This window comes from Podarcis filfolensis (genome assembly GCF_964270895.1).
Source record: "Podarcis filfolensis genome assembly, chromosome: 1".
Lineage (NCBI taxonomy): Eukaryota > Metazoa > Chordata > Lepidosauria > Squamata > Lacertidae > Podarcis > Podarcis filfolensis.
This window is the reverse complement of record NC_139604.1, coordinates 6,660,483-6,804,661: the sequence shown is the minus strand read 5'-3', so window position 1 is coordinate 6,804,661 and position 144,179 is coordinate 6,660,483. Positions and strand designations below refer to the sequence as shown.

General features: G+C 44.7%; 1 protein-coding gene across 16 annotated transcripts; it reads left to right on the top strand.

Annotated features, from left to right (window-relative positions):
• The first annotated feature begins 30,097 nt into the window (after positions 1–30,097).
• COL6A3 (collagen type VI alpha 3 chain) lies at positions 30,098–141,134 on the top strand. Of its 16 annotated transcripts, none has more exons than XM_083625621.1 (46): positions 30,098–30,316; positions 53,907–54,047; positions 56,323–56,940; positions 61,930–62,532; positions 69,846–70,448; positions 72,578–73,156; positions 75,264–75,836; positions 77,628–78,233; positions 79,760–80,362; positions 82,249–82,848; positions 85,147–85,749; positions 88,212–88,558; positions 90,245–90,323; positions 91,375–91,520; positions 92,454–92,546; positions 93,640–93,693; positions 94,558–94,629; positions 96,753–96,779; positions 96,912–96,956; positions 97,074–97,127; positions 97,512–97,574; positions 98,145–98,210; positions 98,333–98,386; positions 99,587–99,622; positions 101,248–101,310; positions 102,271–102,333; positions 106,028–106,090; positions 107,133–107,195; positions 107,519–107,569; positions 109,092–109,127; positions 109,226–109,288; positions 110,372–110,434; positions 112,465–112,497; positions 112,599–112,635; positions 112,734–113,404; positions 113,800–113,896; positions 115,715–116,407; positions 118,228–118,321; positions 119,799–119,857; positions 123,022–123,288; positions 123,906–123,989; positions 128,900–129,070; positions 129,189–129,236; positions 134,490–134,573; positions 139,008–139,178; positions 140,333–141,134. In XM_083625621.1, the coding sequence occupies exons 2-46, from the start codon at positions 53,957–53,959 to the stop codon at positions 140,371–140,373; spliced, it is 9,630 nt and encodes a 3,209-aa protein (XP_083481747.1). In that variant the 5' UTR covers positions 30,098–30,316; positions 53,907–53,956; the 3' UTR covers positions 140,374–141,134. The 16 variants fall into 16 exon arrangements, with proteins under 16 accessions (XP_083481747.1, XP_083481739.1, XP_083481751.1 ...); XM_083625613.1 differs by having other exon boundaries at positions 129,186–129,236; XM_083625625.1 differs by lacking the exon at positions 128,900–129,070.
• The last annotated feature ends 3,045 nt before the right edge of the window (positions 141,135–144,179 follow it).

The following is a 144,179-nucleotide window of genomic DNA, read 5'->3' as shown; positions in this document are numbered from 1 at the left end:
TCCATTGAATCTGGCCCATTGACCATGGCTGGCCCTACCAATAGGCTGAGTGAGGTGGCACCTCAGGCAGCAGATGCTGGAGGTGAGACTGAAGCCATTGTGCCTCTCACCTTTCCTTCTGAGCCACACACTTCTCCTTGGTTGGAGATCACTGTTGTCTCTGCCGCACAGCCTGACCTCTCCTTCTAAGCTAGCCTGATTTGCTCAGGTGTAGTGGAGCATCCTGTCCCAACCTCTTGGCTGAAATCAGATTCAGCTGCTGGTCCACCTGGCTGAAGCAGCCGCCTTGGGTTGCAGAATCCCGTGGGGCAGTGGCTTCTGCCAAGATGTCATGAGAACTCTGTGAGATCTCAAGAGATCTTGCTGGAAGCCATAACCACACAACCCTGGTAAGTGTCCTGAACCCCGGCATACCCAGAGGTAAATCCTGATGGTGCTCACAGCCCCAAGAGCAACACTAGAGAGGAGGCAGACCATCCAAGGGGTCAAATATCGGTCCAGGTCCAATACAATGAGCAAGGTCCAAAGTCAATCTGCACAGTCAGGTTCTGCCCTCAGCAGAAGATTCAGGGTTGGAACACCTGGGGTCAGCCCCAAAGTCACAGTCCAGTGAATTCTCCAAAGCAGCCAAGTTGTGCTCCAGCAGAGGAGAAAGTTGAGCAGACACAGTGCCTTTGCCTTTTTTTCCTTCTGCTCAATCTTATTTGACATATCTGAGTGACCACCAACCCCTTCCTTGCTGTCCTGCCAGCACCTTCCCACCTCACCTCAGGTGGCAAAATGGGACAGGCCACCCCTTCCCCTTGGCTTCCGTACATGGAGTGGGAGGCTGCCACATTGTCCATATTGTCTGCAAGCAGTCCCAATAGTGACAGGCTCGAGGACACCCAGCAAGCTTCCACAGCTAGGCAGGGATTTGAACCAATGCGGTTTGTTTGTGTGTGTTGGCCACCCCCAGTTCCTTAAACAAGAACAATTATTCACTAAATCTTTTGGGGACAGAACAAGTTACAATATAATTTAATTACATGACTGCAGACTTGGGTTAAGCATCGTGGGAAGAAAATTATTAACAATTTAGTAGTGGAAGAATTTGTAAAGGGAGATTGTGCCCCCACCTCTTGCCATAAAAAACCTTAGTCAGCCTTTGCTGGGATACTTTTTAAATGTGGGTGGCTTGCCTAAGGGTTGGGATAAGTTTCCAGAGTTCTGTTCTAACACTTTAACCACAGACTCCAACTGCTTTAAAAATCCTTCCTTCTCCTCTGGGAATAATGGGAACTGTTGAGTCTGACACGGAATTCCCACCATTTCTTATCAAACAGCAATTCCAGGGACTCTGTGGACTCTGTATTAAACAGATACAAGTTTTTAATATAAGGCAGCCCTGTTCAGGGAAGTTTTTAACGTGTGATATTTTACTGTATTTTTGGTTTTTATGGAAGCCGCCCAGAGTGGCTGGGGAGGCCCAGCCAGATGGGCGGGGTATAAATAATAAATTATTATTATTATTATTATTATTATTATTATTATTATTATTAGATATACACTTATGTGTCTTAACATTTTAAAGTATAAAAATATACTTCTCCCACAATATGAGAACGAAGCTCATATAGTAAATGACATAATCTTTTAAAAACGCATTTCACAGAGGAAACTTTGGAATAATTTATTTCAAGCTCTACATTAATTTGTGCCTTCTAGACTACATTTCCCTTAACACAGAAATAGCAGCTTGGCCTGAGCAGTGCCAAGATTTCAATGGCTTCATAGGCTCTCCTTTGCTCTTATTTTTGTCCTACATCTTTAAAACACAAATTTCAGATATGCTGAAGTTGTTTTATAAAGGTGAACTTGGAATAAACCAGCTCTCTTTTAGCCTAGGTGTATATCTGGCCTGTTCAACTTCTCTTGCAAAGCTGTTTTCATTATCTGCAATGGAGGGAATCTAGGGATAGAGGGATCAATCAGTTTCTGTGTAGTGTCATTTGGGCACGCTACGCCCAATTCTGTCCTGTTTCCACATAATTCAGCAGGGCTTTTTTAAAACACACACACACCATTTTGCATTTACAGATAGGTAGCCGTGTTGGTCTGCCATAGTCAAAACAAAAAAATTTTTTTCCTTCCAGTAGCACCTTAAAGACCAACTAAGTTAGTTCTTGGTATGAGCTTTCGTGTGCATGCACACTTCTTCAGATACACTGAAACAGAAGTATCTCATTATACACGACAAAGCCATTTTTCACCTTCTCACCCCTTGCTTTTTCCTGTAAGACCTATTGCAGTCGTTAAGAGTCGTCAACAGGCTCATCACAGCTATCTGCCAATCACCCATTCCCACCACCCTTCTGAGTAATACCCCTCCCCACCTTCTCACTATATAGAAGGATCTGGCAACTTCTGTTTCAGTGTATCTGAAGAAGTGTGCATGCACACGAAAGCTCATACCAAGAACTAACTTAGTTGGTCTTTAAGGTGCTACTGGAAGGAATTTTTTTTTTTGTTTTGACCATTTTGCATTGTTTTTGTATGCTTATTATATGTATTTTGGTATCTTTTATGCACTAAGACCCATACCAAAATACTGGGAGAATGTGCTTGCAATCTTCCTATTATTCTGGGAAGTGTGAATCAGATCAGCTAACTTTAAATTATGGCTGAACAAAATCCTCAAGCTTCCCGACGTGATGCTATACAATTATCTACAAATTAGCATTTCCACTAATTTAAGCTATACAATGCAAACAGTACAGTCCCTTGGTTTGGTGGTTGAAACTCACAAACCATTTAGTCTGGAAAGATTCTGTCATAAACCTCATGAGGCTCTCAGTATGACTAATCCAGCACTCTGCGGGCTAGCTCAAATTCCTTAATATTCTGAAAAACAACTTTTAGATTATTGCATAAATCAAACCATCTGGAGCATAGTTAGAAGGACATTTCGGATGCTGCACACTAGGGAGCAGCTAGGAAACTGTGTTCAGGATCGCATCCTATGAGAAAAAGTAGAAAAGAGGGGAAAGAGATCTCAGTCAGGTGGAAATGTGCAAGGTTCTTTGGACTATAATTTCCATGGCTGATGTTTGCAAGCAAGCCAGAGAACTCTCTTTCCCTTCTGCTTAAAAAGCAGCGGGACACCAGGAGAGAAGTTCCCATCTTGGATGTTGCTCTACTGGCACTAGCTTGAGCATTTCATAGAGAGCAGAGATAATGGAAAGCCCTCTGTTTCCTATAGGAAACATTACTTCAACCAACTTCTCTGATATGCCAGCACTGCCTCCAGCTCTTCTATTGGGAGCAGACTCCTGCCATGTGCAATAAGTATGGAGGGTGAATGCAGGGTTTCAAGAACAGGCTTCTGCATATACAATATATAGCCTCTGCATGCATTATCTGTATATCCAGATTATGTATACCCAGGGGTCATTTGCCTTTACCTCTTTACATTATCTGTAGCTTCAAAGATGTACGATAGAGAGCCTGGAAACAAAGCCTACATACATAAAGATCATATATATGTATCACTGTGCAGAAGAGCCAGTCGAGGCCTGGCAGGTCAGGGAAGGACAGTTCAAATGACTCTAGAGCCTCGCAGGGGCTGGTCACAAGCTGCAGGGTCACTGTCGAAGGAGCCAGATTTGGTTTCTGACTCAGAGTCTGCTGCAGGTGACCAGAGGGGCATTAAATCCAAAGCTGGCAGGCAGGAGCCCCTGGACCAGATCCCCCACTACCTAGAACTGGGGCCCTCACTGGGGTCTCCTCCTGGGCCTGAGTGCCTCCCAGCCTACATCACAGATCCAACACCACATGGACCACACCAGGTGCACCTTGTTCCATGGGCTCCTTCCCCAGACCAGAACGGCACACCAGTGGGTGCAAACCCCACACCACCCATGCCTTTATTCACCCTGTATAGCTGTCTGCAGAAAGCTAATGGAAATACCTTTTTAGTTTCTAGTGTCATACTCGAATAACTTTTTTCAGTTCTTTAAGGGTGTCGGCAACCATGCGACTTAGGGTGGTCTAGTAGGCATTGTGTACTTCACTCCTGAGCAAACTTAGCAGTCATGGGATAAGTAGTTAGGTCCTCTTCGAGATCAGCAACTGGTTAAAGATCAGGAAGCAGAGAGTAGGACTAGACCGTTCTCACAATAGAGGGATGGAAGAAGTGCCCCTCACCCAGTATTTGTATTAAGATAAGTATTTTTAATATGCTAAATGGGGATTGTAGCTTATGGACACTCCATTGTCCATAGGACCTGAGCATAGTTGCTAAACAGTTAGATCACTTACTTTTGGTGTTTATTCTCAGGGTGTTTCAAGCATTTTGTTTTGCTTATTCTGAAGGTTTTTCTGCATCTTTGCACCAGCAGGTTCAGCTGAGTGTCAAGGGCTGCTCAATTTCAAGGATCTATCATAAGAAAAAACATTGGGTTTTTTTTCATTGCACAGCATAGGAGATGAGGTTGGGTGCTGAATAAAAAGGATTGGTCTTTAAAGATATGTATTTGCTTAGCCCACATCTTTGTAAAATGTTTGCATCTCTCAGAAAGCATGGGTGTTGCTCAGATAAAAACACCAAAAGACAAGGGATCCCTTAGGGATTGTCATAGGCACTTAACTGGCATTTAATTACCTAGCGGCAACCATGTCTTCAGACCACTGGAGCTCTCATTCCAACATTTTAGATAAAAGCTACAAATGGGTTCAAGGAAAGCTGGGGGCAGAAACGAACTCAAAGAATCTTAAAATAAATCTGAACATCATAATGTTACGTTTGAAAAATTAATTCAAAATTGGGGCAAATGGAAATATAAAGTGAGATGTTAAGAAAATAAATGATAGAGGGGCCTTGTTAAGGTGGGAACCAAGCCTTATGGCAGCAACAGAAGAGAAAGCAATGGAAACACGGTTTCTCTGGACGTTTGAGATCACAGCGGCCAAAGTGAGGAATCGGCCTGGTAGTCTTTGGCCTATACATTGGCCACGTGGCAAAGGCCTGCCAAGGACAAAGCCCAGTTCCTGGAAAACATATTTATTCATGAGTAATCTCTGCAATGTCACTGGGATAACTGACATATATAAAGTCTGTCATACAATAGGCCATGGCAACTGGTTCTGTTTGAAATAAAGTAACCATAACACCAGGATTTCCACCACAAATGTTCAAAAATTGTGAATCACTCACTCTCCGCTCTAAACTGAGTTTCAGTTAAAATATTTTAAAATTTAAAAATATAGGGTGTACCTGAATCTGCAGAGATTCTGTGGGCGCTGGCACTGAGAAAGCCATGACTCCAGCAGAGCCCCCCGGGCTCAGCTGGGTGTGACTTTCCTCTTCCTCCTCCGGATGACGCCCCATGCCCACCAACCATATGATCAGTCCCCCTGTTGACTGTACCTTGGATGCTTCTTCCTCCTTGATCCCCACATTCAGTCGCTTGCCATGTTGCTTTTCTCAGCACAGAACAACACGGCAAAACCCGACCCATTGCCCTCTCTCTCCCTGCAGCCAAAATGGTGCTCCATGCTGGACTTGAGTATGGCAAGTTCCTTCCTTCTGCGCTTCCTATTTCACACCTTAGTCTTCTCTCCAAATCTGTCCCTGCATTTTTTAATAAAAGCATCCTTTAGAAAATTAATATTTGGTGTCACAAATATAGGCATTACACAGGCCATACAAACTCTGAGGCCAATATCAGTATTAGTAAGGATAGTGTATGATACAACACCTCTTACTATATAAACCTATATTTCTATGATACTTTAATACAAAACCTTTAATATCACTGTTGTATATTAAAGATTTGATGAAATATATACAGGCAGCAACCATTTTAGGCGTGATCAATTGATGTGTGTCCACCAACGCGTGGTCCTTTTGGCCCCAGATGTAGGCAGAAGAGGGGCAGAGTGGGGCAGAACAAGGGGAGGCACTCTTGGACACACACAGGGGCAGGAAAAGGAATCCCCATGTGAAAGGGTTGTCACCTGTATATTAGATATTTATTTCCCTTGCACACACATATACCTGTTGTTTTGGTCCATGGAGTTTTCTTGGCAGGGATACTGGAGTGGCTTGCCAGTTCCTGCTCCAGGTGGATCACGTTTAGTCAAAACTCTCCACTATGACCTGTCCGTCTTGGGTGGCCCTGCACAGCATGGCTCATAGCTTCTCTGAGTTATTCAAGCCCCATCGCCACAACAAGGCAGTCCATATACTTAAAGCTATGGTTTTCCCAGTAGTGATGTATGGAAGTGAGAGCTGGACCATAAAGAAGGCTGATCGCCGAAGAATGGATGCTTTTGAATTCTGGTGCTGGAGGAGACTCTTGAGAGTCCCATGGACTGCAAGGAGATCAAACCGATCCATTCTGAAGGAAATCAGCCCTGAGTACTCACTGGAAGGACAGATCCTGAAGCTGAGGCTCCAAGACTTTGGCCACCTCATGAGAAGAGAAGACTCCCTGGAAAAGACCCTGATGTTGGGAAAGATAGAGGGCACAAGGAGAAGGGGACGACAGAGAACGAGATGGCTGGACAGTGTTTTCAAAGGTGCTAACATGAGTTTGACCAAACTGTGGGAGGCAGTGGAAGACAGGAGTGCCTGGCGTGCTCTGGTCCATGGGGTCACGACATCAGACATGACTAAACAACAAATACACACACACACACACACACACACACACACATTATCTCCAACATCTCAGTATCAAATATTTGAATATTTAAATGCTTGCTTATAAAAATGTATGACTATGCAGGAATTAATTTCCTTTATAGTAGCAAGCCATCTGACCTTAAATCTGTTACACATGTGTGTCTGTGTGAATGTGTGAATGACAAGGAAGGAAGTGGATAAATGGAATCCAAAAATCATATGCCTACTGTATATGATGTTGGATTCAATTTATTCATTTCCCCCTTGTAATTTTATATGATTGTATCATCCCTGTTAATTTCAAATTTTCCCTCTGTTTCCATATCTTTCTAATTAATTATTACTTTCTAGGAACCTGGCTCTGCTTCCAAGATTTGGCAAATGATATCCCTGCTATAGTATATACAGTAACTGTGTTTGAAGCTTCCTGATATTTGCCTTGCCTGGGGGGGCAGTCGGGGGGGGCTTCGTCTGCCTTTCTCCCCATTGTTTCTTCATGGGGCTTTCAGACAATGTTGTAGTTCTTCCCCCATTTCCCACCACTAGTTTCCTAGCTTGGGTTCTCACAGAGAAAATTGCTTGGGCCGAAAGGATGATGGGAGGATGGGTGCAGCCAAGAGGGGGCAGAGAAGATAGGGCACAATTATTAATTAATTAATTAATTAATTCATTAATTTTACTACTCAGATACATTCCCATCCTGCCACACCCATGAGTGTGATTGCCTTAAAACACATTTTTGTGGAACATTGCAAGGGAAAGACACACATGGTGTGAAAACATCATTAAAACCCATTAACAAGAGAACCTGGAAACTTTGTATTTAAAAGCTAAGCAAGTCATACACCTATGGCTGGTTTAGAAAGCATAGTAGTAGTAGTAGTAGACAAGGTTTTTTTTTACTATAAAATAATGTTTAAAATCAGGGCTCGTCTTATACACAGATAGTGCATAGGGGGGGACGTGCAAATGGTTGCAGCTGTGAGCAGGAGGTTGTCAGCGGTGATTTGGTGGGTGAATGGTGGCTGCTGTGAATTGGCTTCCACTGCATCAATTGTGCTTGCGCTTGCTGGCTGCTTGCGACTATGGACTATTGGGCAGACGCTTTGTGGCTTTTGTGACGTGTGCGATTGGCAGCGTTTGTCAGTCTGGTGAGTGATTTTCGCCAACCCCCCCCCAAAAGCTCAACAACTCTGAGCCATCTCCCCCCATTTTCTCAAATTGGAGTCCCCCAAAATAGGGGCATCTTATACATGGGGGCGTCTTATACGTGGGAAAATACGGCACTTAAACCTGGAACCTTCCTTAATAACCGTGATTACCATTTGTGAGCATGCTTTAGCCTTCCTACACCTCCGCCACATAAAAAAAACACCTCTTGACCTCTCTTTGGTGCCATAATTGGCTTTAACAATGCTGTTGGGCCCATAATTTGTTTTGACCATTGGGCCATGCAAATCTCTCCCCGCAAATCTATTGACTGGCTCCCCATATGCATCATGAATTCAGTACAGTGGTACCTCAGGTTACATATGCTTCAGGTTAGATACTACGCTAACCCAGAAATAGTGCTTCAGGTTAAGAACTTTGCTTCAGGTTGAGAACAGAAATTGGGCTCCGGCGGCACGGCAGCAGCAGCAGGCCCCATTAGCTAAAGTGGTGCTTCAGGTTAAGAACAGTTTCAGGTTAAGTACGGACCTCCGGAACGAATTAAGTACTTAACCCGAGGTACCACTGTACAGTACTTTCAAGCAGACATACTGTACAGGGAAAGTTCAGGCAGATCTCTTCCCCTGAGGTTCTTACATCTGAAATGTACAACAGAGAGAGGGAAGGGAGAAATTGCTTCCTCTTCCAATGGAGCCTTGCTTAAGCAACAAGATCTTCCTAACTTCAGGTGTGTCTCTGCAGCCTTGGCTATCCTTTGGTGCTGACTGATGGATTGCACCTTGACTCTGCCTTGGGCTTTGTCCTCCGGTTCTGCCTTGGTCTTTGGGTACTGGCAGGTCCCCATGGCCCCCTGCTTCTGGCTCACTCCAGATTGCTCCCCACAGCCCAGCCCCTGCAGGACAGTCCTTCTTTGATTGTTGGCTATAGTTTGGAATGAAGACTAAGAGGAAAAGCCAAAGGCTGTGAAACAAGGAAGAAAGGCAGCAGCATGGCTGCGTCAGCAAGGTAGGAGCTCCATGCATATGGGAGAAGGGATGGAGAAGGAGAAAAAACTGGACACCTTCAGGAAGTTAAGGGGTTGGAGGAGAAGCGGTCACCAAGGGGCATCTAATGAGGAACGAGGCATGGATAGGGCAGGACCATGGACAAGGTTTGGAGATGTAAGGAAAAGAGTCATAAGAGTGAAGAACATGGGTGGGGGGTATTTATTTTGTCTTCTCCATAAGAGTTTAGCTTGAAGCCAAAGAGATGGACATGCTGAACCCCCACAACAGCAACAGCTCATGCGAAGGAATCTGTGGTCACCATGTCCTGCCAGCATAGCAAGGGATGGCAGAATAAAATTTCCCAATCTGTTTATGGTGGGGGAAATGTCCTTTGCTTAAAACTTTTCTGTTATGGGGTGACCTCCTCCAGATTATTCACCGGTGACACACCATTCCAGTAGGAAAAGAGCAGTAGCCAAAATGGGCCCAGCCAGTTATTTATAGTCCCTGGGAGTGTTGCTTGAATTCTTCAGAGAGTCATCCTTGCCATTTGGGATATGGGTGGGTAGTTCTTGAAATGCATGTAATGACGACAAGGGCACAAATGCACAGTGTTATAATTCGGGTGGGTGGGTGCCACACCTTCAAGTGTTTCCTTTGCTGCATAATGAATTAAATGTTTGACAGCACACTAGCAGGCCTCACAAAATTTGATTTCTCCGTGTTTTATAAGGAAAGCTGAAGTCCTTTTTCCACTGCCTTTGCCATAGTCTGTTGGAAAGGTTGGAAAACAGTAACAGTAACTATGTAAGGCTGCCCCACCTCTTCCTCTCTCAGAACAGGTCGATCTTGCATGTCGGAGTACACCTCAAAAAACAAACCAACACCCTTCATATAAAGTGGTTAACTGGAGCCTGGCTGACTCCACCTAGAATGTTCCAAAAAATCTGGATGTTCGTTGTGGGCAATGGTCACATTCCTGTGCGGGAGGCCAGCTGAATGTGCCAGGCCATCTCATTTGCTCCGATGTTCCTTCGTCACCAGACATTAAACTGAGCTCACAATTAATTGGGTTGTGCTGTTTCCTGGTGAAAGGCCCAGGATTCTTCAGCACTATTTTCCCCTGCCCAAGTTATAAGGTATGTGCTTAATCACCTAGTGCTCAGCAAGACCCTCCCATTCTCGCTAAAAACCTTAAAAACCAGGGGTATTTGGTAGGACCAAAACAAAAAAACAAAAAAACCCACTACCATCCCATCCATAACTGGGGATGAACTGTCATGTGCAAAAGGAAGCTAGGTGTCAATGCTTCAAACAGCAAAACCCATTTATTATTACATTAACATTGAATGACAAGCATATCTTAAAGAACTTGGCGCTAAAAATCAAAACCCAAAGTTTATTACAATAATACAATATAAACCTTGTGGTGATCACACCTGAAATCCTACCACATGCAGCATAAAAATAACACCTATACAATACAAATAAAAAAAAACAAAATTGTACTTGTGGTTATTTTTAAGCAATATCACTACTTCTGATAGAGAGCTCAGTTAGTGAGTGCTGAGAGGGGTATAGTGAGGAAGCTGAGAAACAAGAGGCAGTCATCCATTTCCTTGGTGAAACCCTGTGGTTTGCAGAAATACACAAAAAACACACAAAAACCAGCAACTTATTTTAAGAACCCTCAGCCTAAGACTGGTTCTGCTTGGTGGCTGTCAGGGAACTGCCATCGGAACTAGAGGAGGAGGCGAGGCTCCACAGCGATGCTGGAGAGGGGCCAAGCAGGGAGAGAGGCAGTTCTCCTGTTGGGGAAGAAAATCAGCGCAACACCAGGGATAGAGGGGGGGCCAATGGGGGAAGCAGAGAGCAGGCTCCAGGACTCTTCACTGGACACCAGCGGGGAGAGCACAGGTCCTCCGCTACCCACGCCCTCCCTGCGCAGAAGACTTCCGCGCAGGGAGAGTAGGAGGAGACTGGGCGTCAAACAACTTTTATGTTGGAAAAGGTTTAAGAAACGCCCACTGACAGTTTCTGCCAGCGACTGAACAGCCACGGAGTGGATGGCTGTCCAGCGAGAAATGGTTTAACCAGCCAACCTAGCCCAGAGCGGCGGCTATTTACGCACAAGCAACCCCTAAAGCCATTACAGTGGCCATAGACATAATCAGAGGAGACCAATTGAAATCAACAGGTTTAATTCATTCTTACCCACTGGCTTCAATGAATCTACTCTCAGGGCAGTTCAGTAGTGCTTGTTCAGCAGAATCAAATGAGTGTTCACAAAGTTCAGGTAAGCCTGTTCTGGCAGCGTTGATTCGAGGCCACACTTTCTGCTTTGTGCTATAGGCCATCTTTGGCTGCAGATGGATCTTGCTCACCACCAGAGAGTGGCAGTGTGGTAGCTCCGTGGTAGTGCCTGGTGACAATCAAGTCCTGCTGGTGCCAGTGGCCTGACCTTGGATGTTTTTAGGAGACTCAGTGTTTTGCTTTGGTAGAGAAGAACATGTTTGTGATGCAGAGATTGTGATACAGCACAACTAGAGTAGCCTTTGTCTGTTCTTGTTCATGGCTGCCAATGCCAAAGTGGCCTATGCAGCTGTCCTATGTGTGATGGTCATCCCCAACCAGAGTTGGGGCACTGAAATCTCCCAGCAAGAAAAGGTGTTCACAGTTTGAGACCATCCTGACAGCCTGGTCTAGTTCCTCCTAGAACTGCTCCTTCACCTGTATGTCAGTGGGAATGTAGACACTCAAGATGCTAACCGGACTGGAGGTAGTTGAGAGGAAGAGAGAAAGCAACCCACCGGTTAGCAGTTTTATTGCAGACAGCTCCTCACTGCGAAGACTACACCATGAATACATGGTTTTTTTGGATGCCCTCCTTGCCAGAAGAAGGTGTAGTTCTTCTGTTGTAGGCTGCCATTCAAAGCGAGTCTGGTCTCCTGTGAAATGGCAATGTTGAGGGTTTTCAGCTCATGGTGAATGAGTCATTGACTTGTGGCAGGTTCGTGGACAAGCCAGGACACATGGGCCTGGCGTTTCAGCTTGTTAGGTGTGTGTGTGGGGGGGTTATCTTCTTTGTTGCCTGGTCTGCTTGCCAAGTGATACTCTGAGCTCCAAGTACCCATTGAGCAGGGGGCAGTGGTGGGTCAGCACCCTATTAACTGGTGGCTGCACAGCTTAAAACAGGCAGTAGCTGACCAGTGAGACACGATGATCTCTCCCACTGATGAAGGCAACCCATAATTCTCATGCCTTACACAGGTTGAGCTTATAACTCGTAACTGCTGCCTCCTGCATTGTTTTCGCCGCATTAGCAGCACCAAAATGATCTCTCCAGGGTGCAAGACTGGGCAGTGTGTATGGAGGTCCTGGGCTGCCCAGACAACCTGACACACACACACACACACACACACACACACACACACACACCGCCTTGCTCGTGTCATTAACACATCAATGAAAATCCTAAGCAGGGCAAGAGATTCTCTGCCAGTCAGGGGGAGGTTACAGGAGACATGCTGTCACACAGGAAAAATATGTCCTTTAAAAAACAACAGTGGTCTGGAGAGGGGGTAAGCAGACAGGTTGGGAGGAGTTGCTTGGCAAGGGGTTTTCTGGGAAGGAGAAGGAGGAAGCAGGAAGAACTCCATGCAGGGGCTGACCTTGGCAGGCAGGGATAAAGGCATGGGGGATGCTGTGGACCCAGGTGAACATTTATGCTTATAAACCATATTTCTTAAAGACACAACAGTTTCCGCTGCAGCTTGATTCCCAGTGGAGACACGACCCTGGGTGAGAGCCTGGAACCCCCTGGAATCTTGCAACCTCTCGGTGGAGATTGCAGGTGGTGTGCAACCTTTGTAACAAAATTGTTCAGATCAGTTTATGGTTGGGGTGAGCTGAAGTGAACCATTTTAAGTTAGGCAGACGATGGTTGTGTTTGAACCTTGTACAAGAAACAAACAAAAGAGTCCTGGCGTGTATATAATGCCAGTGATGCAAGTTATTACATAACGTATTTTTCGCCCCATAGGACGCACCGGCCCATAGGACGCACCAAGTTTTTTGGGGGGGAAATAAAGGGGGGAAAATTTATTTCCCCCCCAGGTGCTTGTGGGGCCGGCAGCGGGGAGAAGTGCTCTTCTCCCCGCTGCCCGCCTGCAGACCAGGTCCAGGGACAGCGGGAAGACACGCTGCGCCTCCCAGCTGTCCCCGGAGCTTGCGGGGCAGGCAGCGGGGAGAAGCGCTCTTCTCCCCACCGCCCGCCTGCAGACCAGGTCTGGGGACAGCGGGAAGACACGCTGCGCCTCCCCGCTGTCCCCGGAGCTTGCGGGGCTGGCGGCGGGGAGAAGCACGCGTGTCCCGGCCGTCAGCCTCCAAACCACATCGGGAGACAGTGGGATGGTGGCGTTCCGCCTCCCCGCTGTCCCCCGACCTTGTGGGGCTGGCGCTGCGGCTCTCCTGAAGCCTGGAGAGCGAGAGGGGTCGGTGCGCACCTACCCCTCTCGCTCTCCAGGCTTCAGCGAAAGCCTGCATTCGCCCCATAGGACGCACACACATTTCCCCTTCATTTTTGGAGGGGGAAAAGTGCGTCCTATAGGGCAAAAAATACGGTATATGAAACAGAAAGGAAAATGCCATAGTACTTAACTTTATATATATATATAAATGAAGCTGAAAGTAAAATTTCTCATAATAAGTGAATATGATACAGTGCTGGTTAACTCATTTGATGAAAAATAATAAAAATAAGAATTCCAGAAGGAATTTTAATTGGTTTGATTTTAGTGTTAACTGATTCTGATTTTTATATTGTTTCTTTGCAAACCACTTAGAGACTATTGTAGTGAAGTAGTGTATTAATTGTTGTAAAAATGAATGAAAACATTGCTAGCATAAGACAGACTCGTGCTGAGTTTGACATTCAACTTCAAGCAGCATTCTGAGGCAGCTCTGGTCTCAAGCCTTACCAATGCATGGAGAGGCCCACCATCCCTGGATTTTCAAACCTGTCCAGTGCTAGTTTGATTTACAAACATCACGTAAGGATACGTAGAACAGTCCCTCATCTCTCTCTGTTCTTCATACATACATAGGCACAGAATGTCACTTGTTTTATCGAGCTGCTGCTTTCTAGTTCCCACAAAATTCCTCCGATGCTTTGCCTAAGCAGGAATCTCCATATTGACCTTGGATTCCACTTTAGACCCTGTTGAATCTGCGTGCAGATTGGGAGTGGATGAGATTTGATTCAGTTTACGTTTGAATGTGAAACTACAAGAGTCACATTTTATAAAACAACAATTTCAAAATTCACACTTCTCCAGATTCTGGAATGCAATTCTCCAACCATTTAATTTGTAGAAAAATATTTATACTATGGTAAAGCGTACATAAATATATGTATATTAGGATAATAGAATCATCGAGTTGCAAGGAACCCCGAGGGGTCCTCTAGTCAAAGCCCCTTCAATGCAGGAATCTCCACTATAGCATCCCTGACCCAACCTCTGCTTAAAAACCGCCAGTGAAGGTATTACTGAATATAGCATTATAATACATTATAATATGGAAATAAAACATGTAAATTAGGATAGGTCAGGGGTCTGCAACCTTTAAGACAAAAAGAGCCACTTGGACCTGTTTCCGAAGAAAAAAAAACTGGGAGCCGCAAAACTTGTCATTATAAAAATAACTTTTTTGTCCCTTTTTTATTATTTCTTTGTCTGACCCCTCAGAATTACTCCTCCTCATAGAAATAAACGTTAAATTAACAAGTTACCTTTTGTGTGTGTGTGTGTTCTTCACTCCCCTTCAAAACAGTGACCAGCGTACATGGCCCCTTTCAATGCAGTGACCAGCGTACATGCCCCTTACAATGTAGCGGGCGGGCGGGATGGTGACGTCGGGACGGTGCGTGACTAACGCACGCACCGCCCCCATGCGACGTCACAGCCAGTACAGCGCCCGCCACAGTGGGGAGTGTCGGGGCGCACAATGCGCCTCCTCCCCTCACTAGTATCCACCTCGGAGCCGCGGCAAAGGTGTAAAAGAGCCACATGCGGCTCCGGAGCCGCGGGTTGCAGACCCCTGGGATAGGTAAAGGTAAAGGGGACCCCTGACCATTAGGTCCAGTCGTGGATGACTCTGGGGTTGCGGTGCTCATCTCACTTTACTGACCGAGGGAGCCGGCGTACAGCTTCCGGGTCATGTGGCCAGCAGGACTAAGCCGCTTCTGGCAAACCAGAGCAGCGCACGGAAATGCCGTTTACCTTCCTGCCGGAGCGGTACCTATTTCTCTACTTGCACTTCGACGTGCTTTCGAACTGCTAGGTGGGCAGGAGCAGGGACCAAGCAACGGGAGCTCACCCTGTCACAGGGATTCGAACCGCTGACCTTCTGATCGGCAAGTCCTAGGCTCTGTGGTTTAACCCACAGCGCCACCCGCATCCTGTAAATTAGGATAAATCTGCACTAAAATGCTGGTGGATTTTTATGAGGACCTTAAACCAAAGCCCAGTTGGTAGAGCATGAGATAAATAATCTCAGGCTCATGGGCCAAAATATTCCTGTATTGGAGGGGGTTGGACTAGATGATCCTCGTGGTCCCTCTAGAGTTGGAGGGACAGTTCTATGATTCTATGCTGGGAAGTGAACTTAATAATGAAAAAATGAGAAGCCAAGAGGAACCAAAATTGGCAGATGTGTACACATACATACACAGATGGGATGGGGGAGTGGAGGGAGATTGGATGGCATCTTCTGGCCTCAGCTTGGACTCCTGCATGTTGAAAGTTCTGCTTGTGGAAGGGTCTTTGTGCGTAGGCAGGCGTGAATTCTCTTTTTCTGGTGCAAATTATGGACTGTGCAATAAGATGCACATCCGGACGCATTTACCTAAGCCCCTTCTATTAAGGTTGGTGCCAGCAGCCATGATTCGATGCCCACCTCAGCCTCCACGTGTTAATCTACGCCTGAATGAAGCATCTGCACAGGGATAACGACGTTAATGGAACAACTCCAGGTGGCTTGGAACTATCATATTTGTTTTCCCTTAAACAAACAAAGATGATCATGATGGAGAGAGTGTCACTCCTGCCCCCACCCAAAATTCTCTGCTTGGCCTTATCTATTCTCACATACAGACCCTGGTGATTGCAAGTCCTCTTGTTCAGCATGAGCAACAGCTGTGATAATAAAGCCACACGCAGCTGAAGACAGAGGCTAAAAGGGAATAAGGTCATAGAACTGAACTTTGCACATGAGCTGTTTTTCCAGGCTGATTTAGAGGGTTCAGATCAAAGCTATTATGATGGATGGAGGCAGTAAACATACATTTTCTAAAGCACACGAAGAAAAGAAATGGAAAGGCTCCCATTTGGAGAGAATTTGGGTTAGGCTCAGAGATCCTATAGATCATGGGTAGGCAAACTAAGGCCCGGGGGCTGGATCCGGTCCAATCGCCTTCTGAATCCGGCCCACGGACGATCCAGAAATCAGTGTGTTTTTACATGCGTAGAATGTGTCATTTTATTTAAAATGCATCTCTGGGTTATTTGTGGGGCATAGGAATCTGTTCATATATTTTTTTGCAAAATATAGTCTGGCCCCCCCACTAGGTCTGAGGGACAGTGGACTGGCCCCCTGCTGAAAAAGTTTGCTGACCCCTGCTATAGATACTCCCTGTCTCACAAGGCAAGAGCCATCTCATGGGTTTTCTAAACTGCTTGAACTTTTTCGCAGGGCTGCTCATAGGTAAGCACACAAACTGCACACATGAAGCCATCACAAGCCTCACAATGAAGGGGCAAAGGCACGACAATGTCTCCCATTTGTGTTGCCCCTTTACGTGAATAATGCTTGAAGAGCGCTAAATTCTGGTTATGTTCCGCAAACCAGAAGTGTTAAAACTACTTCTTAATGCCCGAACCAGGCACCATATTAGAGATTCCGATATGTCTGCTAAGGAGCTTCCAGTGGTTTTCAAACTTTTTAGATGGGGCAACCTTTTCCTCTTGGATTCCCCTACTGGGGAATCCTGATGTGTTGCCAAGGATGCTGTGCTCTGTTCCGAGATGCACATCCCCCCCCTTTGCGCATCACCCCAGCCAGGCCAGGTGAGCTTCTCCAAGGACCACTGTGAACTTGGGGGTTGGCTCTACATCTCTCTTCCGCAGCTGCCCATCACAGGGGGGTGCTGATATGAGTGCAAACTGTCCTACAGGGAATTGTCTACAGTTCTTATTTCTTAATACAGAATAAACTGTAAGTCCCCCCCCCCCCCATTTTAATGTTGCTTGACAACTGCCTTGGAAAGATTTGTGTCCATCCTGAAAGGTGGGATATAAATAATGGTAATATAATGCTAAATAAATAAAAATCGGAGTGGAACATTATGGCCCCTCCAGTGATGATGTAATGCTATGGGAAATTCTGAACACGTAGCAAGTAGCCTTCTCTGCTTTTGGAATAGGGAATTATTTCCCCACTAGACAGGATGCTTACGTAAAGTGAGATCCTCACACAACACTCAGAGGCTATTAGGTGGTTTTACTGTCTCTGTGAAAAATAGACTGCAACATACAGATTAATATTTAAAGAAATGATAAAAAATGTTACATTCTTAATGGTATTTGTAGTTATATTTGTAACCCAGATAGCAAGGGTTTTGCAGAACCATTTAGAGACAGTCCAATTCAATTCTATTGATGTCATCTCTGGAAATCTTCTGGAGTTCATTAGAAGCAGCTAAATCTATATAGACTCCCTTCTAACAAAATATTCTGTTCAAAAGCTTTTTCCATGTGTGATATTGCAGCTCTTATCTCTGAAACCAACAGAAATTGCATAGCTAGAATGCCTTCAAATCTCATGTGGATTTCTCTGAATAAAGAGCATTCCAAGTTATAATGAATACTTAGAGGTGCCAAAACCCAAGACTATTGTTTGTTTGTTTATATCCTGTTCTTCTCCTAAGAAAAGCATGCAAATGCCCAGACTTCTGACTCAGAAGTTCTTCTCATTATTCAGTGGTGTACTCTGCACATGTTCAGAAAGACTCCATTCTGATTACTTTCTGATTAGTATTACTTTATTTTTTCTTAAAAAACAAAACAGGCATTTATCCAGTTGGGAATCACAGGGTTCCATCTTGTCCCCTTTCTTGTTAAGCATCCATCTGAAATTGGTAGGAGAGAACAGAGCACTGGCGGATCAGGGCAAAGGCCTGTCCAGTCCGGTCTCCTTTTCCCCACAATGGCCAGCTCAATGACCTCCACGAGAAGCCCACTGGGACTGGGTGCAGTGGCCTCCTCCAGCGGCTGTTCCCCAGTGGCTGGTATTCTGAGGCATGTGGCCTGTGGTCATGGAGGTAGCAGGATACGGCCGTCATGACTAGTAGCTTATTCTCCAGGACGTTGACTCATCCTGTTATAAAGGCATCTGAGTTGGTGGTCAACATCACGCCCTGTGAAAGTGAATTCCATGTGCTGAGTGAAGAAGTGCATCCTCCTAAGAACACACAGGTCATCTGGAATATTGTCGGACGTGATGTGGTCTGATGCTAGAGAGGTTAAAAGCAACAAAAAAGGCTTTTATGGGTATGTTCGTAGCAAAAGGAAGAACAAAGAAACAGTGGGGTCACTCAGAGGAGAAGATGGTGAAATACTGTGACTCTATTGTGCTTTTTGGAGCCCCTCCCCAGGGAACCCCCTATCCTTCAATATCCTAATTTTGGATCTCCACTGTTATGTACTGAAGTTCTCACCCTGGGCCAGCAGGGGAATACTGTAGATAGTTTTCACTCAGGTCCATATATGCAAATAAGGGATTGAAAGTGATGTTCAGTGATTGGATAGTTACAGAAAATGGTTACTGTTGCGTTGTAGTGGAGCTCTATATAAGCAGGCTGGCTGAACCCTTCATAGAATCATAGAATCATAGAGTTGGAAGAGACCACAAGGGCTATCGAGTCCAACCCCCTGCCAAGCAGGAAACACCATCAGAGCACTCCTGACATATGGTTGTCAAGCCTCTGCTTAAAGACCTCCAAAGAAGGAGACTCCACCACACTCCTTGGCAGCAAATTCCACTGTCAAACAGCTCTTACTGTCAGGAAGTTCTTCCTAATGTTTAGGTGGAATCTTCTTTCTTGTAGTTTGGATCCATTGCTCCGTGTCCGCTTCTCTGGAGCAGCAGAAAACAACCTTTCTCCCTCCTCTATGTGACATCCTTTTATATATTTGAACATGGCTATCATATCACCCCTTAACCTCCTCTTCTCCAGGCTAAACATGCCCAGCTCCCTTAGCCGTTCCTCATAAGGCATCATTTCCAGGCCTTTGACCATTTTGGTTGCCCTCCTCTGGACACGTTCAGTTCAGTTCTGTTCTGGCCTGTGAATAAACAAGAGCTGTTTGAAGAATCGCTGTGTCGTCTGATATGTTCACCCACAACTTAACATCCACCACCCTCTGCCCTATTTCCCCCCTCCCTCCTTTCTACATGGGCTGCCAGCTTCCATCCCTAGCGCCACCCTCTCAGGGACAGGAGTGCCCCTGTTTTCCTCTGTGAAATGTTATGCATCTCTAGCCTAGCATTTACAGGGCACCTGAGTCTCTGGGTAGAAATGTTTCAGCTGGCACACTATTTTTTTTTTCTCTGGAAGGGAATGAGTTGCCCAAAACTGTGAAAGCACTAAGGCTTCTTGCAAATCGAAGTGTAGTAAACTGCCTCAGAGACACCAATATGGAAGGTTTAAGCTATTTTTTTTAATGGAAAGAACTCCTTGAGCTAAATTGCTATTGCTGTTTGCTGAGACCGTATCAAGGAACAGCTGAGTGGGCAGCACAGGGGCATTGTTAGGTTTTCTTAATATTAATGTGGTCAGTGGTGCTACTCAGAGAGGTGTGTGTGCTTGCAATCTTAGCCTGCATAGCAGCACACCTGTGAGCTATCAACAGTTCAGCACACCTGTGGTATGTTAGCAATTTGCCTAACTAGCAGGGGGAGTTTACCTGCTGCACTGAATGCAGCGATGTGATAGGATAATTGATTATTTTGAATACTGTATTTAAGTTGACCAAATGCTTCGTCTCATATCTTGCTATCTTACTCTCTTATTTTGTACTCTCTGTTTGACTTACTAATTGACTAGTGTAGTGTTAAAGAATTCGGTTAATGACTGGGGGAGGGTGTAGTGGTGAGAAGGGGTGTTTTGCAGCTGTTTGATTATTACTTAAAATAAAGCTAAGCAAAGATATTGCGGGCAAGTTTTTATTCCATCGTCCCAGCTGCTGCACAAACTTGGTTGGCAAAGAAAAGTCCACCAGGCATGGCCTTCTGGAAGAGGCAGTCTGTGTTTTCTATGGCAAGCACCAGGCATTAGTTTCCCTCTTGTCACCAGGTGCCTCAGGTTTCCTGTAGCCATGCAGAGAAATCTAGGGAAGCCTTATCATTTCACGACTATTTTTTTTTTTGAGGGGGGCAAGGGAAAAAAAATATTGGGTGGTCATGAAAGTTAAGCCATGAGAGTCGAAAGACTGCAATGTCTATACAGCATTGACACATGTGGAAATGTAACAGTATAGCTAGTTTGCTAGCCTCCAAACTCCTAAAGTTGCTTCTTCTGTTATGAGTATGGCTTCTCTGCTTCATAATGAGGCTAACCAACAATTTCTGGGCTATGTCATCCCTTTAATATTGGGTTCCCGAATGGGACTTATAACCACCAATACCTACTGGGTTTACCAAATTGTTATACCCTGCAGTGCAGTTTTGTCTCTCCTGTGGTTGCTTCAGCAGAAAGCAAGTGGTGAAGTTATAGCACAACTGTACCCAAAACCTTTCATTCCGTTTCTCCCTATTAACTTGTGTGCAGTTTGGCCTGGCAGCTTCCAGTGCTCCCCTGACCCCCAGCTGCGATGCTTTAATTATGGCCTTGATCTAAAGAAACGTAATTATTTTGGTCATCTTGTGGGTTTGCTCCCTTTAATTATCATTTGGCCAAAAGAAGAATGTGGTGTGTAGGGTTCTACATCTACAATTACAAAGGAAGAGCCAAATGTTTTGACCTATAGTTTATCAATCATGAGTAAATGGGACAAACAGAAATTCAATACAATTTTTATGCAAACCCAGAGCTATGTCTCTTGCAGAAAGTCAGAAGTTTATACACATCTCTACTGGCATTTCTTTTTGAACTATGATGAAGGAGACAACTGGAGGTCTAGGGAACATTTGTTGGTGACCCTCAGTGGCTGGCATAGCCTTGTGATGCTGGCTGCTCTTTCCAGCTCTCAAATGGCAGCATTGTGGTTGTTGTTTAGTCGTTTAGTCGTGTCTGACTCTTCGTGACCCCATGGACCAGAGCACGCCAGGCACTCCTGTCTTCCACTGCCTCCCGCAGTTTGGTCAAACTCATGCTAGTAGCTTCGAGAACACTGTCCAACCATCTTGTCCTCTGTCGTCCCCTTCTCCTTGTGCCCTCTATCTTTCCCAACATCAGGGTCTTTTCAGGGAGTCTTCTCTTCTCATGAGGTGGTGTCAGGGAACTGCCATCGGAACTAGAGGAGGAGGAGGCGAGGCTCCACAGCGATGCTGGAGAGGGGCCAAGCAGGGAGAGAGGCAGGTCTCCTGTTGGGGAAGAAAATCAGCGCTACACCAGGGATAGAGGGGGGCCAATGGGGGAAGCAGAGAGCAGGCTCCGGGACTCTTCACTGGACACCAGCGGGGAGAGCACAGGTCCTCCGCTACCCACGCCCTCCCTGTGCAGAAGACTTCTGCGCAGGGAGAGTAGGAGGGGACTGGGCGTCAAACAACTTTTATGTTGGAAAAGGTTTAAGAAATGCCCACTGACGGATTCTGCCAGCGACTGAACAGCCACGGAGTGGATGGCTGTCCAGCGAGAAATGGTTTAACCAGCCAACCTAGCCCAGAGCGGCGGCTATTTACGCACAAGCAACCCCTAAAGCCATTACAGGTGGCCAAGGTATTGGAGTCTCAGCTTCACGATCTGACCTTCCAGTGAGCACTCAGGGCTGATTTCCTTCAGAATGGAGAGGTTTGATCTTCTTGCAGTCCATGGGTCTCTCAAGAGTCTCCTCCAGCATCATAATTCAAAAGCATCAATTCTTCGGCGATCAGCTTTCTTGATGGTCCAGCTCTCACGTCCATACATCACTACTGGGAAAACCATAGCTTTAACTATACGAATGGCAGCATTACTGAAAATGAAATTTTGCTTTTCTGCTGCTGTTGCTTCTGCCTAGAGCTGGTGAGTGGCGCCAAATTGAGTGGCAAGAGACCTTTTACAGCTAAGTGTCTAGAGGGTGATGCTGGAGACCCCAAAAGCCCGCAATGTGAGTTTTGTGATGAAGGGCAGTAGAATGAATGAATGGATGGATTGCATCTGTTCTGACCTGGACTGCAGTCTAGTATTGTTGTTCTTCTACGTACATGGAATCATAGAGTTGGAGGGTCATCTAGCACAACCCCCTGCAGTGCAGGAATCTCAGCTAAAGCACCCACGACAGATGGCCATCCAACTTCTGCTTCAAAATCTCCAAGGAAGGAGAGTCTGCCACCTTCTGGCAGAGACCGTTCCACTATTGAACAGCTCTTACTGCCAGAAATTTATTCCTGATGTTTAGTCAGAATCTCCTTTCTTGTAAGTCTTTGAAGCTGTTGGTTTGAGTCCTGCCCTCCAGTGCCCTCTTCCATATGACAGCCCTTGAGATATTTGAAGATGGTTATCATATTTCCTCTCAGTCTCCTCCCCGTTGGTGAGGACCAGGTCCAAGATAGATGATCCCTTGATTGGTTCTTCTACCTTCTGGGAAATTAAATTGTCAGAGAAGCAATGGAGGTATTTGTTGGACCTTACATTCTTGGCAGAGTTTGCGTTCCAACAGATATCTGGGAAGTTGAAGTCTCCCATCAGTAATATATCTCTCCTTTCTGAATGCTGCTGTTATTATATATTTTTTCCCTGGCTGGGACTCTAGGTGGCTTACAGACACAATAAGAATGGCTAAAAACATAGGAGGGAAACAATAATTAAAATACAGCTGAACACTGATTGAATTAAAATCATCTATGTATCTAAACTGTATTAAAAACATGCAGATTATTACAATACAAACAGCACCGCACCAGCCCCTTCATTAAAAGCCACCAGTTTCCCAAAGCCTGTTGGAACAAGAAAGCCTTCATCAGCTAGCAGAAGGACAGCAAGGAGGGAGCCAGTCTAGCTTCTCTAGAGAGAAAGTTCCGATGTCTGGGAGCAGCCGCCATTGAGAAGGCCCTCTCCCAAGTCCCCACCAAGCGTGTTTGAGAGGGTGGGGGACCCAAAGAAGGGCCTCCCACGAATATCTCAAAGCCCAGGAAGGAGCTCTATGAGGGAATAGAGTCTTTCAGATAGCTTGGATCTAAGCAACATAGGCTTTATAACCAGCACTTTGAATTATGCCCGGAAAAAGACCAGTAGCCTGTGGAGATGTTGTAACAAGGGAGCCGTCTGCTCCAGTGACAAGCGCTGGTCAACCATCTGGCTGTAGCTCTTTGAGCCAGTTGACATTTATGAACACTTTTCAAAGGCAGCCCCATGTACAGCATGTTGCAGTAATTGTTCAGGAGCTGATAACAGCTTTTTATGAGGTTTCTGTGGTTACTTTTGAGTTTGTCCAGCCTGACAACATGAACAGGATTCTTGGAGAAATGCATCAACTAACTAACTCTCTCTCTCTCTCTCTCTCTCTCTCTCTCTCTCTCTCTCTGTGTGTGTGTGTGTGTGTGTTTTCAACCCTTCCCAGGTCCAGGTTATCTATCTTGGCAACTGAGTTTATTCACGCTTATTTGAGAGGGGTCCTTGTTCCAACTAGCAGGAAGTACTAGGGTGTCCCTTTGTGAAAAAGTCCTTTCTGGCTGTTGGACCCCAGTCTGTAACACAGCTTTCCTAGGAAAGTGCTGTTGTGGAGGTCCAACTATTGCATGATGAAATTGATTACAGTGGTCCCTTGCTAATGGGGCCTCCTCCTGCTGCCGCTGCGCAATTTCTGTTCTCATCCTGGGGCAAAGTTCACAACCCGAGGTACAACTTCCAGGTTAGCAGAGTTTGTAACCCAAATTGTTTGTGACCTGAAGTGTTTGTAACCCAAGGTACCACTGTATTGGCATTCCTTTCTGTGGGAATGTTCAGGGATGCAGGAGAGGATACATTGTCTGATTATATCCTTTTCCAACTTGTGCTAACGAGTTCCACAATTTAGCAGAGTAACATTCCTCTTTTTAAACTTGCAGTGGATGCGTTTGCTCAGGCTCGTTAAAGCCTCTATAATAACTGTTCTGATATTTTCCCCTTATTCCCTCATAAAAGATAAGACACAACACAGTCTTCTATAAAAGTAAAAAAAAAAAGGGTTACTCACATATCATTCTGTTCACAATAGGATCCCAGAAGGCAGACTTAGCTTAGAAAAGTAACATACACTTGGAAACTATTCCATAAGAAAACAGTCCCTTTGTCCTCTCTTGGCTGGAGCCAAGAGGGCATCTTTGGTTAAGCACATGTTGCTTCTTTGATGCATGTAGTCAAAGAGGCTGCCCTGCCCTGTGGTTTTGTCATTACCTGCACAGGTGAGGCCATGCCCACCTCTAATCACATACAGAGGATGTCTGTCCCAGCCCAGAAGGAAACAGGAAGTTTACCTGCTGGGTGGACAAACATTCCTCCCCATGTGCAAACATGTTCACTCTAGGAATGTTGTACTTGACTGCTCTTGTGCTTCACATCCCACACTTTCAGCTTGGCCTTGATTCTTGCTGTGGTGGTTTCTTGGCCACCTCCAACCAGCTTCATTTGTTCTGCTGGATAGAGAAAGAGAAGAGCCAAGAGGAAACTCGGAAGAGCCCGCAAGAAGACAGCCAGCTACATGTGGGATTCAACCAACACCATTCTAGGAACGACACTCTGGGGCTGGGTCACATGGTCCCCTTCTGTGACTCAACCACAGAGTGCATGTGAATGATATAGGAATGATGCTTGAGTTGGACAGTCCTGCTAGCTCCTCTGTTTGGCATAGCAGTATGGTTGACACTGAAGTATGGGGGTTGTACAGAAGGAAGTTGGGGGCTGCCCATGGGTTGCATCAGAGGAGCAGGAAATGGGATGCATCCGTCTTGATCCTCCTGGAGCTTTTGGTGACAGGCAGTGTTCTAGCCCCTGCAGGGCTGACCCAAGACATTTTGGGACCTGAGGTAAACCACAAAATGGCTCCCCCCCACCAGGGAAGGAAGAGTGAATGAAGATCTACGTTGGGAACAAGGGTGGGGGAACTCCAAACAACCTTACCCATCAGTTGAAGTAGGAACCTGAGACCACCATACAGGGAACTGGGCCCACTCTGAATCACGCTGGGTGGGTGCAGAGGCCAGGAGACTCCAGAGGGCAGCCACCACCATTTCCTCCCAACCCAGGGTGAAGGGTGAAGAAGTGCTCAACATGCAGATGTAGGTGATGGTTAGTTGATGGAGGACCCTGTGTGAGAGGCAGGGAAGGGAAGATTGCTCAGGATGGGAGGCTCAGAAATGAAAGCTCCCAGGTGAGAGCTGGGAGGGCTCACCTTTCTCTGCGTGAGACAAACTAAGATCTCCCTGTGAAGGAGAATTTTATATTCTCCCCCCCCCTTTCTCCTCGATTCTTTGTTTTTGTTTAGATTAGTTTGTTCTTTTATTGCAATGTATCATGAAAAGTCTTAATAAAATCTTTCTTTAAAAACCCGAAACCCACTCCAAGTCTTGCATTATGTTGGAGGGATACAATCTATTTCAGAGAAACAGACCAGACAAGAAAGGAGGAGGAGTGGCGTTATATGTCAGGGATGTGTATACCTGTGAAGAGATCCAAGATTTAGAACCTCAAAGCCAAAGTGAGAGCATTTGGGTCAAAATTAAGGGAGAGAAGAATAACAGTGACCTCATTGTGGGAGTTTACTATAGATCCCCAAGCCAAATGGAGGACATAGATGATGCCTTCCTGGAACAGATGGCCAAGCATGCAAAAGGAAGGGAGATAGTAGTAATGGGGGACTTCAATTACCCGGATATTTGTTGGATGTCAAACTCAGCCAAGAGCATAAGGTCAAACAGATTCCTCACTGGCCTTGCAGACAACTTCATTGTCCAGAAAGTGGGAGAAGCAACAAGAGGAACAGCCATTTTAGATCTGGTCCTAACCAATGTTGATGACCTGGTTAGTGGGGTAGAAGTGGAAGGATCATTAGGCGCGAGTGATCATATTCTTCTGAAGTTTACTATACAGCGGAAAGGAGCAGCCAAGCATACTAGGACTCAATTTCTTGACTTTAAGAAAGCCGACTTCATAAAACTTAGGGAAGTGCTGGGTGAGATCCCATGGACAGTAATACTAAAAGGAAAGGGAGCTCATGATGGCTGGGAGTTTGTTAAGAGGGAGATAGTAAAAGCACAACTTCAGGCAATACCAATGAGACGGAAACATGGAAGGTGCCTAAAGAAGCCAGGGTGGCTATCATAAGAACTTTTAACTGAGTTAAGATAAAAAAAGGATGTGTACAAAAAATGGAAAAGGGGGGAAACCACCAAAGAGGAATTCAAACAAATAGCCAGCACGTGTAGACACAAAGTCAGAAAAGCTAAAGCACAGAATGAACTCACGCTTGCTAGAGAGGTTAAAAGCAACAAAAAAGGCTTTTATGGGTATGTTCGTAGCAAAAGGAAGAACAAAGAAACAGTGGGGTCACTCAGAGGAGAAGATGGTGAAATGCAAACAGGGGACACAGAAAGGGCTGAACTCCTCAATGCCTTCTTTGCCTCAGTCTTCTCCGATAAAGAAAACAATGCCCGACCTGAAGAATTTGGAGCAAATGATTCAGCAGAGGAAACACAGCCCAGAATAACTAAGGAGATAGTGCAAGAATACTTGGCTAGTCTAGATATATTCAAGTCTCCAGGGCCAAATGAACTGCATCCAAGAGTATTAAAAGAACTGGCAGATGTGATCTCAGAACCACTGGCAGTCATCTTTGAGAATTTCTGGAGAACAGGCGAAGTCCCGGCAGACTGGAGGAGGGCAAATGTTGTCCCTATTTTCAAAAAGGGGAAAAGAGAGGACCCAAATAATTACCGCCCAGTCAGTCTGACATCAATACCAGGGAAGATTCTGGAGCAGATCATTAAGCAAACAGTCTGTGAGCACCTGGAAAGGAATGCTGTGATCACCAATAGTCAGCATGGATTTCTGAAAAATAAGTCATGTCAGACTAACCTGATCTCGTTTTTTGACAGAATTACAAGCCTGGTAGATGAAGGGAACGCAGTGGATGTAGCCTACCTTGATTTCAGCAAGGCATTTGACAAGGTGCCCCATGATATTCTTGTAAAGAAGCTGGTAAAATGCGGTCTTGACTATGCTACCACTCAGTGGATTTGTAACTGGCTGACTGACCAAACCCAAAGGGTGCTCATCAATGGTTCCTCTTCATCCTGGAGAAGAGTGACTAGTGGGGTGCCACAGGGTTCTGTCTTGGGCCCGGTCTTATTCAACATCTTTATCAATGACTTGGATGATGGACTCAAGGGCATCCTGATCAAATCTGCAGATGACACCAAACTGGGAGGGGTGGCTAACACCCCAGAGGACAGGATCACACTTCAAAACAATCTTGACAGATTAGAGAACTGGGCCAAAACAAACAAGATGAATTTTAACAGGGAGAAATGTAAAGTACTGCACTTGGGCAAAAAAAATGAGAGGCACAAATACAAGATGGGTGACACCTGGCTTGAGAGCACTACATGTGAAAAGGATCTAGGGATCTTGGTGGACCACAAACTTGACATGAGCCAACAGTGTGACGCGGCAGCTAAAAAAAGCCAATGCAATTCTGGGCTGCATCAATAGGAGTATAGCATCTAGATCAAGGGAAGTAATAGTGCCACTGTATTCTGCTCTGGTCAGACCTCACCTGGAGTACTGTGTCCAGTTCTGGGCACCACAGTTCAAGAAGGACACTGACAAACTGGAACGTGTCCAGAGGAGGGCAACCAAAATGGTCAAAGGCCTGGAAACGATGCCTTATGAGGAACGGCTAAGGGAGCTGGGCATGTTTAGCCTGGAGAAGAGGAGGTTAAGGGGTGATATGATAGCCATGTTCAAATATATAAAAGGATGTCACATAGAGGAGGGAGAAAGGTTGTTTTCTGCTGCTCCAGAGAAGCGGACACGGAGCAATGGATCCAAACTACAAGAAAGAAGATTCCACCTAAACATTAGGAAGAACTTCCTGACAGTAAGAGCTGTTTGACAGTGGAATTTGCTGCCAAGGAGTGTGGTGGAGTCTCCTTCTTTGGAGGTCTTTAAGCAGAGGCTTGACAACCATATGTCAGGAGTGCTCTGATGGTGTTTCCTGCTTGGCAGGGGGTTGGACTCGATGGCCCTTGTGGTCTCTTCCAACTCTATGATTCTATGATTCTATGATTCTATGTCCCCCAGCTGAATGCATGTGCAGTGGGACCCTGTTTAGCAGAGTAAAAACGTTTATGCACTTTTGCGGCTGACTGGAAGCTAGGAATTAGGCAATTGCACCTTTCAATCTCTGTTTATTTGTGATTTGCTTACTTTTCAGCCCTGAACTGAAGTTCAAGAGATCTTGGTGGCACAGAGCACCTTCTATCAGCTATGGCTGGTGACCCAGCTGTACCTCTATCTGGACAGGGATAGCCTAACACCTGTCGTCTCTGCTCTGGTAGCCCCTAGGTTACATTACTGCAATATGTTATACATGTGGCTGTCTTTGAAGGTGGTGTGGAAACTGCAGCTGGAGCAGAATGTGGTGTCCAGGTGGCTGACTTGGACAGAATGGTCTAAGCATATCCCACCAATCCTGGCCTGGCTGCACTGGCTACCCATCAGTTTCTGGGCCCACTTCAAACTGCTGGTTTTGGCCTTATCAGGACCCCAGTATCTCAAAGACAACCTCTCCGTGGGAGCAGAGTGCACAAAGGTTTCATTTCTGAAAATAAGGTCTCCTTTTTTAAACAATAGTTCAATTAATTTGAGTCCATTTAAAAGTTTTATGATTCAGCTGCTTCAAAGTTAAATACCTGGGGGTGGGGGAACACTATTTAAAACTCATTGGCCACCTACAATATCTGGGACAAATAAAGATGTGGATACATTCATATTCTGCAATATATTAATCTCAGGACAGCAAAAGCAAGACAGCAGCAGGAGACCCTTATTGCCACTTTAATAACTCAAGCTAAGTGAAAGTTGCAGACCTTGGTTGCAAAAGGACGTATGTATGTATTAAGACACCTCCAATGTTAATTTTGTCTATTACGGCAGGCCTGCAACTTGCATGGGGCTTGCATTCTGGGGAGCGCGCCAAAAGCCAAAATCGTGTTCATTCAAAACCCGTAGGGCTCAGAGGTGGGTGGCATTGCCCAGGTCATTTCTCCCGACCCTTTCCTGCCCTCTTTTCCTTGTATAAACTTTTAGGCACGCAGGTGAAGCCGAACGCGCGCCAGTGAAATGCGGGCCGGTTGCGGGCTGACTCAATGACGGGGGGCTCTCGAACCGAGGTCAATCCGAAGCAGCAGCCAGGGCCCGTTTCCTGCAGCCCAGCCCCCCCCCCCCACGGCCCTCTTTCCAGAGCTGCCTTGCTCTCCGTCTGCTTTTTGCACCGCACACTGATGGATGTGGGCGCGCAGGCAGAGAGATCTCGCCAACAACGTTCTGGGTAATATCACGTGGACAGAAAACCCAGGTAACTTCGAGTTCAAGCAGTGGCGTAGCGTGGGTTGTCACCACCCGGGGCAAGGCAAGTAATTTGCACCCCCTAACCCGTGGATTTGCGCCCCCTAACCCGTGGATTTGCGCCCCCTAACCCTAACCCCCAGATGTTGCACCCGGTGCGGCCGCCCCCCCTGCACCCCCCACGCTACGCCACTGAGTTCAAGGCTTCTTCTCACTCAGGCGCATTCTCACGTTCTCCTTTTCCCGAGTCTCGAATTCAGAAGGAAGTTGGCGCCGAAACCAAAGTTTGACAGGAGAAACACGTGCGCGGGGGGGGGGGGGAGCGGCGTTTCCCGCGGATTCTGGGCGCTGCTTGGCGCCGGGTGCGCGGGGCGGCGCGGACGGAGGCGCTTCTGGGCAGCCGGGACCTGGGCCGGCCCCCCGCCCGCTGCTCGCCCCTTTGGCATCGCTGGAGGCGGCGCCGGCCCCGCCGCGTCTCCCGCCCCGCCAGCCCCTCCGCCGCCGAGAGCCGCCCGCGCGGCAGGATTTTCCGAGCGCCGCCCTCGCGCTGCGCCGCCGAGACGAGAGAGCGAGAGCGAGAGGCGCGAGAGAGGCGCGCGGCGCAGGGAAGAGGCGGCCAGAGGGAGAGCTGAGTCCGGCGCGCAACGCGGCCGCTCCGCTCCTGCCAGTCCCGCGCCCAGCTTCCTCGGGGTAAGCGCCCTGGTCGGGCTGCGCGGGGCGGGCGGACGGGGCTCCGGGTGGGGTCGGCCGGGGGGGCCAGCGCGGGAGGAGAGTGGAGCGGGGCGAGCGAGGCAGCTCCGGGGTCTGCAGGAGAAGCGGGCTGCCCACTCCGCCCTGCAGCTCGGGCGCCTTCTCTCTTCCAACGCACCTCCCAGTTGGAGGATCAGATTTGCTCGGGGAAGTTGCGTCTCGCGGGTGATTTTGCTGTCCGTTGTCAAGTCTGACTTTCCCTGCGTTTGCTGCCTGCTTTGTCTAGGTGTAAGACCTGCATAGGTTGATTGGTGAGTTAGTTGGTTTACTTACTTATTTTCTTATTGGTGGTACTTATATCACAGCTTTCATTGCATGGAGCTCCAGGTGGCTTACCTGAATCTCACCCCCCCCATTGAATGCCCACAACAACCCTGTGAGGTAGCTTAGGCTGAGAGGCCCAGGATCATCCACAGCAAACTTCCCAGCCGAGTGGAGGATTCGAACCTGGAAGATTCGAACCGGGTCTGACCTTCGAACCACTGCTCCACCCTGGCTCTCGAATCAGGCCAGTGGCGTAGCGTGGGGGGTGCAGGGGGGGCGGCCGCACCGGGCGCAACATCTGGGGGTTAGGGTTAGGGGGCGCAAATCCACGGGTTAGGGGTGCAAATTACTTGCCTTGCCCCGGGTTCTGACAACCCACGCTACGCCACTGAATCAGGCTAACTTTATTTGGATTGCAGAAGGAGAGAAGGTGCTGAGGGGGGAGCAGCAAGGGGTGGAGGGGGGAGGAATGTTGGCATTTGCTCAGGAAAAGCCGTTTCAAATCAAAATACACGGGCAGACAAGTGACTGCTGTTTGATGCAGCTGCCGGGTTCTGCCTGAATCAGGAGAGGATTCCCTAAGAGGCGGCTCGGCCAGGTTCAGTACCCAAAAGGTCTATCTTACGGAGCCAGGATGCGGCCAAGGTTTGTGGGCAGAGAGACGGAGCCGTTTAGGAAGCATTTATCAGGGCTGGCCTCCCCATGGATGCAAAGGCGTCCTGGGTGCCCAAAGAAGGCAGAGCCTGGGCATCCCTTCGCCAGTGACTGTGCGATGCCAGAGAAGGCACAGTGTATACAGAACAGAAATGGTGTCTTGTCTGGCTGCCTGAAGCAACAAGAGGAGGGAAAAGTAGAGTTAAGCAAAATGCACCAGGGAACTGTTTGGGTCTCTGTGAAGTGTTCTGGGGCACAGGAGGGATCTCTAAAGGATTGGCACTTTAGGAGAATTGCCTTTATCTCAGCCTTCAGCTCTAATGAACCATCCCTCCATGGCACTGATCTCACATGGACATGGGTTCAGCATAATCCTCATATTCCATAATGGACTGGGAAGTCTCATCGTGGGACAGGGACACACCCTTTGGCTGCTAAAAAGAAGTAGCTAGATGACCCTTGAGGTCCCTTCCAGCTATGATCACACATCTTCTCTGTTAACTGTGCAAAGACTAAATACAACTCCTCTTCTTTCCTTACAAACTGAGCTCTGGGACCATGTAGCTCTGCAAATATTAAGAAGAAATCTACCTATCAACACCTAATCATGTTAGTGGGATAAGAATCTGCTGACCTTTTGTTCCTCTTAAAGGTTCCTTTAAGCTGGAAATCATAATTAAGCTAAGTACTTCTCTGGGAATGTTTGCAATGGAACTGAAATGAATTGAAAATGTGAAATTCAAGGCTATGGTCTGTGCCCACTTTACAAAATTATTCCCCTTAAGGTTGCAATCTTATACATGCACAGTAGCATGAGACTAGATTCCTCTTTAAACAGTGAGGCTAGAGATTGCACAGTAAATCTGTAGGTGTATGAATGCAGGATTTCCAGCTTAATGTATATTTTGCAAACCTTTTCAAAATGAAGTTATCAAAATTTATTGGTGGTGCAAACTTCAGCATGTCAAAACTCTGCCAGATTTGGTGCCAAATACAAGGCCTTGGCAAATAACAAAACTAAGGGCGGCATTCCACCTCATGCTGTTACTAATGTTCTGTCTGTGCAAGCGCTGCAGCTTGTAAGACGGAACGATCCCCCTTCCCCCTGTGCACTCTTCTGGAGGTTTGGAGGGCATGCGGGTGGGGGGAGAGGAGGAAACGCCCCCTCCTACAAGCGGAAGCTCTTGTGCAAGGCTTCCGCTCCCAGAGCTCGTTACACGACTCCCACCCTAAAACGTTGTTCTTGTATTCAAACAGAACAAGTGAGCTGAGATATAATATACAGAATTTGGATCTCTTGCTTTAAAATGTTAGCAATTTTTTGATATGCAAATACATCCCACATGTTGTAGTCTCACTTCAGTCACAAACCCACAAGGTGACCTTATGAAAGCTTTCATTTCTCTCTGTCAGTCTCCGCTCCACAAACAGAAGTATATATTATGGGAAGAGTAATATGGCGCTGCCTTAACATGACGGTTGTATGAGAAGCACTTTGGACATTGGAAGCGCTCTATAATTCTGAGTGTGATCATAGCTCCAAATGCACCACGAGCGATGTTCGTTTATTCCTGGTGCCTCTCTTGGAACTATTCCTTGGTTGCAAAGTAAATGAGCACAGCATACAGTGTGCAAAATGGAACTTTCAACAAATTAGTTTGCTTGCTTATTTTTGCTTTCTATATTTACATAATAGTGATGTCACCCCTGGGATCCCAGTTGCCAATGTCACATTTATAGCAGAGAAAATAATGATACTGCTGGGGGAAAAGGTGTCTTTGGGTATTGCTGAAGTTTAAAAGTGACAGAGCACTGTCCTAATTAGGAAGCTAGAGAATCACAAAGAACTCTGCTTGCGGGGAGCTCATGTTGCACTCCACCCCCGCCACCCCCCTGCTTCCATGAATTGTAGATAATTCAAAGCCAACACTATCATGGCCCTGTAGACTGACTGACCTGTCGGTTAAAAGTTACCCCACCCCGGGATGAATGCAACATCACCACTGTGAGCATCCAGTTCTGCCATATTTGCAGGTTTTTTCAGTTGAAAATAAAGAACAAATGCAGCCCGAAGTAGCTGCAGAAAATAGCCTTTATTTCTCTTATATGAACGGATAGCAGTTTACTTTGCGTAACGGTGACTGGTTTTATAGAGGCTGCTATGAAGGAAGCATGGAATCTGACCCATATATATATATTTAGTAGCTCAGTGTGTTCCAGAAAAGAAGAGCAGCAGTAATACAGTCAAACTTTGGTTCCCGGATGGCTCCGTTTTGGAACGTTTTGGCTCCCGAAAACCTGGAAGTAAATGTTCCGGTTTTTGAACGTTTTTCAGAAGCTGAGTGCAGGAAGCTTTTGCAACCAATCGGAAGCCACGCCTTGGTTGTCAAACATTTTGGAAGCCGAATGGGCTTCTGGAACGGATTATGTTTGACAACCAAGGTTTGACTGTAGGCTAATATACAAATGTTGCAAAAGCGTTGCAGAAACATGTGGAGAGGAGGTCACCAATAACTGTGTAACTAACTGCCAAGGGCATGGAAACTAAACCTGGGCTCCTCCTCTGGCAGATTTCTGTTATGACGGATCTCTGAGAAGGCTATGCCGTTTTCTCTGAGTAGCGCCCCCTTCCTCTTCAGTTCCCTGGGTGAGAAAGATATCCCTGGCCAAACACTGCTTCCTGCCCGTACCTTCGGCTCAATGCTCAATGACTATGGCAGGAATGGCTCAGTTCCCATTCATTCCAGCGGTTTCACTGGCATTGGGAGAGAAGCTCTGCCAGTTTCTTTGTGGTTCTTTCCCCCGCGGTGATTCATAGGCCCCTTAGACGATACGCTTAGCTGCAGGGACCCCTGCGATTCCTCCAGAGGCACTACTCTAACTCTTGGTCATCCTTGCCCTTCAAGTTGCTCATCCTCGGGGCCATCTCATCCCCACCAGCTGCTAGACAGTCACAGGGAAGGGAAGGAAGCGCCCCCAAGCCCTGTGCCCGAGGGACGTGAAGATCCAGGGAATCCTTCCTCTCCCCGCCTTCCCACAGGCTTTGCTGATTCATACCTTATTTGTTTGTGGGCTGCAATTTTTTGGTCTGATGTCCTTATCCCACATCTGGAAATTTCTAAAAATCTTACTGCTGGGATTGATTACAGGCCAAGTTTTAACAACCATTTTTGTTTCTGAGTTACTTTAAAACTACACTGAGCATTATTATTTTTCATTTTGTTTGCTTTCTGGTCAGATTTTTATTTCTTCAAGTGTGGGCTCTACAGTGTCGAAATACCAGGCTGTCTATGGCTTAAAATTTGTTCAGAATTAAATAAGCTGACATATGTAAAGTGGCAATTCAGAGATTTTGGCTTGGCTTGAATTTGTGTTCCCCACTGAGCTTTCCATCTCCTGAACCCTCTGCATGTGCCAGCGGACTTGGAGGGGTGGGGCCCCCCTGGGCCCCCCAGCTATGGAGAGGGGAGTGGGGACCTCTCATGGGGCCTGAAGAGGCTCTTCACCAGTGCACCTGGGGCACTTGATCCTGTTGAGTTGGTGGGTGGGTTTGTGGAGGCCTGAAAAATGTCCTTTCCACCTCATCCCACAAGTGACAGCAGCCACACCTATTATTTGCTTTGCTTTAGCAGACTTTCTTGGAATGATTTCTCTGTAGCTTAAGAACAATGAAGAACACATCAGAGGAAAACTTTTACCTGCCTACCTGTTCTCAATATTCCCTTCTGCCCTTATAACATTTTGGGGCTAGTCACTTTTTCACCCTCCATTCTTTCACTCCATTCATCTCATCCCATACAGTCATACCTCATGTTACGTTCCTTCAGGTTACGTCCTGCAGCGACCCGGAAGTACCTGAAAGGGTTACTTCCGGGTTTTGCTGCTCGCACATGCACAAAAGCGCAAGATGATGTCACGCACATGCGCAGAAGCAGCAAATTGCAACCTGCGCAGGCACAGGCGCACCACTGCGGTTGTGCTCTTTTCATGTTGCAAACGGGCCTCCGGAACGGATCCTGTTCGCAACCAGAGGTACCACTGTACACTGATTTGATGTTAGCATGAAAGGGACCTGCACACCTACAAGTGTATGCATATAGGCTCCTTTCTTTCACACTCACACTGCATCCCATGGTGTGGGGGACAACAACAGAATCTTCCAGTGTGCATATGAGGAGCGTCTCTGCCATACTCTTCAAAGGCGCTGCAGATGCTTTTGACCGGGCTTCCTCAACCTTGGCCCTCCAGATGTTTTGAGACTACAATTCCCATCATCCCTGACCACTGGCCCTGCTAGCTAGGGATCATGGGAGTTGTAGGCCAGAAACATCTGGAGGGCCGAGGTTGAGGAAGCCTGCTTTTGACTCTTAACTCCCAACATGGCCAGTGGTCAGGGAAGATGGGCGATGTAATCCAGCCATGTCAGAGCCTGCAGGTTGGGGAGCCTGCTGCAGTGTGACCACCAACAGAACCCAGAGGGGGGCTATGAGTCAGTTCTCAGTGGCTCCTGCTGATTTCTGTGGGATTAGCAGGGGTCTGTTTAATCCCCATTCCAATGGTGTCCCAGAGGTTAACACATATAAACGCACAACTGCCATTCATTCTTAGGAGAAAAGGTGAACAATTACAGTGGTGCCCTCACCACCACACTGGGCCTCCCAAGCAGTACCAAAGCATGCTTGCACACTCTGCCCTTAAGGCCCCTCCAGTGTTGTGGGTGAGGGTCAATACTTTCTTCTTCCCCAAACTCCTAGAGCCTGAAGATGCCCTGATATACCATGCAAAAGATAATAGGGCACTCTTTTGCATAAGTGGGTGGGGCTGGGCATGTGCCTTGGTGGGCAGGGGTTAGATGGTGGGTCAGTAGAATGCAGACTCAAAGGCGCCACAAGTGGGGAATATACAGAACAGTGAACAAAAAAAGGAGGGCAGGCTTTTCTTGTTGTGGTGGACCAATTAAACCTAGGCTGGTTGGCATACATATTTGTTCCCAAAGGCCTGGTTGCCGCTTGCAATCCATTCTGGATCCATAGAGTTCCATATATTTCTAAAGCTTTGGGGTTTGAAGGGAAGCAGATATACTGCTTTTTTGTTGGATTTATTAGTGGCAAAACTTGTGCATGAAATCAGGTCTGGTTCTGGAACCCTTCTCTTTTTCCACACAACAAATTAATAATATCCTTTGCATAACTAATTCCTGCTCTGAAATTTGTTGCAAGTTTGTTTTGGAAGGCTAATATATCCCCCATGATATTTTGGTTATTGAACCAACTAAATGTGGGCTAGATTATAGGACTGTCTTGTGGACCCACAGCTTGTTGGAAATTCTGATCCAGTGCAAGGGAGGTTTCAAGAATGGGGCCACAGGGCTCTGTCTTGGACCCGGTGCTCTACAGTGTTGCCAGTCTGGTGACTGCAGGTACCATGGCACCTGCAAAGTCTTTCTGTGTTGCTCCCAGGATGAACCATAACCTTTCTTTCCTTTCCTTTCCTTTCCTTTCCTTTCCTTCCTTCCTTCCTTCCTTCCTTCCTTCCTTCCTTCCTTCCTGCCTTCAAGAAAATTGCTAGCATCTTTAGAATCTGAGTTATGAGGCAAAACTTACCAGTTAGCATTCTCCAGTGTTTACCTGAACATCTCTTTGCCATCCTGTGGATGCCCATGTGCCTGGAAAGGGGAGATGTGTGGCTGCCGCCTGCATGCGTGGGAGGGAGGGCTGCTTATGTATGTGTGGTCTGTGAGGAAAGATTGCATGTGAATATGTGGTCTGTAAGAGAGAGGGCTAGAGGGAGAGAGAGGTGTCCATGTGAATGAAGTGCACATACAGGAGTGAGCAAGAGAACAAGTGGGAGATGCACGTGTGTCTGTGGTCAGCATGCGCGCACCTACTGTGTGTGAGGGAAGGAGTGGGGCATGGTCCCTTATACATTTTTCCTGGTGCTGGACTGTGTTTATGTGAGAAATCAATATGGTGCGATCTCCACAGTCAGGACAGCTGGGCATAGTTGACTTCCCATGGTAAGCCTAAGGCTGCCTGAGGTGGCATGGTGTGTGTCTGTGTGTGTGTGTGTATGTGTGTGGAAGCAGCGGTGATTCTGTGTTCTGTGGTGCAAGGCCCTGTCTCCTCCTTGGGAGCCATTTTGTGACTGGTGGCCACACCACTTTCTCAAAATTCAAAATGTGCCCACAGGTCCGAAAAGGTTGGCAACCCCTCTCTGCAACTTATTTATCAATGACTTTGATGAAGGGCAAACTTGTCAAACTTGTAAAAGGCCCGGGAGAGACAGCCAACACCTTGGGAGGCAGAAATAAAACGAATGAATATGGATAGGATGAAAATCAGGGTGCAGATTTACAGCATGAAGCTAAGCAAGGACAAATGCAAACTTCTGTGTTTAGGCAGAGACACCTCACAGATATAGGATAGGGATGCACTTTCCCTAGTAACATCAATACATGTGGATATGATCTTGCTAACTGAACATAGCAGCAGTGTGATGTGCCTGCAAAAAAAAGGTTTATGTGCTTTTTGGTTTTTTTTAAAGATATTTATTGAAATTTTCAAAAAATAAAGAAAAAATAAAAAAAATAAAAATAAAAAACACACATATAATTGCATTCCTTTCTTTTAATAACATATTTCCTTGACTTCCCCACACCTCCCCTTCTTGTATTCCAATTCAATTTTTAGTTCAGCAAGTTCTTATCCTGCTTTTTGGTTCCATTAATAGAAGCATCATTTCCAAGTTGCAGGACGTAATAGTTCCATTTTATTTGGTACTGGTATCTGCACAATCAGAATGAATTTCAGGAACCAGAAAGTTGTCTTGAAAATACGACTTTCAAGCTTTCTGGTCCCAAATGGCAACTGTGGCCCTGGTTTAAGGAGTCATTTGGTGCCTAGCTTATATATCCGATTTTCTAACACTGAGTCCTGAAGGGCTGTAACACAGAAGAGGCCAAAGACTTGCCCTCTGCTGCCTCAGAGGGTAGGAATAGATTAAAGAGGTTTAAGTTGTAAGAAAGTAGATTGGAAAAATGAACCAATTCCTGGGAGGCCCTGTGGTCTCTCCCTCCCCTGGCATCTTCCAGCAGAGACCTGAAGGCTTTCCTGTGTGTCGAAGCAGGAGGTTGCGATTAGGCCTTCTCCAACTCTTTGATTCTAAGAGAACTGTCACAATCTTTGTAGACGGGAGTTGCCGCAAAGCTTATGGAGATCACTGAAATAAATTTTAATAATGAACATCAAATCCATTAATTCAGTTAGTACATCGCTGAAAGCAGTATCTGAGTTGACTTAGCACTAAAATCCACAGAAAGGGGCAAAGGGATACATTATAGAGTTGTGCTCTCAAGGAAATGACGCTCCTTTTCTGAAGGGGTCTGACCTTGTTCACAGGCTTTCCTAGGGCAAAGCCCAAAACTGCAGTAGGTGTAACTGCCATGCTTTTCAAGGGGGATTTTGCAGAAGTGTGACTGGGCCACAGATCAATGTTCTTTTCCCTATACAAGGGGGCAACTGACCCCGTGATACTGGAGGGATACTGCTTCTGCCAATTCCAACAAACTTTCTCCTGGACTGAACGAGCTCTGTTACCTGGTTTTTTCCCTTCTGATTCAGAAGCCCAGCCTTGGAGTGCCATCATTTTTTCCAGATCCTAATGTTCTGTATTCCACATTAAGATGCTGAGTGGCATGGGTGGAGGGAGGGAGGGTGGTTGGTAAAATATGTGGTTGTATACAAAGACTTGTTGAGTTTTTAGGGAGTTTCTTGCTTTTTTCCATAAATAATCCCCTCCTGCCCCTTACTAGCTTACGTTGAAGGCATCAGAAGCAGAAAACAGGCAAAGCCTAGTTATAAATACCATTTACAAATAAATAAATAAAAGTCTTCTTTATGACAGTGCCACTTTTATTTCTTTGACCTTCTTCATCCCTCCTCGGGTTTATTTGCACTTTCCCCTGGCATGGGCACAGAAGCCCTGAGAAATGCACTGCAAGAAGCCATATTAGAGCCAGGAAGTGTTGGTCTTTGTGTCTTGAGATGGGAAAAGAACGTGTGAGGCTGCAGAAATGAGTTATTTTTCTTATTACAGTGGTGCCTCAGGTTACATACGCTTCAGGTTACATATGCTTCAGGTTAGATACTACGCTAACCCAGAAAAAGCGCTTCAGGTTAAGAACTTTGCTTCAGGATGAGAACAGAAATCGTGCCCTGGCGGCGCCGCAGCAGCAGGAAGCCCCATTAGCTAAAGTGGTGCTTCAGGTTAAGAACAGTTTCAAGTTAAGTACAGACCTCCGGAATGAATTAAGTACTTAACCCGAGGTACCACTGTATTGTTGAACAGAGAGCCTTGTTCTCTGGGTTTTGGTTTTTCACAACAGAGGGCTCTAGCTAAATGTACCTTGATGCAGGCCTATGGAGACCAGTTTGATAAAACCTCTTTCCTCAGTCTCACCCTCTCTGGAGATCTACTACGATTGTCCCCAGTGGCTGACCTGGGCTCTGCGCAAAGACTGCAAGAGGGAACATACAAATGAATAATGACCTGAGCCTGAGGTTGAGTTGTGGGAGAAATCCGAAGGGTAGGGCAGCATGTGATCTCTTTGGAGCAAAGAAAAAAGTCAGCATGGAGTGTGCTATATGTGCAAAGAGCAATTTGAATGTTGCAACATTTTATTCCTCTTTCCCCCTGGGTTATGAGACACAGCTATCAAACTGGATTGCTAGGCCAGGGAAGTTGAGCAGGAGGGACTTCCTGCATCAAGCCCATTACCATACTTTGTACCAGAGGGGACAGTGGGATTTCATTAGCTGTATCCGTCCTGTGGGTAGCCCATGACTGATCGGTGGTACTTCACTAGGTCCCATTCACCATAGTGATCTGATATTGGACAGGTCCCAAGCTTGGACCCTCGCACAGCTGTTATTGGTGATCAGGCAGTTACTTATGGTGGATTTTCTTCCTGCATGGCTCCTCTTGCAGCAGACCTGTGGAAATCTGGATTAGGGTGGTCTCTGCACAATCCTAAATGAATCATGTTTGGACAGGTTGACGTAGGTTTTTAATGGATCTTTTTCTGGTTTGTGTTCCACTGTAATCTAAAAGAGTGCAGTGCCTAGAAACTCACAGTTTTAAAGAAAAAGTGTGAAATTTGAGGTTCGCAGTAATTCCATATCCAATGGCAATCATGCTGTGTATGGCGCTGTAAAAGCTATAGGAAAGTATAGGTGTAACACCCTGGGATATCAGCAAATTATTTATTTTGCCTTACTCTTCTGTGCATGAGTATCCTTAGACACTTGCCAGCAGTCTATGCCTCAATTCAAAGTAAGTGTTTTACGCAAAAAAGAAACAATGGATCTGCACCCAACCACCCAACCACCCACACCAGGCTACATAATTTTGTCAGGAAAACCGATGCACACTTCTTTTTTAACTGAAAAGGATCTACTGCTATCTGAGAAACATCTGTCATCTTGATGCATTCAAGAAGCTGTTATATGGACTGAGGGGTCTGATCCCTTGATGGCCTTGTGCATAATTTAGTAAGTATTAATGAGCAACTGTAGATGATCCAGATCTCAGTGGACAAACATCCAGGAAATCAGTTACTTCAGGCTGAGGAGATTGCTGGCCAAGGATTTAACCATCTAAATTAGAAGACTAATGAATCTTGCACACAAACTACTGTATGGATTTGAAAAATTTACATTTTGGCTCCCCCACTCCCCTGATTATATCAGCCTATCTAGATCCATAATTTCCTGGACATATCCGGAATACTGCAGCCGCAAGCAGTGTCCAGGCGGAAATGGGAGAAATGTCCGGGAAAATCCGGCCCTATGGCAGCCCATGGCAGCATTGTCATTTTTGCTGATTTTCCTCAGAAATAGCTCAACAAATTTGGGCAAAACTATAAAAAAGCTGTCTGGATTTTCACTTTTTGAAATATGGCAACCGTAATCTAGAACCACCTCTGTAACCACTGCAGGTGGAAGGCTGACCTTCAAATAAAAATAAATGTATGGAGGAGCATTCGTTCATGTGAGCACCACCCACACTCCCAGGGTCAACTGATATGTTCACAGCCCTGGTGCATGGTAACCATCTCAGAGATAACTAGGCCACAGACCTAAAAAGATCTGTGAGGCAGGGGAAAAATAAAACAGCCCTGCAGCAATCTCATGGAAGGTTTTGCTTCATAGTTTTAACTGCAGAATTTCCACCCACGTTATTCTTCTTCTAAATCAAGGGTCAGCAAACTTTTTCAGCAGGGGGCCCCCGTCCACTGTCCCTCAGACCTTGTGTGGAGCCAGACTATATTTTGAAGGGAAAAAATGAACGAATTCCTATGCCCCACAAATAACCCAGAGATGCATTTTAAATAAAAGGACACATTCTACTCATATAAAAACACACTGATTCCCAGACCGTCCATGGGCTGGATTTACAGAAGGCGATTGGGCTGAATCCGGCCCCTAGGCTTTAGTTTGCCTACCCATGTTCTAAATTCTGAGTCCCCACTCAGAATCAAGCTTTTGTGTTTGAGCATGTTAAATACTAGTTGCACAAACACTGTAGCATCAGGAACAGTTTCTAATGTGTGCAGTGGGTGAGTAAACATTTGCATTATAGCCTGAGATTAATATCCCTTCTCAGACCAGAAACTCCTCCAGAAACCTACTCATAGCACTGAATAAATTACTCTTCGTGATGAATGGGAAGTAAAACTATTGCCATCGTTAAGTAAAGGCCCCAAGTAATTTTGTGAACAAATGTGTGGCACTTGCCTAGAAAATCTCCTTGCCTTTAAGAGGCTTCAGGCTTTTAAGTTTCCACTTCTTCCAAGGTTTCTGGGAAGCAAGGTGTTATGTACTGAAGTTCTCACCCTGGGCCAGCAGGGGGATACTGTAGATAGTTTTCACTCAGGTCCACATATGCAAATAAGGGATTGAAAGTGACGTTCAGTGATTGGATAGTTACAGAAAGTTGTTACAGTTACGTTGTACTGGAGCGCTATACAGTGGTGCCCTGCAAGATGAATGCCTCGCAAAACGAAAAACGCGCAAGACGAAAGGGTTTTTCGTTTTTTGCGTCGCTTCGCAAGATGATTTTCCCTATGGGCTTGCTTCGCAAGACGAAACGTCTTGCGAGTTCTTGCGAGTTTGTTTCCTTTTTCTTAAAGCCGCTAATAGCCGCTAAGCCACTAAGCCGTTAATAGCTGCTAAGCTGCTAATAGCCGCTAAGCCGCTAATAGCCGTGCTTCACAAGACGAAAAAACCGCAAGACGAAGAGACTCGCGGAACGGATTAATTTCGTCTTGCGAGGCACCACTGTATAAGAAGGCTGGCTAAACCCTTCAGTTCAGTTCTGTTCTGGCCTGTGAATAAACAAGAGCTGTTTGAAGAATCGCTGTGTCGTCTGATATGTTCACCCACAACTTAACACAAAGGGATCCAGACTGGGGGACAAGTTATGGCTCCAGCAGCAGCAGGAGGAGGGCAGCACCCACATCAGGCAGCAGAAGTGCAAGAGGCAGTGTCTCATCTGCCACCAGTGGCAGAGCACATGGAAGCCCGACCCACTGCGGCTGACCTCGCAAAGTGCTGCAGGTGGTGCATTCTCATGCCACAGTCCAGGAGAGTGGCGGCAGCATTGCCACCCATTCTCCTCTATCCGCCAGAGCTGCTGGGCCAGGCACAAGGAAGTGGCAGCTTCCTCATGCGCCACAGCCTCTCTCCGGTGTGGCAGAGCTGTGCGTGGCACAGCCCAGCTGAGGAAAGGGGTGGCAGTTCTCGACCACTGACTCTCCTCCACTCTGTCCCCCGATCAGGTCTGACCTGGGAACTGAGCTTGGTCTGGGCGTGAGCTTGCACGCCTGTTGTTTTTTAATTCAATCCAGAAAATGTGCCCAGGGAGTGGCACATTCCCATATCGCCTCAGGGGACAAAACAGGCTGGGCTCCCCCTCTCTAGCATCCTTCTCCTCCTCCTCATATGGCAGAACATTTTTGCCCAGAAGCTTGTGTTGTAACATACCTCCTGTTTCCTTCTCTAGTCACATCCAAGAATTACCCATATGATGCTGACCATTTATCAAAAGAACAAAAATAAAATATTTGGTAATTCAGTCTTTCTCACCATCCCATAGTGAAGAACAACATTAAAATACAATAAAACAATATCCCATTTAATATAAGACCAATCAGTATGCATCAGCCAAGGGAGGGACAAATGCTTGGGCAAATAACCATGTTCTCACCTGGTGTTGAAACTCCCTTGGTGTTGGTGCTAGTCACATCTGGAAAATGAGGGCATTCCAAAGTCAGGAGGCCACCACTGAGAGTGTCCCCTTAGTGGAATTTTCTGCCACAGAATGTGGTGATGAACGCTGTCTAAGAAGGGTCTTAAATGGGGTGAGACAGATTTCTGTAGGATAAGGCTAGTGGTGACTATGAGGAATCAAAGTTAAATGGTACAACCTCCATATATTCAGGTGACGTGTACTTCTGAATACCAGCAGTTGGAAGCCTACAGTGGAAAGGGACTGCTTCATGCCATGTCCCGTAGTTTTCCTGATATCATCTGACCGGCTATTGCTAGACCTACCTTGACCTAATCCAACCACAGTGTTCTTTGTCCTTAGCTAACCACTGTCTGCATTGCAGGTTCCACATGTCAGGTTGGTGAAATCGGCCCCCAAGGGGGGTGCAGGCCCAGGGTGTGTGTGTGTATGTGTGTGCAAAAACCACCCATCAGACTGTGGAGTGTATGACGTATAGGCGTCTGGTGTTGTGCCACTGCTGTTGCAGCAAGATCAAATGTGGAAGAAACTTCTAATCCTTCTTGAACCATGGCACAAAGGTGTGAATTTTTCCCCGCCCTTCCCCTCTCCTCACCCTCACTCTGGATGCTGCAAAGTACTTGGGCTGCACAAAATGTAGTAATCTCTAAGGTCCTATTGTGGTAAAGTGATTTTTAAGGGGCGGGGGGCGTGCACTAAAACAGCCCTTTGCCAAGGGCGCAAGGGACCCTAGGTATGCCTCTGGCTTTTTGAAAGCATAATGAGTTTGTGCCTGGTGTAAAAAGGTCAAAGGTTGCAGTAAGGCATCCTGGGACAAAGAAACAATGAGCAATTTCAATTGAAAGTATGATCTCTTGCTCTTGCTCTATGATGATCTCTTGCTCTAATCAGTATACCCAGGAATATCAGATCTCACTCGCTGGATCATCACCTTGTTGTGGTGAATGGGCTTGCACATTCCTATAACCCTTTTGAGTGAAGCCATTGGGAATCTCATACTCCCAGCAGGGTCACCCAAGGCAGTAAGGTCAAAGGCAAGGAGCTAGACAAAGAATGATCCAAGAAGTCCTCAATGGCCGAGCAGGCAGATGATAACAAGAGGTATGTTACAATGGCTGTGAAGGCAGATGAAGGCTGCAGGAGATAAAAATCTACCTGTTGTCGTGACTACTCATGCCGTTGGAACAGAGCCTTACTGCGAAGACTGCGTTGGTCAGCGTGCACTGATCTACACACATAAAACAAATTCACGCACAGGCGTCTTCCAAAAACCCATCCCAAACCCCAAAAAAGTCCCATGGTGATCAGCAAATGGTAGCGGGGGCAGGATCGTGAAATCTGGAAGCCCCTAGTCATGAACCAGCACATGGGAGGTGGATACAGATTCAGTCACTCTGACTCAAGGTACAAGGCAGTTGAGCAGCTCGGCAGCTGTATCCATGACTGAGCAGCCCTTTTAAGGATCCACTCTGCTCACCCCGAAAAGGGGAGGGGCTAGAAAAGGTGCCCTAAACATAGTCTGCCTCCCTTTTCCCCTCCCAGTGGGGTCACCATCTAGCAGTTGTAAAAGACAATTGAACTTTGGAACATGGAATATACTTTGTTGGATAACACAGATAACGAGGGTCCTGAACGCAGAGCTGCCATCATTGCAAGAGAGTTGTGACGTTTTAACATCGATATTGCAGCGCTTCAGGAAACTCGAAGAGCAGGCAAGGGGAAACTGAAGGAAGAAAAAGGAGGCTACACATTCTTCTGGAAAGGTCTATCTGAACAAGAACATTGAATACATGGGGTAGGCTTTGCTATCAAAAACAATCTTGTGAATCTCCTGTCAGAAGTCCCTATTGGCATTAATGAGCGGCTCTCAAACCTTTGAATAAAACTCACCAAAAACCAACAGGCTACTATTATAAACGCTTATAAACACCAACAACTGGAAAACACTTGCCTGCGAGTGCTCCAATTGGAGAACAGCCTTTACCAAAGTTGTTGTGGGCTTTGAAGACACTCGAACTCAGGATGCAAGGGAGAAACGTGCTAAGAGGAAGGCACACTTGGCAAATCCACACCGTGATCCCGCCCGGAAACCAATGTCCCCACTGTGGAAGGATGTGTGGATCCAGAATTGGCCTCCACAGTCACTTACGGACTCATTGTTAAAACCGGGTTAATGGAAGACAATCTTACTCGGCTGCGAGTGATTGCCAAAAAAGAAAGAAAGAAGAAGAATATCAGATATGGGGGATAAGCCACAGGGGAGGGTGACCGCTTTCATGCCCTTCTTACAGGCTTAATGGAGGCATGTGGCTAGCTACATTGGAGATCGGTCTCTGAATTCAAAGATCTTTTGGTATGATCCAGCAGGATTCTTAATACTTTATTAACTTGGAGGAGCTACTCTGGGAGAAACAGACATGGCTCAAAAAGGCAATGGACTGCATTGAGTGGCATTTTCCCTTTCACAGGAAACTGTCATCTCTGTCACTTAACTAACCGAAGTGTCTAAGCTAGCATGATATTTGCTCTTGGATCAATAGATCATGCTAGGGGTCATTAGGAAGGGGACTGAACTAAAACTTTCAAACATTGCTTTACATCATAATAATAATAATAATAATAAATTTTATTTATATCCCGCCCTCCCCAGCCGAAGCTGGGCTCAGGGCGGCTAACAACAATAAAACAATACAAAAGTACAACACAAACAACACTCTAAAATCGTTCATTATAAAATTAATTAAATTCAAGCCACTGGCCACTATTGGGCCAGAGCTCCGCGAAGATTGCCGAGGGAGGGAGTCAGGCTGTGCCCTGGCCAAAGGCCTGGCGGAACAGCTCTGTCTTGCAGGCCCTGCGGAAAGATGTCAAGTCCTGCAGGGCCCTAGTCTCTTGTGACAGAGTGTTCCACCAGGTCGGAGCCACAGCCGAAAAAGCCCTGGCTCTAGTTGAGGCCAGCCTAACTTCTCTGTGGCCTGGGACCTTCAAGATATTTTTATTTGAAGACCGTAAGTTTCTCTGTGGGGCATACCAGGAGAGGCGGTCCCGTAGGTACGAGGGTCCAAGGCCGTATAGGGCTTTAAAGGTTAAAACCAGCACCTTAAACCTGATCCTGTACTCCACCGGGAGCCAGTGCAGTTGATATAGCACCGGATGAATGTGATCTCGCAGCGAAGACCCCGTAAGGAGTCTCGCTGCAGCATTCTGCACCCGCTGGAGTTTCTGGGTCAGTCTTAAGGGCAGCCCCACGTAGAGCGAGTTACAATAATCCAGTCTGGAGGTGACCGTCGCGTGGATCACAGTGGCTAGGTCAGGGCGAGAGAGGTAAGGAGCCAACTGCTTAGCTTGGCGGAGATGGAAAAATGCCGCCTTTGTTATAGCTGCAATCTGCGCCTCCATGGAAAGGGAGGTGTCGAAGATTACACCCAAACTCTTAACGGACGGTGCTGGCACTAACTGCGCCCCCGCAAGAGATGGGAGTTGCCCCCCCAATCCCATATCGTCCCGTCCCAGCCACAGGACCTCTGTCTTCGAAGGATTTAGCTTCAACCGGCTCCCACGTAACCATCCAGCCACAGCTTCCAGACATCTGGTCAGTGTGTCTGGGGCCGAGTCAGGATGGCCATCCATCAACAGATAGAGTTGGGTGTCATCGGCATACTGATGGCAACCCAGCCCAAAACTCCGGACAAGCTGGGCGAGGGGGCGCATAAAGATGTTGAAAAGCATTGGGGAGAGTATCGCACCCTGAGGTACTCCACACACCAAGGAGTGGCGCGATGACAATTCCCCCCCAAGCGCCACCCTCTGTCCCCGACCAGAGAGAAACGAGCGCAGCCATTGAAGGACTGTGCCCTGGATCCCCACGTCGGCAAGGCGGTGGTCCAGAAGTTCATGATCGACCATGTCGAAAGCTGCTGACAGATCTAGAAGAATCAGCAGCCCCGACCCGCCTCGATCCAGCTGTCTACGAAGATCATCTGTTAGGGCAACCAGAGCTGTCTCGGTCCCATGACCAGCGCGGAAGCCAGACTGGAATGGATCCAGAGCCGATGTTTCATCCAGAAACCCACCAAGCTGTTCAGCAACCGCTCTCTCAATCACCTTACCCAGGAACGGAAGATTCGAAACCGGGCGGTAATTGGATAGATCTAAAGGATCTAATGATGTTTTCTTTAAGAGCGGGCGCACCACTGCCTCCTTCAGTTCCCCTGGGAATGTCCCCGTGCCAAGGGACAAATTGATGATATCCCCCAGGAGGGCCCGCACCTCGTCTGGACACGCTCTAATCAGCCAAGACGGGCACGGGTCGAGAGGACAGGTGGTGGGCTTTCCAGCTCGGAGGAGTCTGTCTACATCGGCTGGGGATATCCGGTCAAAGTGGTCCAATACTGGACCCGAGGACAGTCGAGGGGCCTCCAGTTCCTTTATTGTATCCAAATTGGCAGGGAGGTCATGGCGGAGCAACAAGACCTTCTCCGCAAAAAAGCTCGCAAATGCCTCACAGCCGTGTGTCAAATTGTTATTTAAATTTGACTGTCCTTCAAGGGACGTTAAAGACCTGATTATACTAAATAATTGCGCCGGGCGAGAGCTAGCGGATGCAATGGAGGCCGAGAAGTAAGACTTCTTAGCAGCCTTCACCGCCATCTCGTAGGTTTTCATAAAAGCCCTATAAGATGTTCTTGAGGCTCCGTCACGGGCACCCCGCCATACTCGCTCTAGCCGTCTGAGGTCCCGCTTCATTTTCCGGAGCTCCTCGGTAAACCAGGGAGCCCGGTTTCTGCGGGGTCGCAGAGGGCGCTTCGGTGCGATCTCATCGATGGCTGCCAGGAGCTGGATATTCCAGCCCTCAACAAGCTCAGTCAATGAGTCGCCAGGGGGAGCAAGGTCCCGCAAGGCTTGGCGGAATCTATCAGGGTCCATCAGCCTCTGCGGGCGAGCCCAAATCGGCTCGGCACCTAAGCAGGGTGGGGGTGGAAAGTCAATCCTGGCTTTCAGAGCGTAGTGATCAGACCATGGCACCTTCATCGAAGGAGACATGATCACATCTATACCTACACCAAAGATCAAATCCAGCGTGTGGCCTGCTTGATGTGTGGGGCCCGAAACAAACTGGGAGAGCCCTAGTGTCGCCATGGAAGACACCAGGTCCAGAGCCTGTGAGGAGGGAGTGGCATCAGCATGGATGTTGAAGTCCCCCAATACCAATAGGTTAGGGAACTCCAAGGCCCAGCCGGCCACCGCCTCCAATAGGCCTGACAGGGTGGCTGCTGGTGCGCTAGGTACAATATGGTACAATATGGTGTCAACCACGTTTAGAATATTGTGTGAAATTCTGGTCATCCCATTCCAAAAAGGTGTTGTAAAAGTTGCAGAAAAGGGAAACCAAAATAGTAGTTGGAGAACTTTCCCTAAGAAGAAAGGCTGAAGCATTTGGACTGCTTTGAAGCAACAGCAGGACCAATCTGTTTCCCTTTCTCCTACTTGTGAAGCATCTGGTTCACTATACAAGTAGGAAGGAAGATGCTGGAGTAGGTGGATTATCTGAACCAGCAGATCTCTTTGTCTGTTGTTAGAGAAATTACAAAAGAGGTCAAGGCCATAAAATAATAGCCAAACTGTTCCATCCCTACTACTTTAACTGTTATATTCCTCTAGATGGGATTGCTATAGAGACTGGATTGCTCACTTATAGGATGTTGGATGGTTGGATGGCCATCTGTCATGTGTGCCTTAGCTGAGATTCCTGCATTGTGGGAGGTTGGATTAGATTACCCTTGGGGTCCCTTCCAACTCTACAATTCTATGGTTCTATGAGATGGCAGCAAACCTGAGGTGTTCAAAAGCCACTTGAGGTAAAGGTAAAGGGACCCCTGACCATTAGGTCTAGTCATGACCAACTCTGCTCATCTTGCTTTATTGGCCGAGGGAGCCAGCATACAGCTTCCGGGTCATGTGGCCAGCATGACTAAGCTGCTTCTGGCAAACCAGAGCAGCGCACAAAAACGCCGTTTACCTTCCCGCCTCTTTTACGGTGAGCCTGTGACCTGGACTCAGGAATTAAGTATTTATCATCACAAAAGAATAGCCAGGCTCTCCTGGTAAACCCATCAACAGGTTTCCTGCCAGACAGGATTCAGTGATGTATGTATGATGTATTGGGGTTAAGCCTTAAGCTTACAGGATGGCAATTTCAAAGAGTCTATATAAGGGCTTGTACGCCATTGTACTGGGTTGCTCCTCCCTCCTGCATGTGGTGAGTGAGGACCCTGTCGCAACAGTTTAATAAAGATCAAGCTTACTAGCTGCTTTGCTTCTCAATATTCTCTGCTTGGCCTCTGTTATTTTCTCCTACCAATAGGGAACCCACTTAAGGATTCTATATGGGCTCTTGGAGACCCCATAAGGGGAAAAAGAGCAGATTTTGTTTACAACACCAGGATCAGAGACTTCTTGGGGTGCCATTTCTACCTCCCCTATCTCTGAGGTCTTCGCATTCCTCCTAGAGATCTGACCAGCGCCTCCATGTCACCTCCAAGGGGCTCATGACATTTCCTCCCTCAAAGAATTCTGGCCACTGTAGTTTGCTAAGAGTTGCTGGAATTATAACTCTGCGGGGGATGAACTACAGTGCCAATTCTTTGAGGAAAAGAATGCACTTTTTAAGTGTATACAGTACCTAGACCCAGACAATGAGCAGCAAAGCTAAACTGGGCTGAAATGTGAGAGAAGAGCTGGTCTGGGTGCCGTCTGGATCTCCCTTCGGATCTCGCCATGACTTCTGCTCCAGCCGAACCTTCCCACCCACAGCTTGCAGAGTGTGCAGCTGCATGCACAGTGGAGAGCAACTGGGAGGAGGCCTGGGCTGGCTCTTGCCCAGCAATTCCTGTCCTTATGGCCTTTTGCTTTGGAGTAGCCCCCACCATATGGACTGTGACCTGAATGGCAGCATTCCCTCCCTGTGAAACGCCACATCCATCACTTTTCACATCTGAGTTTATTGGCACTGCATCAGCGCATGTTTGTGTAATATATTCTTCAGCTGTGTTCTTGGATCACAAGGAAGAACATCCCCACCCCCCTCAAAACTTTGTTCTTCGGAGGGAACGAACGGCGTTACATGAGTTACAGCTGCATATGCATTCTCCTTCAAAGGAGAAAACTGCGTCCATTGCCATATTTGTATAATTAAAGAGCCAACAGATGAAGTGGTTGGCCTGCGAATACTTTCAAGCGTTTATGGAGGGAAGAGGAAGAATGCCTACAGAAAAGAGAGCCTGCGGGCCAAGCAGATTCGCCTCTGAACACAAGAAGATCAGGGATAATTCCTGCTCTGCTTGAAAGAGGAAACGGGTGGCAAAAGGAAGCCTTTTACCAATCTGGAGGGCACGAACTTCTTCAAGCATTTCGTTTTCTTTTCCTCCTTGAGTTTTTATTCCTGAATATGTTCCTTCTGTTTCCCCATGCAGTCGAACTGCCTCAGTTCCTGTTCCGGACTTTGGGTTGCATCCAACTAAGTTTTGTTCATAATAAACCCATTGAAATCAATGAACCTAGTCGTGTCCATTAATGCTGATGGCCTGCTTTGAGTAGGTCTAACCTTGGATAGAATCCTGTGTAGTAGTAGTAGTAGTAGTAGTAGTAGTAGTAGTAGTAAATAATCTGACAGCCCATTGTACCTACCCCAATTGGCCCAGTAGGATTTACTCACGGGTAAATGTATCTTGGATTGTAACCCAAATTCTTTAACCCTCAGTCTATGTGCTTATGAAAGCAAGGATAAAGTCAAGTATGTGTATATGTCATTTTGATGTATTTTGTGATTTTTGTCTTGGGGACTGCCCTGAGATCTGCAGCTGAAATGCGGCATATAAATTTAATAAATAATAATGATAAGAAATTTATTGCCTGTTTCAAGAATGTGAAGATTGCTTTGAGAAAGAATTTGTGTTCTTTTACATGAATTGTGTTTCTGTGAGGCTATCGTTTTATCGTGAGATAAAATATATAGGAACTGAGACTGAATACCATATTTGTGAGGTAGGAGGGGAGGAAAAGAAATAACTACGTTCGCAGAGCAGTTTCTGTAATGTGTATGAGAGTGAGGAGTTATTTTAGGGAAATTCAGAATAGAAAGGAAAATAAAGTTGAGCTATTGTTCCTTTACTGAGGTAGTAAATCTTTGTATGGACTGTAGCACTTCAGACTACAGGCGAAGGCTTATGAGACAGAAAGATCTACCCTATGAAAATCCTTCCATAGAGAGAACTAGAGGAGTTCTCATTCACTATTCTTTTTGAGCTGCTGGTGTGCACTGGGGAAAACCTTATATTGTCTGGACATGTGTTATGATAGAGGCACCTCTCATCTGCAGCTTGGAGCAGAATAGCCCAGAGGCAAGTTGACCAGCTCAGTGAACTAGGTGACAGCAGGACACATCTCCAAAGCACTGTTCGAGACCAGTTCTCCTGGGTGCCACAAGTGATCGCGCTGAAGCTCCCTTCTACACCACTTTTTCCTCACTCTGCAGGCCTGTTCAGGAATGCCAAAGAACATGTGAGGGCAGAATTGGGGGGACGGGGTGCATGATGCACTTCTGGGATTCCTGCCCTTCTGCGCTTTCAGTTGTCTGAAGAGATTCTGTCTGTGTATGTAATACAAGTTTTCCAGTTACCAGTAGGACTCCAGGCACATTCAGAATTGTAGGCAGCTGGGTGATGGCATGGCACAAAGAGGGCAGCTTGACGTTGGATGTTGCCTCATGGACATGATCTGCATTTGTGGGGGTGGTAATCCAGCAACATCTGGGGATGGGTTTCTCAAACTTGGGTCTCCAGCAGTTGTTGGACCACAACTCCCATAATCCCTGACCACTGGTCCTGCTAGCTAGGGATGTTGGGAGTTGTAGTCCAACCATAACTGGAGACCCAAGTTTGAGGAAACACTGATCTGGGGACTCCGGATGGAAGAACATCGCTAAGCTGGACTCCAACTGTAGTGAGTGGTGGCACCACATAAGGGAAATGATCACAAAGGAGAGGTTGTGCTGGCCCTGTAGTTCCAAGAGGGGAAGAGATGCATCTGGGTTCAAGTTGGTTGCTCACATGCCAAGGAGCCATTCTGGATATATGCTAGCCTACTTTGTTTTCTGGATGGCAACCTATTTTTTATTGGCTATACAGTGGGCACATGCAGAGTACCTGGCTGATTTCTTTCCATATAGCTGTTCTAATGAGTTTGAGGCCTTATGATTCTGGAGGTTTCTTCCTCATATCCATCAAACCAGATACATCCTGCAAGAAGTTATTGATGCGATCTGTAGTCGTTAACCTTAGCTGTGCATGCGTTGGACTGTGTGGTTTAACTTCTCAGACCAAAGAATTGGAAGGAACCCCAGAGGCACCCTAGTCCAACTTCTCAAAACAGGAACCAGAACTAAAGGTTTCCTGACAGATGACCATCCAACCTCTGCCCCAAAACCTCCACCAACTTTTGAGGGAGTCCACTCTTCAGCATCTCTCACTGACAAGATAGTGCACAGTTTCAAAATTTTAAGTGATCTGGAACTCTTTTATTTCCAACTAGTTTGTTTTTGACAATTGTTTATTTTTGTTACAGAAACATGTTGCTTGTCGTTAATGAGCTCAGACTTCCTTGTTGTGTTGCATGTGCTGAGTTAAATTGGCAGAGAAGTTGAGACGCTGAAACACTTTTGGCTAATTGGAATGAGGCGTCTCCATCTTCATGGGGCAGGGATAAGCCTTTAAACTTCAGGCACAGAATGCTGTTGCAGGAGTGCAACCCTGTTTCAGACCTTGCCATTGCACACCTCGTGCCAGCATAACCTGGATGAATCCGGATGATGATCTGTGGGCTGCAGTCTTTGGAGCTCAGCCATGTCACCTCTTATCAGCCCAAGGCTCAGAGGAAGAGGAACCTAGGAGAAGGGAGCGCATGAGAGGTTTCCTTGCATCTTACTTTATAAGCTGGGGAGGTAACAGAGCTCTGAGGGGCTGTAGCTCCCTCCCAAGCCCCTCTGGCCAGGAAGGCGGCTCAGCCGATGACTTTCTCTTCCTAGAAGATAGAATCTATTTGTGCCAGTAACAATCGTAGGCTGAGTGGCCCAGAAGTTAATACTGATGGCCTAGTTTTCATTTTTGTTGCATGATTGAAAACAGTTCTTGATAGCAAACGCAAAATCATTATGGTATGTGTGCTTGCTTCGTGGAATGAGTGAGTTATGTAGCTTTCCCATTTGAAGTTCTGTAGGAATTTTCCTGACAGCATCTCTGTTTCTTTTCAGATCTAAGAACTGGTGCTTTGAGAAACGAGCCAACCCACCTAAAAAAGAAAATGAGGAAACACGGGCATTTGCCTTTAGCAACCATCTTTTGTCTTTTACTCTCAGGCTACCATAATGTTGATGCCCAGCAGCAAGGAGCTGGTAAGTTGCCATTATCTTTAGGTAACTTGCTTTTTGATGTCTTGAAGTTGGCAGAGAGTGAGGACATGTATTTTGGGCCCTAACAAATATTTGTTCAAATCAGTTGTACCAACTGCAGCTTTATATCCCTGAAACTCTATTGCGTTTCCATAAACACATTCATTGCAGTGATCCCATGACAGAGACTGGAGACAGATCTCTGTGAATTAAGTAATTGCACCTGTATAACCTCTTTTTTCCTTACCTTTGCTTACTGGTAGAAATAGTAGGTTGATTTGGATATACCAAGCTTAATTTTCAAAACAAGCCTTATGTTTGCAAGCTCTCTCCTCCTCCAGCACAGCCACGCAGAGCTCAGAAAATTTTGTCTCTGTTTTAGTTTAGTCACCGCTTGCCATGACAAACTGTAGTTCATTTTAACTATGGTTGGTAGAAACAAGCCAACTTCAAACCATAGTTTATGAACTTCTTTTGTTTTCACTGACTGTGGTTAATCTGAAATGGAAGGGAAAGGAGGAGCATGTCATCTTGCGGCTTGCCAAGGTTCACTGTGTTAAACTATGGTTTAAAGTTACATCCAAACATGGCCAGTGTCTCTCTTGGTATACATACGTAGCGCAGGAAAAATATGGATACTGTTGGCCATGGAAGTCTTCCACCTTCCACCCTCATTCTCATTATTACAATACAAAAGAGTAAACTATTCCCACCCCCTTTCAAAAGTGATCAAAAATTAGTCTGAGACCAGCTTTTTAATGTTCTAATGTGCTTGGTAGTATTTCAGAATATCTGAGGGCTATTGAACAGGGGTGATTGTAGTAAGTCTTTATACCATTCTTTTTTCTACCAATTATTGGCATGCAATTCCAGTGAGCTTTTAAAACCCCAGAATTCTTTCCTGCCTTGGATCAAAATTCCAGTTGGAAAATAATGTCCACATTTCCCTGATTCTGCCGGCCTTTGTTGTCCGCAAAATCCCTCTGTGCCAGGCCCCGGTCCACCAGGCACTGTCCCTGCTTCCCATTATGCAGAAGTGGCTTTCCCTGGGTGGGCAGGGGGTGGAGAGGCACAATGCTAGCTTTCTGGCAGCAGGGTTACTGCTGCTTACTTGGAGGAGGTGGGAGGGAGGGAGGGAAAGTGCAGAGGTTGGCACAGGTTGGGTGCGCTGGCAAATGCACTCCAGTGGGGAACCCACCCTGCGCTGACCTCCCAGCCACTGTCCTTCTCCCTCCCTTGGCAAGCAGCAGGAACCCCGCTGCTTGCTTGTCATTGCTTATTTGTCAGGTGGCAGTTGGCAGCAGCTTTCCCCCTCATTTCCTCCTTCTGCCCTACTGATTAGTCAAATGCCAAGGCAGAATTCCCAGGTGGTTGTGGTAGAGGTAGTTCTCCCAAGGATTCTTGCAGCCTAAGCAACCTGGTAATGGAAGTAGAGGCAGTGTGGGAGGAAAACACAGCTCCTGTTCCCACTGTCTCTTCATAGGCATGTAAAGGGAAGGAGGAGGTCTTTGGGTCTTTGGTTTTTTAAAAAAAACTGGTAGCAGGTTCGCAAGGCACTTCCTAAGTCTTCAGATGAACTCAGGGAAATGGTTCAAGTGTTTCATTTTTTTCTGTAAGAAGCATGTAAATAATTTCAAGGATTGACATTTTCAATCAGTACAAAAAATCTACCCATTACTAGTGCAGTGTGATAATTTTCAGCATTGTGCCAACGTAGCATGTGGGGTGGACTTTTCTATAGCTCTAGTTATTTGCGGATTCAGCCAGTGTTACAATAAGGCTGTTAACCTTGCAAGTGGGATAACTTCAATTCCCACAAATGCGGCCAACAAAATCAACAGTCAAACTGCCACTGTGTGCTTCAGTGACCTATTCAGGAGCTGCTACCATTGGATCAACAGGTTTTGAGTATGACTTATAGTCATTGGAAAAGGATGACACATGAACGCATCAGGGTGTTTGCTCGTCCTGCTTAGGTAAGGGAATCCCATATCTAGAGAATAATCCTTTAGAAGAAGTTTCTGTAGCAAGAAACAGCCATAAGTTTACAGGGAATAAAATTATATATTCAGCGTACCATATATTCAACAAGAGCAAGCTGATCTGTTGGAATGAGCTTCCTCCCCCTTCCTCCTGCCCCAATTTGTTGGGTTTATGGGTTCATAAGGTCTGTGCTCCTGCCAATTATGCCAAGCGGGGTATATGACTATAGAACAAGACTCCCCTCTCCTGGCCTGTGGCCTCTAGAAAATCATAAATCCATGTGTTTTTTTTAAAGATGTGAAAATCGGTGCTGCTGCTGATATAATATTTCTAGTGGATTCTTCTTGGAGCATTGGAAAGGAGCATTTCCAACTTGTTCGGGAGTTTCTGTATGATGTTGTAAAACAATTAGATGTGGGTGGAAACGATTTTCGGTTTGGTCTGGTCCAGTTCAGCGGAAACCCACACACAGAATTCCAGTTAAACACATACCATACTGTACAAGATGTCCTCTCCCATATTTCACACATGCCTTATATGGGGGGAGGAACCAAGACTGGAGAAGGACTAGAGTTTCTAATTCGGAACCATCTTTCTAAAGCTGCTGGAAGCAGGGTGAGCGATGGCGCCCCCCAGGTTATTATAGTGTTAACGGATGGACGATCCCAAGATGATGTGGCTCTGCCGTCATCCGTTCTTAAATCCGCCGATGTAAACATGTTTGCCATTGGAGTGCAGGATGCAGTGGAAGGGGAATTAAAGGAAATAGCAAGCGAACCCCTTGATATGCACTTGTTCAACCTAGCGAACTTTACTGCTCTCCACGGCATTGTGGGAGACTTAGTTGCAAGTATTCGCTCATCTATGACTCCAGAAATGGCTGGAGCAAAAGGAGTGATTAAAGACATCACAGGTAACGCTGTTCTGCCGCGATATTGCAATGCTTGTACTCAAGGGAGGTGTTGCAATTGGTGCTCTTCCCATCATTTTAGACATTTGGATGTGTGGACCAAGGGCCTTTCCCGGCAACAGTAACCACAGGAGTCAAATTAAAAAGATGGGAGGAAGAAATAACAAAATAGTGACGTTCTGCTGCAGATCTCCCTGCATGCACCCTGCACAAGGGATTCCGTGCTTGAGTGCTATGCTCAGGGAGTGCCTAACCTCTAGTAAATGTATACAGTTATGAGATATATAAAGTATTTTAAAATTTTACAGAGTGTCATGTAGATGGGTGGAATGTTGCTTATCTCACTACAACAAGTGATAAGTAACTCAAGGGAGTGCTGGAAAAAATTCTCTGCACACTGGGGGGCTGTGTTAGCGCAAGATGCCTGGTCCCTCTCCTTTTCAGCTGCTGAGTAACAAAAGCCAGAATTGTCTGGAAAGGCCCTAAGTTGCACATCTGAGGGGTTAAAAACAAAGGCTGCTCAATTTGGCATATTTTTTTGCTACAGGCTCTAAAGCAGAATCACATACAAATGAAGTCCAAAGTGCTTCCTTATCCTGTGGTCATTTAAATGTGACGTAGAAGATTGTTAGCGTAACCACATTTTGTGAGGGAGGCTGCTGCAGCCGAGATAACGGTGTGCTCAAGAACACCTGAATCACAGTGAATGAAGATCTGTCAAGACTCTTATCAGCACACCTTAGCTTACATTTACTGCAGATACAGAACTAGAACTAAATGAATGTTGCTTGCAAAACTTAAGCTCCCCTCCTCCACTCCATCGCTGTCAACGTTTCCCTTTTTTAAGGGAAATTCCCTTATTCCGAATAGGATTCCTCACAAGAAAAGGGAAAAGTTGACAGCTATGCTCCACTGAGGAGCCTTCCTAGAGCTACACTTTATGTGGGAAAAGTATCCATGTGCCCAAGGACTTTCCCAAGATCAGATGGCCTCCTTCCTGTTCTCGGGTTATATACGGGCTTGAAATGCGGTGCAAAGAGCTCCCTTGTGGCTTTCTTATTTGCAATAGTTTACACAGGAAGTGGGCCTTGGCCATGGCAGTGGGAGCATGTCGCTGGTCAAGCCCAGTTTCCTTGATGGCCACCTGGAGATTCCCCTTTACCTGTTAATCTTTCCAGGTGCTGTGGCAGCTGCTGTCTACCTCTGCCCCTCCCCATGTGCTTTTCTCCCATCCCTTTTGTAGGACCCCTCCCCTACTGCTCACTACTAGAGGTAGGGGAGGGACCGTATAAAAGGGATGGGAGAAAAGCACACCTGGCAAGTCTAATCAAGGAAACTCCTCCGATGAAAGAGAGAGAAATGGAAGTCAGGCAAAGTGGAAGATTTCCTCTTACTTCATATCTTCCTGTTCCTCATTAAATGGAAGAAAACGGGAGCAAAATGATTTTGTAAAGGGAATCCTGAATGTGAAAAACTATTGATAGAATGATTCTCTTGCATTGTGGACTTCTCAGACCTTTGTTTTTATACCCTGGGATGCATGAAAGGAGAAACGGATGTTTTGAATGTTGCAGGTTGACAGCAATATGCAGGTTATAACACTCATCTTGTCCTGTCTGATTAACTCCATTATGTGCTCCATCATCCGCCATTGCATTGCTGCATGATACACAGGCAAACAGATGTTTCTCTCATTTTTCTGCAAATCTTGTGGGGCAATATTCAGATTCATTGAGGTCACTGATGAGCTGGCCATTTAGTTATCAGAATGAATTTTTAATGTTTTTAAGTAAAATTCTAAAAAGCATATCAGAAACCTATGGTAACCTTTGTTGCCAGGAACGACTTCCATCACTGGCTTTAAAGGAATTGGAACTGATTCCCAGATTTTGATGTAAAAATGGTAAAAAAGGTCACCATGCAAAAAAGGTCAATTCAAGGCAAGACATCTTCATAACGTCCTTTAGAGAACTTGAGCATGCAGGAGTCAGAGAGATGTGAAACACATATTGTAGGATCTTCCCTTTACCTCTAAGGGTTTAGGAAAGTACACATTCATCTCTGGGTCTCTTTGAGAGCCTTCTGCCAGAGTTTAATCTGTATTTGAACCAATATGGTGGGATCCTGTTATCTGAGCAGAAGCTCTGATTTAGCCCTCACATCACCACGAGATTCTTGGTTCATCTTTATGCAGTGTTATATATGAGTTTATGGTCTGGCAGAGCCCAGCGTGGAGAGCTGGCTTGTGAAATATATATTGCAAATGGTATATGAGTTAAACAGTGCTTAAAGGTAACTGTGCACAAGGGTTATTCCAGTTATTCACAGAATGTATATAACTATATACAGTACAGGGTGTATTATTTAAAAAATATTACTATAGTTGCCGGCATCCAAAAGTAATGTTCTTTTTCTAGAAATGGGCATATAATTGGCTTAGTCTTATATCATGATATTTAATCAATTACAAATACTTTTTTACCTGAGATAGAATGTTAAACCCAACAGGTGCTTTTTACAGCCTCCACATATTAAATGTCATGAGGATATGTTCCCAAAGTTGTATTAAAGGACAGATTTTGGTCATGCTGGAAATGAATTACTTGACCAGTTCACAGTTCACTTTTGTCGTTGTCCTGATACATATTTTACTGCATCATGGTCACTGCTTCCTTTCTAAGCCAACAATCCTTTGCTTAGTTGTGTAACAAAGCATGCTTTAATTTGCCCTCCACCACCAGCCTAATCCTTCATTGTGTACTTCAGTATAATGGTATTTCAGTGGTGACAAATTATCCAGCTGTTATGTATACTTCCTCCCTATTTCTTTGAGATCAGCACTATTTCAGTTTATGGGACCTTCAGGTCATGTAGTAAATACCAGCACACTAGGTTTTTGTGGCCGACAAAGAGTGTGATAGTTAAAATGGCAAAACAGAAAACTTTAAGCATTCCAGAATGTTCATTCTATTTATTCATCACAGATGTATCCTGTCCCTTCCTCAGGGGGGCTGAGGGCTAGAGTTATGGAAGATCAAGTTACAAGTGAGGTTGTTCAGGATCAGCTGTCGTGACTTGCTTAAAGTTTTGGGCCAAAATCTCAGTGGTCCGAGTCCATCGTTCTCTCCACTGGTAGCATAAACTGTGAGATAGTCACTGTAAAAGAGCAAATGCTGGCCAAATTTGATCTAAATATACTTTAAAGATAATGTAATACCAGAGTTTGGTGGCTTTTCCTCGAATCATCTTGATGAATTTAAATATTCATGAAGTATTGTAGGATTCTTGTGTCATCAGTTCAGCCCCAGTTTTGGCCATTTTATAGTAATGCACTAAATTTTGCTGTGAACAGAGGACGCTTGTCTATTGTGTGAAGCTAAACATGATCCACATTCAGCTGCTTGTGGATAAAAGAACCAGAACAGGCGCTGTTCCAGATCAACAGTTTTACAAGAAAACTCCACATATGGAGACTGACGTGTTAAGGGTCATTTGTTAAGACACAGTGATTTTGGTCAGATTCCCAAACACTCAGATTAGTTTAGGACAGTGCAGATTATAGCAAGCCATGGGTGACTTCACCTGACTAATGACTATGGTAATTAATCTGTGATAAGCTCATCCAGTGCTAGCTTACCTCCCATTGAGATGTTCCACGTAATTATACATTTCTTATATCCAAAAACAGCTGATCATTCAGGAAGAATTCTCATATATAAGGTTGGATAATTGTGTTATGACTGGCTTCATCACCTTGTTTTAACATGATTCTGCATTACTTGATTGAATATCCAGTAGTCAAATGGTACATGAAGAATAAAAGCAGAAATGTCTTCATTAGAAATGCAATTTTGAACAATATCCCTATAAATCATGTCTACAAGCATATTTATATAGGTTTTCTTTCTACTCCTTATAGAAAAAGGTGGGATATAAATAAGTAAAATAAATAATTTTTTTAGTGTTTATATCATTAGTAAACATGTAGACATACCTTAAATATAAAGAACAAATATATGGTCAATATACTGTGATACTTATTTGACCTTTGAAAACATTGCCTTAAATCCTGGTCAATTCTTGATTGGAATTGTTAAACGCATTTGAACATATATTTTTTATATATACAATTCCCTTCTTTCCAGGATTTCTCTAAGAAGCTCTAAAGTTGTTTTATAATTTATCATTAGATTAACATTTTAACAATTTTACTTGTACTTTAAGGTTTGTAGCCTGCAAAGTTGTCCTCTTATTGCAAGAATTTCTGCCTACAAAAGGGGACTTCCTTGCTCTCTCGTCTCCCTGCCCACTTCAGTGTCTTCCCCATTATCTGCTCTGGAGGGTTTGAAGCAGAACAGATTTGGCTGTGTGGGTATGCACAGGAAGCCTTTAAAGTCTTACTGCTCCCCCTCAAAAAAATATTAATATACATTACTACAGTCCCATTTTTCAGATTTGCATTTTGAAGATTTAAAACTTTGTCTTCAGATTTGCACTTGGGCACATTTTTGCAGGTGTGGTTGGTTATTTGTTGGCTAAATGCGCCTGAAAGCACAGCCTGAGAAGGTGTTGTGCATGGGCCAGGTCACAGAAGATAGCGACTATAAAGGCTACATGCCTTAAACATGAAGGTGATGTTGTATAGTGCAGCCTCATGTATCAGTGTGCACAAAGAGGTGGGAGTGATCTGCCCACAAATGCAAAACGTAATAAACTATACAATGAAAAGATGTCACTCCCCAACCCTCAAGTAGACCTATGTGAGAATTCTTTCAAGTACAATGTTCTTATGCAATTAATAGATATGATCTGGTCATTCATATTCAATCAGAATGCAGAACTAGCAGGCAATTTGATCTTGGCCACCTTGTGTTTTGTTCCTCCATATTCGTGTTTCTTGCCGGTTTCCGAAGAAACATGTCAGAACGACTTGCATGGAATCACTTTGTTTAATGCTTTCACCTGTTGCATTTCTCTCTCTTTTTTTTTAAGCACAAGAATCTGCTGACATTATTTTCCTTATTGACGGATCAAACAACATCGGCGCTGGCGCTATCGCAGCCATTCGTGATTTCCTTGCAAATTTTATTGAAAAACTCACAGTTGGAGATGAGCACATACGCATTGGGGTAGTGACGTATAGTGATCAACCCAGAACTGCATTCTTCTTGAACAGCTACAACCAAAAAGCTGACATTTTAAATGCAGTGAAGGCCCTTAGCCTGCCGGGTGGCGAGGAGGCGAATATCGGGGAAGCTCTTGAGCATGTGGTGCAAAACCACTTCACCCGGACAGGAGGCAGCAGGATAGAGGAGGGTGTCCCCCAGATCTTAGTGCTGATAAGCGGCAGTGAGTCTAGCGATGACCTTAGAGAGGGGATTTTGGCCATAAAGAAAGCGAGTATATTTTCATTTAGCATTGGGGTCGAGAATGCTGACAATGTAGAGCTTCAGCAAATTGCTACTGACGGAAGCTTCGTGTATACTGCCCTGGACACAAGTAACCTTGGCGAACTTCAAGATCTCTTACTGCCAAACATTGTTGGAGTGGCCCAGAGGCTCATTTTGTTAGATGGCCCAACCATGCTTACAGAAGGTATGTATTTTTTTTATTTTTATGAACCATTGCATTGCATTCAGTTATCTATACTCATTTATGGGAGCTTATAAACAGCGCTCTTAATTGCCTGAGGAGTCAGAGTGCATCATGGCTTTACATAGGCTCCTGTAGTGAATGCATATAGGACTTTGAAAATATATATCTACATACAGTGGTACCTCAGGTTATGAACTTAACTCATTCTGGACGTCCGTTCTTAACCCGAAACCGTTCTTAACCTGAGGCGTGCTTTCGCTAATGGGGCCTCCCGCTGCTGCCGTGCCGCCGGCGCACGGTTTCCATTCTCATCGTGGGGCAAAGTTCTCAACCCAAGGTACTGCTTCCGGGTTGGCAGAGTTTGCAGCACGAAGTGTTTGAAACCCAAAGCGTTTGTAACCCGAGGTACCACTGTATATAAAATGCACAAGTGCAGATGGAACAATTGCCGCTGTGGTCAAGTGTGGCTGGGGGATGGGAAAGAGGCAAGATCTCTGAGCCCCACTGCTGACCTATGAGATCTTTGGCACTGGAGAACAGAATTCTTATGGTGCCCCTTCCATGGAAAAACTTGGGTGCATGATGGAAATAATCAACACTGTGCAGTTTTAATGGCACCCTCAGGCCTTACTTCTTAATGTTATTGATTGCTAAAGGGATATTCAAATGAAGTTTACTTTATTTGTAGGAATTAGAAATTCTGCATGGCGGGTGGTGCTGTTGGTGCTTTACTTCAATACTAATATAGACAGATGCTAGTATTAATACATTAATAGTAATGCTTAATAGCTAGCTGACTTTAAAATGGTTCACAAGGGCAAACAACCCACCCATGAGCATTTCAGGAGCATGGTGTCTTGCTGCCAGGCATCTGTAGGAGCACTTCTGAAATCTGTTGCTGGCACAGCACCCCCACCTGTGGTTTGTACACACAGCTGTCATTTCTGTGGTTGATGCAGAGCAGCTATTCATACCGGGGTCAAAAATAATAATAATATTTTTTAAATTTATACCCCATCCATCTGCCTGGGTTTCCCCAGCCATTCTGGGCTGCTTCCAGCACATATAAAAACACAATAAAACATCAAACATTAAAAACTTCCCAATACAGAGCTGCCTTCAGATGTCTTCTAAAAGTTGTATAGTTCTTTATCTCCTTGGCATTTGAGGGGAGGTTACCACTGCCAAGAAGGCCCTCTGCCTGGTTCCCTGTAGCTTCACTTCTTGCAGTGAGGGAATCGCCAGAAGGCCCTTGAAGCTGGACCTCAGGATCCAGGCCAAATGATGGGGGTGGAGATGCTCCTTCAGGTATACTGGGCTGGGGCCGTTTAGGGCTTTAAAGGTCAGCAACAACACTTTAAACTGTGCTCGGAAATGTACTGGGAGCCAATGCAGGTCTCTCAGGACTGGTGTTATATGGTCTCGGTAGCCGCTCCCAGTCACCAGTCTAGCTGCCGCATTCTGGATTAATTGCAGTTTCCGGGTCACCTTCAAAGGTAGCCTCACGTAGAGCGCATGGTAGTAGTCCTAGCGGGAGATAACCAGAGCATGCAGCACTCTACTGAGACAGTCCGCGGGCAGGTAGGGTCTCAGCCTGCATACCAGGTAGAGCTGTTAGACAGCTGCCCTGGACACAAAATTGAGTCCAACTGTGAGTCCAAAATGACTCCCAGGCTGCGCACCTGCTCCTTCAGGGGCACAGTTGCCCCATTCAGGACCAGGGAGTCCCCCACACCCACCCACCCCATCCCTCCAAAACAGTACTTCTGTCTTGTCAGGATTCAACCTCAATCTGTTAGCCACCATCCATCCTCCAACCGCCTCAAGACAGTCACACAGGACCTTCACTGCCTTCACTGGTTCTGATTTAAAAGAGAGGTAGAGCTGGGTATGATCCAAAGAGGGTCTCTGCACATGACTCAAAGGCAAAGGGTGGGCTATGCCAAGCCAAGCACTCTACACCATAGACAGTAGAATAATTAATAGAATACTGAATACTTTGTTGCATAGTAGATCTTTGAACAACAGTTTAGATGTCCCCAGATCTCATCAAACGAAGTATTCCTTCCTCATGAAAAATGAATCTTCAGGTTTCACCCCCCCCCCAATACACATAACCTCACTTTCCTCCAAGCCAAGAGCTATCAGTTGTCCCAAGTGCCCAGTTACATCTGCTGGGGATAGGCAATTTTGTTGTTCGTGTCTCTGCGCTGGCATTCCTTCCCATCTCACAACCACAAAGTGCTCTTGACAACAGGGTGGCGCAAATGTTGCTGCTCCTAAACCCCCCCCCCCCGCCAAGAAGCGCCAGGCAGACCCTTTCACTGCACTTCTTTCAGCACCTGCCAAAAACAATTTTGCTAAAGCAAGCCTACTCAGACCTGGATAGCTCAGCTGGTTAGAGCCAGGTGCTGATAATTCCTGCACTGGTGGGGGTTAGGTTGCATGATCCTCAGGGTCTTCCAACTCCACGATGCAGACATATTTTATTTATTTTTTATTTATTGAATTTGTATAATGTGCACATATATTTTAATCTGTTGTTTTTGTTTGCAATGTGTATTTTTAGTCTGTTAATTCTGGAGATGGGAAGGTCTGGGGAAAAACTGGGGAAATTGGGAAAAAAACAGGTTTTTTTCTTGGGGGTTTTCCAAAGCCATTTCCCCCCAGAAAAATTGTAAAAAAACCCAAAACAACCCAATTTGATATAGTTTGAATATTCTACACACTTTCCTGCCCATTCCCCCCCCCAAAAAAGGGCATTGGAATTTTTTTAAAAAAAACCTGGGTACCCCCCCCATTTTTCCAGTTTTTTTCCAGGCTTTCCCATCTCTAGATTCCTTAAAAGTGTGGAACAAACATTATGTGGCACTTAGAAAAGTGTCAGTTCTGCAAATCAAAGTGGTCAAGTGTATTTGAGATGAGATTTCAGTTGAAAAAAATGCTGGTTTTGTATATTGATGGACTAGATTATTCTGATTCAAGGATCAATTTATCAGAACTTTCTAGAATAAGTTTTTTAAAGTATAGTTTAGTATAATTTACAATGCCTTTGCAACGTAGAGATAATTTCAGATACAAACTGGAACTACAAATTTACCCCCAAAGAATAATTAATCTATTCTGCTTCTGTATAGAATATGATTGTGTCTTTTAGTGAAATTATATAAACCATTAGGACAAAGCAGAGAAAGCTAGTAATATACAGTGGAAGTTAAAATGCATAGTTCCATCAGGTGTGGAAAGTCTTCAGGTGTTGAATGAGCTGAAGCTGATTTTTAAAAAAGGAAAGAAAAAGATCTCCAGTAACAAACTCTGGGCATCCAGAGAAAGATATGGATCCAGGAGACCCCCCAGCCCAAAGCTGTGAGCTTGATTTTACAAGGGGAGTGAAACCCCATCTAGAACGGGACCACTCACCTGATCTAGACTGCTAGTACTGTACTCTAGCAACAGCCCTTCTGTCTTGTCTGGATTAAGTTTAAACTTCCTCTGCCTGCCTGAGATTGGACAGTGGAAACAAGAGGTGGAGTTCAGTGTTGTCTACATATCGATTGGACTTCAGCCCAGAGTTCAAGGATAAGTGGCAAGGAAGAACTTGGGTAGACCATCATGCTGAGATAGCCGCCTTCAGACTCAAGATTTCTTTGTATACTGCACAATTTGTTTTCACACATTTAGGGAACATGCATAGATCCTTCAGCCCTTCCTAGGCTTTTAAACTGAAAAGTAAACTGACAGAAAGATTATGGTCTCTTTCTCACAAAGATAGTAAACCTAAAGATGGCCCACTTTAGACTGCAGGTGAGGATTCACATGGCAGAACTTTGCTGCATATACATGGAACATGGGATTCTAACATGATCAGTGTAGAGCATATTCTTTCCATGCAGAAGGTCCCAGATTAAAAAACAAAGCAAGCCTAGGAAGGATGCCTGTTTGAAACCATTGCTGTATAGATACTGGCTGTACCTCAGCATAAGGCATCTTCTTAAGGTTTTGCAGAAATGTGTTTTTCTATTTTTCTGTGTCCAGGAAATTGTTCCTTTGCAAGAATGCCTGAAAACTGAATTTTCTACCTCACAGAAAACTAGTATTACTAAAACAGTGCAAAGGCGCAACTGATTTCCCACTACTTTGGTCCTATAAGCACACTAGTTATAATCTTGCAAGCTCATCTATGTGGAACATAGGCTTATATTGCAGTCTTTCTCTGTGTCTGCAGTGAACACTAGTCATAGGACTAACCACCCAAAATTCACAGGTATAATATGTGTTTGCTGTAGATTCACAATGCAAGTTGCTATTAGGTGCCCTGTAATGGTATTTAGTCGGTCCCAGCTCCTGCCAATGTAGCAGTTCGAAAACATGTCAAAGTGCAAGTGGATTAACAGGTACTGCTCCGGCGGGAAGGTAAATGGCGTTTCTGTGTGCTGCTCTGCTTTCGGTGTTCCATTGCACCAGAAGTGGCTTAGTCATGCTGGCCACATGACCCAGAAAAAACTGCCTGCGGACAAACGTCGGCTCCCTCAGCCAGTAAAGTGAGATGAGCACCGCAGCCCCAGAGTCATTCACGACTGGACTTAACTGTCAGGGGTCTTTTACCTTTTAATGGTATTTACACAATGTTTTATAGCCATTGCAGTTGTTAGTGAAGACCCTGAGCAAACTTTAAATCCTGAACTGTCACTTAATATTACAACCTTGCTAAAATTGTATTTTGAGCTCCTTGTGGACAGTATGGAGTGTTTTCTGCTAGTTACCAGTCATTTTCCAAGAATTGGATTGAAAGCCTTTGTGATAATAAAACTATGGAGGGGAAATAGAGCTGACCCATATGTGGATCATTAATAAAAGAATCAGCTGAGCACTTAGATTCAAAACATGGGACTTAACATCTCTCCAGTGGGAGAGAGCCCCCAGCAGCATTAAAAACAGAATAAAGCAGCGGTATAGCATGGAATATAGGTTGTTAAACCCTTTTGCATATCCCATTTAGTGTCAGGCTTCGGAGAAACGCACCCCCCCCCCAGCTGTGCATCAGCAGAGCAAAGAAATTAGAGTCCCTTACCTGTTTAAGAGTGTTTAATGATCAGAGCAAAAGAACAATGCAGCCATTCTCGGAATTAAGCTTCCCTCTGACTTCCCCCTGAGTCATCTTCATCACTTCCTCCTTCTTGCAACCTGATCTCACAACCACTGAGCCTTCTGCATAGCAACCTTGTCAGGTCTCCTTGCCCTTGGAGATAAAGGCTGAACACGTTCTAGTGAAGGGGAGTCCGTTATCTCTATCTGTTCCTGTTCTGCTTCTCCTAGTTGTTCCCCACTCAGCTCTGCCCACCTGTTGTTTTCCGAACTATGTCCCTCTGCAAACCAGTTCTCTAAATCTATGCTGCTCCACTGGGCAGCTCCAGGACCCTGGTCAGGAGCGGAAAGAGGAGAAGGTTCCCATCATTCCTCATCAGAGCTGTAATCCTCAGGCTGGTCTCTGACATTTAGTCTGCTTTAAAGCTCTTCCCCCACCCCCACCCCCGCAATGAAAGGACCATGCACTCTTAAGTAAATTTAAGATGTTTCGCTTACTAAATCCAAAGGTCTAGTTCATGCATTATTCCATGCAGCAGCAAGGAAAACACAAGTAGATTACTCTTCTGTGCAAAATACGGCAAATAGTTTCAAACATGTAGTTTGAACTTGGAGAAAGTTTAGTCAGGTCCATCCTGGTCGGTTATATAGCGAGAAATGAAGTGAGAGAAAGGAGGAGAAGAACCTTCACTTCCTCCGTCACAGAGAAGAGGGGTTGTGACCTATCTTTGTCTAGGAACAGAACTCTCTGGTCTTACACTTTTTTCTTCCCCAAACACTTTGACCCCGCAACTGGTCTAAAGTGAATTATTGTGAATTTGAAGGCTGAATTCAAGCTACCCTGCCCTGTTGTTCAAAGCTTCAGAATTACTACTGACTTAATTAGACTTTGATTCATTATGTCTTGTTGTACATTGTATGGTACTGAACCACACACGCCCACCCGTAGTATACCCCTATACAGTGGTACCTTGGGTTAAGTACTTAATTCGTTCTGGAGGTCCGTTCTTAACCTAAAACTGTTCTTAACCTGAAGCACCACTTTAGCTAATGGGGCCTCCCGCTGCCTCTGCACCGCCAGAGCACGATTTCTGTTCTCATCCTGAAGCAAAGTTCTTAACCTGAGGTACTATTTCTGGGTTAGCGGAGTCTGTAACCTGAGGTGTATGTAACCTGAAGTGTATGTAACCCGAGGTACCACTGTACTAGCTTTCTCCCTATTGAGTGCTGAGTTGATTTTGCTTTGTAGGAGTAGTAAAATCTTTACCACATTAGTTTTAGGAGACAGATTAATTCCATTTAAAAAATAAGAAGCATGGACATGGAAAGATCAAAGAAATAACTTTTTTTAAAAAAGTTTCCTGGACTGGATTCTGGCCCTTCTAGTCACTTTCCTATTATAGAATCCAATTGCCCAATTGAGCCGCGTTAGCAAATCCAGGAGGGAAGAAGTGGTTCAGATGAGCACATGGAAGTTCTGGCTATGAAGCAAATGTGGTGCCAATGGGCTCGTGTCCTCATCTCCCTGGTGCTGGGGGGTGGGATCAGGGCTGGTAAAGAAGAAGATGGAGGAGGGCCCAGGAGGGAGCTTGGGGGTGGGGCAGTTTACTGGGCCGGTGTGTCGAGGCTGGAGGTATATAAATGGAAGTGGAGGTCCATCCTGAGAAGAGCAGGGCTGGGCAGTGAGTCTGATATCTTCAGATGGTGGGCAAATGCAACACAGGTGGTACATTGTTGGGAGAAGACAGGTTTGTGGGAAGGAAAGGCAGCTCCATAGCAAAAAGGGAGGAGACCTGCTCCAGAGGCTTATTGCCTTCATGTCTTACCTGCAAGCTTCCTAAAGGCATCAGTTTGGCCTCTGCTGGGAACAGGGTGCAGGACTAGTGACCCCCCATTGATCTGACACAACAGAGCTCTTCTTACCATCCTTATTTCACAATGCAGAGCCCTGAACTGACTGTGTGACTATTGCAGAGGGATCTTCTGCAACACTATTAAAACCTTGTGTAATAATGACCAAGCTGGATTTAGTACATTTGAATTGCAATACAGTTCAGTATAACTCAGCATAAACAAATGCAGGGGCGGGGGGGGGGGGAACGACGACAAAAAAGAAAGACACCTTTTGTAAGATGTAGCCCCTAGAAGGTATGTAGTGATAAGGAATTGATTGAACGAGTTAAGTAAGTAATGCTACTGATTATATGTTTGTATATTGTTGCTTGCAGTTGTTGAAGTCAATAGGAGGGACATAGTCTTCCTGATAGATGGCACAACAGCCTTGGGAGCTGGCCCTTTTAATGCAATTCGTGATTTTGTGGCCAAAATCATCCAGAAGCTGGAAATTGGACCGGACCTTGTTCAAGTTGCAGTGGCACAATATGCAGAAACTGTAAGACCCGAGTTCTATTTCAATAGCTTCCAGAACAGAAAAGATGTTCTTGCAAGCGTCAGGAAAATAAGGCCAATGGGTGGTGCTGCACTCAACACAGGCTCTGCACTGAGGTATGTGAAAGACAACTTATTCACCAGCGCTGCTGGAAGCAGGATCAATGAAGGCATACCATCAATGCTGGTCCTTATTACTGGTGGAAAGTCCCAAGATGATGTTGCCGAACCAGCACAGGAAGTGAAAAGGAATCGCATATTCATCCTGGCTGTTGGGGCCCGAAAAGCAGATCGTGCTGAACTAGAACAAATTGCCTACGAACCATCCCTAGTATTCACTCCTTCTGAGTTCCGCACACCTAGCCTGGTAAATACTCTCAATGATATTTTGTCACCCCTGAAGACACTGTCCGGATGGATTGAAGTAACACCAAGTGGAAAAGGTAAACACTGTTCTTGTTAAGTTCTAAAATGCATTCGACCTTTGTAAATAATACTGTTTTAAAAAACAGCGTCCCCACCCCGGTTATTCATTCTCAGCAACACTAATGATAATTTACGATGGGTTTATTCGTCACTTTAGATTTCTCCAGGGTGCAGGGGTCTGTTTAGCAGGTCTCGTTTGCTGCAACCAACCCTTGAAACAGGCCTTCTGTCTATCTCTTCTGTCAGTTGCATCTCTACGGAGCTGGTAGACTGCTAAATTCACCCAGGACTGCACTTATGGGATATAAATCTTTTGCAGTGAACACTTTTAAGAATCCTGAGCAGTCTTGCCAGTGATGAAGATGGCAAAACTAATGCAGAACAACAGTGTTAGTTTTCTAAGGAGCTTTTATAATAATCCTGATTTTTTTCCTAATACGGAGCTCATTTATTCTAGAATTGCTAAATTTTAAAGCATTATCCTAAATTAAGATGAATATCACGGGAATATCTGTCACTTAACAAGCTTTTTCAAAATGTATGTCTCTTACTAATACAGTCTTGCATGATGCATATAAACAGTGGCATTTTTATTTTAAAATATAAATTAAAAATGTTCTAAATGTTCTTATACTTCAATATGTATATATATATATATATTCTCTCTCTCTCTCTCTCCCTCTCTCTCCCTCTGTCTTTCCTCTCCCTCCCCACCCCCTGTTTCATTCCCTGCAGGTATTATCATATGGGCATAAATTACAAATATCCCTTTCTATCTTATAATTACAATTAGGCTTTCAAACTATTGCCATATTTACACATTTAATAGCTGTGTGGGGTGGAGAACCTCGGACCTGAGGGCCAAATTTGGACTGCTAAGCTTCCAAATTTGGCCCACAAGGCTGTTCCCCCTAAACCAGTGGTTCCCAATTACTGTAGACCCCTTGTTTTTCAAAAGCCAAGCCATGGACTTACTACTTTGGATAATATTGATATCTCCATGGTAGTTTTCCAAATCTTTACTACGGTCATAGACCAGCATAAGCTAAAAGCACCTCCATATATAAATAAAACATGCTAGATAGGCAATAAGGCAACTTCAGAAGTAGAGGGTGCACATGCTCATTCTCTCAGTTGCAGTAGTTTTTGTTATGTGAATGGTGCCATGGATCCCCTGGGTGGGTTACGTGGACTCCCTGGGGTCTGTGGGCCACCAGTTAGGAACCACTGCCCTAAACCAGGCACACCTGGTGTTATATCTGATGTCAGGTGTGAGTTAGATGAAGACACGGGTGGGTTACGTGGACCCCCTGGGGTCTGTGGGCCACCAGTTAGGAACCACTGCCCTAAACCAGGCACACCTGGTGTTATATCTGATGTCAGGTGTGAGTTAGATGAAGACACGGCTGCAGAAAGCAGGGCTGAAGTGGACCAGCGCAGTCAGGCATAGAAGGTGGCAGGGCTGGGCACAGGACGCAAGGGGTCTCGCAAGAGTGTCCCTGCTCTAGTCATGTGGGGGAATTGAATGCCTTCTAGATATGGATCAATCCGTTCCTGCTTTTTCAGGTGCTCCATAGACTCATTTGGGGAGGGAACAGAAAGGACCCAATCCATCCCAGGAGGGGATTTAGCAGGTGCCCTGGTGCTTCAGCGGAGACATCTGTGGGCCTGTGCACATGTGCTGACACATTTTTGACAAGTATAAAAGCCTCTAGGATCTGGCCTCGGTCCAAAGACATTGTCAAGTGAGTGCTGAGGATCAGGCTGTTTTGGAACTTTCCAGTCCATTTTTGATGCCCGATAATACCAATTGGATACTTAAAATTGTTCTGAGCTTTCAGATCCAGTTTAAAAATCCATTTACACTGAAGTTCACTGGCAATTTTAAACATGAAAGAGTCCCTGCTTGCATCACGTGTAGACAGAAAACCTAAAATGTAGTTGGGTGTGCTTTGAACCATGTGTGTGTGTGGGGGGGCATCATGACACTTCACTCGTTTCTTCCTTCCATCTCTTCATGGCTGTCCTCTTTCTCTTCTCTCTCACAAGGTGAACATGTGTGTACAGCAGATGTTGTATGCACACATGACAAATTCTGGTATGTTTTTCTGTGATTTCTTACATTATTTTCTGTCCTCTACTGCAGTTCTATTAAATAAAAGGGATATCATCTTTCTTTTGGATGGATCAGCCAACGTTGGAAATGCCAACTTCCCATTGGTCCGTGACTTTGTTGTGAGCCTAGTTGGCTCCCTTGATGTTGGAATTGATGATATACGAATCGGCCTAGTGCAATTTAGTGAGAATCCGAAAACAGAATTCTTTTTAAACACTTTTCTAACCAAGGCAGAGGTACTCGATCATCTAAGGCAATTGAGACTCCTTGGGGGATCAATACTGAATACTGGCGCTGCACTAGACTTTGTCCGTGAAAATCATTTCACCGAAGCCGGTGGGAGCAGGATAGATGAAAGCGTTCCTCAGGTTCTAGTCTACCTTGCGGCAGGGCGATCTGTTGATTCATTCGAACAGGCTGCCCATTCTTTAGCTCGTGCAGGAGTCCTGACCTTCTGCGTTGGTGTTAAAGATGCTGATTTGACAGAACTTCAGCGGATTGCATACAATCCACAAATGGTATTTCTTAAGGATGAATTCAGTTCTCTTGCAAACGTGCCACAGGAAATGATTGGTCAAATAACAACATATTATGTTGAAGAATCAGCAGGTAATTTGTTCCTTTCTTCATTCAAAATGGATTTAAGAATGATTTTGTTTTATCTTGCAGGTATGTTTCAAATGGCATGAAACATTTTGCCACAGCTGTGATTTAGAGGCATTTTACACATTGTGAAATTCATGCAGGGAACCTGTTTCCGTGCACTTAACAAGCATCACGGATGAAGGGTGCCACATGTGACTGCCGCAGCATCCCTAACATGTTCCTTCCATGTTTGAATTTTCTGAAGAAGCCCTTAGGGCTGTTTCACACATTCTAGATCTATGCACAGGGTATAAATAGAAATGCGGTTGGCTGGTGCGAACCCAAGTGCACTGTTTTGCATAATGATTGCACGTGCATTTATTTTACCATTTGGACATATCTCGAGAAGCTACAGTTGGCAAAATAGATACATGAGGAGTGCTCATTTTTTTCTTTCTATAGCTTTACTTTACTTTTATTTTTTAAAACAAACTATCTCGCTCCTCCTCGCTCTATGATACATGTGAAAAGAAGTGCATAACATTTATAACAGTGTCTGAGGGTGCAGCTTCTGTGCTCTTCGCCCTCATTCCCCCCACTTTCTTTGTTCCGAAGGGGTGGGGAAGATTAACTGTCTGTGCACACAATAAAATAGAAGCCCGATAAACACACAGAAAGTGACTTGCTGTCTCCCAGGCAGAATCCTAGAGTAGTAAAGCTCTCCAGAGGCCTTCAGTCCTATGCGCTGCCGATGTAGGAGATCTACTGCTGGGTGTCCCTCCTGCCCTCTGTTTCAAAAATGCCTAGCAAAGGGGAGACTACCACCTTCCAGGGCAGTCCATTTCATTTCAAGCAGCTCGTACCATCAGAAAGTGCCACAATCTTCACTTCGCTGGTTAGCAGGCCGGCAGCCACTGCCTGAGCCTGTGCCGATAGCCCTGCTCCTCCTCCTCCCTTTTATCCAGCCCCTTAAGGGATGTAGGAGGTGCCTGCCACTCAGCGGCGTAGCGTGGGTTGTCAGCACCCGGGGCAAGGCAAATAATTTGCGCCCCCTAACCTGTGGCAAGGCAAGTAATTTGCGCCCCCTAACCCGGGGCAAGGCAAGTAATTTGCGCCCCCTAACCCCTAACCTGCCGCCGCTGCCAGCTTCTTCTTGCTGCTGCCTGGTCTGGTCTGGTGTGGTTCTCTCCCGCGCTCAGCGCTGCGCTGGGCGGCCGCTGCACTGTCCCTCCCCCAGATAGTCCCTCGCTCTCTCTCCACACCGCACGCCTGGCACCCACCCCCTCCACAGTGGGCAGCGACCCGGCGGCTCGGATCGGATTCGCACTGCAGTGAGAGAGAGTGAGTGAGCCAGGTAGGGGCAGAGAGCTGCGAGTGCGAGCGCGCCCCCCCCAGATGTTGCGCCCGGTGCGGCTGGCCCCCCCTGCACCCCCCACGCTACGCCACTGCTGGCACTGGATGGTGGGCTGTGGCTGCCTGAGCCTGTGGGGATATCCTCCCCATGTGCCCTCCAGCTACAATAGGACAAAGTAGGCAGCTACCTGAACATGCTCCTTCCTTCCCTCCCCAACTTTGTAAGAGGTAAGCCCCAGCATGGGGCAAAGGAAGCACTCTGGCTGGCAGGCAGCAGTGGCAGCCTAAGCAACCGTACTTGGTTCAAGAACTCCTTGCCAGAAAAAAGCACTGGCTATGATAGGAGAAGGCACACTTCTGTACCATCCCTCTTCTTCAGAGCCTTAAAGACAGAAGCCTCATTTCTCTACGATGCGATGCCCTCCCTGTGTTGATGACAGAAAGCTGCAAGTACTAAGGTCTGCTTTAGCGTTTCAAAGAAGCTGGAATCATTTCTACTTCCACTTCCTCATTTTTAGGTTCACTGATTGCACATCTCAATAATATAGTTCTCAGGATGCATAATACATTAAAAGTACCAATAGCACTCTCCTGGAAGTTCTAGAATGATTTCCAGTGATTCCACAATTTGGGGTTTTTAAGGAAAGGTGCTATAGAAAGGCCCAAAGCCTGAATTCTTCCTCTTACATAATCAAGATCGCTCTGATTTCTTATCTCCTAGTTTGCAAAATAAATCTGCAATATCTTTTTGTGTATTAAACATTTTCATTTCTCTTAGTTCCAGAAAACAAGTTTGATATCTTGTTCTTGATTGATGGCTCAGCCAACCTTATGGGTCAGTTTATTGCTGTTCGGGACTTTTTGCACCGGCTTATTACTGACTTGGATGTGGGTCCTGATGCCATACGTGTAGCTGTGGCACAATTTAGTGATAACGTGCAACTTGAGTTCAACTTTGAAGATATCCCAAACAAGCAAGACATCCTTCAAAAAGTGAAAAGAATGAAGCTAAAAACAGGGAGGTTGCTCAACATTGGTGCTGCGTTAGATTACGCCATGAAGGAAATATTTGTGAAGAGTGCTGGAAGCAGAATTGAGGAAAGAGTGCCACAACTACTTATGCTCCTCGCTGCTGGGAGATCAAGCGATAGTGTGGATGACCCTGCTGATGCTCTGAAACAAACTGGAGTTATTCCTTTTGCTATCAAATCCAGGACTGCAGATCGTAGCGAATTAGAAAAGATAGCTTTCGACCCTCAATTTGTGCTAGTTGCTGACTCCCTTTCCAGAATTGGAGACCTACAATTTCAAATAGGCAGTCTGCTGAAAGCCATTCCGTCTCAGCCATCAGGTATTCATTTCTGCAGCTTTCGTCTTTTTCTTTGAAGCATGCACAGTCCAACGGGTTACACAAGAAGTTGTAAATAAGAAAATGCCGGCTAGCTGCAATTTGCTCAAAGCATTTAGGAGAGTATGTTTACTTTGAAAAAGTCTCAAATAAATAATTCTTGATGCATATAAAGTGCAGGGAGTGTTGTGCTTCCTCTTTGCATGTGGGAGACCTCATTCACGTCTCTTCCCAGATACAAACGTCAGTGAGTGTGCAGCTATAAGGTGCTTCCCATATATAATGAAGTGCAGTAGTGATACTAACAGGCTTTGAGTTGGGGGAAGTTTGAAAACAGACTCCCCAGTTTGGAAATCCAAGCTCTGCCATGAGCCCAGCACCAATCTGTATGATAGAGTATATCAGAAAGAACACAAGGCAACTGTTATATTTTACCTGTCAGCATAGTAGTCTCTTGCTTTTTCATGGCTGCTTGCTATAGGTAAAGCACTCGCCCTGGAAAAAGCTCCTTTCTCTCATTATTAAATGCTGCTTCTCCATCCCATAGCTGCTTATTTGCTTGCAGTACAGTATAGCATAGGGACGCGGGTGGCGCTGTGGGTTAAACCACAGAGCCTAGGACTTGCCGATCAGAAGGTTGGTGGTTCGAATCCCTGCGATGGGGTGAGCTCCCGTTGCTCGGTCCCTGCTCCTGCCAACCTAGCAGTTAGAAAGCACGCCAAAGTGCAAGTAGATAAATAGGTACCGCTCTGGTGGGAAGGTAAACGGTGTTTCTGTCTGCTGCTCTGGTTCGCCAGAAGCGGCTTAGTCCTGCTGGCCACATGACCCGGAAGCTGTACGCCGGCTCCCTCGGCCAATAAAGCGAGATGAGTGCCACAACCCCAGAGTCAGCCACTACTGGACCTAATGGTCAGGGGTCCCTTTAACTTTTTACAGTTTAGCATGGCCATTTTCAGCCTGATGTGTGGGAAGGTAAAGCCAGTGAAAACGAGGGGTAATTTAAGTAAGGGCCCATCCACACATCCTTTTGTGCCCCATATCTAGGAACAGGTCTGGGCTCTCCAGGTCCATGAGCATTGTTTTTTCTTTTCTTTTCTTTTCTTGCACTTTTATCTGGGAAACTTGCATTTTACAGCTGAAACGTAGCAAACAGCAATTGGGTTTTCCACAGATGGTCGTTCATTCTGATTCAGTGATTAAAACATGGGTTTTCTTATGGACAGTGCCAGGGCAAAACAAAAACAAAAACCCCATTTGGACACAGACCTGGAAAGCTCAGAGCTGTGTCTCGAAAGCCTGTAGCAAAGGTATGTGTAGATGAGCCCTTGAAGTGACCCTGAGTGTGGAAGAGGGAACTTTCAAGTATTTGCTACTGAGATGGGAGCAGGAAACAGAGAGAAAATGAAACTTCATAGTGCACAGGAATCTCTTGGTTTCTGAAGGCCCCCCCCCCGAAGCATTTCAAATCAAGACTCTCTTCTTTGGGCTCAATCACACCACCTGCTTCTTCAGGAAAACTGCTTGAACAGTCACTCTGACTTTCACTGGCTCTCACCAGCAAAACTGCTTAAGCTGGTAATCTTTTTAACCAATTCCTGTACCTATTTGAGGTTTTACTTCTCTTCATTCCCTGTGCTGGTGCCTTCCCTCATTTCTTCCCCTCAGTTTTCTTTTCACCCTGGGAGCAAAAGCTTGCAAAATTTAATAGGCAAATGGGAGCTTACCTTTTTCTTTATGTGACAATTGATTGTATTCCTTTTTTTTCTCCTCATAACCCCCACATTTCTTCAACAGCTGATGAAGATCCGAAGAAGGATGTTGTGTTTCTGATAGATGGTTCGGATGGCATGCGAAGCATTTTCCCAGAGGTGAAGTCCTTTGTGCAAGGTTTGGTCAACGCTTTGGACATTGGTCCCGACAAAGTTCAGGTGGCCGTGGCCCAGTACACCAGCCGTGTGCAGCCGGAGTTTCTTCTGAATCGCTACCAAGACAAGGCCGAAGTGATCAGGGCCATCCAGAGATTGACTGCCATGGGAGGTCCTGCCCCATATACAGGAGCTGCCCTTAACTACCTGAGGAGCAATGTATTCACCAGGCAGGCTGGAAGCAGGTTGTCTGAAGGGGTCCCGCAGTTATTGATCCTGCTGACTGCGGAAAAGTCAAGCGATGATGTCACAAGGCCTGCCTTGGATCTCAAGACGAGGGGTGCGGTGCCGTTTGGCATTGGGATTAGAAATGCAGATGCCACTGAGATGCAGACAATTTCTTTCGTTCCTCGGTTTGCGAACCTTGTGCCAGGTGTCGCTCAGCTGGGCTCCTTAAGAGAAACGCTTTCAAGTATGGTGGCTGAGTTGACCGGGCCAAAAATAACCGCTTTGGGCACAGCGCTTCCTAGCCCAGGTGAAAAGAAATTTCTTAACTCTTGAACCTGTGTTATAGTTATGTTCCTAGTACACACAAACGCATTGTGGTTATGAAGCAGCCCAAGTTGGTGGAGGCAGCGGGGGGGGGGGGTGTTGAGCCCTGTTCTGCAGCATCTGGTTCAAAATGGGCACAGGGCTATTGCAGCAGCCCTGATCACATTTGCCAGGGCTTGTTTCGGCTTCCCCAGTGGCTGCTTAAAGAGCACAAAATCTCGCAAAAACATTTTACACAAGAACCGTATGGTGGGGGAGATGCCAGCATTACTGCACACAAAATGGCAGCCCTAAGTCTGGGTACTGTTATCTGCACCCAGAATGGATGGTTACACTACCAGTGGGTAATGTCTCACCTGCAGAAGGCAGGGAACTTCCTGTGTGTATGTTTGTGTGCATTTATAAGGTTCCAGGGGTTACTCTTGGGTCATGCTTTCTGATTGTGTTGCTGGCTACATTATCTTCTGTGACCCAGATTTATCGTGCCGCAGCCTCGGGCAGATGCAGATAAAAGCAGCAGGGCTGATGGGCTCCATGAAGGTTTGTGCAGTAGGAGAGAAGCAAAATGGCCATCCTACTGCATGCTGTGCCCACTTCACACCCTGGCAAACTATGGTTTGCACTAGCCGTAACCCCAAATGCTTCCAGATGGGCAACAGACAAACCAGGGCTTAATGCTGCTTTTTCTGTTTTCATTTCACATTAGCTCAGCCATCCTGTTTCTCAGTTTCAGAGTAGTGATGACCATCCTATGGATTGCCTATTTAGACATCATGCCAGGCTATAATTAACATAAGGCATGATTTGCAAACTTCATACTATACTTTCTAACAGAGGAATTCAATGTCACACTAATTTGATTGTTGTGTCAGCATTGGCATTTCTACTTGTCAGTCAAAAAGTTCTCTGCTCTCCTTCCCCACGCCAATTGGGGGGAGGGCATGGGGGGAGGACATGAAGAGGGAAATCCCATAGTGCAAGTAGGACTTTTTGTGCTGTCTCCCACTAGCACACCCAGGGCTTTTTTTCATCCAGAACTCACTTAGTTCCAGTGGTATCCTTATTTCCTGAGGTACCCTCTCAGGTAGGCGCCATTGCCATTATAAGAGAGCAATAGTTTTCCATCACTAAGATTGTGAGCTAAAATTGTCAGGAGAAACACTGATCAACTTTGCCAAGCTCACTTTGTGTAGCTTTTACTGAGTGTACATTTAGCTTCAGTGCCATATTGCTGATAAAGTTGTACCTCGGCTCCTGAATGCCTTGGAAGTCAAACGTTCCAGCTCCCGAATGATTGAAAACTGGAATGTTGAAAACAGTTTTTGAACGTTCTTTTGGAAGCCAAATGTCCAGCGGGGCTTCCGATTGGCTGCAGGAGCTTCCTCCTGCAGAAGCCACGCTTGGGAAGTCGACTGCAATCTAAAATTACTACTATTGGTGCCTTTCAAATGTGTTGCTTGTATAATTTATTTGTACTAGGGTCTTCTAAAGTCTTCCTTTTTTCTACAGTGGATGAGAGGAGAGATGTTGTGTTCCTTATTGACGGTTCCCAGTTTGCAGCTACTGAATTTCCTTCAGTTGTTGAGTTTATTGAGAGACTTGTAAACAATATGAACGTGGGCTCTGCTTCTACTCGGGTCTCTGTGATTCAGTTCAGCAATGACCCCAGGGTTGAATTTCTGCTGAATGCACATTCCACCAAGGATGAGGTACAAGCTGCAGTGAGAAGGCTCAGACCCAAAGGAGGGAGGCAAGTGAACCTTGGATCTGCCCTAGAATATGTGTCAAAGAACATATTTACGAAGCCCTCAGGAAGTCGCATAGAAGAGGGCGCACCTCAGTTTTTAATAATTCTCTTTTCCCGCCCACCTGATGATGATTTAGAGGATCCTGTAGTCCAAGTCAAGAGTGTTGGTGTGGCACCATTTCCTATTGGAGTGAACATGGATTATGAGGAATTGGTCAAAATAGCTCTTAGCCCTCAGTATGTGTTCCAGATATCAACCTATCAGGATCTTCCAAGTCTGGAACAGAAATTGCTGGCCCCTGTTACAACACTAACTTCACAGCAGATACAAAGCCTTATTGGTGACACAAGCTATCCCCCTATAGGTAAGATTGCTGTCTGTTTTTGTTTGTTTAAACCATTTTCTCATCTCCCATTAGATAACCCACCTCTTCCATCTTATAGGGAAACTTCTTACCTGGCCACATGTCACAACAACTGCTGCAGAATTGCACCAGTCTGAAGGCTTAGGAGTTTGAAGAGTTTGCAGAATGTTCTGGGGCTCTTGTTACGATAACTAGCACGGGGTCACATTAGCTTCTGTTCCTCTTAGGAAGGATGCTAAAAGTAGGATAGAAGATCTTTTACTTCCCCTCATTCCTGACATCACTATGTAAGGTTCTTAATCTGTATTTGGGTGGGTGAGGGCAATAGCTAGCTTTCTTTGCTAGCTAGATCTGCCGCATTTTCAGGTAGCGTTTTTTTTAAAGGAGAATAAACAATCTCCTTATGATTAGTTAAAGCATCTGTAATTCTCTTGCCTAGACCAAGAGAATTGGTTTATATGTATGGTGGCGCCTGATGGTGCCCATTGAGTGTTAGCTCACAAAAGCATAAGTTGAATCAGGGCTGTAGTGTCTCCTGTCACATGCTGGGGGCGGTGTGTGTGTGTATGCTGCTTCCAGGCGGTGCACTTGTGCACCGGAGCCCGCCGCTTCCACCCCCCAAGTCAGGCCTGACCATTGGCCTGATCCAGCAGGCTGTTCATATGTTCTGATGTTCTGTCTCAGATGCCAACATAACTTGGGTACTATGCAGTTTCACTTGTTGAGGGAGGCATTTGCTGTTCCACTTCACATGGCAAAATGACTTGAGCCAGCTCCAACAAGTGATCTTGTTCTAGAACACAATATTCAAATGTCATTTGGTGGATATAAGGGTATACGAAGAGCCCTGCTGGATCAAGCCAAAGGCATATCTAGTCTTAGCATTCTGTTCTCACAATGGCCAACCAAATGCCTGTGGAAAGACCTGAAGGAGGACATAAACCTCTTAAAATGGTGCCTCTGTATCATGGGTTCAGAGATAAATTTCTGCTTTTGGATATACATATTTAAATAAGGAAAATGGTTAGCTAAACAAATGTAATGATCAAGATATTCTTTGGGTTTACAGTGGTACCTCAGGTTAAGTACTTAATTCGTTCAGGAGGTCCATACTTAACCTGAAACTGTTCTTAACCTGAAGCACCACTTTAGCTAATGGGGCCTCCTGCTGCTGCCGCGCTGCCGGAGCACAATTTCTGTTCTCATCCTGAAGCAAAGTTCTTAACCTGAAGCACTATTTCTGGGTTAGCGGAGTCTGTAACCTGAAGTGTATGTAACCTGAGGTACCACTGTATAATGAATATTAATACCCAACCGGAGAGGTTACTGTTGTCTCACCCCTTAATGCTTGCACACAACTGTATCAGCATACAATGCTAGCTTAATGTTTCTAAACTCCAAGAGAAATGTGAAATAATTTGTAGTATTGCAGTAGCAGAAATGGAATCCTGCTGCTAGCTGAAACACACTTTCTTGGAAATGAAATCCACTGACATTAATGTTGCCTGCAAGTAGTTGTGGTTAAGACTAGGTGTTAGGATACTGACATTAGAAATGTGTTTAAAAGCTAGAGTCAAGCTTCAGAAGCCTATTTTGTACAGATTTGCATAAACACATTTTTGAAAATGCTGCACATAGAAAAAAGCACCTACAGCTTACAAAATGCTAAACTGGTTTACCCGGTGTTTGTTACACTGCCTTTTACAGAGTTCCATCATTGGTCCACCTTCCCCAATATTGTCTGTTCTGACTGGCAGTGGCTGTCTATGTTCTCAGCCACTTCTCCCCAAGCTGCTTTTAACTGGAAACGCCAGGAATTGAGCCTGGCATTAGTGTAAGAAGAAAGCCAGTGACACTCCTCTTTGCTGCATTTTTCCTTCCTGCAGATATTGACAGCGAAGCAAAGGACATTGTCTTTGTCATCGACACCTCTGACAATGTCAAGCGGGACGATGCTGCTCACATTCGAGATTTTATTATCCAGATTGTCCAGATGTTGGAAATTTCACCAAGCAAAACAAGAGTTGGTGTTGTCCAATTCAGCAATGATGTATTCCCTGAGTTCTCCTTAAAAGAGCACCAAACAAGAGGTGCTGTCATAGGCAACCTTCGGCGCTTGCGGTACAGAGGAGGTGCTCCCCTGAATGTTGGGAAAGCCTTGGAGTTTGTTATGAAGAACTACTTTGTTAAATCTGCAGGCAGTAGAAGAGAAGATGGAGTCCCACAGCATTTAGTTCTTTTGCTTGGGGGGAGATCGGAGGATGATGTCAGCGGACCTGCTGCCAAGATGCAGACATCTGGGATTAAAAGCCTGGGTGTAGGATCAGGGAATGCAGACAACGAAGAACTGCGAATAATTACCAATGATCCCCGAACTGTATTTTTCGTGAGAGAGTTTACTGAGCTCCCATCAATAGGGAAAAGGTTTTATGCATCATTTGAGGCACCTCAAGAACCGACACTTTCGCCGCCTGACATTTTCCCTGGTTAGTCTTTCATTTCAAAACAAATATTTTTGAATGTAGTAATGGGGAAATACTGCGTTTTTAGAGGAATTTTAGAGGAAATGAGACCTTTGCACTCTCATTTCACACGCACAAAAGAGACCAAGTGGGCCTGTTCTTTAGTGGAGGAAATGTCCCCTCACGCCTTGCATGGTGATGTGGTGTTTGTGGCTCAGAGTCTCCACAGCATGTCTTTTTTTTTTTAATAAATTTTTATTGATTTTCCAACATATATTAAAACACAATACAACTAACAACTAACAACACATAAACAAACAAACATATAAACACATATAATTTCTTAACCTCTTTTTCTTGAACCTTGTTTCAACGACTTCCTCATACCTCCCTTTTCTGCATCCCTGTTTTAAACTTTTCCAGCAACCCCTAATTTCAATACTTATAATTCAGTTTCTAATCTTTTTCCTCTTACCCAATTATTTGTCACTGCAATTCTGTTTTACATTACCCATGACATTTTAGCACTCATTAATTTTACAACAGTTCTTAAGATAAACTTTAAATTTCTTCCAATCTTCTTCCACCGTCTCTTTCCCTTGGTCACGGATTCTGCCAGTCATCTCAGCCAGTCCCATATAGTCTATCACCTTCGTCTGCCACTCTTCCAGCGTGGGTAGTTCTTGTGTCTTCCAATACTTTGCTAAAAGAACTCTTGCTGCTGTTGTAGCATACATAAAGAACGTCCTATCTTTCCTTGCCACCAATTGGCCCACCATGCCCAGGAGAAAGGCCTCTGGTTTCTTGTGAAAGGTACACTTAAGTACCTTCTTAATTTCATTATAGATCATTTCCCAGAAGACCTTGATCCTTGGGCACGTCCACCAAAGGTGGTAGAAAGTACCTTCAGTTTCATTACATTTCCAGCATTTATTATTGGGCGTATGATAGATTTTTGCAAGCTTGACTGGGGTCATGTACCACCATTCTACTCTGGTTTCACCTCAGATCGTATAAATCTTTCTCCACAGCATGTCTTGACTCCAGCGACTGAAGGGAGATGTATTCATCTCTCTCCCCGCTCACTGGAATTTGATTTCCTGCTTGCTGTTTGGTTCAGTTGTGGGCAGGCCTGGGGGCGGGGCCACTGAGGGGTGGGGCCTGAGACTGACCCCTGGGAGCCTTCACTCAAGTCCACTCCCATGATTTAAAAGCTGGCCTGGCCTTGCACTGACCCCATACAAATTTGAACGTGATTGGCAGAAATCCACGCACTGTGTGATGAGGGGAGCACTGCTACTTTGGTATAGGCCATAAGAATAAATTTGATAGTTTCCAGAAGAGGAACCTTTCAGAGTGTAATGATTCATATGTTAAATGAGGTATACAAGCTAAATGCCATTCCAGTGTTTCATTCTTTGATCATAATACCAATAATCCTTCACCACCCATTTGATACTTCATGATACTACTAATGGGGGTGAGAGCAAATGTTCACACCCCAAAGCCCTTTCCCATTTTGCTTGATAGAGATACCGAACTTTCATCCTTCAAGCAGAAGGTAATCACCTGAATCAGCTCTTTCTTTCTTTTTTGCTCTCCATGTGATAATTTTATTCTTTTAGAATCTAAAAAACTTTTAAAAACATATCCTTCATCATCTTGACATTACATTTTAATAGTAGGATACAAAATAAAATCATCTACAAAATTATCACATGGGGGCACAGGAGCCTACCTTAAAAACCCCAACATTAAAAATGGGGTGTAGGGGTGGGATGTTATGGTTGTTAGATGCATCAGTATCATAGCTGTCAACTTTTCCCTTTTCTTGGGAGGAATCCTATTCGGAATAAGGGAATTTCCCTTAAAAAAGGGAAACGTTGACAGCTATGATCAGTATATATACTGGATTTGGTTTTAGCTTATCGTACATGGGTACTTGCTACCCAGCTTCATTTCTTCCTCCCATAAGCATTGGCAAAGGATGAGTTGCCATTCATGGAACTTTGGGCAACAATAGTAGTCTAGTGAGAGGAAATAATGTGTCTTCACTTGTTATTGTTCAATTCAATCCCTCTAAAATTTTAAGTAAGATTTAAGCACCTGCTTATTTTCAAGTTTGTCTTCACAACATCAATTCAAGACACTTTCTGTTCTTTACAAAGTAAATGTGGAGAGGTACCCATAATGCATTTATCTATATTTTATGCATTCTGTTGGTGACCCTTATACAGATGACGTAGCTCTCTAGCCTTGCTGATTGGGGCAGGGGGTCTTCAGCCTGTTTCACACTTCCCCCCACCCATTTACATCTTTCAGATGGCAAAAAACAAGCAGACGTTGTCTTTTTGCTGGATGGCTCCATCAACTTTGGGAAGGACAATTTCCAAGAAGTGATTAACTTTGTATATGGCATCATTGACGCTATTTATGAAGAAGGCGATTCCATTAATGTTGCCTTAGTGCAGTACAACTCAGATGTGAGTGATGAATTCTTTCTGAAGGATTTCTCCAAAAAAGACGATATCTTAACTGCTGTTGAGAAAGTAACATACAAAGGAGGCAGAGTTGCTGATACAGGAGCAGCCATCAAGCATGTCCAAGCAAAACACTTTGTGAAGGAGGCTGGCAGCAGGGCAGATCAGAAGGTCCCTCAGATTGCATTTATTATAACAGGAGGCAAGGCGGAAGACGATGCGCAGGCAGCGTCCTTAGCACTGGCACGGTCAGGTGTCAAGGTGTTTGCAGTTGGAGTGAAAAACATTGACCTTGGTGAAGTTACCAAACTCTCCAGTGACGGCACCACAGCTTTCCGGGCAGCAACGGCCCAGGAGCTCTCGGAGTTGAATGAGGCTGTGCTGGTTACCTTGAGTGATACCATGAAAGAGCAGCTGTGCAGACCAGTGGGGGAAGTCTCAAAAGGTAATGGCTGCCATTTTAAATACACTTGGGTTGTTTCCATTGCTTTTTTCCTGTCCACTTTCCATCTTGACACTCTGCATTGCTGTAATTATTGTATACAACTGTGCTTTTGCTTCTTTCTCTCCTTTGATTCTGCATTTTTTAAAGTACAGTAGCTTCTTCCATAGAATGGTTGACTTCCTTACACTCTACGATAAAAGGTAAAGGTAAAGGGACCCCTGACCATTAGGTCCAGTTGTGGCCGACTCTGGGGTTGCGGCACTCATCTCGCTTTACTGGCCGAGGGAGCCGGCGTACAGATTCCGGGTCATGTGGCCAGCAGGACTAAGCCGCTTCTGGTGAACCAGAGCAGCGCACAGAAACGCCGTTTACCTTCTTGCCAGAGTGGTACCTATTTATCTACTTGTACTTTGACATGCTTTCGAACTGCTAGGTTGACAGGAGCAGGGACCGAGCAACGGGAGCTCACCCCGTCGCGGGGATTCGAACCGCCGGCCTGATCGGCAAGTCCTAGGCTCTGTGGTTTAATCCACAGCGCCACCCGCTAGAACCTACTTTATTTACAATAGAACCTACTTTATTTTCAATACTTACCAATTTAAAAAGCATGCCGCTGCTGAAGGCATGTGGGAATGCACCACTAGTGATATCTTAGGTGGGATATAGTCTGAGTCAGGCCAGTGAATGGCTCAAGGCCCCAAACTCCAGTTTCTTGAAAGACCTTGAAGCTTGAGGAGAGTTAGGGATGTGGCTGGTCCTGAATGAAAATAGTAAAGCTTGGATTTTGTATGGTGCTTCTTATTCCTTACCACCCTGTTGCAACCTTACATGATTATTACAACCCCAAAGGCAGGGTGGGGGACTGAAAGAGAGAGACAGGGAGAAGATTTCCTAAAGCTAACCAGTGAGCTAATGGCAGAGATAAAATTCAAACCATGCATGAGGCAAAGCTAAGATTTGAAATGCTCCCTCAGCTGCACTTGGGCAAAAAAAATGAGAGGCACAAATACAAGATGGGTGACACCTGGCTTGAGAGCAGTACATGTGAAAAGGATCTAGGAGTCTTGGTTGACCACAAACTTGACATGAGCCAACAGTGTGACGCGGCAGCTAAAAAAGCCAATGCAATTCTGGGCTGCATCAATAGGAGTATAGCATCTAGATCAAGGGAAGTAATAGTGCCACTGTATTCTGCTCTGGTCAGACCTCACCTGGAGTACTGTGTCCAGTTCTGGGCACCACAGTTCAAGAAGGACACTGACAAACTGGAACGTGTCCAGAGGAGGGCAACCAAAATGGTCAAAGGCCTGGAAACGATGCCTTATGAGGAACGGCTAAGGGAGCTGGGCATGTTTAGCCTGGAGAAGAGGAGGTTAAGGGGTGATATGATAGCCATGTTCAAATATATAAAAGGATGTCACATAGAGGAGGGAGAAAGGTTGTTTTCTGCTGCTCCAGAGAAGCGGACACGGAGCAATGGTTCCAAACTACAAGAAAGAAGATTCCACCTAAACATTAGGAAGAACTTCCTGACAGTAAGAGCTGTTCGACAGTGGAATTTGCTGCCAAGGCGTGTGGTGGAGTCTCCTTCTTTGGAGGTCTTTAAGCAGAGGCTTGACAACCATATGTCAGGAGTGCTCTGATGGTGTTTCCTGCTTGGCAGGGGGTTGGACTCGATGGCCCTTGTGGTCTCTTCCAACTCTATGATTCTATGATTAAGATGAGCAGATGAAGTTCTGCTTATAGCTCTCACAGCCATGGTGGTCCTCTCACTGCAAGAAGCGAAGTTACAGAGGACAAGGCAGAGGGCCTTCTTGGTAGTGGCGCCCACCCTGTGGAATGCCCTCCCGTCAGATGTCAAGGAGATAAACAACTCTCTGACTTTTAGAAGGCATCTGAAAGCAGCCCTGTATCAGGAAGCTTTTAATGTGTGGTGCTCTGTTGTGTTTTTGTATATTGTGCTGGAAGCCACCCTCCTCCTCCTCCTCCTCCTCTTCCTCCTCCTTCTTCAACATGGAGGCCCCTTTGGCTATCAGGGTTTATGACCCTCTTTTCCTCTGTAAGTACTGGAAGTGCATTACTGGACCATTGTGGGGCAGAAATTTAAAAAGTAAGCTAAACAACACCAAGTGTGCCACCTGTCCCAGGGGGTATCCAATATGTTAGGGGTGGAAGTTTAGTCGTGGTGCAAGTTTGGGGATAAGGGAGAAGCAGTGTCAAAAGCTTTAGTAAGGGACATCTTTACTGAAAGCTTATCTGCACTGTAGTTTAATAATTATAGATGTTGTTGTAATCAATTTACCTGTGAATAGCAGAAAGAAAACTTCATGTCTAGGAGAATGGATTATGAGTACTTGCTACATAAATCCCCTTTTCTGTATGGAAGAATCCTATACACATTTGTGTAGGATGTATGTTCCCCTACGCGGTGTAACATGCCATTGTGCTTTTGTCTACTCAAGATTGTGACCTGGATGTTATACTCGGATTTGATGTATCAGATGTCGGACCAGGGCAAAGCGTATTTGCTTCGCAGAAGGTGCTGGAGTCAAAGGTCAATCACATTCTGAACACGATTACTCAGATGCAGAAAATTAGCTGCACTGCCAACCAGGCACCTCGGGTGCGGGTGGCTCTCCTGGCGCAGACTCGCTCTGGAGTTGTGGAAGCATTTGACTTTTCTGAGTACCAGCCGGAGTTGTTTGAGAAGTTCCAAGCTTTGCACAATGGTGGTCCATATGTCCTAACTGCAGAGACCCTCAAATCTTACCAGAACAAATTCAGAGCATCTCCTGCTGGAACCGTGAAGGTAAGTTTGGACTTCATTCTCTCTCTTTTTGGAGGGGAGGGGATGGGCTCTGGATCTGTGCTGTTTTTCAGTTTTACAGCCAGCACATAGCCTGGAAGGCTGAGTAGCCATAATACTAGAACTGCTTGACATGCTCTGGCAAAAAATTCTCCCAACTGTTTCATTAAACTCTTGCAAAAATGCAAAAATATTATTTAATAGCTGCAAGCAAATTAAGCCCCCCCCATTATTTTAAATCCAGATTAGTGGATTATGATCCTAATCTCTTGCTGCAGCCAAATATTGTTTTACAGGCACAAAGCAACAAGTTGTTCTTTGAAAGAATTTGTAAAATCTTATTTGCTTTATTACCACAGCACTATCCACTACTAGCTGGGTAATTTAGATAAAATCTGATTTGCCAAATAAATGCTTAAATGTGAAGATTAAAAAACCCCAAATGTATTCCTTTATAGCATTGATCTTGGCTGATTTATATGAATTAGATATGATCTATGAATTTGTGTCTGAATTTAAAGTGTGTTGGGAAGAATGGTGGGGTTAGGGCTTCAGTTCATGCTGCAAAATGTCTTGAACTAGCACTTCATAAGTTTTGTTTGCCTGTATGGAGTTATAGATGTAATTTTGGTGGAGATAGCCAACTTGCGTTGCCCTATAAGCCACTCTTCTGCCCTAAGCAGCCTTGTTCGTTTCAAACCTTGCCCTATCTTGCCCAAACCTCTGGAGACAGTCACAGTACATATGCCATAACTGGTATAAGGTAAAGACCCCTGGAAGGTTAAGTCCAGTCCAAGGCGGCTATGGGGTGCAGTGCTCATCGTGCTTCAGGCCGAGGCAGCTGGTGTTTGTCCGCATTCAGCTTTTTGGGTCATGTGGCCAGCATGACTAAACTGCTTCTAGTGCAATGGGACACCGTGATGGAAACCAGAGCGCATGGAAACGCTGTTTAATTTCCTGCCACAGTGGTACCTATTTATCTGCTTGCAGTGGTGTGCTTTTGAACTGCTAGGTTGGCAGAAACTGGGACAGAGCAATGGGAGCTCATTCCATTGTGCAGATTCGAACCGTCGACCTTCCAACTGGCAAGCCCAAGAGGCTCAGTGGTTTAGACCGCATCGCCACCCGTGTCCCTCTGCCATGACTGGAGAAGCTATCAGTCTACTTGCTGCTCCCAATTTCTACATCATCCTGCTCTCATCCAAGGCAAAGAGTGTAGAGGACAGTTGGCTTTGGATACCCTTGTGCCACAAGGCATATTCAGAAGAAATCCTTGGACAGCTCATGAACCACAGGCCATTTCCTGAATGTCATTCTGAAAACTGACCAGGGCACCTTGGGAGAACTACATGGCCCAAGGTTGCCCATGGCAGAGGGATGGGCACAGAGGTGCCTCCCTTCCCCAAGAGCGGGTTCCATTTTAGCTGTGCAGAATTCTTGTAATGCAGAGAATAGCAAACATGGCTCAAGCAGCTATGGCATCAGCACCCAGCCATGAGGAGGATTCATCTGAAAGCAGAATGGTTGCTACATTTCTCATGGCAGACCTTTTATTATGTGAACCGCCCTGAGATCTTATGATGAAGGACGGTTTATAAATCAAATAATAAAATAAATTACATTAGAGTGATGTTTTTTCATATAAATGCGTTTCACAACTGATGTATAATAACTTATTTCCTTCCTCAGGTTGTAATACACTTAACTGATGGCATTGATGGTGCTAGAGGGCAGCTAGCAGCTGCATCTGATGATCTGAAGAGAGAAGGTATTATCAACAATATATTTTGGAAAGTTGCATGTCTCTTTGCCTTTTCATTTGGACACCTCTTACTATATTGTAAGCAAATTTTGCATGAGGGAGATGGTTTTTGTCCGTGTTTGAATACCAATGGAAGCCATTTTTAATCAAGATGGTGGACTAAACATTTCTGTGCCGATTTTAGCCAAATTTTATATCTCATAAGCAAATTTTGCACAATGGTTCCTGAGATGGAAGAGCAGAATTTTGTCTGCATTTGGATACAGTTGGACACCATTTTGAATGAAGATGAAAGACTGACATTTTAAAACTACCCTGATTTGTTCTCTTTTGCCATTCTTTAACCACTGCGGCACAAGAAAGAGTTAATTACTAGCATTTGACATAGTAAGGCATTGCAAAGCATTTGACAATTACAAGAAAAGGAGAAAGAGCCTGGGGTTCCTTGCTCAGTGCTACATTTGCACTGTTCCCAGTCTAGTACAGCCAGAGGAATACCATATTCCTAGAGAATGAATGAGCCAAGGAGCCGTTTGGGAAGTTGTGTTGCTATACCGTCTTTTTAATTCAAGGAAGATGTGTGTGGCAGCATCGAGGAAAGGACTCTCACCATCCTCCATTATTGGGATTTTTTAGAAAAAAAGAAATGGTTCACAAAATGTTGAGCTGTGGGAAGAGTAGCCTGCAGGTGTCTCTTTCCAATTTTTAAAGGGCTCCTTAACTTCTGGGCCTGGCTGGTTCAACAGAGACCTGTCAGTGTCTGAATAGCAAGAACAACAATACAGCAGGGAAATATTTTCCAAAATCTGATGCTGTGGATTTCTGAAATGCCTGAGATGGCACCAGTAATTCGGTGCAACTTGGTTCTAGGCAGAATAAGCACTGAGAGCAGAGTGTTTGGATCAAATGAAAGGAGGGCATTAGCTGCCATCATCAGCATATTGATGGTGTCTACCCAGAGAACAAGGGTAGCACTTTGCAGAGCCGTACAGAATAAGCTGTTTAGAGTTGGTGAACAATCGCTTATGACTGATGGCTTTTTCTTACAATTCTCCAGGTGTCAAGGCTCTCATTTTTGTTGGGTTGGAGCGAGCAGCAAATTTTGACGAAGTGATGAAGCTGGAATTTGGGCGTGGTTTTACTTATAATCGACCTCTCCGAGTGAATCTGCAGGATATAGACTTTGAACTGGCAGAGCAACTGGTAAATATCTAAGATCTGTAATTTGCCTGGGTAGCTTTAGATGTATACTTTTATGGACTTAGGTCTGAACACCTGTTACACACCTGTGGTTTCTTCTTTGCACTCTTTTTGTGCCTAACTCTATGAGGTGACATTTCATCTAGCAACTTTCTGTGTCTCTTAGCTGCTACGTCAAACTAGTTCTCCTATGTAATTGTCCATTGGACTCTAATACTTAGTTACCAAGATGTCGTTTTCAGAATTGTTTGCATGCTGTGGTCCCAACCACACCTTCATTTAAAGCACTCGGCTCCCTCAGTGAATCATGGAACTACAGTTTGTGATTTGATGTTCCCAGGATTCTTTGGGGAAAGGCATGTGCTGTAAATGATTTCCCCAAATATTATGAGTTCAAGGTTTGTTTACTATTACATTCTTCCTTGACATTCTTCTGCCTATTTCAGCACAGTTGCTTTCTAGAAAATGTTTTCAGAGATGTACACCTATTCTCCAAGCTGTAGGTCCAGGTCAGCCGAGTACTGCTTTTAGCATTTTCCTGCTTTTTTCAGCTATTTTAAATTTAGTTGCCAGTTTTTAAAACATTAGTTTCTAAACTCTCCAAAGGAAATTTAGACAATTCATACATTAATTGACCTCTTTCATGTTATTGCACTTGCCTTCACTGTGAGATATTGTAAGGAGTCTGTTTTGACTTTTTTTAAAAAGGACTTTGGTTTGTAAGACAGTTGGGTGCACATTAGCATATGCAAATTTTATGTACATTTGTGTCATGGGCCTGTGCCTCAACTCCTTTCATTCTCTAGCAACACACCCTAATCTACTGCAAACATGGCCACTGAGGAGAAGGAATTTACTTGTAGCTCATGTGTCTTTAAAAAAAATGAGTTGATCTGTGTTTTAATTTACTAATGGCAATACTTACTTTCCTTACAGGACAACATTGCAGAAAAGGCATGCTGTGGTGTCCCATGCAAATGTTCAGGACAGAGGGGAGACAGAGGACTGCCAGGGTCTATTGGACCAAAGGTGAGATGTTTCAGCCTCATTGGAATTTCAGCCATTGGAAATTCAGCAACCAATTTTCTGGTTTTTGACCAGGATGCAAAGTACTACATAACTAGTTCCACACTTCCAAGGGGATATCAGCCCCATGACTAATAGCAGCATGGTTCTGAAACTGGGCGCTATCAGTGATATGGCATTGATGGAGGCAAGGTGGTTCTTCGGTTCAAAGGGGATGAGGCCAAAATTCCACTAGAAAAATTGCCCAGACCCCTGGCACACCGAAAGTAGCTATTTGGCTGACAGCTTTTCTTTCACAATGATCTATGCATCGCCAATGCTATTTTTCTAGAAAAAGAGGTGCCGGGACTCACCCTGAACGCCTCCTTTGTTCTCTTAGAATGGCAGTGAGAGGGGCCAGAACTGAATTATGGCAAATTCTGTATATTGTACTCATGTAGCCTTGTTTGGAAAGAATTGTGCTTCCAGATAATCGGTTCAGTGCAGTCCATTAAAATTTGCCAGATTCTGAATTGAAATTTCATTTCGACTGATGTGAAATTTCATTTCAGCATTGTTACCTAGGTTGATAAAGAGCAAAGTTTCTACTTTTGGCTCAGAATTTGACCATGCTGGGGACTGTGTTTGTAGTCCCAGGGTCATATTTCTGAGCTTGGCAGTGCTTGATGATGTATTGACAAGTTGAATGTGAATAGGCAAAGACTTCTGCTACGTTGGTCAAATTCTGAACATCTCATTGAGTTGTAATGCAAAGAATAATGAATAAATTAACACTGTTCACATTAGAGAAACAGGAATAGAACTTCAGGTGGCAGAGATAAGCTAAATACCATCTGCTTCTGTTATTATCTGACTGCAAGTCTCTAATGCCATAAAAAGAAGATACCATTGCTATTCATGAAAGATTGTAAAATTTGATATACATACAGAATTATTTACTTCTATAAATAGTAAAATAGAAACCTTCTACCCAGGAAGATTTTGAATTGAGATTAAGGGGAGGAATACAGGATATTAGAAGAGAGAGCCCAAGTGTATGTACTGTATATAGATGGAAATACAAACCATGTGTGTTTTGTCTTTGTGTGTTTTAAAGGGATCTTCAGGGGAAAATGGCTACAGAGGTTATCCTGGAGATGAAGGCGGACCAGTGAGTAAACTTTTTGAAATAGAAACTCTTTCATATGCCCTGAGAAATTAGTTGGTCTCTAAGGTGCTACTGGACAATTTTTTAATTTTTTTATATATTTCGACTGAGAAATTGTGTGTATGTTGTGCCTTTGCTGCTGTTTCAACTGATTGTAGTATAGTAACGATTTACTGTAATGGCTGAGAGTGCTTTTCTGTTTGATTGTTATCTGCTGATTTTGAGGTTTTTTAATTGTAACATATTTCAAATCAATTATTTAGTTGATTTGAGTTGTTTATTTTTATAGTAATCTGCTTCATTACGACTTCCTTGCCCTGGATCAGATTGTTATAGGATGTGTGATCTTTGTTCTATATTTTGTTGTTTCTGTGGCTTGTAAAACTGCCTTGTGCTCAGCTATGTAAAAAGGTGGTATGCAAATTAAAAATGAAATTATAGAATGAAAAAGCAAATGAAGGGGGAAAGGTGACTTTAAGCTTAAGGGTGTCTGCCCTTCCCCTCATCTTCTTGTCGTGTGGCTGGAAGGAAGTGGTTCCAGAAGTAAGTTGCAAAGAGCTAAACAATGGTAGTTAGTACTGTGGGCTGATCACCACAGGCCAGATGACTGGTTTTTCTCATCTGCCATTTAAAATTGGGGGGGGGGGGGTTATGGCAAATCCCATTTATAGTTTTATTAAAGTATGATGGAATTTCTATGTGAGTATTTAAGGAGAGGTGTCACTAGAGATCCACCAGGTGTTAGTTGCAGAAGTGCTTAAATAAGCAGCTTTCTAGGTAAGGCACAATAGCCAAGATAATACCCCGTCCATCTATGACTGAATGGACATAAATGCAAATTGTTGAATTATTCCTTTCTTCTCACAGGGTGACCGTGGGCCTCCAGGTATAAACGGAACTCAAGGATTCCAAGGTTGTCCTGGTGAAAGAGGAACTAAGGTATTGAAAGCAACAACCACAAATAGAATATTACAGAAATACAGAATAAAGCAGATGAACATCTGTCCATAGGCATCATTCCTGTTCACTCCAGCTGAAGATCAAGTATTGGTATTTTGCAGCAGATCCGTGAACACCCATATTGATCATGTGATAAATATTGGGTATTTTCAGCACATTGCTTCGTCTTCTTTCCCCTAAGCTCAGAAAATGAATGACAGTGATGGATGTTGCAGGTCTCGTCCCACTTTCCTGGGGAGGAAGCCCCACTGAATTCAGCTGAACTTCTTCTGAACTGATATCTGTAGGATTATCCTGGGAGGCTTCACTCATATACCCTCTTACCTGAGAGTAACCCCGTTGAGCTCAGTGGGATTTACCTTGGGGCAGGCACATAGAGGATTATGCTGTGAAACTTCGCTCCATAAACCTGGAATTGGTTGTGCCCTCACCTAAACCCAGACTGGCAGGGGTGGTCACCCTTTCAGCCCAATGGTCAGCCCTCTGCAGGCCACATGTCAGGGTGGATGGGGCCAGAGGCAGCAGAAGGCAGAGCAGGGGATACAACCTTTCTGCAGTAGGTTAGTTTCAAGCTAGTTCATTTATCTGCATGTAGACACCAGGCCATTGCAAAACAGGTTTAGCAGAATGGAGGGAACCCAAAATGACATCAACTCAGACCCAAGTAAGCTACAGGCAAGCTTTGCACAACAGACTGCATTCCACCCTGTGCAAAGGGAAGAGGTTTCTTCACATACAAAACCACTCTCACCCACTTCTGTCCTCTGTTCAGGCAAGTGAGAGGCACTGTCACAGTACAAGGACACAGTGCAGCCAGGGAGAAGCACTTGAGAAGCAGAGCAGAGGCCGTGGCCTGGGGGAGGGCAGGTGCTCTCCAGAGAGTTCTGGCAGCTGGAGAAAGAGGCCTGGAGAGTCACATTTGACCTCTGTCCCTGGCATGGACCTGAAGGTCCACATTCATGGTCTAGAATGTATGTCTTATTCTCTAGAGTAGAGTTTCCCAAACTCGGCCCTCCAGCTGTTTTGGAACTACAATTTCCAGCATCCCTGACCACTGGTCCTGCTGGTTAGGGATGATGGGAGTTACAGTGGTCTAAACCACTGAGCCTCTTGGGCTTGCTGATCAGAAGATTGATGGTTCGAATCTGCATGGTGGGGTGAGCTTCTGTTGCTCTATCCCAGCTTCTGCCAACCTAGCAGTTTGAAAGCAAGTAGATAAATAGGTACTGCTGCAGCAGGAAGGTAAACAGCATTTCTGTGCGCTCTGGTTTCCATCACGGTGTCCCATTGCACCAGAAGCGGTTTAGTCATGCTGGCCACATGACCCGGAAAGCTGAATGCGGACAAACACCAGCTCCCTCGGCCCGAAGCAAGATGGGCGCCACAACCCCATAGTCACCTTTGACTGGACTTAACCATCTAGGGGTCCTTTACCTTTTACAGTCCAACAACAGCTGAGAACCCAAGTTTGGGAAACCCTGTTGTAGATACTTGTTTTGAGCAAAGGGTCTGAGAAGAGTTGGAAAGTGGGTGGGCAGAAGGGAGAGCGATTCAGATGTGGGAAAAGAAAGGCATTTATTTGAGCAGTTTTATCCTTTCGAGCTACAGCACCTCTTGCAGCTCTTCTGATTATTCTAGTTTGTGCACTCTGGTCCCATGCTCATGAGCCCCCCGAGGGACTGGAATCTTCATTGTGCCCTTAAGAACTTACAGAAAGGGTAGAAAATATCAAGTTCTTCTTGATGCTGCAATATCCACTGGGCTTTGTGGCTTTCTGCACAGTTCATGCCCAGCCCCTCCAACACATTCCTATCAAAGTCTACTGAGACCTCAGTAGAACTCACTCTGGGGTAAATGTGCATCAGATTTCAGCCTTTAAATTTCATTTTATTTTTTTAAGTTGGGGGCACATTGAGCCACAACATTCTTGTATCAAGCAGTTTTTTGAGAAGTCAGTGGAAAAGCTGATAGAACTCAGATGATCTGCTGCTTCGAACTGTGGTGGCCCCTTGATTATCATTTGATTTATTTCTCTAATTTGGGTTTCTGAGGAACAAGGTTTTGCTTACACGAATAACCTTCCTTTTCTCGTACCTCTCTAGGGAAGTCGTGGATTTCAAGGGGAAAAGGTATGTAACCATTTAGAAATATCAGAAGGAAAAAAATGTGTACCATGCATTGTCTCCTAAAAACAATGCATTGTCACCTTTGTGTAAATTTGGTGGTTTGCCCTGTAATAACTGCTTTGTTCCCTTCTGCAGGGTGAATTGGGTGAGGCTGGCCTTGATGGAATAGATGGGGAAGAAGTAAGTTGCCTGGGAAACATTTGGTCATTTAAAGGAAACTTTTCTGGTTTGGAAAATATTTGTTTTATGTAACAAACTTTCATTAATAGATGTGAATAATGTGATTGTTTTTGCCAGGGAGACAGAGGCCATCCCGGTTCTCCTGGGGACAGGGGAGGCCCCGGTAGACGGGTAAGTTTTATATTATCTATTACAGTACTCAAAACACACTAGGGCAAATGTGAACCCAGAGCTGTTGCTGACACCCAAACAACCAAAGCAAAAGGCTTGCAACCTCAAGACCTCTTCAGATCCAACCCAGGCACCAACACATCTGATTCTACATCAGAAAAGACATGCCCAGTCTGAGGCGGGGTCCTCTTGTTTGGTATTAAAGAGGCCCTGACATAGATGCAAAAATTCAGTCCATTTTCCGTTTCATTAGTATTTTCTTTGTGGAAAATCAGCAATCGTCAGACAACATACTTAAAGCTGCAAGCGATACACTGACTGCAGAAAGCCATAGCTGTGTTGGGTGCCTTTCAGCTGTGTTATGATGTGGATATACCTTTGCAGGGTGCCAAAGGAGTCAAAGGAGAAAGAGGAGAGCGTGGCGACCGTGGATTGCGAGGAGATTCGGTAAATATGCTGAACACTTTTCAAGGGTTTTTATTTCAGACTTTAGACTGTGGCAACTGTCATGGAGCAGTTTCTCTGTGAAGCAGAAGGCTCTTGAGATCCAGTGGTGTGCATCACTAAAACATGCACACAATTTTGGTTCTTCCCCATCTCTGGCATACTATACAAGCAGCCCCTAATGTGTACATGGTTCCTGGGAGTCGGCCACAAGCTGTCTCAATTTATTTAGGTTTTTTTGTTGACCAAGTGGTGGCTCTCTAGAACGGGAACAGCTGGGGTACTGGATGCACCTTACTGCAGCGTAACATGCAGATGCAGCTACCTCTTCTGAGGTGACTGAAATTTGGGCTCCTAGAGCCCAACCCGCAAAGCAATCGAGGCATCAACCTTTGCTAGTTGAATCCCTTCTACTGGGCTGAGGCAGGGGAAATATATATAGCTTAACAATCTGAGATCTCAAGACATGTTAATTTTGCAGCACATGCAGCACATCATGGCTACTCAGGAAGTTACTAAAGCAAATGCTACCTCACTAATGACTTGTTCACTTTTCACTGCTGCTGCTTCCAGGGCACACCAGGACCTGATGTCACTCAGCCAGGAGCTAGAGGCCAAAAGGGTGAACTTGGACAAACGGTAAAGCTTATTTCATTGGATTGTCATTGCAATAAAAACTGATAATTCAAACAAAATGTTGTTATATTGATTACTCTTTGCCTATAAAGCAATAAACAGACTGTGTGCTTTGTCTGTCCCAGGGAGAAGCTGGAAGAGATGGACCAGCAGGTACCCCAGGAGGACCTGGAAGAAATGTGAGTACTGTTCATTTCCCCTACTGTTTAGTTTGCTTCTGGCTAATGGTTCCTAGCGTGTAATGGAAGGAAACAGCTTTGCTACACTCCATCAACAATGCATCAGGACAGAGAACTGAGCTTTGTTATTTGTAATATTTTTCATACTGTCCTTCATCAAGATTTGCTTCTTGAAAACAATTTGGAGGGGGTTCAGGTTGGTGCAGCACCCCAGTGTGGGTTCTTCTTATTTATTTATGTAGGTGCATTTAGAGCCCACCTTTCTTCCATCATGAAGTTCAAGCTGACATTCAGTAGGGTTCCCAGGTGGTCTCCTATGACTCGCTCCACACTTGCTTAGCTTCAGTAACATCTGAATTGTGCGCCTTCCAGCCAAGCTACTATTAGAAATCAATGTGCTGGGATTATAGTATTTGGTTGCTTACAAAACCAATGAGAGAAACTAGGGGAAACAGCCAGGTGTAACAAACAACAAAGTTGCTTCTGTTTGTGATGTTGTCCGTGCTCTCACCTGCATGCTCTCCTGCTCCCATGGCAGTATCATCAGGGATGGATTCCCTGCATTCAGTCGCCTTGAGCTGGTTGCTGCCTGAGACAGTTGAGCGGATTTCACACCAGCTTTGGAGCAAGGACATATTGGGAGGAACACATGGCAAATGTGGACTGACACACCTTCATCCAAAGATCTGGATATAACACTTTCAGTCGCAGTGGGCCCCAGATCTGAGGCTTGGCAGGAGGCCACATTACCGTGATGAAGGAGGCATGGCTCTGCCTGCTACAGGGAATGGTTTTACCACAAGAATGCCAGCTTCATTGGGTGGGAGACATATTGCCTGGTGTTATGAAGCAGGGTGTTCCTAAGGGATCTGGGTGAGGGCAGTGAGAATGTGGGTGCTGTCTGGGGGGAAGCCATGTCGTGGGCATCACTGGGGAAGAAACATTGAAGGAAAGGAGGGCCAGAAGCTGAACTAGAGGAGGTGTCGGATAAGGCTTGTTTAGCTAAAACATCTACTTAGCTCTGCTGTGATCTTCCACATGCCTTCCCACAAAGGAAGTTCAGAATAAGTGGCCTGTTTCCTATCAGGGAACCATGAAAGAAGACTGCAAAGCAGAGGCAGTGACAAAAATAGAACAGAGGTTGTTGCTAGAGATAGCTTCTCATTACTGTTTGTGGCTGTGCTTTTTATCGATTTGCAGGGAGAACAGGGCAGAAGAGGACCTCCAGGGATCAAAGTAAGTGCTAACAATCTACATGCAAAATATAATACTTCTACGCCATTCTTTCTTTCTTTTTTTTAAGATCCTTGATTGGGAATATGGGTTGCAGGACAGGAGAAGTTATATCAGATTTGAAGAATGCAAATGAGAATTCCTGCAATTCTGATATTAAATATAAATTTGTGAGGCAACTTTGCATTTAGGATAATTTGTTTTAGAAACATTTGCCCTAGAAGCAGCTGAACCATTTATGGATTATTATTTATTTTTTAGCTAATCATGTACACTGCTCATTTATACAAGGCAATTGTTATGACGTTTGCAGACATGAATATGCTTCACAGGTGGCTCATGTCTGAAAAAAAATTATTGTGAACCTATTAGTAATAAGACCTGAAATTCAGTGAGGTTTCCACGGTGCCCCCCAAAGGCATGCACAGCACATTTCATTCAGGTGTGCACCCATGGAATTTTTATTTATTTAAAGATGTACATTTGTTGAATGCATATTCATACTCAGTCATAAAGAACATTATTTTTATTCATCCAACAAAACAAAAGAAACTGAAGCTTAACTAAACTTACTTTTTAAAATTGACAACTAAACTTTACTTACACAACTTAAAAATGATACACAAAATACCAAATTTATACAGTAGTATTAACCAGACGTGCAGAAATATATGGTCAATTTTCATGATCTTTATCTTTAACCAGATAATGAGCTGACCCAAATTGACCAAAACGGATCAAATTTTCTTCATCTTCCTGGCCTAGAGAAGGACTCCCTCCCAGCTCCCTTACTGCTGCCACAGGAGCCAGTCACCCCAGGGATGCTTCCAGAGACTGATGTGGGCAGAAGCCATTCTAGCCATTTTATTCTGCCTGCATCTCTCTCTGCATTCCTCATTCCCCATTCTGCCTTTGTCTCTCGCCCTCCCCCCAGCTTCCCTGAGAATTGTGGCAGTTGAGGGAGCTAGGTTGCTGTACTATATGCTCTCCTCCTCATCATGATTCCTGGTTTTCTGAAACATTTGGGTGTCCCTGGCTGTACCTGCCACACCCCATGCACACATGTCTGGTGTCGCCACCCCCACCCCCCATTTTATCCTTGCAGCAACCCTACAAGGTAGGTCAGATGAAGCTAACCAGTCATGTCTGGTCCACAGCCACCCAGTTTGGTTCATGGAAATAAACCTTTGAGGAAAATGAAGCTTTCAATGTAGATACTGGACAACATTTAGGAAAGTTACATTTCATCTTTTAAATGCTAGACTCTAGCCCAGAACCCTGTTCCCAGCAGTGGTCGGTGCAGATATTTCTGAGAAGAGGCAACATGGAGGCAAGAGATGCCCAGTCCTGCTGTTTGAATATAGAAACTCCATGGATTTGCCTAATCTGCTTTAGGAATACAGACTCTCATTAAAAAGGAAGCAGAATTCACAGGGTAGGCCATGTATGCGTGGTTTGAGGAGCAAAGGCAGAGGCAAGCAGAAAAGTCTTCACACCCTGTTCAGTACCTCACCTAAGGGTAGTAAATTCCACATGTTGTGAAGAAGTGCTTATTTCTTTTTGTCTGTCCTTAATCTACAGCCCACTAGTTTCATTACACTGGCTACTCAATTACTCTTATATTTTAGGGAAACAGAGGCCCAGCAGGTACACCAGGATCTGTGGGAGAACCAGGTCCAAGAGGACCACAGGTGAGGAAATTCTGTGGCTTATTTCTGGCATTTCTGGCGATTTTCCAGGGCACAGCCCTGCTAGTCTGTTGTACAATATAGAACAGAAAGGAGACTTGTGGCACCTTGAAGACTAACGTGGCTTGAGCCTTTGTGGGCTGCAGCTGAAGCATTTTCCCAGGTTAAGAAGTAAACAGTGGGAGCCCAAAAGCCAGGAAACGTCACAGCTCAAATATATGCCCGGTAAGGTAAATCTGTCCATTCATAACAATAGTAACTGGTGATTCTCTCTTCCCCCTGCAAAGTACCAACAGAGGATGCTGTGAACTTTATCTTTCTGCATAATTTCTGGGGGTGTGAATTGAAAAAGTACCAACAGTGGAATTGCACAGAGACCATCATTGGGTCACTAAATAGTTAATGTTGTATATTTAGCCTACTGCATTGGGATACTGGTTTAATTCAGGTCCAGTGCAGACCAGAGCCGTAGCTGGGTGATCTTGCAGAACCATCCAGATTGCACCCCCCAGCCACAAACAAATTAGCTTTTCTTTCCACCTCTCCTCCAACCCTCCTCCACCTATTCAATTCCTCATGCACTTCACCTTGTAACGAATTCTTTCACAGAAAATCCATTATTTAATTTATTTTTATATTTTTAGCCAATTTTGGCCCCCCCCCTTACCTGTGTCCCTGGCAGGATCCTTTCTCACCACACCCTAGCCACGGCCCTGGTGCAGACCATTATATATTTACTGAAGAAATGTCTGCACAGAGCTTCTATATATTATTTTGTGGTGTCATGACATGGGAAAGTAAGTTTTTGTCATTTGAGATTTACTTATATCAGGGAAGAAATAGTGCCATGACCTCAAAAATTGAACCAGGCCTTAAGTTACTGCTCCTTTTTGTGTTTCGGCAAAATTCCATTTTTGTATTGAATGCTTTTTACCTCAGCTATTTGCTTTTGCTTATGTGCAGGGAGCGCCTGGCACCATCGGAACTCCAGGTCTTCGAGGAGAGCAAGGCCTGCCTGGTCCAAGGGTAAAATTCTTTTATTCTTCTTAGAATTGTAGAATTGTAGATTTGGGAGGAACGCTTCAGGAACACCAATTGAGAAAGAGAGGTTTCAGAAGGAGACAGGTTTAACACTGGTTAAGAAAGTGAAATACCTGGGGGTTAATATGACTGCTAAGAACTTAAACTTATTTAAAGACAACTATGAGAAATGTTGGTCAGAAGTGAAAAAGGACTTAGAAATATGGTCAAATTTGAAGCTTTCCTTGTTGGGTCGAATTGCTGTTATAAAGATGAATGTATTGCCAAGAATGTTATTTTTGTTTCAATCATTGCAAATTTTGTTTTTTTTTTTTAAATAATATTTATTAAAATTTTTCAAAAATACAAAAAATATCACTTTACGGGACTCCCCCCTTCCCCCACCCCTACCATATTCCCCTTTCATATTGTTGGTCAAACAAGTTCCCCATCCAAATTGAAACTTAATTTGTTTTACAATAAAAAAAAAAAAAGAAAAAAAAACCCAGTGTTCTTTCCCCAAGACCCACCCCATGTCATTCCACAATTTCCATTTTTTAATAAAAGAAGCACCCCAGATAATAGAAACAGAAAAAGTAGAAAATAAAAAAAAAAAAATATAATGAATAATAGACCAATTCAGCAAAAAATAACCAAGTTGGCAAGCCTTTGGAGTTTTAGTTCTCCCCCCCCTGTCCCCGGTTTAATTTCCCCCTGACCATCAACCCCTGGTGTCTGCCTGGAATTCTTAAGGCCATAAATCACAACTTTTCCCCAACTCCTTGCTGGCTTTTTCTTTTTTAAAATTAAAAATAAATTTTTTTGAAAATCAAAATTATTATTATTATCATTATTTTTCAAAACTTTAACTTCAGTCTTTAATAAAACTGTAATAGAACTCCCTCCATTGTTCTTTCCAGGTTGTAGTCTGATTTCCCTTTGTTCCGCTGCTAAAACGTTGTAGTTCGAAAGTTTGGTAAGTCTGCAGGGATAGTTGTTATTCAGGGGCAAAACCTTACGTTCAGTCCCAAGTTTGGTAAGTCTGCAGGGATAGTTGTTATTCAGGGGCAAAACCTTACGTTCAGTCCCTTCCTTTCTTCAATAGAAAAATCTATTGTCTCCTTTAAAAAAAACAAAAAAGAAAACACCCTGAAGACGAGATGTTATTTCCGTTTTGCAGCTTTCCCAGAAGATAACCAGTCCTGTAAAGTTCCATTGGTGTTTTTCCACTTTCCCGATCCTTGTAATGTCCCGAAGCTCCTCAAGGGGGATTGTTGTAACTTTGTTTCCTCTAATCCAAAAGTCAATTTGTTATCCATATTCGCCATTTTGTATCCAAATTTTAACAAGTTGTAGCAAATTGTATCAACCAGCCAAGTTCTCATAATAAAATCCACTCCGCTTTTCGACTTTGACAGCTATTTTGACAGCTGTCAAAATCTCCGACTCCTTTCACCAGGCTCTCTCTTCAGTCGCCCCGGTTCCCAGGGGGGGGGGTTGCGTTTCCCTTCTCCAGTTCCTCCTCCAGCACAGTTCTTGTAGTTCCCCATCGTGAAATTTTGGATTTTTATCAGCAATGCAAGCCTTTTTGGGTCTTGGTTTCCCCGTCCTTGTTTTGGAAAGTTTACAATAGGGAGGGGACTGACTTCCTTTTTGGATCCCCCCCGCTCGTATCCAATTCGAAAAAAAAAAAAAAAAAAATTTTTTTCCTCCTTTTGAACCCGATTTCCAAATTTACTCACGGGTTGTTGTTGAAAAGTCCGAATTTTCAATGGAAGAAGTCAGCGCTCTCCGCCGGATGGCATGCGGCTTCGCTCAGCAGGGGAAGCAGAAAACTCAAGGCACCACGCTTCTCCCCGGCACCCGATCCGTAGCCTTTAAAAAGGCTCCTTCACGAGTCGGGAGGGCGCTAACGGTGCAAGCCGAGTCTCCATGTCCACGGCCTCCGTGGCCGTGGTTTCTAAGGGTCCCCGCATCGCCGGTGCGGTAGAACCCAGCCCCTGCCGAGCAGACTCCCTCCGGAGCTCGGAGGGAGTCCGCCATTCGGCGATGGCGCCAACCCGGAAGTCCCCAATCATTGCAAATTTTGGACAAAATGGACCGTCTCAAGAAGTGGCAGAGAGACATTTCTAGATTTGTCTGGCAGGGCAAGAAGCCCAGAATAAAATTTAAAATATTAACTGATGCAAAGGATAGAGGTGGATTTGCCCTGCCAGACCTTAAACTTTATTATGAATCAGCAGCATTCTGCTGGTTGAAAGAATGGCTGCTTCTTGAGAACACAGACATTTTGGATCTAGAAGGTTTTAACAACGTTTATTCTTCTTAGAATTGTAGAATTGTAGATTTGGGAGGAACCCTTCAGGGTCATCTAGTCCAACCCCTTGCAATGCAGGAATCTCAGCTCAAGCATCCATGACAGGTGGCCGTCCAACCTCTGCTTAAAAACCTCCAAGGAAGGAGAATCCACAACCTTCCAAGGTCATCCATTCCACTGCCAACAGAAAGTTTTTCCTGATGTTTAGCTGGAATCTCCTTTCTTGTAATCTGAATCCATTGGTTTGAGTCCTACCCTCCAGAGCAGGAGAAACAAGCTTGCTCCACCTTCCATGTGACAGCCCTTCAGAGATTTGAAGATGGCTATCCTATCTCCTCTCAGTCTCCTCTTTTCCAGGCTAAACATACCCAGCTCCTTCAGCTGTTCCTCATAAGGCTTAGTTTCCAGCCCCTTGATCATCTTGGTTGCCCTCCTCTGCACTCGCTCCAGCTTGCCAAGATCCTTCACAATTGTAACTTCTTAAATGCTCCTTGTTTCTGTTAGTCTGAAAAGTTTCATTCAAAAATCTGTCCAGCAGAATTTTCCCTGTCAGGTAAAAAGGTTCCAGTTGGTGTATCTGAAGAAGTGTGCATGCACACGAAAGCTCATACCAAGAACTAACTTAGTTGGTCTTTAAGGTGCTACTGGAAGGAAAAAAAATTTTTTTGTTTTGACTATGGCAGACCAACACGGCTACCTATCTGTAACTGGAACTATGGAAGGCACCACATTGAGCCGCATGAAATGGAAGTCCATCAACCGTGTATCTGAAGAAGTGTGCATGCACACGAAAGCTCATACCAAGAACTAACTTAGTTGGTCTTTAAGGTGCTACTGGAAGGAAAAAAAATTTTTTAGGTAAAAAGGTGGCGTAGAAATAAATAGATACTGTAATAATAATGAAGCTGCTGTGATGTTATTGAGTAGCATTCGCAGAAATTCATTGCAGCAGTTCCTTCCACAAATTCTTCCAATGTTGCCGAAAACTGGAATTGGAAATAAAGTTGACAAAATTACCAAATATGAGTGCAGCATGAGTGCAGTTTGAAATTTTGGTTTTAAAGGAACTGCACTTATTTGCCCAAATTCATCTGGGGATTATATGAGTGCAGGATCCGGTTCTCATGGCTGCCTTATGTCCAACATTGCTCAGGAATTCTAAGAAACCAAAAAATCAGTTGAGTTTTGAAGTCAGTGGTTAGAATCAGTGCAGTTTTAAAAGGTTCAGTCCACCATCTTGATTCCAAATGCTGCCCAAGTATATCTGAACATAGATTAAATCCTGCCCCCTTGAGCTTCCATAAGAATTTCTGTTCATGCTGTTCCTGTTGTTATGTTTGCGCTATTGCCTTGTTGCCAATCTCCAGACCTTGGTCTCCATAGGGCGGTGGAGGCCCACCGGGAATTGCTGGAGACCGTGGCCGGCTGGGTCCTCTTGGGAAAAAGGTAAGTGACAAAATTACAGAGAACGGCTGGAGATGGGGGGGGTCTAATGTTGGTCTTAAGATGTGAATGATTTTCTAGGGTTCCTGTTATGAAGGGGAGTCAGCCCTATTCTTCTGTGACTGCATGCATTTTAACAATATCACTTTGAAAGCCGTAAATATAAGAGGTCATCTCTAGTGACGTTGCCAGAATGTCTGAATGCCTAGTTTGAAATGTGAAGTTGCTTCGTGCTCGGAAGCAGTACAGAACAAGCATTATTATTTCTCTCAAAGTTCTTCTGCAGCTCAAAATTTAAAATGAGATTCTGCACATATGCAGAGTGCAAATGCTGCAATTCCTACTGAAAGTGTGTAAAATGCTTGTTTGTTTGTCTCAAGTTTAACTATCAACATAGGCGGGGGTGGGGGGAGCTTACAGAACCTGCAATAAAGCCCCTCCTTAATGTGGTTGGTTGGGCTATGAAGATAGGTGCTGTTTTAAGCCAATTTAATATAGTGCAGCAAATATTAAGGGCACAATCTTAGGGTCTCTGGAAGGGAAATCCCCAGCGATTCTCATCTCTGCTGGCTGAGTATGAAGTCTGCCCAAAGATGCCTCCTTGCTGCAGCTGTGGAAAACTCTCCAGTTGTTCCTCCTCTGTTGCTGATACAGCACGTGCGTTAGGAGGGTGCCACCACCGAGAAGGCCCTCTGCCTGGTTCCCTGTAACTTGGCTTCTCACAGTGAGGGACCCTCCAGAAGGCCCTCGGAGCTGGACCTCAGTGTCCAGGCTGAACGAGGAGGGTGGAGACGCTCCTTCAAGTGTTGAGAGCCCTTTATTTACATTATCTTGTTGTAATGTTTACAACCCTCCTGCATGTGAGATTAGTATTGTTAACCCCATATTTCAGATGGGAGTGCTTAAGCAGAGGAGGCAGATTTCCTAAGGTCACCTCATGAGCCTATTGCAGAAGCGATTCCAACCAGGGATTCATATCCGAGTCCCTTAAGTACTGTGTTATACTAGCTTGCATCCTAAGTTAAATTTATTATTTTTAATACAGGGCGAACCTGGCAATCCTGGTCCGAAGGGTCCCAATGGTCCCACTGGGCCCCGAGGAGAGACGGTAAGTGTGGCTCCGTGGAGGCTGGAAGCATTGCTGAACAGCATTTCCCCATTGAGAAGCGAGCAGCCAATCCCCACAGGCCTGTTTCTGAGAGGCTGAAGGGCTTGATCCCTGCAGCGAGGCCAGCGCTGGCAGCTCACAATCCACTTCACAGAGCCTCCGTTTCAACTCTCCCAGTCCTCTTTTTCAAAGAACCCTCTTTGAACACATTAACCTTGGCCTTCTGACATGTTTAATTTTGAGGATCATGTACACTGGCTGAAGAAGGCTCTAAGCTCCAGGATGTGTTGTGCATTCATGTTCTGCACCTTTATGTCCTGTAGGGAGATGATGGACGAGATGGAGTTGGCAGGGCAGGAGCTAAAGGCAGAAAGGTATGTACAGTCCCAGGGCTTGCCTTTATCCGATAGATACATGAAGGGTCCCTAATCCACAAGGCACGTCTTAATGCAAGCTTTGCAGTTGAGTTTGGTGAAAGCAAAACGTGTATCAAGGAGCGCAAGGCCTCTTGCCCCTCCCAGGGTCTCTTGCCTTGTAAAGCAACCCTGCCCATGTCCTCTTCCTGCATGCTTTGCGTGGCCCTCCCTATCTCCCGCCCTCAGGGCAGGCGTGACACCACCTCTGTCTTTTCTCCAGAACCTACCTTGTCTGCGTGGCCTTTGGCTAACCCCCTTCATCCCTTTCCTTTCCCTAATAATGTTGTTGTTGTTTAGTCGTGTCCAACTTTTCATGACCCCATGGACCAGAGCACGCCAGGCACTCCTGTCTTCCACTGCCTCCCGCAGTTTGGTCAAACTCATGTTGGTAGCTTCGAGAACACTGTCCAACCATCTCGTTCTCTGTCGTCCCCTTCTCCTTGTGTCCTCCATCTTTCCCAACATCAGGGTCTTTTCCAGGGAGTCTTCTCTTCTCATGAGGTGGCCAAAGTATTGGAGCCTCAGCTTCATGATCTGTCCTTCCAGTGAGCACTCAGGGCTGATTTCCTTCAGAATGGATAGGTAGATCTTCTTGCAGTCCATGGGACTCTCAAGAGTCTCCTCCAACACCACAGTTCAATCAGCCTTCTTTATGGTCCAGCTCTCACTTCCATACATCACTACTGGGAAAACCATAGCTTTAACTATACGGACCTTTGTTGGCAAGGTGATGTCTCTGCTTTTTAAGATGCTGTCTAGGTGGTCACACACAAATCTTTGGGGAGGGATTTGCCTGTTTTCACCTGTGAAACACTGCAACGTTTCAAGTACACTGCGAGTACTCTACAAGAATACACCCTGGTGGTATTGTATGAATCATAATGAAAAAAAAATCTTGATAATGTTAGTCTTCACAGCTGTTGTGCTTAATTAGCAAAAATTATTTTATAAACAGGATGACTGAGAAATAAAATGGATGATAAAAGCCAAGACTAACAAGTTCAAACCAGAGCACAATGTACGAAGTTATCTGAAGTATGCATATACAGAAGTAGACTCCAATGAAACTATTATTACATAGAAAAGAAACCCTAGAGTCCTTGAAAGCAGCACATGGCATTAGGAAGGGGTTCCTTGGGACACTTCCACACCAGCCAATTACTTCCCATTTGCAGCGTCTCAGGCATTCATGTGAGTGGGGAGCATCCAGGCAACATCAGGCTTAGGTTGCATGAATTCCCCCCCCCCCCGCCATGTTAATTTGCCCTTACAGCGGGTTGGGAACATGATTTCAAAGCAGAATTGATGGAAGTGGTTTGTTTCTGCTGAGTGGTGTGGCATGGCATGCCTGTTGGGTGCCTCCTCAGGTCTGGTTTGGCACAGCTGAGAACATCTGAGCCCTTTTATTTCTGGGAACAGACAAGGGAAGAGTCACTGCCTTTGCTTCATTGAACCCACAATCTGTTTCTTATTTCCACAGGGAGAGCCTGGTTTCCCAGGATATCCAGGAATAAGGGTACTTACACAAATTTTAATTATGTTCCTTACGCTAAAATACAGTAGCTCATGAGTGACATGTGCCAGAGAGATAATGCTTTGCTCTATTTTAAACAGGGTGCGCCTGGAGATAATGGTGGCGTTGGAGATCCTGGCCCCAAAGGAAGCAGAGGTCTCAGGGTAATGTTGCTTCCTGTGTTTGATAGTGGAAGATTAAGCTGAGAGCCTGCTTGGTTCATGCTCTTCTACAAATCATTTTCTTTATTCCCAGTTTCATCCTGTTGCAACTACTTGCATAGTTGTATTCAGTGCCTTTTTTGGGTAGAAAAAGAAGTCCCAGTACTCATATATTCATAAAAGTGCCGTAGGTGCCAGCACAAAATCGGTCTCAGACCGTCAGTTCCATGATCAGTTCCAAGGCAAAAATCAGCTTCCACTTCCAGTTTACTAGAGAAGAGATCTCTAATAAACTCTGAGTGGGCCAACTGCAGCCAAGCATAAACACAGCATAGAGTTAGACTCAAATGTGACCTGCTTGTGGAAGGTGCTTTCTGTTCATAGTAGTGCTGTTTTACAGCTCATGCTGGAGCATAAATCTAAATAAGTGTTCACGTACTTGTGCAAAAACTTGTGCAAGCTGTATTCGAAGCTACCTGGTATTGCACTGCAGAAACATTTGCAAGTACTACTGGCTGTTTGTTTTTCACACACTATTTACGGATCCAACCTATGCTGCACAAACACACAGGAATCTGCATAGTGTACATGAACAAAAATGTTATTTAAACCATTTATATGCTTTTTTTTTGCCAACTGGGCCTCAAGGCAGCTTACAACACTTGCTTAAAATAAAAATCATTTCAGCATAAGTAAGTCCAAATCATCAGGTAATAAAAGAGCCCCTACAACAGTTAACTGATATAAACTTCCAAATGAAATTAAATGCTCTCAAATGTTTGGGTAACTTCTTGGAAAGCGGATTTCTGTTGAACGTCCGGTGGGGGGGGGGTGAGGAATTTCAGAACCCTCGCGGCCTCCTCCCTCTCTCTCAGCAAGTGCTGGGAAGTCAGGGCAGCCCCACGGACCAGGGCAGGGCAGAAATAATGGAGAGGGGAGGGTCTGCAGGTAGGCCAGGTAGAACCATGCTGGCTCTGTTTGCATTAATTCGAACCTCTCCAGGTAAACAACCCAATTAACTTAAAAGGTCAGATGTGTTGGATTTGGATCAAGCACGTTTACTCTTGTTTGCCTTTTCCTGTTTAGGGAAGTGCAGGGGCACCTGGCGTAAGAGGCCAAAAAGGAGAGAATGGATATCCCGGGCCAGAGGTAAGTTTGCAATACACACATTACTGGTCTGACATGTTGATTTTGCTGAAGAGTCTAGAATACTTTTACATTTCTTTCTATACTGAGTTTACTATTAAACTCCCATACCATATTTCATCTCTGTTAATCTAGTAGAATGATCCCGAGTAATCTTGACTAAACCTTTATTTCTTGTATTTCTTTCTTTTTATACCCCGCCTTTTCCCCTGACGGGACTCAAGACAGCATACAAACAAAATTAAGAACCGCTAAAAGCAGGAAAAACTGTGCGATTGTTTGTGAGAGATTAAGGAATTATAAAGAAGAAATTGTTATTTTTATATGCTTGCTCTGAACATTTCTAGCTTACTTGTATTGCTTGAAAGTCTTATTTTTATTATTTATTTTACTATTTATTAAATTTGTATACTGCCCTATACCTGAAAGTCTTAGGGTGGTTCACAGGATAAAACCACAACATAAAAACATACGTGCAAAGTTTAAAGAAAGTTCCAAGAAGAAATGATAATACAATGAGGGAACTGGCTCTTGCCAGCTGATGTGAACATCACTCCTATGACCCTTACAACTGAATATTAATTTACACATCTTTTGGTAAAACAATAGCTGAAGATGTTAATCAATGCTTTTCTAATCTGAAACGAGACTGGAAGATGCAAAATAATCTAAAAATTAAACACCCAAATTGGCAATTTTAAGTTATCAGTTTCCAAACTTGGACCTTTAAAGTTTGAACTCCAATTTTGAATTCTGAGGCAGAGGTTTCTGTTTCCGTGTGCATTTCAGGCCTTGCTTGTGATATCTCTGGGCTTGAGTCACCCACCCTCATGCCAGCCACACTTGTGCCATTTTGATAAGCGATTATTATATAAACTATTCAACTCCTGCTTGCTAATAATGAAAAAAGTGGTGAACAGCAGCAAAGAACCTCCTCTCAGTTCATTGGAATATAAGAAGAGCCCTGCTGGGTGAGACCAAAGGCCATAAATTATTTCCTTCTCCACCAGAGGCGCCAACTTCTGCAGGAGAAGGGGCCATCACGGGGTGCATGACGTGACCCACACAGCTTCAGGGTGTGGGTGGAGCCAAACACAGTGGCTCCTCCTCCTCCGGGAGCTCCTTTCCTGCTCCTTCCCCTCTGTGGCCACTGAAGCCTCGCTCAGCTCCATGCTTGGCCTCTTCCTCTTTGAACATTTTCCTTTGAACCAACCTCCTCCCTGAAAATATGGGGGGGGGGGGCAAAAGGGTTTGGCCCTGAGGTTGAAGCCGTTTTCCACCCTCCACCATCTTGAGTAACGAAGAGAGCTCCGAAATTATTCCCCCCTTAATTTCCCTGGTTTCTTCCTGCTCCTTTCAGGATCTAGGCTTAATTTCCCCCAAGGTAACCCTCCTGTGACCTTTTGGGCCTCCTGGTCAGAGCAGCCTCTGAAACCAGAGGCAGCTGTTTTACAAAAAGAGTGGAAGAATTACGCCACTCCTTGCAGCGCCAACCTTATGCCTGCGGGATTTGGGGACAGCATAGAATGCGCCAAGGACTTGACTGAGGCTTGATGGTATAACCCAATCAGTAGAAAGGCAGGCAAAGCACCCTTCTAAACATTTCATGGATAAGGCCCACAGAATAGTGGTACTCAGATTCTTCGCTAAGAAGATCTCCCGATGAAACTTTGGCTTGAATTCAAGGCACACAGTTATTTGGAAAAATGCACACAAAACACACACACACACACACACACACATACACAAACTTTTTATATTTTTTATTAATTTTCAAATATAAAAGTGATGCAGGATTCTGCAAAATACAATGTCAACAAACAGGATCTGATGACAATAAATTGTAATTTGCTTCCTTCCTATTCCATTCCCTGGCAAGACTCTTCTGACTCCCACCCCCCCACACACACACACACCCTTTGCCCTCCTCCCTGACTACTCAGTTGACTGAAATCTGTCAAGCTCCTATCAGACAAGCACTCTGAAACCCAAGTCCTGCAATTACAGTTGCATTTTAAAATCCTTTCTTTCAGGGACTCAAGGGTGACAGAGGAGAAGCAAGAGACGTAAGTCATCTTCTCATTCCATAATTTTTCGTGCTGGTACCAAACTTCTTGTATTTCTTCATTATTTTTTTTCACCGTTTGCCTTTCCTTTTCCTTTAAAGCAATGCACCCTTGTACGCAACATCAAAGATAAATGCCGTAAGTCCATTTCTTTTGCCTCTAATGCTTAGTTTGCTTTGGAGTAGACTATGAAGTCATTGACTTTCTTTCTTTTTCTTTCTTTCTGTTATTCACAGCCTGCTGTTATGGTAAGTCCATATTAGATTCCTCAGTTTCTGGCACCAGAAATGGATGCAAGCTGTGGCTTCAAAGGAACAGACTGGTTTGTAGTTGCAGAATATGTCCCTTGCTATTTTGGAAGCAAATGTGTTTGATCATATTCCTTTCTTGTTTAATGTATCCACTACCTGCAGGTCCCAGGGAATGTCCAGTTTACCCCACAGAACTGGCATTTGCTATAGACACCGCCACTGGGGGAAGTGCAGACATTTTCAACAGAACAAAGCAAGCAGTGTTGACAATTGTCAACAACCTCACAATTGCTGAAAGCAACTGTCCCAGGGGTGCCCGGGTTGCATTAGTTACCTATAACAGCGAAGTCACCACTGAGATCCGTTTTGCTGACTCCCGAAGGAAAGGAAATCTCATCAAACAGATTCAAGAGCTCCAAATGCCACAGACATCAAAACAGCGAAGCTTAGAAACGGTCATGTCTTTTGTGGCCAGGAATACCTTCAAACGTGCCCGCAGTGGGTTCCTCATGCGGAAAGTGGCTGTTTTCTTCAGCAATGGGCCAACAGCAGCATCTGCAGAACTTAACAATGCTATCATGAAATTATATGATGCGGGAGTGGTGCCTGTGTTCCTTACCCCCAGAGAGGACAGAGCCCTCATAAATGCACTGCAGGTTTGCATCCCTTCAACTTTTCTTCTCCTCCAGGGGTATTTTGTGGGATTAAGCCACAGCCATTCGCCAGGGACTGTGGCCATCAGGCATATTGCCCTCTTTTAAAGCCTTGCAGTTTTTTTTTAAAAAAGAAGTGGCATATGTATTAAAGCATTTATAAATATGAAAAAGAAATGGTTTTCATTTTTATGCACTGTAAAAAAGCATGATTAAACTGACTGCCTGATTTCTGGCTCTCAGCCACCATCTCCTGTGTACTCTGAAGGCAGGTCTAAAAAGCATAAGCTGCTCAAAGTTTTCAGAAGTCAACCGAGTCTTCTGTTTGGCCTCAGCTATTCATGGGCTGTCTATGCCAATCAATGTTTGATGCCTGTTTTCTTTTTTGTCTAAACCAGATCAACAATACTGGTGGGCAAGCCATCGTATTTTCTGGCAACAGGGATCAACTGAACCAAATTATTAGGAGAGTGATATCGTGCCACGTTTGTCTAGGTAAGGCTCTTGGGTTTCTTTCCTATATAATGTACTTTTCAAGGACAGTACAGTTTGCAGCCAGTACTAGGAATTTGCTTTAGCTGCACAGTACAGACAATATGATCTTCTGCAAGCTAGGCAGGGCCTCTTGTCAGGAAAGGCTTTAAACCTTTGTCCCTTGTCTGCCACACTTCAGAGCCATTCAAGAACCTGCCACCTTCAAATTTACTTTTGCTACTGAAGTGTAGGTACCTTTACATTGTAGGCCAGGGTCAGGGCCCTGTGCCAATGCAGAACCATCCATTGTACCTTTGAGCAGCTGCTGGACCCCTAAAACCCATTCCTTGTGAGGTGTCACACCTGTTTGTCTTAGTGAGGGCAAATATACATTATATGCTTATGAGAAGGGTCCATAGGATCTGCTTGGAAGTTGCTGTTTTCCTGGAGGTCTACCAGTTGGAGCCAGGTACAGAACTGTAGCTCAGCCAGGCAGAAACAGGCTATTAATTAAAGTAAAGGGTGCTCCTGAGCATAAGGTCAGCCAAGAATTCATAGCCAGCAAAAGACCCAAAATCCACACCTGCTTTACCACACCCCTCAAAGTGTTCTTTTCCAGCAACACAATTTAGGAAAGTGGGGCAGCGGAGCTTTTTTGTGTTGCTGTTGTTAAACAAAGTGGGAATCAAAAACCCTTCTGGATCTACTGCGAATAGAGATCTTTCTGTAGATCTCAATCTGCCCACCCCTAATATGAAAGTGTGTTTCAACTGGAAATGTCCACATCACACATTGTTTGTTGCACAATGCACTAATTTTATAGTGATTTTATTCTGAATATTATATCTAACTGAAAGAGCACTTTTTGTCTGCAAAGCCCCTTATTGTGGAAATGTGCTAAGCTGTTTTCAGGTTTCTGGGCCATTAAATTAGTGCCATACAGATAAAGGTAAAAAGCCCTATCTTGCCCAAACCTCTGGAGGCAGTCACAGTTTATATGCCATGACTGATAAAAGGTAAAGGACCTCTGGACAGTTAAGTCCAGTCAAAGGTGACTATGGGGTTGCGGCGCCCATCTTGCTTTCAGGCCGAGGGAGCCACCGTTTCTCCACAGACAGCTTTCCGGGTTATGTGGCCAGCATGACTAAACCGCTTCTGGCGCAACATAACACTGTGACGGATGCCAGAGCGCACGGAAAGGCCGTTTACCTTCCTGCCACAGTGGTACCTATTTATCTGCTTGCACTAGTGTGCTTTTGAACTGCTAGGTTGGCAGGAGCTGGGACAGAACAATGGGAATTCACCCCATTGCAAGAATTCAAACTGCCAGCCTTATAATTGGCAAGCCCAAGAGGTTCAGTGGTTTAGACCACAGCTCTACCCACATCCCATGCAGAAGAACCATTGGTGGTCCTGCCATCTTTCTGCTCACAGCAGTGCTGATTAAGTGCCTTCATTCTACCCTGTGATGCTTAGCCCCTGAAGGGGTCCTGCAGTTATAAACTGAAGTCTAAAAACTGGCTTCACTTAGCCAGTGCAGCAATGCCATGACTTCATGGACAGCTGTCCAGTTCACTGGTAGTAATTGCAGCATTTTCCTGGGGAGAGAATCAACAGACCTGTCACATGTTTGTCTTTTGCCAAACTGTACACACATTTTGAGGGAATTTTAAAACCATTTGCTTTCTCTTGAAATTCTCAAAATTATTTGGGAGCTACCAGAAGCTGTGATTCTGATGCAATATGCCAATTCAGGTTCCTACACCCTCTCGTTACTGTGATGCTGAAGGATGTTGATTTCAGATATTTGAGTTAACTGTGATATGTTTATTCCTTTAGATGTATGTGATCCTGATTCTAGCTGTGGTCCCACAAGACCTTTTACCAGAGACAGGCGGGCTGCTCCTACAGATGTTGACATTGATATAGCATTCATTCTAGACAGCTCTGAAAGCACCACCCATCTGCAATTCAGAGAGATGAAGAACTACATTTCGTATGTAGTAAGCCAGCTGGAAACAAGCTCTGACCCCAAGGTATCCCGGCACCATGCCAGGGTGGCTGTCATCCAACATGCTCCCTATGAGTTTGAATCAAACTCAAGTACATCTCCCGTCCAGGTGGAGTTGTCCCTGACAGATTATGGATCCAAAGACAAGCTGATGGATTTCATTAGCAACCAAATGGCACAGCTGTATGGCACACGGGCTGTGGCGAGTGCAATTGAATATACGACAAAGCACATCTTTGAGAGTGCGCCAAACCCTAGAGATCTCAAAGTCATAGTCTTGCTGATGACTGGAGAGATTAAAAGCAAAGAACTCGAACACCTTCAGAGAGTTATTGTAGAAGCTAAATGCAAAGGATACTTCTTTGTCATTTTGGGCATTGGCAGGAAAGTGAACATCAAGAGCATCTACAGTTTGGCAAGTGAGCCCAACGACGTCTTCTTCAAATATGTCGATAAGCCCTCTGAGCTCCATGAAGAGGCTTTGCTGCGCTTTGGGAACCTCTTGCCGTCTTTTATTAGCAGTAAGTATATGCAGTGGCACAGCAGTGGGAAATTTGATGCTGATCATGAAATGTGCAAGGGGGGGTGGGGGGGTGAAGTGTGCATTGCTCCCCCTCCCATGGACATTTGAGCCAGGTGGAAGGGGCACTGATGTTCTGATGCCAAGTACTTCAGACTCGGGGCAGTATACTTCATTTGTGGAACAAGAAGAAGAAGATGATGATGATGCACTTTCCCTCAGTGCAGGACCTAAGACAGCCCATGACATGCATTAAAAACAGATACAGCATGCGTACACACACACACACACACACACACACACCAATCGGGTATAAATATTTTTAAAGGTTGCCTTCTTAAAAGTGACACTGAACCAAAACAAGTTGAAACCATTTAAAAACATTGAAGAAGAAAATATACAACGCCCACCATTCAAAGACCCAGTCGCAACAGCCAGTTAGTTCCAGAGTCTGGGAGCAGCCACCAAGAAGGCCCTCTTGTGCCTGTGGGGATGGTGGGGCCAAGAGAGAGGCTGCCCCCGAAAATCTCAAAAGCCAGGCAGGCTCATATTGTGAGAGAGAGTCCTTCAGAAAGCCTGGACCCCAACTGGACTTTATAGGTCATAACTAGGATATGAAGCAGCTCCCACATGGCTCTAGTAAACCCTCCCCTCAGAGTCGCTGCTGCTCTCCCACAAAAGCGCCAACTCAGCTGTGCCCCATCAACTGCCGTTCCTGCAACTTCCTAGCCACTGATCTTTCACCAAGTGCACATTTGCTCTCCAAAGGGGCTGGAAGAGAGTTATATGCAAGGCCCTGAGGAGGCATGGGGTCAAGAGGTGGAGGGCCTCAGCTGCAATGCAAGGTCCCCTCTGAGTTGCAGCACGCATGGCAGAGCAGCAACAGCGCATCAAGCACACAGTTGGGGGCGGGGCGATGCTGGCCCCTACTCTATACCAAGCTCTCTCTAGCTTAGTGTGCAGCTTTGCAGTCCTAAAGAAGAGTGTTTTAATGCAGATTTCAAAACATGCCGTTGGCAGGCATGTAGCTTTACCAGAAAACTCATACCTTGCATGAATATTATGTGAAGTTTTTCTCATGCTGCTGAGAAACAGTGGTACTATTCAGGCTTGGCTGCCATATAATCCAGGCTACACAGGGACTACTGATTTTAAGACCCCAAACAGATGGGTCTGTTGAACCAAATGCATAAAAGATCATATATAAAGTATCCCCACAAAAAACTGGATTCTGTGATTCTAAAATCCAAGAGACATGTGCATTTCTCTCAAGGGATTCCTCAATTTCTGTTCTAGACTCTAGTAATTACTGGTAAAGTTGGGGTCATAAACACTTTTTTGTGGAAACTCATCTTGTGTGTATTTAGGATCACAGCTTTATAGTCCTCCTTTCAGTTGTCAACAATTTCCAGCTTTCTGTTGGTATTGGTAAAGTCTCTTGTTTCTTCCCTTTTTTTAGGTCAGCCGATAAGATATTTAAGTCTAAAGCATAGTCTCTCCCATTATAGCTAAAGAAAATCTTCCTTTAGTTGCTGGCAGAATTACAGTCTCCACATATTTTGCTTATATCATAATTAGAAGCAGCAGAATGGAGAGCTGTGTTTTATTACTTGCAAGACTGAAACCATTTTTCATTGGGAAGAAAGGAAGAAGAGATTATGCAAATTACTATTTTTCCATGTATATAATAAATGCTAAGTATTAAAATGCTTAGATATGGCCCCTATCATACTTACTAGACTACTTTTATTATGGTTTAAATTGAAATAGTATGTTTGGCCAGGGAGAATGGCTTTGTTGAAATTCTGCTTGTATTTTTAGGTGAAAATGCCTTTTACCTGTCTCCAGACATCAGGAAACAATGTGATTGGTTTCAAGGTGATCAGCCAGTCAAAAAATTTGGCCAGAAAGAAGTGTAAGTCTAATGAGTTTTTAGTATTCTGAATAGAAGGAAAAGGCAGATGATTGAACAGTCGCAGCTTATTCCCAAAATCAGATGAAGTACATGTTTTTTGCCAGCAGTATGCATGTTTTCTGTTTCTGACAAATACACTTTTAGGATGAATTAATTCTCTTTCCTGTATAAGAGTGTGAGGCACACAGTGAGAAAAGGGATGTTTTGTATGTTTCACTTTCCAAGGTTTTAGCTCCAGTACCTCTCGTTTGGGAGATTTTTGCTGACTTGTTTGGAAGAGATAAGCCTGTATGCCAGTCTGCAAAGCTAACATTGAGATCTACTGAAGGCAGCGAATTAGACTTATCTTGACAGTGGGTGTAGAAAAGATAATGAACAAGGGATTATTTTTACAGTTATTCTTCCCAGTCTCCTGCATGGGGAAATGTGCTCCAGATTCTAAAAACTGATATTGGAAGGTGCCTCATTCTGATAAATTCCATGTAGCAATTGTCAGGGAATCAGGAGCAGGAGCACTGGGGAGAGAGGAATTGGAGAGCGAAGGGGAAGAATCCGAGGGCAGCGTAGGGGAGTATGACAGTGGCCCGAGAGATTCCATGAGCTTCTCCAGCGAATCAGAAGATTCCCAGAAGGGGGCTCCGATGGTCAAGGCAAGGGGGGTCCCAGGGGGGACGCACCAGAAACAAGGAGCCAGAGGGGAACCCCAAAGCAGCAGTGGAGGATCGGGACCAGTTTCCCCACCAGAGCGTAGTGGGGGGGAAGAGTCACATGTGTCAGGGCCAGCGTCTCCTCCGGAGGGGAGGGAGAGTGAGTCAGGGCTGACCACGCCTCCATCGGAGAGTGGGGGAATGGAGGGGAGGTCAGTTGCAGCTAGCCCACCCGAAGGGGGAAGCAGTGACAGCAGCAGTGAAACGGTTAGGAGGAAAACTGCTGGCTGGGCGCGCGCGCCAAGTTCAAATGTACAGGTGCGCGGGACAGCAGGAGACCCGGATGGGGAACCAGCTCCTAAAGCCCGCCGGAGGGAGGGAGAAGGCTCAGGGGAATCAGCGTCAGAAGAGGCTAGGAAGGGCGAGACCCCGGCGGGCAGGCGGACCCAGAGGAGGAAGGAGCAGCGGAAAAGGTGGAGCAAGGCGAGGGTCTTAAATTGGTGTACAGGGGGAGGAGATTCAGAAGGGTCATCAGCGGTCTAAAGCTTGAGACGTGGGGCTGCGCGCTGCGGCTCTGGAAGTGAAACTGAACTTCAATAAAGACTTTTGTATTTAACAACAAAGCAGCGTTGGTCCTTTGTGAGCTGGGACCTTGGGCAGCTCTGACAGCAATCTATTTAGTCTGTTCCTCTGGGAAGCACACTGGATCATGGCAACATCATTAAATTTAAGATTAAATGGATCAGGAAACTTTATAAGAACTGTAAAGCACTTTGCTCATGGGGGGAAATATACACATATCCATAACTAATTTTTGTTTCTTCAATTAGAAACATTCCAAATAATGTTACCACTACACCTACTACTACAACAAAAGAAAAACTGGAAGGTATGTACAGTATCTCCCGTTTACCAAATGTCTTTAGCATATTTTATCCTTAGGATATTTGATCCTTACATGTTGCATTTTGGTGGCAGTTAAGGACCACTGCTTTTCTTTGGTAAAGGACAAACTACACATTGTACACAAATGCACAAATATGTTTGGCTTTTTGAAAAAAAGGAAAGGAAAAGGAGCTGCAGGAGGCTGCAGTCTTGAGTGGAGGAGCCACAAATGCAAGTGATACATATTTGTTCTCTAGAGAAGGGTTTCCCATCATCTCCAACCACTGGTCTTGCTAGCTAAGGATGATGGGAATTGTAGTCCAAAAACAGCTGGAGACCCAAGGTTGGGAAACACTGCTCTAGAGGGAAAAACACCTGGGGAGGGCAGTTGGGAACAGAAAAACAGATGCTGTGGGAAAGTTAAGCACCTTTCTCTCTTCAGCTCCTCCAGTCACAATTACAGTCAAGCAATGCAACTGTTCAATAAAGAGACAAAACAGAAACACTACTGTCTTGTTCGCACAAGGACTTCTGCTTGGGCAGCAGAACTTTACCTTGCTCTCCTCTGCCTGCACAGCCTGCGAATTCTAGGAGTTCCCCCAACCCTCAAGAGCAGACTGGAGGGCCATGGAGAGGGGAGAGGGAGGGGAAGTGGTAGTTCTTGCACAAATGGAAGAAGTTTGGTGAATGCAAGCCACTGGAGTTTTGTTACAGGCACCTGTAGTTAAAGTGTCGTTTGCTGCTAGGTTAGCTTAGTTTTAACTGAAGCATCATCCCATATACTCCAACCCAAAATCTGATCTTTCGTTGAAATTCTGTGCTCCCAGAAGATTGGTCTGCACTAAAACAAAAATTAAATGATCAGAACATTTTGCCCTGATGGTGTTCTTCTGACGAAATTCCATGTGATGTTTGTGTAAATAAATCAGTCATTGAGCTGAATGACATCCATGATGCAGTCAAGGACATTGAATTTCTTAGCTGTATTCTGGGTTGGTTTTATGCCCATTGTTTTCCACTGTATTACACTTTTTTGGTTAGTCTCACAGCCAAGTCAGCTCATTTCAATCATCTGACTGGGAACATTGTCATTTGGACAAAATAAGCCAATACCGCTTCAAAAACACATTGTCTCTGTGTGTTGCAATGCATATTGTAAAATATTCATACCATATGCTGTTAGCAGGAGAGCTCCCAAATCATTATTGTCCACATAAACAGATTAATGAAAGTCAAGTGGCACGTATATGTTAAATTGTTAGAAAGAATAATCTTGGTAGAGGAAGATAAATAACTTCATCTTCCATCAATATACACAATGTGGATAGATTTAAATGTTTTGTGTAGATTTTAATGTGTGTGTGTATGTTAAATAAATAAATATTTTGTGGAGATTGATTAAAAAATCAGTCCTATACTCAGATTAATGCTGTTGTATCCTCTACCAAATTCTTCTTTCTAGTAATTTAAACATGCATGTGTCATCTGACTTTTATTAACTTGTTTCCATGGACCATAACAAATCAGGAGATCTCTTGTTCTATATGGGTTGTTTTTCAGCCTGAAGACTAATAAAATAAAATCCAAAAAACCCACTATACAGTAGACTTTCATTTTTTTTAAAAAAGCACGGAGCAGTAAGATCTTTATAATACAGTGGATCATTCAAACAAGTTCATTAGAATAAATTTCACTAACAAGTGAAGATAGAGAGGAATCATTTCAAAACTACCGTCTTCAACAGTGGTCTCACCAGTTCCACCACAAGTCTTTATCAGTGGGACGTTTCACATTCTGCAGACTTCCTAAGCAAGCAAGCAGGCAGGCGAGCAAAATTAATAACTACAGCATTGGTGCAAAACTAGAACCTAAGTTGTACAAACAGCAGATGAGCTAGTATGATAGCCTGCTTCTAGGCTGCATCAGTGTTGACTGGAATTCTCCTGCATAATTCCCTGTCCATACAAAACCAGAGTATCAGGGAGAAGTGTTCTAGCCAAGCCCTCTTGGCTTAGCCAAAACCAGTTGACATGCTGGTTTTCTTGAGGTGGTTAATGTGATAGAGCTCAGACACAGGTTGGGCCCTCAGCTGTTCTTTATGAGAACTGGGCCTAAATAGACAGAAAAGCCCCAAATACCCACTTACAGAAATATCCTCAGTTGGCACACTTCATATGTTAAACACAGCTTTCCACACTTTTCATGTTGGTGACACACTTTTTAGACATGCATCATTTCACAACACATTAATTCAATTTGACTGGCAAAATGGAGGTTAAATTAATCCCTTTTAATTTAGGAGTGTGGGGAGAGATTATGTAACACGCCTACACACTGCAGCTGACACACTAACATGTCGTGGCACACAGTTTGGAAAGCTCTGTGTTCCACTGCTGAACTGCTCTTACAGTCAAAGTTTTTCCAAATGTTAAGTCAGAATCGCCTTTCTTGTAACTTGAAGCCATGGGTTCAAGTTTTACCCTCCAGAGCAGGAGAAACAAGCATGCTCCCTCCTCCATGTGATAGCCCTTGAGATATTTGAAGATGGCTATCCTATCTCCTCCCAGTCTCCTCTTTTCCAGGCTAAACATACCCAGCTCCTTCAAGCTCTCCTCATAAAACCTGGTTTCCAGACCCTTGATCCTCTTGGTTGCCCTCCTCTGCACATGTTCCAGCTTGTCAACGTCCTTCTTAATTTGTGGTGCCCAGAACTGGACACAGCATTCCAGGTGTGGTCTGACTGAGGCAGAAGAGAGTGGGACTCTTGCTTCCCTTGATCTGGACACTAGATCAATTTTCACTGGCCTGTTTTTAACGGGCTGCCCCTCTTAGGGGTTTCTAACTAGATTTTTTGGCTTCTGCAAACCTTGCCCAAGTCTGCGGAGACCTCCCTTGATGGTGCCATTTTCACTACACGAGTACTGGTAGTTGTCTTTGAACATTGGAAATAGAGGGGATAATTGACCATCCAGGTTAAGTGCCAGCTCTTAAGTGGCAATTGGAGTTGTTTTGAAATTAAATCAGCCATACAAAGGGAATGCTATATTTGGGGTGCACTTATTTGAGGTCTCTTGTGTTTTTATGGATGAACTCTTTCTCTGTTCTTTTAAAAATGCAGTCTACTTGCTTTCTTCTTTGAAGCCTTATGCCAGCTTCTGTTTTTGACAGTGGTTAAGCACACAGGTGAAGTCCAAATAACGGATATCACAGAAAACAGCGCTAAACTGCACTGGGTGAACCCTGAACCTCAACATGTCTTTGTCTATGACATCACAATCACCTCCGCACATGACCACTCTCTAGTCCTGAAGCTCAATTTAACTGGCACTGAACGGGTCATTGGAGGACTCAGGAGTGGGCAGAAATACAATGTCTTTGTGACTGGCTACCACAATGCACAGGCCAAAGCAACCTACAGAGGAACATTTAGCACAAGTAAGTTTGCCTTGTTTCTTGGGATTGAATTCACTCGTTTTCAGATGTTAGAAATATTAAGAACAGGGAGGAAATTAACATTGAATTAATAATGTTGACTCATGCTCAGACAATGCACAAAAATTGGCATTCTAGAAGCTGAAAATGTTGATGAATGGCTGTGAATTTTTTCTTTGTAAAGGCTTCAGTTTTCCAAAAGCAAGTGAACTGGATCTGATTATTTCTAGCACTTCAGGGTAACAATTGTCTCCTGAAGAGAACTAGATTGGAAAATATTGACTGGGGGGGGAGGGGTTTAGCAGCTGGAGAAATTCATCTATATAGTCAGTTAATCAAACATCTGTTACTAATGTCCCCAGTGGAAACCAATTCTCATTTCAAAATCTTGTGCTTCATGTTGAATGATGTCCCAACTGTTATTTACCAAGCTTAATTCAGTGGTTTGTAAAAAGAGATCTCTTCTTCCTCTGTTAAAAAATGACGCCTCTAGTTCCCAGCTAGAGATTTCTGTGGGCGACTTTGATATAAATGGAAATGTACACAAGGTGTTGCTTAGGAGGTTACTATGAGGTACTCCACCCCTCACACGCTGCAATTTCTTTGCTTTCCCTTTGCAGAGAGTATGCCATTGCCCAAGTTACCTGCAGCAGCTGTAGCCAATCTGATGGTGAACACTGACCCATTGGAAGGACCGGAAACAGGTGAGTCCAGGGCTGCTGAGGTATCAAATTGGTGTCCCGTTTTTAGCTGGGCTCCCTGACAGATTTTTCTTTTAAAGTAAAGGACACTTAGGTGGCATGTTTTCTGAAATAGGGACAAATAATTTCTGTAAAGAGGATGCACATAATGTTTCAAAACACCTTGATGTTCCCAAATAAGAGGCAAATATTTAAATTAAAGGGAGTCCATTAACATATGGAGCACCCAACATTCATAATCATATTCGATGGAGAGCCAACAAGTAGTGTCATTATAATTGATGCTCAATGATGCTTCGTCAACCAAGCCAAGAATGTAGAACGTATTAATTTTGTAAAGAGGAGGGGGGAAGTGGGCTTTGCAGGAAAGCAGTACAATTCAGCAGGTGTTTCAGATGTTCAAAGAAAAGCCAGCAGGGTGCTCGACTGATTCAGTGTAATATGAAAAGCAATGACATGGGCATTTCTTTAGTTGCGAGATGCATGGCCTTCAAATGAGTGTGGCTCTTCCGCTTTGAACATTGCACTGAAAACACAAAGAAAAGGGGAGCCTGCAATTTGAATATCCATAGTTTCTGTCATACTAGTGACTGAAACGCACTGTCTGCATCCCTAGAAAAATCACCCAGGAAGAAATGCCAGCAGTTTCAATGTGCACACTTCATTTCATCCCAGCACTGTGCTGAAATTCTTCTGAGGAGACATGTGTCCCATTAGACCCTCCTTCAGTATTGCACGACTTAATGCTTAATAGTGCAATCCCAGTCACGTCAGCTTAGAAGTATGGCCCACTGAATTCAGCGGCACTTACTTCTGAGTAGACATGTTTAGGCTTGCATCCTTAGAAGGGCAGCACACTCTGATACAGAGAGAATGGATCCCCAGATCCCAGGCCACACAAAACCATGGGTTTTATTCTTTCACTGGTATTGAACAAAGGTGTATTTTTTTTTATCAGTTATCAGCTATCTGCTGGCTAATTTGGATAAAAGGGAAAATACTAGGTAAAATAAAAAAAGAATTCCCTAGATGCCTAGATCTAGGTTTGGGGCAAGTACTCTTTGGTGAGACAGCCCCAGCCGACATTTAAAACGGCAAAACACACAGCAAAGCAAGAGTGGAAATATAGACTGTTAGCTCTCTAACACACCCTGTTCTAAGTTACTTCCAAAGTTGCCCACTTCCCCCTTAGCACAGAAAGGGACCAAATGTTTGGGAAGTTAAAAAGGTCAGATTCATGCGCCTTTGCATACAGCAGCAAGAAAAAACCAGCAGTCTAACTGAGGTTCCAAAATGGTAAATGTTTCTAAATTATTTGTATAGAAACACAAAGATGGCTTGCTTAAGCCACACAGTCTAAGCCTGGAACATCCAGCTTAGACCTCCTTACTGGGAGGGTTGGCATGATGGAATAGGAGAACAGAGGAGCAGGACAGATTACTCTATGTTCTTAACCTCTTCATGCATTGTTTGGAGCTTAGCATGTTGGTTGTCAGAGGCTGGATCTCCCACATTATCTACATGCCTTGACAGAAGTTCCCCCTCAAAACTCTGACCATCTAATTAACTGAGTAATAAGCAAGCCTCATGGGGTTGGGAAAAATCCAAAAGAAACAACAGTTTGCCATGGCTTCTCTTCCTTAAGCAGGCAGTGGCTAAGTTCCCCATGTCATGGCCATCATGGAGCCAACAATAAAAAATCACCAAGGGATATTGAAAATCTTTATTTTCCTGTGGCTCACTGGAAAGTATTCAGTTATGAAAGTTTGTGTCACATTGTAAGTCCTTGTGCTTGTCTGTTTGCCTTGTCTCAACGCATTAATGGTTTATTATCATTTATAAACCATTAATGAACAATTAACATAGCTTGTACTCAGTGGTTAACAATTTTGTGGATGATTAACATTTTTTATAAATGTGTAATTGTTGTGCGTGTGAATGCCAATAGTCTGTTGATCTTTCTGTTTTAATAAGTATAATATAATGCAATTCTCACATAATTATTGGACTGAAACATCTGTTAGAACTTTTGCTGCCTGTTATATGTTAGGCATGTATGCTAATCTCATTTGCCTACTCATATTTATTTCTCAAAAAGCAAGATAGAAATAATTGGTGGCAAATCTGCTTGTTTTTCTAAATGTGATGGTAGAGATTATCATGTTGACACCAGCTCTCTGCTCATTATGCATTGGCCACTTGTAACAATAGACATCACTTGTGCCACATAATCGTTTCAAATTCAAAGCCATATAGTTCATAGCTTGGGCCAGGGTTTCCCAAACTTGAGTCTCCAGCTGCTTTTGGATTACAATTCCCATCATCGTTGACCGTTGGTCTTGCTAGCTAGGGATGATGGGAGTTGTAGTCCAAAAACAGCTAGAGACCTAAGTTTGGGAAACTGTGGATTAGGCAGTCCAATTTACATTATTTTGTCTGTTGCACATTAAGCAGTTCTTGCCTCAGCTTTCTTATGCAAGTTCCTAATTTCCTTGGTCAGTTTTCTTGGATTCAGAACTGAGTGATTGGTGTTAAATTTTTTGAAGACTACAAGCTGCTATGAAGAACACCTGTGAAAAGAAATTCATTAGCTTTTCTTCTCATGCACATTGAGTGCTGCATATAACTGTCTTCAAACAAGCTGGCCTGTGTTGAATATGCTGTTCCATATACCTGAACGAAACAAAAAAGGCACCTCTGGAATTCTTAATTGTTTTTGAGAGAGCTGGGCCCAAATAAGCCTGTTTCCTGGATGTTCTGTGGTGATGCTGAGGTTGTATGTTGCTTGTTCTGTTGTTGAAGTCGAGCGCTCCAGGGTGTGGTCCTAGATTCATCTCTTCTGTGTTTTTTCATCTCCCTTCACTTGCATCGTTCTATGTCATGTTCACCTTCAGTTTATGTGTATAACTGCACTTGGTCCTTTTTTTGTCACCAATTTCCATCTTGTATGACACACTGAGCAGATTCTTGGAAGGCACTTGTCCTTGTCTAGATGTTTTAACTTTTTATTAACTTTTTTTGTTTTTGTAAGAGAGCCACAGGACACCTAACACGGGTCTATGAGCCACAGTAACACCTCACAAAGCGTATAATAAAAGCCGCAAGCATAGGAAGGATAGTGCAGAATAATATCAGGAATTATCAAATCAACACACTTCTGTCTTCAGAGGCTGCTTTCACACATGAAGCTCTCTTTTTCTTCTTAGCCGGGGTGTAAATTTGATGGAACAGCAGAGTGCTTCTTCCTGTCTTGCTTCCAAGTGCTGTCATTATTGTCATGTACAAAAATGCTCATGAGCTTGGATACCTACTGGAAGGTATCTAAGGTGGACGGTCTATACGTTGAGTCCTTGTGCCCATTACAGGGGTAGTGCAATTGTTTTTTACATATTAAAATAGTGGTATTTTACTGTGGTATTAAGAGGAGGCTTCTATACTGGTCACCAGTATAGATACAGCAGAATATTGTCTGAGCTTAAAGATGAGAGCAACATGGGTGTGCAGAGTTAAAAGAGATGGCCCACGAAAGAGCATAAACAGCAGTAATCATGCCAGCAAGCCATAATAATAATAATAATAATAATAATAATAATAATAATAATAATAATAATGTGCCCCAGCCACTCTGAGTGGTATAGTGGTTAGCAACAAACCAAAGAGCAGATTTCCACTCCAAGGAGCTTGCAGTCTCAAGTTTAAGACAGGAGAGCATAAAGAGAGGGAAGGGAAGCCATGACTCACAGTAAAGGCAATGAGGTTCATGGAATGAAAAACCTCAAGCCCAAATGGGTGGCCTATAATATATTGGCCCCTACTGAAGTGCCCAACTTTACCCTTTCTCCCTGTGCTCATAAGTGCCCTTGTCCAAGCGGCCCCAGCCTGGGTCAAAGCCTCCTCCTGCTCCCTGCTCTTCGCTTCCCATGTTGCCATGTGCCAAGCAGAGCCTGGCAGCAGTAGATGCCCCAAGCTAAGAAGCCTTTTGGGGAGAAGGTAGTCATGGAGGTTGAAATGTACTTCAGGGTTTGATTCATTCTCAAAGGAAAGCATGGTTATAGCAAGAAATAAGTTCCTTCCTAATGTGTGAATCTATCCTCAACTGGTCAGTTGTGCTGTGGTGCTGTGTCCACTAGCTGTCAGGCAAAGCAGGTGTGTCTGCTGACTCCGGAAGCTGCTTAAGAACCCACTTTCTTGTCTTTGACTTCCAAGCTTCAAGCATGCCAGCTCCCTCAAGGTGAGGATTTTGCCTCCAGATAGCCAACTCACCTCACTGCGCCTGGACTGAGGATGTATATATCAGCTGGGTGGGAAACAGGCTAGAGGCTGAATGGGAAGCCAAGTTTCTCAGTTGTGTGTACCCCTTAGCCAATGGGAAAAACCATATTTATTGTAGCCATGGTCTGCACCTGGGATACAGGTGCTCATGGGTGGCCAACTTGGAACAACGTTGTCTTTGTGATTTGGGGAACCACCCTTGAACGTCACTTGGGTTTGTAACATTTGACCATTGCACCATTCTTGCATTTCTCCCCTATGCTTTTTTTTATGCCTCTGACTACTACACTGCACTGGATGTGGCTAAAGACTTGCGTAGGCATGTACGAGCCTATCAGCTTTTACAGCAAATCCATGCCAGAAAATAAAATTAAAGCAGAATAAAACATTGAGCTGCATGCACTGGCTGCTTGGCATGTTTGTGATTTTACTAGGAATGGGCACAACATTATTATTTCCCAGGTTGTTTCTGTAAAGGAAGACATTAGGAGATGGATAGTAGTTCAGATCAAGCTCCCTTTCATTTGTGCTGTTGAAAATGGCTTCTCCCCCTCCCCCTCTTGCTTCCTGTGCTTTTTTGCAGCTTTTAACCTTTTCAGAATCATTTAACATTTGCACATTTTGAAATTCAAATTTGACAGATCCTTGCTTGCTGGACCTTGACATGGGCACGCAGTGCAAGGAGTATCAGGTTAAATGGTTCTTTGACTTCAAAAACAAGATCTGCACCCAGGTTTGGTATGGTGGGTGTGGCGGTAACGCCAATAGATTTGAGACAGAAGCTGACTGCATTAGCAGATGCTTGAAGCCATGTAAGTACCCACAGAGGGTTAACCCATTTTGCACTTTTAAACATTGTCAAGCAACGTTTCAGAGCGGAAGGGGATAAAAGTTTAAAAACAAATTCCACACACTTTTTCTCTACAGCAGATGAAAGAGTCATGCAGCTGCCTGTCCTTGAGAAAAGTCCCTTATCAGGTAAAATCAGGAATGGAGAGGATTATGCATTTAGTTATGTGTCATTATACTGGATGCATCTTTTGGATGCTTTGCCCAATGTAACCCATGCGCCTCCTTGCTGCTTTCCTGCCTTGCTGTCAATGCCCCATATTTCTCCATCTCCGTCTGCATGCTTCCCATCAAATCTAGAAAAGCAATGTTGGTGTAAATATATTGCACTTTCTTCTGTCTCCTGCATCCAGAGGGCAGTCTCATTAACTGGGATGGAGCCACCTCATCGTCTGGTGGGCAGCGCCAGCTTTGACTCCACTAGGAGAGGGGCTTCTCTAACAGGATGGGATGAGGGAAGCCCCTTCCCCTATCTCTGCTAGCCACCCATCCTGTGGATGTGGGGAGATTTTATCCAGTACATCTAGCATATCAGAACCTTTGGCTTTGCACCTGGATTGTGGACCCAGGAATCTAGTCATGGTTGGTCAACTTCTCCTCCTCCAGCTTCAAGATCTGTTTTTGGAAGAGAAGCTGTAAGCAGTTTTCAGAGAGATGAAGGATAAAAACTAAAACAAAAGGGAGCAGAAGACGACTCTGTCACATCCAGCCTCTTTGGATCTCAGGGCCTAGACCAGCCTTATGCAGCCTGTTGCCTTCCAGATGTTGTTGGACAACCATCACCTTGACTATTGGCTGTGCCAGTTGGGTCTGCAGGGATTCCAACAACATCTGGAGGGCACCAGGTTGGGAGAGTTGGCCCACAACCAAGGGGCTTCAAGAACTGGGAATGCGCTTCCAGGTCATCTTGGTCAGACACTTGCCAGTCTGCATCCTCCAAGGGAGGGGGAGAGGCAGCAAAAAGGACGCCAAACTGAGTGGCCTTTTCAGCCATGCTTTTCAAAAACATGCCCTAGTATTGTGATTTGTGGCCACCTTCCCATACCTGATGCCCTTTGCAACTAACAGCATTAAGACCACAAAACACAATGAAACAGAGTATTATTATTTTTTAAAAGGAAAGAAAAAGTTCAGAAATAAAAACTAGCAGCTCCCTGAAAACTAAAAATGGGCAAAATATAACAGTGCAACAGAGCAGAGAGCCAACAAATCATTCAGCTGGAACCCTTCTGGGTGAAGCCTTGGCCTGTTGGCAGAAGGACCATCAGAAATGGAGCTGGACTGGCCTCCCTAAGGAGGAATTTGTAATCCTGTCTGCAGCCCCTGAAAGGCAGAGGAGTCTCTCTCTTGAAGATCTTAATACTTGCCTAAGCCGTTCTGCCGCTTGCCCTAATTTTGCAATGTGTGGGTGTTTCTGTCAGATCCACCCAAGGAGATGCCATTGGGTATGAGAGAGGCAAATTTTCTTACTGTAAATTTTCATTTTTCAAGTGTGTCCAGAAGGAAGGCTACTTGACCTCTCACCTTGAGAGCATTTTGGTTTGAGTCTCACTCTTGTCCTTGTCCGCCTCTTTTGTGTTTATCCACGTGCATTTTTGTGCTTTGCCGTTAGATAAATATTTTTATTTCCATGTTGAGTCATGTCGTAGGAGTCAAGGGACATCTTCTTTTCCAGTTCAGGTTTGGGGAGTCAGGGAGCCCCTCCCCTTGGTAGAGTCAGAAATTGACCCCAGCTCCCCACCAGGAGGTGGTGCTGACCTGGAAGGTGAGACAGACACACACCCTGCAGGAGACACAAGAACCAGAATTTAAAATAAGAATATGTCCCTTTCTCTGGTGAGCATGTAAATGTCACCACTCATGCTGTATTGTCCTCAGTATTACTAACATAGTCACTTGTGTGTTTCTACTTTTGTACAAACAACATGTCCGTGTCCTTTTCATCATGGCCTTCTGCTCCAGTGGTCTCCTTTGAGATAGGAGGTCCCGTCCTGACAAAGCACTGCTCAGACCACCATGAGAAACCCTGGAGGGTATGGCATGAATAGGTGTCAGACTGGGAACACCAGACTCAAAGAAAACCCCAAAGCACCACATCATCTTTTGCTGGGTGTAGACTATTGTTCCATGCACAAAGGCAACATGCACATCCCTAGAGCATCCCATAAGAGATGCCTCTCTGTGATTTCTCAGAAATCTCCAACAAAAAGGCTTCTACAGCCCCCTGTCCAGACAATCCTATGCATGCAGATGGAAGAGTAAGATTTCTCCCAGCTAAGTGTGTAAAGATTTATAGCCTGACTCTGTTTCATTGCTGTGCTTCTTTTACATTCATCAGTTAACCAACATCTGTCTTGTCATTTTTACCCATGGCTCCTTGGCCAGTTCTCAGCAGATATAGTGCTTAATGTTTCCTTCCTGTTTAAATATTTGAAAAGTGTAGTAATATCATGGGATGGCATATCCTGTTGGGCAGGCTGCAGTGGTGGTGAGACAGCGCTGAATTGAGCTGCACCATCGGGTTACCCCCCTTTTTATTCCTGAAGAAGAGGACTGGTTAAAAGGAGTCTTCCCCCATCGCTCTCTGCCTGGGCCTGCATGTGCTACTGGCATGACTCTGTGCCAGCCAGAGGGTGAGGCTTTCTCTCTCCCATCCCAAGGAGTGCTGAAGCTGAGCCATAAGCTCCAGATGTGCCCCCCTCGACCATCAGCTTCAGATTCCGAACTCAGGCCAGGGACATCCATTGCACCCCTTCCACTTCTGTTGGAAAGGCAGAGGGGCCCTCAGTTAGGGCTTGGCCACACTTAGCTGTTGCCCTGCTCTTTCCAGGCAGAGGTTCAAACTTTAATGCTCGGTTTCTGAGTATGTGCCACTCCCTCCACCCCCCACAAAAGCCGCTCTTTAAAGCAGAATTAGAACAAATGTCAGTTCAGGTTTTCATTGATGTTTGCTCCAGTTGAGCTTTAAAGAACAGGTTTTCACAACTGAAGCTCCAGAGGAGGGGAAAGGGCATTGGGACATGGAGCTTTAAATTGTGGCCCATGCTTGGAAAAAGTGAAAGAAATCTAAGTGTGCATAAGCCCTTCCTTGCATCACATAATAGAAATCCTGGAATTTTCTGAAATAAATTTTGTGATGGATTGCAAGTGAAAGAAAGAGCTGAATAGTTGACTATTGAGCAAGTATAGCAGCAGCAGCAGTAGCAAGGGGCAGAAGAAAGGTCTTCCAAAGGCACCAAGACAGAGACAGCACAGGAAGGAGCGGGGTCTGTTGCTGAAGCCTCTTGAGTCCATCTTCCCTTGCCCATAGCCTCTAAAAACACATAGCTTGGTTTCTGAGTTTATTGAACAATCTCAATAGGTATTCCTTTGGTTTTTACGCCATAGGTGTCCCCAGCATTAGTTAAGAGTTTGTTTTGAAATGAGAGCAGCAGCATCTATGTTACGGAGATCTAGATTTCAACGGTTTGGATCATCTTTCAAGATGAGGATGATCTGCTAATTTTACTTTTTGGCTCTTGATTTCAAGCCCTGTTGAATGCTTTGGATAAAGAACACTGGTTCTGAGCCAACTTTAATTTTGGTTTCTTATTTATTAATACTATTAATAGCCCACCCTTCATGTCAGTGGATCCCAGGGTGGAGTAAAAAAATACATAAAATCATACAAAACAAAATACTAAAAAATAAAAACTATTTTAAATGGTAGGAGCAGCTAAAACAGCAGAGAAGTCTAATGTATCAGCAGCAAATTACAGTGGTACCTTGGTTCTCAAACTTAATCCGTTCCAGAAGTCCATTCCAAAACCAAAGCGTTCCAGAACCAAGGCACGCTTTCCCATAGAAAGTAATGCAAAATGGATTAATCCGTTCCAGACTTTTAAAAACAAGCCCTAAAACAGCATTTTAACATGAATTTTACTATCTAACGAGACCACTGATCTGTAAAATGAAAGCTATAAGCAATGTACTGCAGTCACAATCAACCAGTAGCTGAACTGGGTTCCACACAGTCTCAAAAACAAAAAAAAGCCACAAAAATGCAAAATAGCAAAAGCAGACTGACTTCAGCGTAGCACTCAAAACGGAAGTGTGGCACTTAAGTGTAACACTCAAAACTGAGCATGTTTGGCTTCTGAAAAAAGTTTGCAAATCGGAACACTTCCAGGTTTGCAGTGTTTCGGTTCCAAGTTGTTTGAGTACCAAGGTGTTTGAGAACCAAGGTACCACTGTAATTCACTAAGGCTGCAGTCCAAAAGAGGTAGGGCAGATATGACAGTACTGGAACACTCAGGTGCTCCTTTGTCCATTTTATGACTTTTAAAAAAAAAAAAAAAAAATCCCTTCCATTTGAAACTGACAGTTGGGGACAGGGATGGAATCAGGGCAATAATTTTAGACCAACTCCTGCATAGTCTGTGGGCTTATTGGACCCTCTCTTATGAGATTGCAGCCTAAAGTGTTGGAAATGCAAACAAGTCATTACTTGGTGCAAAAAAAAAACACAATTAAGCGCGGCAATAAGAGCATTGATTAATAGTGAGAACATTAATTTTAAAATAACAGAAATGTACACACTGCAAGTCAAGTGGCCACTTTTGTACCATTCTTGTGTAGGTAGATTAGATAGATAGATAGATAGATAGATAGATAGATAGATAGATAGATAGATGTGGAGAATGTAAAGAAAGTTCACTTCATTTGTTAAACTCTGAACACACCAAGAACATTTTGTAAAGACTCCACTGAGTCCTTTTTCTGACAAATATAAATTCAAGGCTATCAATTCAGAGAGTGGGAAATTAAATAGCACAATTCTTCCCCCCAAGATTCAGGCCAGCCTCTGCTTGGGCAATGGGTGTGGTGAATGGAGATGCGCAATGATATTGAGTGGAACTGGCAAAACAATAGAACGTCCCCATCCCTCCCTGTTACTTCAAACCTGATAGGCATAAAATATAAATTGTTGTATCCCATTTTGAGTCCAGACAGTTGAATAGGATGAAGAATGCTGATTTAACCAGCAACAGAAAAAATCATATACTTAAAATGAAGAATTATTCTTTTCCCAGCTCGTTGCTTGAGATACTTAATGCCCTTTCGGTAAAGATTTCTATTTGTATAGGCTACATGAGTTATTCCAATTGCGCTGAGGAAAAATGAGGCACAGACTCAACACAATTCCTTTTCAAAGAAACAAAACAATTAAGCAGTGGGTTGAATTTAGTGGGGCAGGAGGAAGGGGGGGAGTCCTGTTGTGCAAGCAGAGCTTGTTCCCTGCACACTGACTCCACTCAGCGCTCAGCTGAATTGCACTCCATTTTCAGCCTCACTCCTAGGCTCCCCAACCCATAGTAAAATAACTGGTCTCGACATTTACAGGACAGAAAGTGCACAAGAAGAAGTTACGGAGGAAATTACCCAGAAGGAAATTGGAAAGCAGAGCAAAAAAGGTAGCAAGAGCAGGTATGAGAAAAAGAAACCAGAAGTTAACTGGATTGAGGAAAGTATATGTACTGAACGCAGGTCTAAACCACTGAGTCTCTTGGGCTTGCTGATCAGAAGGCCGGTGGTTTGAATCCCCGCGACGGGGTGAGCTCCTGTTGCTCGGTCCCTGCTCCTGCCAACCTAGCAGTGTGGAAGCATGAAGTGCAAGTAGATAAATAGGTCCCGCTCCGGCGGGAAGGTAAACGGCGTTTCCGTGCACTGCTCTGGTTTCACCAGAAGCGGCTTAGTCATGTTGGCCACATGACCCAGAAAAACTCTGCGGACAAACACCGGCTCCCTCGGCCCATAAAGTGAGATGAGCGCCGCAACCCCAGAGTCGTCTGCGACTGGACTTAACTGTCAGGGGTCCTTTACCTTTTTTAATATGGACTGAAAAGAAACAGGGGGAAGAAATAAAGCAAAAAGACAAAGGGGAAAATTGCTTCCGGGTCAGAGCCCCTGCTCTGCATGCAAATTCAATCCCTGTCCACCCAGCACTCAGGCAGCAGAGCTGGGAAAGAGCTGTGTGAGGAAGCCTGGAGAGACCCGGCAAGTCAAGATAGGAGGGTCCATGGGTCTGGGGCACCTTTGTGTGGTCAGAGATCATCCCTAAGAACGGACCAGAGTTCAGAAACCATGACTTACATGAGAAAATAGAAAACAACGCAGGGCAATTTTGCCCCGAAGCAGGAAGGTATGGGATCAATAGATGCAGATTCTTTAGTCTGTCTGTGGAGAGAAGTGTTCAAGCATCTCCCATGGAAGTGGGTCCCAGTGGAATCCCAAGGATTCCCAAGTAAAACTCCCATAGTGCCAGTGAAATTTTGCTTCATTAAGAGCAGTAGGTTCTTCTGGATTTAATACTTGGCTAAGTCAATTATTCGTTCACTATAAAGGACAAGGTAAAGAGAATGAAACTAGTTTTTTCATCACTGAGCAATCCAGAATTTTAAAGATGCAAAATAGGGACGGATTGCAACTCAGTGGCCGTTCCAGGTTATGTAACAAGGATCACCATCAGACAATAGATGCTCTGACAGCTTCCTAAGTTCCTCGGGAAAACTAATACTTGATCAAGCGTCAAAAGCATCTCAATAAAGTCATGAAATGGGGAGGGGAGGGATGCAATATGAACATGATGGGATGACAGGTAAATTTGACTTCTTTTATACTGGACTTCTCTGAATTTGATGAGCATAGTTGGTTAGATTCAGTAGCAATGGCCTGCTCTTTTTCTAGCAGTTGCTTCCTACATTTTAAAAGAGACACATGCCAAAATTCCACACAAGCTACAGTATGTTTTCACCCATGGACTTGGTACTCAGGTCAATATTTCATCCCAGGGAGAATAAGCCCACAATTGGCAGATGCTTGTCACTTTGGTCAACACAAACATCACACCCACTGCTGGACTGCACACATTTCATGCATCAAATGTACAGGAATGGATTAAAAGTACATTTTGTCTATTTTCATATCAGCAGCATACTTTCTAAATGTCAGTTCAAGCTCTGGAAAGCATTTATTAACATGATGCATCTGTTTTAAAGTATATAAACACATGGTGAATCTGTTGCCTAAAAGTATGTTTCCAATCTGTGGAAAAATTGCTTCATTTAGAATATCTGATTTCACTCCATCCTTCCATCACTTTACTGGATAGCTGTGTGTGTGTGTGTGTGTGTGTGTGTGTGTGTGTGTGTGAGTGAGAGAGAGAGAGAGAGAGAGAGAGAGGTGGATGAAAAACAAATGCACGCCATTCCTGGTTCCTTGTAGATCCCAAGGCAGAATTTTCAGAAGATGTCATTCATTCATTCATTCATTCATTCAAAGCATATGATCTTCTCCTCATCCAAAGGGCTCTCTCTGCGTCTGGCTTACCAACATCTGCAGGAAGGCAGTCCATGCCGTTAAGCTGACAGTGCAAAATACATGATGCACAAGGGGAAATGGGTGGATTAGGAGGGGAAAGCAACATCAGGCACCAGTTATTAGAACACAGTTACACAGGGCTGTATCCAGTGTAGCTCCTTTGGAATAAATGGGCATTGGACGAATTTAGATCCATTAGATTCATTGGCTTTACTTGGAGTGACCTACAACCCACAGGTCTACCTATGCAGATTCTGGCTTCCTCAGAGAAGATGGGCTCCTGGCAAGCCCTCCCCTCGGATCAAACCTGGGAGCAGGGCAGCTGTCCCTGTCCAGGCCAAGCAGGCAGATCTCTTCTTGCCACAAGCCTCTTCCCTCAGGCAGCTGACTTGAGGGCCATTGGAATCACCACAGGAGGGTGATCCATAGAGTTGGTCCGTGGCAGTTCTGGCTGTGTTGGCCTTTGAGCTGGATCTCTCTCTAGGGACTATTTTCTTCCCTTCCTTTACAGTCTTCAGGGTAAATCAGAGATGCATCATATTTATTAATACACCCTACTGAAACATGACACATGTGGCATTGAGCCATGGCCAGTGTCTCATTTAAACCAGACCCTCCTCCACCATGCATGCCATGTGAGAAAAGCAAGGCAGCTCCTGGCTGGCCTTTGGGTCCCTGGAGTGCTCTCTCACTGTGCAGGTACAGGTCAGATAGCAGAGGTGAAAGGAGACATTTGCACCATTCAGTTATTCTTGCTCACCTGGGATCCAGTTTACATTGGGTTTTGGAGCTTATTTAAATGTGCATAATTGAGATGAAAGCAATGTCACGTAGGACATGTCCCCTCTAGCATTTTATGGGGAAGAGGTCTTGTTTGAAATCAACCCCATATCAAAAACCTATTGCATCACAGAGCAGGGTCCATCTAGCCTTCTCTTTATCCTGTGATAAGTTACTGACATGGAGACCATGTTCCCATTGCAAGACCTGAAAGTAATGCGGGCATCTCCCCACTTATGTGCAATCGGTTTGCGCACAACTGTGTATATTTATTTAAGAAATAAATAATTCTCACCTGAAATGGCAGGAGAGAGCTGGAAAGACCTTGTGGCTCATGAGGAGGACCTCCCCCCCAAGAGCCTGAAGAGGACATCAGTGAGCCAAAAGTCCAGAAAAAAATAGACTCCAGGGGCTCTGGAATGGTGCATGGGGGCTCTCGCTATCATAGATTTCTGGACTTGGGCAATAAAATCCTGTGTGCTTCTGTTTGTGGCGGACATTCCCAAAATCATACACTGAATCTGTTGTGCTTATGTGCTAACTCCTGATTATCTGAATGATAACTGAAGGAGTCAGGTCTACATAGATTTTTCATTCTGTTCAAGAGACAAGAGCTAGCAACACTCTTTCACTGTTGTGGCTGCTGGTATAATCAGGCGCAAATGCCTCCGTGCTTGCAGATGCCCCACACATTACAACCCTCCCACAACATCTGGAAGATGGGAGGCAGTAAAAATGGGGCATCAGTACATGTTATAAGGGTGGCATTAATGTGGTGCTGGGATAAATGTGGTGTTTTATTTTAATTATTAATTGTGACCAAACACATCTCAGTTTTTTGGTCACCCAGCAGAATAACACTTTATATTCCCAACATATGGAAACTACTTTGAGTTTTTTTTTCTTATTTAACCATCAGATGGTATTAAGAGCCAGTGTGGTGTAGTAATCTGTTCGTAATCTGGGGAACCGGGTTTGTGTCTCCGCTCCTCCACATGCAGCTGCTGGGTGACCTTGGGCTAGTCACGCTTCTCTGAAGTCTCTCAGCCCCACTCAATCACAGAGTGTTTGTTGTGGGGGAGGAAGGGAAAGGAGAATGTTAGCCACTTTGAGACTCCTTTGGGTAGTGATAAAGCGGGATATCAAATCCAAACTACTACTACTACTACTACTACTACTCTTCTTCTTCTTCTTCTTCTTCTTCTTCTTCTTCTTCTTCTTCTTCTTCTTCTTAAAATGTTATCAGATAAATAATAAATAAACCTCATTCACCTGGAAGTTCATTGTGTGCACACTTACTTTGTAAGACTGCCCGAAAAGCAGGACTTTGGAATAGTTTAGATCCTTTCTTCCCTTGCTCCCTTCTAACAAGAGATTCTCAATATATTGTATCATCATTTAAAGCTAGGTCAGTGGTGCAGTATTGGAAGTCATGATCCCTTCTTCCTAAATCAGTTGTGCTCCAGGCATCCCATTACTTCTGCATTCCTTGTTCCTGTGGCAGATAGGGGTTCTTGGTCATCTCTTTGTTGCCGACATGGTCTTCTGTTGTCGCTTCATCTTGCATGCCATACATATTGGAGATGGATAAAACTTCCCATGTCCCATGTTTGTCCCTGTCCCTTCAGCATGCACATCAGCAGAGAGGATGCTTCGTCTTCTTGTTCTGCTGAGTATCTGTGAACACGCAAAGTAGAAGATACTCACAGGAAGCATGCACTGGCCAATACATTGATTATTTATTTGTCTACTGATTTCCAGCCACAGATATCTGTCAATTGCAAAAAGAGGAAGGGACCTGCAGGAACTTTATCCTCAAGTGGTATTTTGATCTAAAAACCAAAAGTTGTGCTAGATTCTGGTATGGTGGCTGTGGTGGAAATGAAAACAGATTTGACACACAGAAAGACTGTGAAAAAGTCTGCATTTCAGGTAAGGGATGACCTCTACTTTTGCCGCTTGCCTTTATTGGAAAAGAGTAAGCAACGAATGGGGATCTTCCATGAAACTGTTGACACTAGAAGAGCCCTAAACAATTGGGTCAAATTCTCACCGTAGCCTGGTGCTGCCATGTTGACTTCATCGACAGATCCCATTGAAGTTGCATTGACATGTTAAAAACAGTAGCACAACTATTTCCAGTTAGGATTGTTTGCCTGCTGTGCCAAAGCAAAACAACAACAACGACTGTGCAGATGTAAATGTGCCTACTGAGTATAACTTTGTTTTCATGATTTATTTTAAAAACTGATGACATAGCCCTAGGAAAAGCTATAAAGGAAAAAGCAGTAGAGCATCATTCAAATATGGTAAGGGAAGGAGGATGAAATCATAATTTGCTGGCTTCTGCTTTCTTGCAGGCCACTGTATGTCCTAATTGGGCTAACCTGGACGGATCCGGTACCAAATGGAGATGGCACTAAATCTGCCCTGTCCTGTATCCAGGCAGATTTTAAAATGAAGTATCTATTAAAATCTGCCTGGAAACTCACACCTTAAAAAAAGAAGCAGCACTTTGGGGGCAGTTTAGAGTAGGTCCCGCAGCCTCCCTGGAGCAGCAGCTCAGCCTACAGGGCTCCGCCAGCAACATGCTAGGAGTGCAATAGCCATCAGACCAACGGGACTGGAGAACATTCTGCTGCTATCAGAGAGAATTGTATGGGGAAAGCATAACTGTCCCCAGTGTTTACTTTGAAAAGTTGATTTTAAAAAAAGAAAAGAAACATTTTTAGAAGAACAGGCAGCCCACCTCATAAATGAATCTGCTCGACTGCGGATTCTGAAGTGGACTAATAAAGTGGTCCCGGTCATGATCTGCCTGAGTCGAATTAGGTGAGTCTCCTTTAGAATTTGAGTTTGGCATATTTCTCTGCCATCCCTTGTTCACATTCTACAAGGGTTAGGCTGGCTTCACTCTTGCCTGCTCCATTTTTTTGTGATCGCTTTCTAAGGTTCCCACAACCAGAGAGTAGTAGGTGGTCCACCAGGATGCTGGAGTTTACTTTTTGTTATCTGCTCTCATTTTCTCATTGAAACTTTGTCTTTTTATGATGTGAAATCATAATAAGCTATTCTTGCTTTTTCAGCTCCTGTCAATCCTGGTGTTGTAACAACAATAGGGACTTAAGTCACGGCGAAACATCAACACATACCTCTAAGAGAACCAGGAGTCAGCCATTGCCAATATACCCCATAAAAGCTAAGGGTATAGACTACCTTGCACTGTGTTAATTCTGCTTTACGTTCGAAGCAAAGCTTCAAAAAAGTGTTTTGCTACACAACTTTATCAATATGGTGCTAAACTGTTCATGGACTGAATGCTAAATATGTCTGGGATATACTCTATAATTTCAACATTATGTAATATTTACCCACCACAGATCTTAGTTGTTTGAACAAATTACAGTTTTCTTTGGATCCCAGTATCCTGCCTGTTTTAGGCAAGGTAAAGACTAGAAAATAATGTGGGAAGAAAATCACTGCAGCTGTTATGTACTTGCTTCTTTCGTTTCCATAACTGAGCATAACTTTAGATCGAAAGCCTTATGCAGAAGGAGTAGCCAGTTCTGAAACACAAGCAGTCCAACTTTTCATTCTGTTTTACTCTTGCTGGATTATACTAATTCTTTTTCATGCATATGTGATCAAAGAAAAAAATGCGAATTTCTTAGTACAGATGCACTGCTGGGACCAACGACTGAGTTAAAGAATTTTTAAAACATGGTGTAGAATGTTGTTGTTTTTTTGGCAATCCTCTAATGTTGTGTGTTCTATTGAAAAAAAAGTATTTTTTGGCAGGGGGTGGGAATTTTATTTTTATTATGATTTTGTTTTTAGGAAATCTATACAAAAGAACTTTTAAATAAAGTTTAATTGTGGTTTTGAGAATTTTTGAGTTTTATAGTGTTTTGTGTTTTCTCTCATTATTCAATAAAAGCAACATACTACAAAGATGAAGGGCAGGTGGGGTTCGTCCACCTGGGAAGGTAGCCTATCCAGGAGAAGGAAAGCTCTGATCCTGAACCTCCGCTGCAAATTACAATACATGCACACCTTGATTAAAGAACAAAAGATCCCCTAACTATTCTAAAAGCCTACAGAAGCAGGTTTTGGGACGCGGGTGGCGCTGTGGGTTAAACCACAGAGCCTAGGGCTTGCCGATCAGAAGGTCGGCAGTTCGAATCCCCACGACAGGGTGAGCTCCCGTTGCTCAGTCCCTGCTCCTGCCAACCTAGCAGTTAGAAAGCACGTCAAAGTGCAAGTAGATAAATAAGTACCGCTCCGGTGGGAAGGTAAACGGCATTTCCGTGTGCTGCTCTGGTTCGCCAGAAGTGGCTTATTCATGCTGGCCACATGACCCGGAAGCTGTACGCCGGCTCCCTCGGACAATAAAGCGAGATGAGCGCCGCAACCCCAGAGTCAGTCATGACTAGACCTAATGGTCAGGGAACCCTTTACCTTACAGAAGCAGAAGCATCAACCAGAAATGGGGAGGGGGGGAAGTATGCCTGTCCTTAAAGTGAAGCAGACATGCAGTCCTAGGGAGCTAAGTGGGTTAAGTGCTGTGCTGTTGGAGCTGTGAGAGCTAAGGAACCTTTGCATCTAATTTTTTTAATACACTTTGCCAAGGCTGCCAGTGGATAGGGGAGGGGGCTGAGAAATGAGTGATTCTCAAAATTTCCAAAGTTACTTCTGGAATTTCCTGCCTAATTCTCACCTTGCCCATCTTTGGTCATCCTGTTCCTGTTTGTTTAACAAACGGTGAAAGACTTGTGATAGGGAGCAATGACCTGAACCAGCCATCTCTGCCTTTGCTTGTCTTTTACCATTGCATGGGTGGTTCCCATTCAGAGGTTGAGTATTCTGTACTAGACAACTAAATTTGCACGGGTTAATCTTTTAGGTCAGATGTGGATGAACTCAGCATATGCCCAAATGCCTTTCAGCAGGGGGCTGGGATTTGGCTGGTCCCATAGTCACCAAAGCTAATCATGGAGGGTCTCATGTCATATTAAGAGTTATGTCAATCGTATACTTCAGCCATGATCTACAGAGATAAACCATATCATAAATTCAGATTCACACACCCCTCCTTACAACACTGAGGTTGCAGGTTCGAACCCTGTATGGGACAGCTGCATATTCCTGCATTGCAGGAGATGAGATGATCCCTTCCAGCTCTACAGCTCTATGACCTCCCATCATTCCTGGACGTGGGTCGTGGATGAAGGGTGTCTGAGTCCAGCAACATCTGGGTGGCACTTGATCGGAAATGTTGCTCTGCCTCAACCCTGCATCCCCTCCTGGTGTTGGAAAAGAATATTCCTACAGTTTTTAAGAGCTGTACTCACTTGAATCCTACATCAACTCCACTTTTCAGGAGAGATACTGGTGATGCTTTAAATGACAGGGATGTTTTCCATACAAAGCAAAATAAGACAAATGTGTTGTTGCTTGCCTTGGGCCAGCGGAACTGAGCAAATAAATGTGAAAAGAAACGTATCTTTAGAACAGTATTAATTACTTTGCCCCATCTTTAATTCCCACCCTAAAATCATATGAAGTGGCCTTGCAAATATTGCCCCACCCGTGATTTCTGCTTGTCTTGTGTCTTTCTCCTCTGCACTGCTGCTCAATATGTGCATCTCCTTTCCCTTCATGCATTTCTCGCCCACCCCTCATATTACTCCAACCAGGGGAGGGAGAGGAAGTGGGGTTTCTTTCCCCACACACACACTTTTGATGTCAATGCCAGGAAAAGGAGCAGGGAGGCTAGGAACAGGCACAGTGTGAGGGTGGACCATTCAGCGGGACTTTGGCAGTGCAGAGAGGGAGACAAATGTGCAGGAAGTAGAAGAGGAGAGGAAGCATGCCTTGCCTCAAGCCCACTCTTCCTCCCCACAGGCACATGACAGCAGCACAATGACCCAGCTGATACATTTATTCACATATTTCATACACCATGCAAAGTAAAGAAACTTAAGTAGAGCCTTTGGCTCTTCTTTAGTCTGTTGTAAACAAAAATTGCCCTTTTCCCTTATGGGATATCCAAGAGCCCATATAGAGTCCTTACATAGGTTCTCTATTGGTAGGAGAGAATAACAGAAGCCAACCAGAGAATATTGAGAAGCAAAGCAGCTAGTAAGCTTGATCTTTATTGATCTGTTGCAACAGAGTGCTCCCCTCAGCCGCAGGAGAGAGGAGGAACTCCAAAAAATACTTAGTTCCTGGGACAGGTCACAGGCTCACACCCTATTCATATATCAAATGTGCCCTCAAGACAGGATTTGTGAGGAAAGAGACAATGGGAGGTTTCCCACTTTGACCTTGCAGAGAAAACATTTGCTCAGTTTAGGAATCAAAATGGTTCCAGGTCGGTCTTCCTGTGCTGATCTATGTACGTGCTTGGTTGGTACACTTATGAACATTACCATCTAAGGCCAGAAAATACCTATCACAAGTCCAGCATTCTGATCTCACCATGGCCAACAAGATACCCATGAGAAGCCCACAAGCAAGACTCACTCGAGTGCAGCAACACTCTTGCCACTTGTGGTTCCCACACAAATCTAACCCATTCCAATGCATCAGAGAAAGTGGACTTCATGGATCTAAAATTTAATTAGAATGCAGTGGTACCTTGGGTTAAGAACTTAATTTGTTCCGGAGGTCCGTACTTAACCTGAAACTGTTCTTAACCTGAAGCACCACTTTAGCTGATGGGGCCTCCTGCTGCCGCTGTGCCACCGCTGCACAATTTCTGTTCTCATCCTGAAGCAAAGTTCTTAACCCAAAGTACTATTTCTGGATTAGCGGAGTCTGTAACCTGAAGCGTCTGTAACCTGAAGCGTCTGTAACCCGAGGTACCACTGTAGTCTTTAAGATGCAATGGGAGTCTTTGTTGAGAACAGACTCTCCACCCCGAGGGATGAT

Excerpts from the sequence above, each read along its gene's own strand:
- COL6A3 (XM_083625613.1), top strand. The coding sequence starts at position 53,957 with ATGAGGAAACACGGGCATTTGCCTTTAGCAACCATCTTTTGTCTTTTA. Across the intron at positions 73,157-75,263 it reads TTATGTTGAAGAATCAGCAG|TTCCAGAAAACAAGTTTGAT; the intron begins GTAATTTGTTCC and ends CATTTCTCTTAG. Across the intron at positions 107,196-107,518 it reads CTGGGCCCCGAGGAGAGACG|GGAGATGATGGACGAGATGG; the intron begins GTAAGTGTGGCT and ends TATGTCCTGTAG.